The 130381-nt window shown below is 46.1% G+C and overlaps 1 protein-coding gene and 1 non-coding gene across 3 annotated transcripts; both read right to left on the bottom strand.

Moving 5' to 3' along the window:
* Positions 1 to 10613: 10613 nt before the first annotated feature.
* On the bottom strand, positions 10614 to 129271 carry USP3 (ubiquitin specific peptidase 3). 2 transcript variants are annotated; one of them, XM_063926536.1, is made up of 15 exons: positions 129033 to 129268; positions 108819 to 108879; positions 95400 to 95537; positions 95210 to 95293; positions 67825 to 67906; positions 56808 to 56890; positions 56241 to 56354; positions 50837 to 50950; positions 49920 to 50066; positions 42314 to 42420; positions 29681 to 29761; positions 20880 to 20998; positions 15049 to 15162; positions 14514 to 14581; positions 10614 to 14130 (listed from the first exon to the last, which is right to left on the bottom strand). In XM_063926536.1, exons 1-15 carry the CDS (start codon positions 129184 to 129186, stop codon positions 13965 to 13967), a joined length of 1632 nt encoding a protein of 543 aa, XP_063782606.1. In that variant the 5' UTR covers positions 129187 to 129268; the 3' UTR covers positions 10614 to 13964. The 2 variants fall into 2 exon arrangements, with proteins under 2 accessions (XP_063782606.1, XP_063782607.1); XM_063926537.1 differs by lacking the exons at positions 10614 to 14130; positions 14514 to 14581; positions 15049 to 15162 and adding an exon at positions 15278 to 15346 and having other exon boundaries at positions 129033 to 129271.
* Positions 85065 to 85184, bottom strand: LOC134938709 (U5 spliceosomal RNA). Its single transcript, XR_010181213.1, has one exon. It is a non-coding gene; the product is annotated as a U5 spliceosomal RNA (small nuclear RNA).
* Positions 129272 to 130381: the final 1110 nt, after the last annotated feature.

Below are 130381 nucleotides of genomic sequence, written 5' to 3'. Positions count from 1 at the left end.
CCAGCAGCTGCAGGGTTTTGGTATTCATTGTGGGTTTGAAAATGGGATGCAGCAGCTTTTTTTCTCACACCTCCAGAACAAGTCTCATTTTTCATAAAATCATCATTTCTATGAAAACTCCGCACAACTTCGTCTGGCATCCTGGCAACACCACCACTGAGGACTAATTAAGTAATTGGACGTTTACAAATATCTTAATTAATCACCTTCCGCAGCAGGGCCACCTTCCGGCATCAGGAGCCGGGCCTCTGTAGCAGTGATGAGTATGTAGTGTGTGTACTGTGTGAGTGTGCATCATAAGTGTATGTATGTATGTATGTATAACCCCCTCCCTGCAGTCTAATCCTCCCTGGAGATGGCTGCTGGGAGAACTACATCTCCCGGCAGCCCTTGCACCTTCCAGCAGCCCTCTCCCCAGTGGCAAGTTGGGGGGAGACCACCGGATAGGCGAGTATGCTATTTTTTTTATTGTATATTTCTTATGCGCCACAGAGTTCCACAACCACTTTTTTTTATTGGTAATCCAAAATTGGACACTGCAGGTGCCTGGATGCCTACCATCCAGCCTATACCCAGCATGAATACTCCTGTGCCCCCTAGTGGACAAAAAAGAAATTGATTACTTCTTAAGAGGACCAAAGATTGCAACAGGACGCTTAGCAGAGTAACAATCCTTGTCTAGAGCAGGGGATCTCAACTTTACTCCTCAAGTACCACCAACAGGCCACGTTTTGTGAATTTCTATAACCATGTACAGGTGAGTAAATCTAGTTTGCTGGTTCAGTAATTATCCTGCTCACTTCCAGAGAGAAATCCTGAAAACATGACCCGTTAGAAAACCGGAGTGTTGACGATGAGAACCACTGGTCTAAGGACAAATTCTCTGCAGTCTGAAGTACATTGACTAGCCTCTTTGGTCACGAATGTCCAACACCAAATTAAAAGGGTGAGATCCATACCTAGATTTCATCTTTTCAGTCACCAAGAAAGGCTAAATATGGTTTTGGAATAAGAAAAGCAGAAGTGTACAACTGCGCACCCTTAAAACAAGATATTATACCACCCCTTCGCTTCTTGCAAAGTAAAGCAGAAACCCATGTGCAAAATCAAGGTTAAAGGCCCATACACACGGTGAGATTCAGGCTATGCCCGATTCTCACCAAGCGACAGGGGCTAGGTCGGCATCGCAAGCACATAATGAGTGTGCTTGCGATACGGACTATGTACGATTTTGGCTAACTGTAAATTTTGACTATCACTTCTATAGAGCTAGTCAAAATTTACTTGCCTGCACAGTCTATCTATGCTTGCAATGCCGACTGCGCATCAGCATCGAATTGGGATCGCAATTTTCTTACGATTTTGACTATATAGTCAAAATCATTAGAAAAAATCTCCCCGTGTGTACACACCATTACTTGTTTTTAACAACCAAGCTGGACTATATCAAGGCTGGGCTTCAGTCAATTTATAATACAACCGTGTGTGTTAGCTACCATAGTCAAAAGAGATGCAGAGCTAGCTTACATTGAAAGGACGTCCAGGTTACATCTTTTACCTCAAAGTAGCCAATATAACATTGTGCTGCAGTGAAATGAAAGGCAGGATGCTGAATGGCCATTCGATCATATCCAGTCTTCGATTTATGCTTATGTAGTATTATATTTACTTTTGGTAATAATCCAAAGTGGTTTTAAGTACAGTTCTACTCTACTGTGAAAGCGATTTCAAAGTGGTCACGCACATCGACATGTAGAAAATCTGGCGTTATTATAAAAACATCTCCTTAACGAACAGCAATGTTCAGGAAAAAAATAAATATATAAAAAAATAATAAACTTAAAAAGACAGGAACATGTCAGAAGAAATGCTTTGTGCCTTATACATCTCCTCTGTTCTCTGTAAACTGCTTTATTAGGTTTCAGCACTACACAGACAGAAGTTGAGATTAGCAGGAGGATTCATTTAGCAAATTAATTGATTATACAAAATTTAAATAAGATCTGGAGAAATGACAATAGTGCAGACATCATGAATTCTGTTTTTTCTTCAAACAGTAGCAAATAAAAGTCTAGGTGAAGCAACATTTCTGTTTAACGCGACATCACTTAAGCTATGTTCACCCAGACAAGATTGCTTGAGGTTTTTTAAGGTTTTTTTACCTAATTTTTTTTTTTTTTTTTTTTTACATGTCAGTCCATTGGATGCAGCAAATTATATTGGAAGAAAGGTTAAAAAAAAAAAAAAAAAAAAAGCTGTGAAAATATTGCCAGACAGCTGTATGATGCACAGAATCCATTTTAATTACATTTTCCCTACATACTGTACTATAAAAATATCACAGAATGGCAGAAAAAGAATCCAGTCTCATTGTGTTATGAAAATGGATAATGATCAAGAAAACCACTGTGGTGCTTGGGTTAGACAGCTATGTCTTCTATATATTGTAATCCAAATATAAAAGTATGTTTATATATGCAGTGGATCTGCAAAGTAATGTAAAAAAAAGTGACTGGAGAGGTATTCATAGAAATACATAAACATTTACATACCAACCTGTGTTCCTTAGTATAAACACTACAGGCAAACACCAAGTGATATACATTATTAACACATGCCACCGTGTGGCTGCCACCCATGTGTGCACTTGGATAGTTGTTTATTAAATGACATCTACAAACTTATGTAAAATGTGAAGAATCCTGAAGGCTCAGCTAATGTCCCAATCGCTTCTTACTGGTTGCTAAAGCCAGGATACGGAAGAAGTATGGGGACATTGCGAATGATTAGACACAGTGTACAAAATAAAGAGAAGCACCATGACAAAGGAACGCAGAGGCTGCAAAGTAGACAAGACTTGCAGCACACACAGAGGGCCATGACAACATATATACAAAAGAAAATGTTCACATATAAAAACAATTCGCAAAAGCACCACTTTAATATGGTGTCAGTCTGATAAGACTACAGCTAAGTCCATTTATGAAAGGGCACCTCAGGCATATACGATCACATATATAAAAAGAGAAATTATTCCCAATTCTAATTGAATGTTATCTGTTTGACACTTAATAAAAGACCTAATGCTGGGCATACACTATACAATTATCTGCCCGTTCTACCCAATATCAGCATAGTGTATGTGCACGACTAATCTGAAAATATTGTTTGGTCGGACACCGGATCGTTCACCATGTCCATCTGATGGAACATTTTGAAGTTGCAAGATCCCCGCATTTGGCAGTGTATGCAATGCTGTGGTCACATGATGGACATTTCCCCTGTTCCTTCGCAGTGGAGGAACTGAGAAATACCCCCTCGCCCTACACACACACACACACACACACACACTTCCTCACAGCGAGAACGCAGATATTGTGTGGCCATATGCTATGAGAGATCTCGCAATGTATGCCTATAATATCTGATGGGTGTCAGGCTGCCAGATATAAAGTCTGACAGGCATTTTATCTGGGCATGTAACTGTATGTACTTCTGATGGGTCTGTTACAGTAGATGCTTCAAATACATTGTTATAGTGCCGAAGGGCTGTTAAGAAAAGTGGGAATTAACGCTAAATCCTTCAAATACAGTTCACTATGCAAGTTCCCAGCAGCCCTTATGATGCGTGCAGCAGCATAGCTCAATGTGAGTCAACATAGTAATATGGACTTTGAAATTGCATTTGTTTTAACACACCCTCTGAATGTTTCTTTGCTAATACACTACATTTGGAGGGGAAATGACATGGGAGGCATTCAAGATTCCGGGATCCCGGCAGTCAGGATACAGACGCCGGGATCCCGACACCCGGTGACCTACCGGTGGTCGCAGTCCCGAATGCCGACCGGAATTTCCACTCGGGAATAGAACCCTGTGGCGTCCAAAAGCCTCCACCAAGCTTGGATCGTGGGGAGCGCAGTGAGCACGCGAGGGGACACAATGCACTCGCTGCTGGTATTCCAGCATCGGTCTCCCGCGTATGCAATAGATCCTAGACTACAGCTACAGGCACTGAATTATTTAAGAGCAAAACAGGATGATGGAGAGGACCCACTCTGCATTGGATGCAAAACCCCTTCAAGCATTCAAACAGTTATGGAAACAACAATGCATTTATGGGCTGGTTTATCATCTTGGATGTTATCAGGGAAGCGTAAAGGGGGGTACTCACGGGAGAGATGTGTGCTGAGCGATCTTAACACAGACCGCTCAGCACACATCTCTCTCCCCTCTCAGCACAGCGCGATGTGCTGAGCGAGGGGGAAAGCCGACGGGGAGCCGCTCACTTCACACAACGGTGAAGTGAGCGACCCGCTAGATTGAGCCTGCATGCAGCTCAATCTAGCACCGGCGATAGCGATGCGCGGGGCCGCGCATCGCTATCGCTGGGGGGCATACACACGGCAGATCCGTGCTTAAAATCTAAGCAATCTAGCAAGATTGCTTAGATTTTAAGCACGGATCTCTCCGTGTGTACTCCCCTTTAGTATTAGAGGATGTTCTGAGCTAAGGACTGTTCAGGTATGCATTGCCACTTACACAAATCGCAGTGCCAGTCAAACAAACAAGATAAAAAAGGGGATCAATAAGATAAGCCCAGCACTAGGAATGTTGCCACAGGAAGATTTTATAGTGACTGCTAAATGAGGCATATTTAGTTTTACAATTTATTTAAAATAAGAGGAATGTAATGGTAGTTTTGCCATAAAATAATTATGCTTTTTATAAAGACAGCCCCAAATTATTCCATGGATATGTATAAAAAAGGAGATTTATGGTAGACTTACCATAGGTAAATCTTTTTCTGCGAGGTACACTGGGTTCCACAGGGAATACATCGGGGTGTAGCGTTGGATCTTGATCCGAGGCACCAACAGGCTAAAGCTTTGACTGATCCCAGGATGCATTGCACCAGCTCCTCTATGACCCCACCTCCAGGACACTGGAGCTCAGTTTCGTTAACCAGTCCAATGCAGTAGCAGGTAAGAGAGATGGTAGATGTTAGTCAGATAGACCCACATTCTCACGACAGGAGAAGGGACCAGCGGCTAATGCCATACAACCCCAAAGTAGCTAAGTACATCAGGGTGGGCGCACTGTGGAACCCAGTGTACCTCGCAGAAAGAGATTTAACTATGGTAAGTCTACCATAAATCTCCTGTTCTGCAGCGGGGTATACTGTATTCCACAGGGAATACATCGGGGTTGTCCTAAAGCAGTTTCTCACGGGAGGGGACGCACCGTAGCAGGCACAAGATCCCGGCGTCCAAAGGAAGCATCCTGGGAGGCGGAAGTATCAAAGTCATAGAACCTAATGAACGTGTTCACTGAGGACCACGTAGCCGCTTGCACAATTGTTCAGCGGACGCGCCTCCTCGGGCCGCCCAAGAAGGTACAACAGGCCGAGTAGAATGGACTTTGATAGCAGCAGGAGCTGGGAGTCCAGGCTGCGCATAGGTTTGTGCAATCACCATTCTAATCCATCTGGCCAAGGTTTGCTTATTCGCAGGCCAGCCACGTTTGGGCATCTGACCTTCTGATAGAGGCAGTCCTCGCCACGTAAATACGGAGAGCCCGTACCACATCCAAAGACCGTTGTTTGGAGGACAAACCAGAAGAGATAAAGGCCGGTACCACAATCTCTTGGTTAAGATGGAAAGATGACACCACCTTAGGTAGATAACCGGCGCGAGTGCTAAGAAATGTCCGGTCACAGTGAAAAATCAAAAAGGGTGGACGACAGGACAAAGCGCCTAAGTCCGACACCCTCCTAGCAGAGGCAATAGCCAGCAGAAACACGACCTTAAGTGTAAGGCATTTAAAGTCCACAGACTCAAGAGGCTCAAATGGAGGCTCTTGTAGGGCATTCAAGACAACAGACAGATCTCATCGAGCCACAGGAAGGACATAGGGAGGCTGAATCCGTAAAACACCCTGAGTGAAAGTATGAATGTCAGGAATAGACGCAATCTTCCTCTGAAACCACACCGACAAGGCAGATATATGAACCTTGAGGGAGGCCAGACGAAGGCCTAAGTCTAGGCCTTGTTACAGAAAAGCCAAAAGTCTGGAAGTTCTGAACGTGTACGCAGACCCTGTAATAAATCCATGCAGAAGCCGGTTTGCGGGCCTTCAACATAGTTTGAATAACCGCCTCAGAGAATCCTTTGGCCCTCAGGAGTAAAGCTTCAAGAGCCACGTCATCAAAGCCAGTCTGGCCAGGTCCGGGTAGACACAAGGGCCCTGAACGAGGCGGTCGGGACGTTGCAGAAGTAGAAGAGGACGCTCGATCAGTAGACCCTGCAGGTCTGAAAACCAATGCCGTCTGGGCCACACTGGAGCGACTAGAAGTAGTATTCCTCCTTCTTGCTTGAACTTCCGTATTACCTTGGGCAGGAGTGACACTGCAGGGAACACGTACGGCAACCGAAAGTTCCATGGAATTGCCAGTGCGTCCACGAACGCTGCTTGAGGATTCCTTGTCCTTGATTCGAAGACCGGAACCTTGTGATTGTGTCGAGACGCCATCAGGTCTACATCTGGTAGGCCCCACTTGTCCACTAGGAGTTGAAAGACTTCCGGATGAAGACTCCACTCTCCGGTGTGTACGTCCTGATCACTGAGGAAATCTGCTTCCCAGTTGAGGACTAGGGGAATGAACACAGCCGATATTGCTGGCAGATGGCGTTCCACACAATAAAGGATTTTTGATACTTCCAGCATTGGCATGTGGTTTCGAATGCCGCCTCGATGATTTATGTACGCCACCGTGGTGGCGTTGTCCGATTGTACGTGCCCTGCCTCTGATACATAACAGGCCTGTTCAAGAGTCAACCATTGAACACTGCCCGCAATTCCAGAATGTTCATCGGGAGGAGAGATTCCTCTTTGGTCCACCGACCCTGGAGAGAGTGTTGCTCCAAACCGCGCCCCAACCCTCCGCTGACTGGCGTCCATTGTCAGTAGGACCCAGTTGGGGATCCAGAAGGGACGGCCCCTGCTCAACTGTTGGTCCTGCAGCCACCAGCTCAGTGACCGACGAACCTTTGGAGTCAAGGAGATCATTTGAGACCTGATCCGATGAGGCAGGCCGTCCCACTTGCAAAGGATTAACCTCTGCAGAGGGCGGGAATGAAATTGAGCGTACTCTACCATGTCAAAAGCAGACACCATGAGGCCTAGTACTTGCATCGCCGAGTGTATCGACACTCTTGGGCGAGAAAGGTAGCATCTGATCCTGTCCTGAAGTTTCAGGACTTTCTCTGGAGACAGAAACAGTATTTGACAGTGTGTGTCCAGCAGCGCCCCCAGGTGCACCATGCTCCAAGCAGGGACCAGCAAGGACTTTTTTCCCAGTTTATGAGCCACCCGTGGGCTTGTAGGATAATCTTGGGAGTTCGCAAGGATCAGCAAGTCATCCAGATATGGTAGGATCCCGATTCCCTGACGGCGGAGAAGGGTCGTCATCACGGCCATGACCTTGGTGAAGATCCGAGGGGCCGTGGCCAGTCCAAATGGCAGAGCCTGGAATTGATAATGTAGGTTGCCATTAGCAAACCGCAGATATTGTTCATGCGATATGGCAATAGGTATATATGCAGGTAAGCATCCTGTATGTCCAGGGATACTATATAGTCTTCGGGTTCCATGGCCAGTACAATAGAGCGCAGAGTTTCCATACGGAATTTGGACACTCTCACAAATTTGTTCAATGCTTTGAGGTTGAGTATAGGCTGGAAGGACCCATTTGGCTTCGGAACTAGAAACAGGGTCGAATAGTTTCCCCTGCCTCTCTGGGACAGAGGTACTGGCACTACCACTCCTTTGTCCAGGAGGGATTGCACAATCAAGTGTAGAGCATGCGCTTTCAACGGATCCAAACGGATAACCGTTGAGCGGAACGTCTCTTGAAAGAGATTGCGTACTTGTGAGAGACAACTTCCCGCACCCAGGTGTCCGAAGTGAACTTTAAACAGGCCTAAACAAACTGCAGAAGTCGGCCTCCCACCCTGGGGTCCCCCAGGGGGAGGCCCGCCCTGTCATGCAGCAGGCTTGTCTTGTTTGGAAGCAGGCTGACGGGCGGCCCAGGATTTTTAGGTTTGGGCTTAGTGAATTTGGTAGTACGAGCCTGTCTCAGGTATGCCTGACCCTTTGCTTGCCCTGAAGGTCGAAAGGAACGAAAAGTGGTACTCTTTGCCTTCGGTGCAGAAGGATTAATACTTGGAAGAAACGCAGTCTTAGCAGTCGCCAAGTCAGTCACAATCTTATTCAGATCCTCCCCAAAAAGGATGTCTCCCTTAAAAGGGAGCACCTCCAAGGTCTTTTTGGAGTCTAGGTCCACCTTCCAGGACCTCAACCACATAATTTGGCGAGCCAGTATAGACGTAGTAGACGCCTTGGCCGCCGTTACACCTGCCTCAGAGGACGCCTCCTGAATATAGTGGGAGGCTGTGGTAATATGAGACAGATATTGTCTGGCAGGATCAGAAATATCCTGAGGCAGCTCATCCTCTAATGCCTGAACCCATGCTTCAATTCCTTTAGCGGCCCAGGAGGCATCTATAGTGGGTCTATGTACAGTAACGGTAAGAGTGTAAATAGACTTCAGGCATCCCTCCACACGCTTATCCGTCGGTTCCTTCAGTGAGGTGACAGTGGTGACAGGCAGAGTAGATGACAACACAAGACGGGCGACATGAGAGTCCACCGGCAGTGGAGTTTCCCACTTGTTACTCAACTCCGCAGGGATAGGATAACGAGCTAGCATCTTTTTAGACAGGGAAAATGTATTTCCTGGAGACAACCAGGAGTCCTGAGATGTGTCAATTAAATGGTCAGAATGTGGTAAGTACTTTAGTAACCTTCTGACGTTTGAATTTAGCAATGGGTTGAGGTTTTGGAATCTACACTGGATCGGATTGTGAATTAACGTTAATCAAATTCTGATTTTTAAGAGATATCTATGTTGACCAACATGTGGCTACCGACTATACCTATTAGATTTTTGCAGTAGAGCTAGGTTGGTGGTGCTCCCAGAAATTAGTTCAGAGCAAACTATTGAAGGGGGGGGAGGTTTGCAAAGAAGCAAAAGAGGACTTTTATTGTCTCTCTGGGGCACACTTTAAATCAATTAATGCAAATATATTGCAGATATATAAAGTACACAATAAGTGTGAGTTTAAAACTTAACTTTTAATATTCTGTACAGACGATAACAACTCCTTTAGGGAGTTTGGAGTCAGAAAGCCGGTTTTCTGGTTCCTCTCTTATGAGCATATATATACATATATGTATGTATGTATGTACATACATATATGTTTTGATGGTAGTTTGTAATGACTGACACACCCTCCATTAGTAATAAACCAACTCGGATATATTTTTTTCAGAGTTGCTTTCTATTTGGATTAACATCTGAATTTGAAATAGCCCTGATTACAAGATCTAGTTACCATATTCAGGTATGCATACAACAGACTCAATTAAATATTTATATTCATTAGATCTTACTATATAGATTCTTAGATTTATTTCTAAGAAAAAAATATAATTTTTTTCCCTACTGTCAGGTAGTTCATCAGAAAACGCCGATATATGACTGTGAGCATGCCTAAGGAGAATCTTAACCATGAGCTCCCATAAGGAGCCCTATAAAGGACTTGTCATTAAGGTATGTGTATAGGCATCAATTACACTACACGTAATAAACCTATATTTGGCTGTTGACCTTTCAATTATCGGTTTGCAGCAGAATTGACTGCAAGCCCTTTAATGATTGGTTCACAACAGATCCCTTTTTCTCTTTTTCCTTCTATTAGGCAATTAAAAATAACATTGATATTTGACCACCAATATCCATAAAAGGATCCATCAATTAAGCTCCCATTAAGAGGGATGGATGGGAGTTTTATTTATTCCTATATCTAAGGTATGTTCTATTTTAGTTAATAAAAAATCATTTGAGCAGGTCCATCAAACACATTTAATAATGTGTTTTTTATTCCATCTATAATTTTAGGTTACGGTTCTTCACACACACATACTAATTGATGGCTAATAATCTTGTTTTCCATACCTGGTAGGTACTTATCCTATTAATAACTTCTCATATCATACTAAATTTAGGTCATTAGTTATTTATTTAAAAATAAAAAACAATTTTCTTTCCCCCAAACAAGTTACCCCTGATGAAGTCGATAAGACGAAACGCGTTGGATTTGTCAGACAGAAGTTTACAACTTAGTTTGTGAAGATACTCCCTCTCGAGCACGCACCTTGAAAAAGGTGAGGGGGTATCTAGAGTTTACATTACATAACAAATGTATTGGTTGTATTTTATTGACATTTTTTACGATTTATTTTTCTCGTGAATATTACATGATGAACAATATGTAAAATTACATTTGTTCAAACGCATGTTATTAAAATAACATTTTATATTAATTGGCCTTTGGCCTCTTATTGGGTGACTTTTTGGTGAGGGGTGTCTGCTACAGGTCCCCAGATACAAATGTTCCCGAGTCTACATCTTACATCTATGAAAATAGCGCTGGAAGGATGATTGTAAATACGCTCCACTTAGCGCACTTGGGAATTTGATTTTAATATATATATATATATATATATATATATATATATATATTATCTATCCCATAAGTTGATAGAGAGAACTAGAAAATGGAAATTTTCGCTTTGATAAACGACATATATTGATACTCACCAAAAATACAGTGGGTGTGCATAGAGGCAATTTGTCACCTAACTTATAATGAGTAACATATTTTTTCTTGAGTTAATCTTCTTTTAACCAATTGTTGCCTATTCAATTTACAATGTTATCGTCTGTACAGAATATTAAAAGTTAAGTTTTAAACTCACACTTACTTTGTACTTTATATATCTGCAATATATTTACATTCATTGATTTAAAGTGTGCCCCAGAGAGACAATAAAACAGTCTTCTTTTGCTTCTTCGCAAGACGTTTGAATTTATCAGGTTTCTTAGACGCAGTAGTGGGATCTCTCTCATAATCAATTTGTAGAATCAGCTTAATAGCCACCACTAGGTCAGGAACATCAACTTGGGTTGTAGATTCCTTGTTAGAAGCGACTGTATCAGTGTCTGACGGATCAGTATATTCCCCATCCTCATCAGAAGAATTATCTGAAATATTAGTGGATTGTGAGGAGGAAGCGGCCCGCTTAGATGAACCCTTGACCCCAAATGGGCATGGGGTAGACTTTTGTCTAACCAAAGATTGATTTAATTGTTGTATCTGGGTAGACAGAGGGTCCGCCCAGGGCGGACTAACTACAGGGACAATATGTGGCTGCAATGGCACAGGCAGTCCCAGAGGGGGTGCAAGAAGTGTCACAAGTATATTCAGCATTCTTGAGAACGCTGCCCAAGGTGGTTCCTGATTAGCCACAGGTGCTGCGGGCTGAGAGATGTATGGCACCCAGTGCCTGAACCATCAGCTAAAACTTCCCCCTCAGGTAAATCCTTGTTGCAAGCATTGCATGATGCAGAAGCGTCCGCGGATTTCCCGCCCTGTGTGGCAGACATTATAGGGAATGTAGCCTTAGAGCGTAACAGTGCAATATAGCCAGACAAACACAACACCTGCAAATAACCCCCTGATTTATGTGACAATAGATACAGCACACAGAGAATTAAAGCAGTATGAGGGGACTGAAATACACAGTAAAACACACAAAACAGTATATACGGTGTAGCACTATATACACGAGACCCTGATGCACCTAGCCCCCCAGGGTACGGAATATAGTGATAGCAATAAGTGTGATACACTAGAATGAAATCCACAAAGCAGCTACAGGCACACTCAGTCACAGGTACAATGCAGAAGTTATTACAGATAAACAATAAAACTGCACTGGACAAGTAAAACTATATATTGCATACATACACACACACACTTATATATAAATAAAAATAAAAGTGTATGTATGTATATATATATATATATATATATATATATATATATATATATATATATATATATACATACATACATACATACATACATACATACATACATATACATACACAATGCACAGTAGATACTGGATGTATATCACAGAATACTTGTACTAAATATTCAGGTAGAAGTGCACTTGTTCTTAACTAACACTGTCTAAAATAACATATAGAATACTTAAGTGCCTGTAAAATCACAGCGCTGATGAGGCAGGCGAATTTACAGAGGAGACATGCCCTGCAGTCCCGAAGATCGGCCGCAGCTTCTTGTAAAGATGGCGCCAAAATCTCTGTCAGGGAGTGAGGGAGAGTGAAATGCAGCTCCAGGGCGGGAACACCAGCAGTAGATGGCGCCCGGAGCTACAGGTCAACGCCTTATCCCCTATGCTGATCAGGTACTATGGAGCCTATGTAAAACGGATTATTCAAAATCCGACCTCTGCTCCCTGCCCTGGTGGATATAGTGGGGTCCCTGTGGAGTACAGTGTCCACGCCAGCAGCGCGGTCAGTCTCCTGGGACAGCAACCGGACCGCAATTTACCAGCTGGTCCCACCTGGGGGACCCTCTTACCTCCTCCCTGATGTGCAGCCACGCGATCCTGGAGAGCGTCAGCGGTGGTGTGCCTGAGGACTGGTGCGCCTCCACTGCAAGTACCCGGGAACCAGCCGCGGGAGTATGCAGCGCTGCTAAGGGAGGTGATTGAGCCGCAGCACAGCATGTCACAATGACAAACAGTGCTGTGGCCCTTGAAGTATTCTTAAAAAGCTCTTTTCAGGGCTGCCTAGCGCAGCCCCAACTGTTCAGTGAACTGCTCTGCAGGTACCAACTTACAAACTGAGCTCCAGTGTCCAGTGGCGGGGTTATAGAGGCGGCGGTGCAATGCATCATGGGAACAGTTAAAGCTTTAGCCTGTTGGTGCCTCGGGTCAAGATCCAACTCTACACCCCAATGTTTTCCCTGAGGAACACAGTGTACCCCGCTGAAGAAACAACCCTTGCTTTGGGTCTGAGATCAGGCAAGGCACCTTTGGAGTCATTACTCAAGCCCCTGGTGAGCAGATATATCAGTCTGCAGGATAAAGTTATTAAAACAGAGTAGCAACATAATAGGTAGGACTGTTATACCACTTCAGTGTTTATGCAGACATCTATGCCAGTGTTACAAAAACACAGTCCTCAATGCCCCTCAAAAGTCCAGGTTTTAACCATACAGTATCCATAGTTGAGCACAGATCATTCAAATCAAAATGACTGAGCTAGTAATTAAGTCACCTCTGTTCAAGTATGGATATCCTTAAAACCTGGACGGTTAGCGTGCCTTGAAGACAGAGTTTGGGGAAAACTGATTTATTTGATGTGTAACCAGGTCTAAATCCACATTTTGACTTCGAAACAAGCCACTTACCCTCAACTGAACTGATAGGGTAGAGGACAAATATAAAACAAAAATTACTATACACAATTTTTCCCAAACTGATTGTGCAAACCAATTTCTATAATGCCTGCTCCCCACCGTTCCTTTACAGATTCCTCGTCTGATTATTTTCCATCTGTTCCAGTTATTTGCTTAAGGTGCTGCATTGGTGTCCCCAGGGCTAGAAAAATTAACACAGCCAACACTAAGGCCTTTACCACGTAACACATGCAAGCTTTACATGATTTCACTGATTTAGCATTTCCTTTTTTTTTTTTTTTTTTTTTCACCTGATCAAAATTTCAGTGTAATTAGGGATTTACTGCATCTAACGTCTTCTTTGGAGGAGATCTACATTGTCTTGAGAGAACTGTAGACCTCTTTGGCAGCATATGTGGCATACAAGTTCTGTCAATACAGCTTATTTTATCTCAGACAGCCACACACAGCTGTGAAAGTGCATGAAAAACACAAAAACATTCTTTTCCAATCAAGTATTAGTGGAGGGTGGGCATGTGTGAAGTTCTTGGGAATGAACGGAGGTATTCAGAGTTTTTCTGGACTGGCAGGGATCGGACGTTCCACATAGAACAAAATGTAGGCTTTTGCTTTCACCACAGTCTCCTCTTCTGTTAGGGTTACTGTACTGTCATTGAAGTGGAACCAGCGTCCCTCGTGGGTGGCATAAGCTGTGTAGTGACCGGAACCAACACTGCCCAAGATAAAGGACAAATAAATACAGAGATATGTAAAGCTGTAATGTATAGTAGATTTTATTTTGTCATGGGTACATATACATATGTAGTGATTTAAAAAAAGGTCAGCATTTCCACACCAAAATATGCCTACCCTTGTGTATCAACCAAGTGACCAGCTGCGGAGTAATATATAAAATAGCAGCAAAGTGTGGCGCTCACGGAAGTTATAACAAAGCCAAGAGTCCGTGACATTTGGCAAAATTTGTTGCTACTTTTTCCCTTTCAAAGGTCTCTAAAAATGTACTTGCAGCTTGGCAATATCTATGACTGCTTCAAGTCTTGCGAGTCTCTTTGTTCTCATGTAGAACAACAAGTAGTGAAGTATTACTGTACTCACCCTGAGCCATGATGGACAACAACAGCTGCTAGATCATAGAGGCAACTTTCTGGGCCCATATTTTCTGGCTGTCTCACAATAAGAGAAAGGAAAGTTCTTTTAGGTTATGAAGAAATCACATACTAAGCAATTCATAAAAAGGCTGCTGGAAACATTACAACTGTATCATACTTTTGTGCGTCGAAGTCTTTTTACCCACTGGCATCATAATGCAAAATATATTTTCAATACTTGTAAAAGCATATGGGCAGGTATGGGAATGAGGTCATTTGTTCCAAAGACCCCACACACAAATTTGCACTTGTCACAGGAAATGTCCATGTGTCTGCCCTGATTTTTGGTATTGCCTGCTCTATGAAGTTTCTTTACTTCTAAGCAGAATAGCTGGGTCAATGGGACATCCTCCGCTGACCCCTGAGTGCAAGTACTCAATACCTCACATGTCATATGTGATCTGGCTGGAGTCCATGCCAGTGGGTCACCAGACCTTTATTATTACTTTGTAGTGTTTTGTAGCAATATTAAAATACATTACCTCGAGCAAAAAACACTTCATGTCCAGTCCTCGCAGTGGACAGTCTACATATGTGTCCACCTTGTTCCTAAGGTAAGCCGTCCAATGAAATCTTTTCAAGTGTAAGCAAAGAACCTGCAGACAGAGCAACAAACAATGCCCGTCACAGGAGAAGAGCAGCAACTCTGGTCTTTAAGGATGTTCAATATATAGATTGGATAACATTTTATATGACAGAAATAAAGGTCTTTGCTTTATTCTCCCCTCACACACATACCAGTTGTTCCCCTGGATGACCAGCTGTCTGCTCTAGGAGCAGCTGAAAGAGAGGAAGAACACACGGTAGGTGACTGACAAACAAGAAACGTTCTTGTCAGTCTGCTAGGACATACTCAGTCACATTCATTAAACACATGCACATTTTGTGAACGGCTTCATTGAACATTGCAGCTCCATTTACAGGGTTAGTTATGAATACTGTGCAATAAAAAAAGGTTTTAAAGACGATATATTTCATTCAATACACGAATGTCTCAATGTGAAAATAGATACATTTCTGAAGGGTATCCATTTGGATGGTCGACTATGTTAAGGTCGACAGTCATTAGGTCGACCACTATTGGTGGACATTGACATGGTCGGCATGGACATATGGTCGACACATGAAACCGGCCGACACCAGACATGTCGACACATTAAAATGTCAACATGGCTTTAAAAAAAAAAAAAAAAGATTTTTTAACTTTTTCATTCTTTACCATCCACGTGGACTACGATTGGGAACAGTAACCTGTGCTGAGCGCAGCGAGGCACCTTGAGCCATGCAAGGGTACGCGGTACACTAATTGGGGTTCCTGGTCATGGTACGGAAAAAAATGACGCAAAAGAAATATTTAAAAAAATCCATGTCGACCTTTTCATGTGCTGACCTGTCCCGTGTTGACCATTTTCATGCGTTGACTATTAGGTCATGTCGACCAATAGTGGTCGACCTTAACACGGTCAAGCATTCATACCAGAACTTATCTGAAGTGGGGCTGACACTTTTTCAGGTTAACAAGGCAGCATTTATGGAAGGGCTGTATTTAATATTACTTAGACTAAATTTTTTTTAATGGGCATGTCTGATAAACACACACGAGGTGGTATGCCAAATACATTTACTGGTATATAACAGTAGTTGGGACATACAACACAAAGTAAATGTTAAATGTTCAACATTCACCATTATAAAGAGGTATTAGAAAAAACTAAGTTTTTTCAAAAATGTCTTATTTTTTTATCTATTTAAGCTTGATTCAGTATAAGTTTTCTGGAAAAATTTAAATAAAGTTTAAATCACTATTTAAATAAAGTTAGAATTTAAAAAATGCTAAGTTTTGAGGACATTTAAAAAAAAAAAAAAGTTTTAGAGTTTTATATGCTGGATATAGGAGCTGCTGGATACAGGTGCGTCAAGCCACCCAATCACGGCTGGCCACAGTGATCGGGACACAGCTGAAGATAAGCTACAGCTGCCATGACCCACTGGCTTGTAGTCATCTGCAGGGTGGGGTGCCGCCGGGGCTTACCGATCACTGTGGCCAACTGTGACAGGGACACACGGGGGGTGGGCGGAGCAGCAGATTCTCTTTAAATTGCGGGAGAGCCGCGGCTACCGAGCGGAGAAAGCGGCACTGCAGGGCTGGCTGGGGGTGCCACGAATGTGCCCAATCACTTTGGCCAACAATGATTGGGACAAATCGTGGGTGGGGCCACAGGTGCAGGGGGACCAGGAGGTCCCTCTGATATAGGTGGTTGCTGGAAGATTTTCTTCCGACGGCCGCCTACTGGTCGTTTCTGACTCAGGCATCACATGCAACCATGTCAGGGAAAGCCCAACCTCTGAAGCAATCACGCCAAAATAAGTCTGCCCTAAGCCGGAAAGATGATCATAGGAAGAGCAGTAAGATTGTGGTTTTATACCTCACCTAACTCCACCTAAAGATGTTTATATCTTGGCCCTCTAGCTCACCTCTTCAATCTGTCATACAACGTTACACATTCATCTCTCCAAAATTAAAGAAACCATCGCTTGACCCACCTTCTGTTTTCAAGTGCTCCCTATTTCTCTCCTCCCATTTGTCTCCATAAACTATATGAACAACTTGTGTACACTGATCTCATTTTCTTTCCGCTCACTCCCTTCTTGATTCAGTAATCAGACTTACACTGAACTCCCCCATCTCTTCTATATTGATCAGTTACTTCTGCCATCAGATGCAAGTAATTTAGGATTGTATAGCATAGCAGTAATTATACTGCACAGGTAAAATCTTAATTGCTGTTATAAACGATTTTAAATCTGTACTATGTTGAGAAAGTTTAGTGAGTAAGTGTGGTATACAGATCTTTCAATGTTTAGATATTAGAACCTTCTGCGGTGGGAGGAGGGTTGTTTGTGTGTGGGAGGGTTGAATTAAGTTGCACATGTTTGTAGCCCTATTTAGAATAGGTTAGGCTGTCTGGCTAAACACTTCAGAGACTAAAGTGTTACAAGCATTTAAAAGCAATATCTGTGTTATACAGACGTTAAACCGATGGAAAATCAAAAAAGGAAACAAATGACAAACCAACACTACATTAATACTACAATAAAGTCAGTTCACTAAATCTCCAGAACAAATACCTGCTGCCTGCATAAGCTGGCAACTGTATACTGACCACCGTTTTGGAAACTGCAAGAACTTTCTACTTTACCTGCAACTACTTGTATTTGTACTCTCAGTTCTGAATGAACATTTGATAGTTCATCTGTATTTACCACTTACCATTTTATTATTTACTACTCTTCATTATTTTTTTTAAACATCCTCCATTATGTACTCTCTTCCATTACTTCACAACCTTATTGCACTGCCTCATTGTATGGCGCAGTGTTTCTAACTGCCTCTCCTATAAAATACCTTTAGCCTATGCCGTGCTTTCCTGCCCATCACCTATTTGTACACTTCCCATCCTTATCCCTCCCCCCTCCTACCCCCACTCCCTACATCGGCCACTCTGTCTCCTCGCCACTGTCTCATACCGATCTCCGCCAGCTCATTCCTCCCCCCCGAGATCCGGCCCATGCCCTCTCACCTACAATCCAGCCAATCTCATCCACATGTCCCCCATCCCCTCCCTCCTATTCTCATGTGCCTTGTGGAATGCCAAAGCCTTCTGCAATAAACTGGGCGCTATCCACGACCTCTTCATTTCCCACTCTCTTAACCTTCCTGCCATCACCAAAACCAAGCTCTCTTCCTCTGACACCGCCTACACTGCTGCCCTCCCCTATTGGGGCCTCTGCTTCACCCACTCCGTCAGACCCGACGACCACCAAGACGGCAGTGTGGGCATACTCTTATTCTCCAACTACACCATACTGCTTGATGGTCACTGGATCTTCGGTCCTGATCCACATATATCTCTGATATCCTGTCACTATTTGTGAGTATTAAATATAATATTGCGTCTTTGCAAGTGGGCTTCCTCACCAATTGCTTGAGGGATGCTCCCTGTAAGGAATTTAGAAATTTGCCACTTGTAGTTGAACTTGCAAATTTACATCAGGTATATTAAAGTTTCCCATGATTATTACCTCTCCCTTATTTAGTGATGTCCTGCAATAGGTTCCTATCCAGTTCCTGCCCTGGTGGACTATAGATCACCACAGTGCAAATAGTGTCCTTCTTACCCCTTTCTATGGTGACCCAAAGGGTCTCCGTTTTTTCTTCAATAATTTGTATTAAAGTAGCATTTATAGGGGTTTTTTCATATACATTACTAGCTCCCACCGGTTCTTCCCATTCTGTCCTTCCTAAGTTGCATCCTGGCACGACTCTGTAATAGCCATAATATCCACATCAACCCTTGTCACTATTGCAATTAGCTCTGTAATTGTGTCTCCTAGTATTTGCACACATAGCTTTAAGAATTTTGTTTATGCATCTGTGATTTCTAGCCACAATCAGACAGTACAATAAATTCTCCAGTTTAAAATTACTTGTTTGGTGATGTTCAATGTTTGGTCAACTGTTTGTTTGGGTTTTTTTTGTTTGTTTTTTAACTGTTCAGAAATCAAACTTTGACCTTTACAACTTGACTGTACCCCTTAAGGTGGGTACACACTATTAGATATATCTGCAGATCAATTGATCTGCAGATATATCTATGTACGGATCGGGCAGTGTGCTGTGCATACACACAGCCCGATCCGTCGGGGGACTGACGTCATGAACTGGGCGGGAGGGCGCTCGCGCCCGCCCAGTTCACCTGTCAATCACCGCCGGCCGCCGCAGCATGTGTACGGGCGGTCGGACGACCGCCCCGTACACACACAGCGACGGGCCAATATATCGTTAGATATATTGGCTGTCGGCTGTGCTGCGCGTCCGACGCGATACGTCTGTGAACGACGGAGTTCACAGACGTATCGCCCGTACACACTGGCCGACAGTCCCGCGATGTATCGGCCGTTCAAGAGAACGGCCGATACATCGACCAGTGTGTACGGGCCTTTAGCCATGCCTGCCCCTAACTAAATCAAAAGATATAGTAAATCTGATTAAGACAGGCTACACCTGACCACAAATGGGTAATGAAAGGATATAATTAGCACTGTGTCTTAGTAAACACTAGGCAACAAACTAGGATTCAATAAACAACACTCCCAACACAGGTAATACCAATTACAAGCAAGTCATTACGTCAAAAACTGTAAAAACATACATGAGTTTACACGAGAGAGAAATGTTGGTTGGAATATGGAAAAGAGACTTCTCAGTTTAAAAACACAGCTTATACGTATGAGATGCAGATGATGGTTTGTTGTAGGTCTCCCTTCTGCTTCCCTTTGTTTTAATGCAAATATAAAGCCAATATTAGGGTGAAAATCTAAATTGCACCGTTATGTCAGCATTTATATGTCAGCACCTACAGCCTTTCAATGATCTTTAAATAGGTAAATGTACCGACATGTGAATGCAATGCTTTACATACCCCTCCCAATACATTCTAATCAAAGGCCTAGCCATACATTTACTTCAAAAAGCATAGCATAACAACATGGCAAAAACTGGTGCTTAACTATTGAAGAAAAAAAAATAATGATTTTCATGCTATAACTTAGTGTCTGGACATAGTAAGTATTCCAAGTTGTCTACAACAAAATCTCATAAAAGCACTTTGCTCAGTCACATAAACCTTATACCTATGGGAATGTCCATTACCTATGCAGAAATTATTTCAAATCAAATAAACTTGCAGTGATACCTATGTCACTGCAAGTATCTTTACAATTAGCATATCATAATGCAAAATGTATGATAGCTGTTGGAAGGCAGGTTCAAATAGTTTGGGGGTGTACACCTAATGGATTGATTTAAGGTTTACAGAAAACAGAACTTCACTCATTTGAGGAGTTTATGTTTACTTCTAGTGTACAATAACTTAGGCTGTTGCAAGAATTGAGGCTTCTACAAAATGAAGGATGGGCATCACTATTATATTGTGTTAAGTGATGTGGTAACTATCTTATATTGAACTAGTTACCAGCCTGTCAAAATGACAGAGCTGCTGGGAGCCAGGGCTCTGTCATGCTGAGGTGTGTAGGTGTATGCACCAGAATGGAGCAGCATTTGAATTGCTCCGTCGGGCACCATCTAGGGGTCACCAACGCACCATAGCGGTGAGGAGCAGCATTAGCCTATTATATAGGATGGGTTGCCTTGCTTTAATTCAGTAGGATTACACTAACATGAAACAGGGAACAAAGATAAGAGACTCGCAAGTAGGATTTTAACTGCCCTTGGGGTTATAACTGATGATACCTTTGGTAGCTTTTGGATCCAAAATTTTTTTGTGGATTTCTGTTTCTTTTTGCATTTTAGACACATGTAAAGCTCTGTCTCATCCAACTCCTCCAGGTCTGTGAAGCTGCGTAGACAGTCTTAAAAATGTAAAGACAAGAGAAGGTTAACAGCTGCACCAAAAGATCAGCAAGACATGAAATCTACATAACACCTGGATAATAGCAAGTTTATCTTAGTTCAAATATTAAAGGCCATGAACTATCACAGGGAAGAAAATATGATTATAAGTTTTGAGAACTTCTGTGGCAACGCACCTCCAACTGAGGTCCACTGGGCTGACTGTTTGGTCTCGGGGTCGACACTGTAGATCCAGTATTTATTGCCACTGATGGTCTCCCAGACAGAGCTTCAGCAACTGCCATCAAACCTGGCCAGCATGTTGTGGTACAAAGTCACTCGAGACTCCTTCTGCTTTTGAGTCAGCTGATGGGGTACCCAACATGCAGAAACCTTACTCAGGACAAGCTTTTCATTGATTACCAAACGGAGAGATCTCCTTCTATAACTGCACCACAGTCATCCTGGCATGCACCTCAAGTATAGCCCGCGTGGCAGCAACAGGTCGGTCGCATCGCTCCTCGTCTTCCAGGGTCTCAAGCTTCCAAATTCTGCAAACCACTCAACCAGTGGTTCAGGATGGTGCTTTCTCCCCAAAAACAGCTTGCAGTTAGTCAAAACTCTCCTGCTTTCACAGACCACTCTTGTAGTCATAGAAGATCATGGGTCTCCAGTGGCCTCTGTTTAGCTCCATAATTAGATCCTGAAGGAGGTGAACATACTGACTTCTTCTGTGTGCAGTACTGCTCATATATGGTCCTGTATCCAGCTGTGTATGCAGCCACATGTTGTACATCGAGGCTGTATGGCTCACACTCCTCTGCATAATAGCATAATCAACATTCTGGTCCCCTTTCAGACCATTCAAGATTTCTAGCACTGTAATATATAATGCCAGCATTTGACAGAATAGAAAGCGAGAAAAAACAACAACTTTTCACCGACTGCGAGATAGTACTGCTGTTGCGACACACATATGGAGCATTATGGGGATGTGCTAAGGTAGGTAACTCTTAGCTTAGATATATTAAGCAAGGAACCATTATCATGTGGCTCTTTGCTGGTTAATCTTAGACCCAGATTGGGGTAATGGAGGTGTGGGGTGTGGTGCCTCTGGACTGGCTGAGCTGGATGGCTCTAGTGTGGCATACCTTTACATTCTGTTAACACGTATCACTTACTAATTTCTTTACGAACACTATTTCTTCATTATTTTAATTACATCTCATTTTTTTGTATCACTTTCTGTATATAGCTTCGGCATCCTAACACTAATTTATTAACACTATAGTTTTTTCACTGGTATGCTGCCCTGGGCTTTCTGACTTATGCCGTTTTTTTGGGTACCGGACCCTGCACCTAGATATAGCGCTAGAGACCCCCAATATACAGAGAGGCCTTGACACGGCTTGGGGGCTTATTTATACATTTGCGCAAATATATGTAACTGAGATTTCTGAAGTACTAATATTGTGTGGGATTTAAATCTGGTTACTGTTATCATTCAGGGTGCTGGGGGAAACAAAATGTTTTTTTCTTGCTTAGAAATACACCTCCCTTGCAAGCATCTGAGTGATAATAAGAATTTACTTACCGATAATTCTATTTCTCGTAGTCCGTAGTGGATGCTGGGGACTCCGTCAGGACCATGGGGAATAGCGGCTCCGCAGGAGACAGGGCACAAAAATAAAGCTTTAGGATCAGGTGGTGTGTACTGGCTCCTCCCCCTATGACCCTCCTCCAAGCCTCAGTTAGGATACTGTGCCCGGACGAGCGTACACAATAAGGAAGGATATTGAACCCCGGGTAAGACTCATACCAGCCACACCAATCACACCGTATAACTTGTGATCTGAACCCAGTTAACAGTATGACAAACGTAGGAGCCTCTGAACAGACGGCTCACAACAAATAACAACCCGATTTTTTTGTAACAATAACTATGTACAAGTATTGCAGACAATCCGCACTTGGGATGGGCGCCCAGCATCCACTACGGACTACGAGAAATAGAATTATCGGTAAGTAAATTCTTATTTTCTCTAACGTCCTAAGTGGATGCTGGGGACTCCGTCAGGACCATGGGGATTATACCAAAGCTCCCAAACGGGCGGGAGAGTGCGGATGACTCTGCAGCACCGAATGAGAGAACTCAAGGTCCTCCTCAGCCAGGGTATCAAATTTGTAGAATTTTGCAAACGTATTTGCCCCTGACCAAGTAGCAGCTCGGCAGAGTTGTAATGCCGAGACTCCCCGGGCAGCCGCCCAGGATGAGCCCACTTTCCTTGTGGAATGGGCCTTGACAGATTTAGGTTGTGGCAAGCCTGCCACAGAATGTGCAAGTTGAATTGTGCTACAAATCCAACGAGCAATCGTCTGCTTAGAAGCAGGAGCACCCATCTTGTTGGGTGCATACAATATAAGCAGTGAGTCAGACTTTCTGACTCCCGCCGTTCTTGAAATATATATTTTCAATGCCCGGACCACGTCCAACAACTTGGAATCCTCCAACTCGTTAGTAGCCGCAGGCACCACAATAGGCTGGTTCAGGTGAAACGCTGACACCACCTTAGGCAGAAAATGAGGACGCGTCCGCAGTTCTGCCCTGTCCGTATGGAAAATCAGATATGGGCTCTTATATGATAAAGCCGCCAATTCTGATACTCTCCTGGCGGAAGCCAGGGCCAGTAGCATGGTTACTTTCCATGTGAGATACTTCAGCTCCACCGATTTGAGCGGCTCAAACCAATGGGATTTGAGAAAATCCAAGACTACATTAAGATCCCACGGTGCCACTGGGGGCACAACCGGGGGCTGTATATGTAGTACTCCTTTTACAAAGGTCTGGACTTCAGGAACTGAAGCCAATTCTTTCTGGAAGAAAATCGACAGGGCCGAAATTTGAACCTTAATGGACCCCAATTTGAGGCCCATAGACAATCCTGTTTGCAGGAAATGTAGGAATCGACCCAGTTGAAATTCCTCCGTGGGGGCCTTCCTGGCCTCACACCACGCAACATATTTTCTCCAAACGCGGTGATAATGTTGTGCAGTCACCTCCTTCCTGGCTTTTACCAGTGTAGGAATGACCTCTTCCGGAATGCCTTTTTCCTTTAGAATTCGGCGTTCAACCGCCATGCCGTCAAACGCAGCCGCGGTAAGTCTTGGAATAGACACGGTCCCTGCTGAAGCAGGTCCCGTCTTAGAGGTAGAGGCCACGGATCCTCCGTGAGCATCTCTTGAAGTTCCGGGTACCAAGTTCTTCTTGGCCAATCCGGAGCCACTAGTATCGTTCTTACTCCCTTCTGCCGTATAATTCTCAGTACTTTTGGTATGAGAGGCAGAGGAGGGAACACATACACTGACTGGAACACCCACGGTGTTACCAGCGCGTCCACAGCTATTGCCTGAGGATCTCTTGACCTGGCGCAATACCTGTCCAGTTTTTTGTTGAGGCGGGACGCCATCATATCCACCATTGGTTTTTCCCAACGGTTCACAATCATGTGGAAGACTTCTGGATGAAGTCCCCACTCTCCCGGGTGTAGATCGTGTCTGCTGAGGAAGTCTGCTTCCCAGTTGTCCACTCCCGGAATGAATACTGCTGACAGTGCTATCACATGATCTTCCGCCCAGCGAAGAATCCTTGCAGTTTCTGCCATTGCTGTCCTGCTTCTTGTGCCGCCCTGTCTGTTTACGTGGGCGACTGCCGTGATGTTGTCCGACTGGATCAACACCGGCTGACCCTGAAGCAGGGGTTTTGCCAGACTTAGAGCATTGTAAATCGCTCTTAGCTCCAGTATATTTATGTGAAGAGACATCTCCAGGCTTGACCATACTCCCTGGAAGTTTCTTCCTTGTGTGACCGCTCCCCAGCCTCTCAGACTGGCATCCGTGGTCACCAGGACCCAGTCCTGTATGCCGAATCTGCGGCCCTCTAACAGATGAGCACTCTGCAACCACCACAGAAGAGACACCCTTGTCCGTGGCGATAAGGTTATCCGCTGATGCATCTGCAGATGCGATCCGGACCATTTGTCCAGCAGATCCCACTGAAAAGTTTGTGCGTGGAATCTGCCGAATGGAATCGCTTCGTAAGAAGCCACCATCTTTCCCAGGACTCTTGTGCATTGATGTACAGACACTGTCCCTGGTTTTAGGAGGTTCCTGACAAGTTCGGATAACTCCCTGGCTTTCTCCTCCGGAAGAAACACCTTTTTCTGAACCGTGTCCAGAATCATTCCCAGGAACAGCAGACGTGTTGTCGGGGTCAACTGAGATTTTGGAAAATTCAGAATCCACCCGTGTTGTTGCAGCACTACTTGGGTTAGTGCTACTACGTCCTCCAGCTGTTCTCTGGACCTTGCCCTTATCAGGAGATCGTCCAAGTAAGGGATAATTAATACGCCTCTTCTTCGCAGAAGAATCATCATTTCGGCCATTACCTTGGTAAAGACCCGAGGTGCCGTGGACAATCCAAACGGCAGCGTCTGAAACTGATAATGACAGTTTTGCACCACGAACCTGAGGTACCCTTGATGTGAAGGGCAAATTGGGACATGCAGGTAAGCATCCTTTATGTCCAGGGACACCATAAAGTCCCCTTCTTCCAGATTCGCTATCACTGCTCTGAGTGACTCCATCTTGAACTTGAATTTTTGTATGTACAGGTTCAAAGATTTCAGATTTAGAATAGGTCTTACCGAGCCGTCCGGCTTCGGTACCACAAATAGCGTGGAGTAATACCCCTTTCCCTGTTGTAGGAGGGGTACCTTGACTATCACCTGCTGAGCAAACAGCTTGTGAATGGCTTCCAATACCGTCGCCCTGTCTGAGGGAGACGTTGGCAAAGCAGACTTTAGGAACCGGCGAGGGGGAGACTTCTCGAATTCCAACCTGTAACCCTGAGATACTACCTGCAGAATCCAGGGGTCCACCTGTGAGCAAGCCCACTGTGCGCTGAAATTCTTGAGTCGACCCCCCACCGTTCCCGAGTCCGCTTGTAAGGCCCCAGCGTCATGCTGAGGGCTTTGCAGAACCCTGGGAGGGCTTCTGTTCCTGGGCAGGGGCTGCTTGCTGCCCTCTCTTACCCCTTCCTCTGCCCCTAGGCAGATATGACTGTCCTTTTGTCCGCTTGTTCTTATAGGACCGAAAGGACTGCGGCTGAAAAGACGGTGTCTTTTTCTGTTGGGAGGGGGTCTGAGGTAAAAAGGTGGATTTTCCGGCAGTTGCCGTGGCCACCAGATCCGAAAGACCGACGCCAAATAATTCCTCCCCTTTATACGGCAATACTTCCATATGTCGTTTGGAATCCGCATCACCTGACCACTGTCGCGTCCATAAACTCCTTCTGGCAGATATGGACATCGCATTTACTCTCGATGCCAGAGTGCAAATATCTCTCTGCGCATCTCGCATATAAAGGAAAGCATCCTTTAATTGCTCTATAGTCAATAAAATACTGTCCCTATCCAGGGTATCAATATTTTCAGTCAGGGAATCCAACCAGACGACCCCAGCACTGCACATCCAGGCTGAGGCGATGGCCGGTCGCAGTATAACACCAGTATGTGTGTATATACTTTTTAGGGTAGTTTCCAGTCTCCTATCTGCTGGATCCTTGAGGGCGGCCGTATCCGGAGACGGTAACGCCACTTGTTTTGATAAGCGTGTGAGCGCCTTATCCACCCTAGGGGGTGTTTCCCAGCGCGCCCTAACCTCTGGCGGGAAAGGGTATAATGCTAATAACTTTTTTGAAATTAGCATTTTTCTATCTGGGTTAAACCACGCTTCATCACATACATCATTTAATTCCTCTGATTCAGGAAAAACTACAGGTAGTTTTTTCACCCCCCACATAATACCCCTTTTTGTGGTACTTGCAGCATCAGAGATATGCAAAGCCTCCTTCATTGCCGTGATCATATAACGTGTGGCCCTACTTGAAAATACGTTTGTTTCATCACCGTCGACACTAGATTCAGTGTCTGTGTCTGGGTCTGTGTCGACCGACTGAGGTAAAGGGCGCTTTACAGCCCCTGACGGTGTCTGAGACGCCTGGGCAGGTACTAACTGGTTTGCCGGCCGTCTCATGTCGTCAACTGATTTTTGTAATGTGCTGACATTATCACGTAATTCCATAAACAAAGCCATCCATTCCGGTGTCGACTCCCTGGGGGGTGACATCACCATTATCGGCAATTGCTCTGCCTCCACGCCAACATCGTCCTCATACATGTCGACACACACGTACCGACACACAGCAGACACACAGGGAATGCTCTTATCGAAGACAGGACCCCACTAGCCCTTTGGGGAGACAGAGGGAGAGTTTGCCAGCACACACCCAAGCGCTATAATATATATGGGAACAACCTTATATAAGTGTTGTTCCTTATAGCAGCTTAAATATATCCAGTATATCGCCAAAAAATGCCCCCCCTCTCTGTTTTACCCTGTTTCTGTAGTGCAGTGCAGGGGAGAGTCCTGGGAGCCTTCCTCACAGCGGAGCTGAGCAGGAAAATGGCGCTGTGTGCTGAGGAGAATAAGCCCCGCCCCCTATTTCGGCGGGCTTTCCTCCCGTGGATTTAGATAATTGGCATGGGTTAAATACATACATATAGCCTTAATGGCTATATGTGATGTATTCTTTTGCCTTAAGGTAATAAAATATTGCTGCCCAGGGCGCACCCAGCAGCGCCCTGCACCCTCCGTGACCGCTTGGTGTGAAGTGTGTGACAACAATGGCGCACAGCTGCAGTGCTGTGCGCTACCTTCATGAAGACGGAAGAGCCTTCTGCCGCCTGTTTCCGGACCTTCAATCTTCAGCATCTGTAAGGGGGGTCGGCGGCGCGGCTCCGGGACGAACCCCAGGGTGAGACCTGTGTTCCGACTCCCTCTGGAGCTAATGGTGTCCAGTAGCCTAAGAATCCAATCCATCCTGCACGCAGGTGAGTTGAAATTCTCTCCCCTAAGTCCCTCGATGCAGTGAGCCTGTTGCCAGCAGGACTCACTGAAAATAAAAAACCTAAAAAACTTTTTCTAAGCAGCTCTTTAAGAGAGCCATCTAGATTGCACCCTGCTCGGACGGGCACAAAAACCTAACTGAGGCTTGGAGGAGGGTCATAGGGGGAGGAGCCAGTACACACCACCTGATCCTAAAGCTTTATTTTTGTGCCCTGTCTCCTGCGGAGCCGCTATTCCCCATGGTCCTGACGGAGTCCCCAGCATCCACTTAGGACGTTAGAGAAATCACTAAGCTAATTGAGCATCTGCCACTATATATGGCTGCATACATTTACGAAATACTTTAGTTTCGCAATCTTTTTTTCCATGTGCTCCAACATGGTTAGCTATAGTATAGATCAAGCCTCGGGGTGAATAGGAAATGGCAAGCTACATGGGTAATCCAGTGGGGAAGCACAAACAGCAAAAGCTCAATATAGACGAATGTTTTCATCACAAGAATGCCAGGCTGAGTACACACTATGCCAACAGATCCACTGCATAGCGTCCCATTTTGCAAGCATACACACTTACCAATCAGCTGCTTGATAGGTCTGTGCAGACATAACTGGATGGACATCTAAATTTGTCCATCCAGCTGTGATGTCAGTGTCGGCAGTCCTGCAGCTAGTGTACGGACAGTCCGCAGGTCACTTGTACACACAGCCAGACATGCCGCTATATTGGCATCGGCTGTGCTGCAGGGCAGACGCGAATGTCGGAATGACAATTATCATAGGCATATCGGGTGTACACACACCTCCTGATTACCTATGGATATATCGCCTCTTTAATGGAAGGGGCAATTTATCTATCAGTGTGTACCCAGCTTAAGTTTCTGAAGAAGGCACTGCATATGACAATCTCAGAATGGAACTTTTCCAAACAAGGATTAACTTAATTGCTCTGCCCCTTTTATAGAAAAAAGTAGACAATACAGAAATACTGATATTTTTAAATGGCGCCACAGGAGTTACGCAGCACCTATGAAAGTATAGAAACAAATGAGCAAAACAAGAAAAACAGCAACTTACAGTACAAGACAATGTAGGACAAGTACATGGTATATAAACATTGCTGCATCAGGTCAAAAGACACTGAAATAAGCACCAGGGTGGAAGAAACAGAGGGTTAGCTGCCTGTTGTAGGAAGTATGGAGTAGATGATAGTATAAGTAAGGAAAGGAAAAGCACATGAGGGAAGAGGGCCCTGCTCGTGAGAGCTAACATTCTAAAGGAGAGCGAAATTCTCATGAGGTGAGGCCCCACCCAACATTATTATACTGGTCCCAAATTCAAAATGTATAAAAATATTGCTACTATGCGCTCAGTGGTCCTACTATTATAAAATAACAATAAAGCATTGGTCTAAAACTGCAAAAACAGAGGCGGCTATCGGAAAACTAGGATACATGTAAACCTATGGTGTGGTGTTTTTCTTTTTTAAAACAAGCATTTTATTAACTTTTAGAACATAAAAGACATAAAAATACACAAACACATATTTGAAATACAGGATGTAGTGTAATAAAACACAGAACTTACATAGTATACAACATGGAAGCATTTACCACAGATAATGTAGCCCAGTCCAGCTTCACACTGTGAACAAAATGAACCATGGCCACCTCCAATTGTTGCGCTCGAACAGTGGGCACGTAGGTACAGATTTACAACAACACTATCACGAAGTCTTACCTTTAATGGTGCAGGTTGGTCCATTTTCTTGGTTCTTTGAACGTTTGTTACGGAATTGACTAGGAATATCTAAAGAAAGATCTGTCAAGAAAAGCAACTGTCAGGGAGGTGAAATTCCACATACACCATGCTCAGCAGCCTCTGATCATATCAGACAGGCATGTACAGTAAAGCCCCATACACACGGGGAGATTTCCCCAGAGATGTGTGCTGAGTAATCTAGCACAGAACGCTCAGCACACATCTCTCCCCTGCTCAGCACAGTGAGATGTGAGCTCAGTGAGGGAAGGGAGGGGGGGGGGCAGGGGCCGCTCATGTCACCCAGCGGTGAAATGAGCGATGTGTTAAACTGTGCAATCTAGCACAGACGATAGCGACACGCGGAGCCATGCATCGCTATCGCTGTGGGGAGTACACACGGAGAGATCTGTGCTTAACTTCTAAGCAATTTTGTCAGATTGCTTAGAATTTAAGCACGGATCTCTCAGTGTGTACTCCCCTTAACAGTGCTAGTTATTTTGCAGGCTACAAGAAAGGAGTAATGAAATTGGGATTTTAGTACAGAAAATACATATGAATACAAGGGGATGTGTGGTCAGCATGTCAACGGTCACTCAATGAGGAATGTCAACATTCTAGTCGTCAAAAATTACACTGAACCCCGAATACAAGATCTAAATTCGTAGCAGGGAAAACTTTTTTGCTTATTGCTATAGGCTGATTTTCAAGAATTTTTTACACAGCTCTTGGCATCGGAAAATATAGACTGACTAGGTTTTATGCAGACTGGCAGTGTTCTGTATAACAATAGTCTTTTGCAGCAGTAAAAGGAAGAGATGCTCATATAGATAATATTCTCCATTCCATGTACTAACAAATACATATCTACAGTAGCAGGTTACTTGGATTTTAGTTACAATGCTTCTAGGTGTGACTTGTTGTGTCTGTGAAAAGCAGGAAGGAGCTGGGAGTGAGGCTGTTTGGTATTGATCACACACACATTAGCACCTTTGTTTCCCTTCTTTATAAAGACCATCTATTATCAAGCCAGACAGTATCTACTCAAGCCATCCTGGTTTTCACAACGTCCAGGTTTATTATATCAAAAGCAGCAGCAGGAGGAATAAAAGGAGAGTTATGGTAGACTTACCATTGTTAACTCTCTTTCTGTGAGGTACATTGGGTTCCACAGGGAAAATATCAGGGTGTAGAGTGGATCTTGATCCAGAGGCACAGACAGGCTAAAGTTTTAGCTGTGCCAGGATGCACTGGGGCATCCTCTATAACCCCGCCTGCAGGCACTCACGACAGGAGAAGGGACCAGCGGCCAATGCCATACATCCCAAAGAAGCTAGGTGCGTCAGGGTGGGCGCCCTTTGGAACCTAATGTACCTTTGCAGAAAGAGTTAACAATGGTAAGTCTACCATAACTCTCCTTTTCTGCAGCAGGTTACATTGGTTTCCAAAGGGAAAACATTGGGGATGTCCTAAAGCAGTTCCTCAAGGGAGTAGACGCGCCTTAGCGGATGCGAGAATCCGGCGTCCAAAGGAAGCATCCTGGGAGGCAATGGTATCAAAGGCATATAACCTAAGAAACGTGTTCACAGAGGACCACGTAGCCGCCTTGCACAATTGTGCAAGGCGGCTACTTGATCCTCTGTGAACACGTTTCTTAGGTTATATGCCTTTGACTTTTACTCCCTGGCGACGGAGATGGGCCGTCATTACGGTCATGACCTTGGTGAAGATCTGAGGAGCCGTAGCCAGTCCAAATGGCAAAGCCTGGGATTGGTAGTGAAGGTTGCCAATAGCAAACCGCAAGTAACTGCTGATGCGACATGGCAGTAGGAATATGCAGAAAATAGGATTTTAAATTACTTATCGGTAAATCCTTTTCTTGTGGTCCGTAGAGGATACTGGGGTCCATTTAGTACCATGGGGTATAGACGGGTCCACTAGGAGCCATGGGCACTTTAAGAATTTGATAGTGTGGGCTGGCTCCTCCCTCTATGCCCCTTACACCAGACTCAGTCTAGGAAACTGTGCCCGAGGAGACAGACATACTTTGAGAGAGAGAGAAGGATAGATAAGGACAGTGGTGAGATTCCGAACCAACACACACACACACACACACACACACACACACACACACACCAAGAGGAAAGCCAAGCTAACCAAACTTGAAACAGGAACAGCAGCGGGTGAACCAACATTACTTAACCAAGTAACCATGCAGGAAGAACGAAGCACTTTGGGTGGGCGGGCGCCCAGTATCTTCTACGGACTACGAGAACCGATTAACCAAACTGAAGGTCCTCAGAGGTCAAAGTATCGAACTTGTAGAACTTAGCAAACGTGTTCGAACCTGACCAATTAGCTGCTCGGCAGAGCTGTAAAGCCGAGACACCCCGGGCAGCTGCCCAGGAAGAACACACTGACCTAGTAGAGTGGGCCTGTACAGATTTTGGACATGGCAAACTTGCAGTGGAATAAGCATGCTGGATAGTAAGTCTGATCCAGCGTGCAATTGTCTGCTTTGAAGCAGGACACCCAATCTTATTGGGATCATAAAGAACAAACAATGAGTCCGACTTTCTGTGACGAGTTGTTCTTTTCACATACACCTTCGAAGTCCTCACAACATCCAAAGACTTTGAAGTAGCAGAGATGTCGGTGACAACCGGAACCACAATAGGTTGGTTGATGTGAAATGCGGACACCACTTTAGAAATTGCTGACAAGTTCTGAGTTCAGCTCTGTCCTCAGAAAATTAAATAGGTCATCCACGTAAGATATTTTACGTCCACCTCCTGTAACGGTTCAAACCAATCCGACTGGAGGAACTGCAACACCACATTGAGATCCTAATGTGCCTCCCAAGGCACCAAGGGAGGTTGGATGTGCAGAACACCTTTCAAGAACCTCTGGACCTCAGGGAGAGAAGCCAATTGTTTCTGAAAGAAAATGGACAAGGCCGAAATCTGGACTTTTATGGAGCTCAGACGCAGGCCCACATCCACACCTGCCTGCAGAAAAAGCAGGAACTGTCCCAGATGAAATTCCACCGCAGAATAATTTCTACTCTCACACCAAGAGACGTATTTCTTCCCAATACGATGGTACTGCTTAGACGTTACCCCCTTCCTGGCTTGGATCATAGTCTGGATAACCTTGTTAGGGATGCCTCTCCTGGCTAGAATCAGCCATTCAACTTCCATGCCGCCAAATGTGGCCGCGGTAAGTCCTGATAGACGAACGGGCCCTGTTGCAGGAAAGAGGTAGAGGCCATGGATCTTCGAGGAGCATCTCCAAAAGGTTCGCGTACCAGGCCCTTCTTAGCCAGTCTGGAGCAATGAGGATTGCTTGAACCTTTTCCCTATTAATCGTTTTAGATTTCTTGGGATCAGAGGAAGTGGAGGAAACACGTACACCATCTGATAGACCCATGGAGTCGTCAGAGCGTCTACCGCCACTGGCTGTGGATCTCTTGGCCTGGAACAATACCGCCTCAGCTTCTTGTTGAGACGAGAAGCCATCATGTCGATCTGTGGATATCCCCATCGACGTGTCAAGCACCAGAACACTTCCGGGTGAAGGCCCCACTCCCCAGGGTGCAGGCCGTGTCTGCTGAGGAAGTCTGCTTCCCAGTTGTCTACTCCCGGAATGAAGACCGCTGACAACGCCACAGCGTTTCTCTCTCCCCAGAGAAGAATTCTTGACACCTCTGACATTGATGCTCTGCTTTTCGTTCCGCGCTGTCAGTTTATGTACGTTACTGCCGTCACATTGTCCGACTGGACCTGAATGGCCCGATCTTGAAGAAGATGTGAGGCTTGCAGAAGGGCGTTGTATATGGCCCCGAGTTCCAGAATGTTGATTGGAAGGACAACTTCCTGACTGGACCATCTTCCTTGAAACTGCACCCTCTGAGTGACTGCTTCCCAACCTCTGAGGCTTGCCTCTGTGGTCAGCAGAATCCAGTTCTGAATTCTGAACCTCCGACCCTTGACGAGGTGAGAAGTCTGTAACCACCACAGAAGGGAGATGATGGCTTTTGGCGACAGACAGATCCTCTGGTGCATGTGAAGATGCGATCCAGACCATTGAGCTGGAAGGGTCTTGCGTGAAAAATTCCGTATTGAAGAGCCTTGTAGGAGGCCACAATTTTCCCCAGAAGGCGAATGTATAGATGCACCGATATCCGGGTTGGTTCAGGACATCCCGAACCATCGACTGGATTACTAATGCCTTTTCCAACGGAAGGAACACCTTCTGTGACTCCGTAACCAGTATCATTCCCAGGAATGGGAGCCTCCGTGTTGGCTCTAGGTGAGACTTCGGAAGGTTCAGAATCCACCCATGATCCTGGAGAAGTTTGGTTGAGAGCGCAATGCTGTCCAGCAACCTTTCCCTGGACGGTGCTTTTACCAGGAGATCGTCCAGGTACGGAATTATGTTCACTCCCTGTTTGCGGAGTAGAAACATCATCTCTGCCATCACCTTGGTGAACACCCTCGGTGCTGTGGAGAGACCAAATGGAAGGCCTGGAAGTGACAAAGGGAAGGAGGCCCTAATTTGCACACCATAATTAGGTAATGAGGTGCTACTCTGCTTGAGACTTAATACAGTGTACAGAGGGAAAAAGTAGCAGGTGCACTATCTCACACTAGCTCAACCTGTAATAACCAGAGGCATTTAGCATATTCCTGGCCAGGGCTATGAGCTTACCCACCTCATCAAGGTAGCTTCTTATTGGGTAAGTCCCTAACACTAACTACAGGGGTTCAGGTCCGGGGGGCAGTTCACCCCAAAGCCACCCAGCCAGACAACCCCAGGGTACCGCAAGAGTGATACAAACAAAGAGTTAAGTGGGTAGGAGCAGCCACTGCTGCATGTGTAAGTAATGTGAAGAGTGAAAGAAATTGGTGTGAAAGTGTTACATACATATATATATATATATATATATATATATATATATATATATATATATTTTTTTTATTTTTTTTTTTATTGTTAGATTGCGGTGCCCCGGGGGTGCCCATCCACGGCAGGTCCAGGGAACCCCGTGCCCCAGAGAATCCCCCCAATATTGACTGCCATAGTAAACAAAATGTAGGAGTCTTACCTCAGTGTGCTCATTCCACATTTGCAGGCCAGAGTGCTGGACTTTCTATTTAAAATCAGTGAGGTGTGGGCAGGGCAGGGTTCTAAATTAGGCTGAAGGTGTCTCCTACCTTCAGAAATATGTATGGGCCTGGAAGTGGTAGTGACAGTCCTGCAGTGCAAACCGTAGATAAGCCTGATGAGGGGGCCAGATCGGAATGTGAAGGTAACGCATCCTTGATATCCAGAGACACTAGGAATTCCCTTTCCTACAGACCTGAGATCACCACTCTCAGAGACTCCATCTTGAACTTGAACACTCGTAAGTATGGGTTCAACGACTTGAAGTTCAAAATTGGTCTTACCGAACAGTCCGGTTTTGGTACTACAAACAAGTTGGAATAGTACCCTTTGTTTAGCTGATGAGGTGGAACTGGAAAAATGATGCGAGTCTGTACCAGTTTTTGGATGGCATGTTGTAAAATGATACTTGCCTCTTGTGAAACTGGCAAGCCTGATTTGAAGAATCTGTGAGGTGGAAGCTCTTGGAACTCCAGTCTGTAGCCCTGGGAAAGAAGATTTATGACCCAGGGATCCTAGCACGAATTTGACCAGATCCGATTGAAGAATTGTATGCGTGTTCCCACCTGACAGACTTCCAGGCATTGCGGTCCACCGTCATGGTGAAGTCTTTGAGGAAGCAGAGCCTGAGCTCTGTTCCTGAGCACCTGCGGTTGCTGGTTTGCGTTGTTTACCTCTTGCGACGCTGGAGGACGTAGAAGCAACCCTGGACTTGCCTTTGAACTTGGCTGTCCGAAAGGACTGCAACTTAGAAGCTGAAGAAGTCTTCTTGGTTGGGGGGGCTGCGGAAGGAAGATACGTAGACTTACCAGCAGTAGCTGTGGAGATCCATTTGTCTAATTCATCTCCAAACAAGGCCTCTCCTGTAAATGGTAGGCCTTCCACGCCTTTCCTGGAGTCCACGTCAGCAGTCCACTGGCGTAGCCACAAGGCCCTGTGTGCCGACACTGCCATAGCGGTGGTGCGTGCGATAAGCACGCCTATTTCCTTTATGGCTTCCACCATAAAGTTCGCAGAGTCCTGAATATGCCGCAGGAGTAAGTCAACATCCCCCCTAGATAAGGAATCTAACCCCTCAATTAGGTTACCTGACCACCTAGCAATGGCTTTAGTGATCCATGCACAGGCAATAGTGGGTCTCTGGGCCACCCCAGCAGCTGTGTACAATGATTTGAGTGTAGTCTCAATTTTACGATCAGCCGTGTCTTTCAGGGAGGCTGCACCAGGAACAGGCAATACAATTTTACGGGACAGCCTAGAGACTGATGCGTCCACTATCGGTGGATTTTCCCATTTTTTCCCTATCCTTCAGAGGAAAAGGAAAAGATGAGAACAACCTTTTAGGGATCTGAAACTTCTTATCAGGATTAACCCATGGTTTTTCAAACAGGGAATTCAATTCCTTTGACACAGGAAAAGTAACTGAGGAATATGCAGAACATCTCCGATAGCTTCTACAAGAGCCTCTATTCCCTGCGACAGAGCTGCATCCCCCCCCTCCAAATCCACCTCACCCTCCTCTATGTCTGACCTATCAGCGTCAGACTGCAGGATATGGGCCAAATATCGCTTTTGCGGACAAATGGGAGGGGACTGAGACGCTGTTTTGGGGACCGAGTCTCTGTTCATAAACTCATCCACAGTCTGTTTTAAGTATTGCGTCTCTTACTCATTGCAGGATAATTTTGTAGAAAGAGTTGAGATCATTCCCTTAAGAGAATTAACCCATTCCGGTTCAGCCCTGCTAGTCTTGGAACCCAGAGTATCCAGTAGTGAGCCCCCTGGTGAAGAGGAACACTCTGAGGTACAAGACTCACACTCTTTGCCTGACATAATGTAATGCGACAGCACACACACACACACACACACACACACACACACACACACACACACACACACACACACACACACACACAGGAAAGGTTAAGCACAATTAACCCACAAAGAGCCCTTCAGGGAGAGACAGATGTTTGGAGCCAGCCCCCACCGCGCCCTTATCGCTAATGCCAAGCTTAGCCTGCAACCCAGCTAAGTACCCTGATAAGGGAATTAGTACACTAATAATCGCTCCCCCCTGCTATGACCACCTGGTACCGCTGAGGTAAACTGAAGTCACACTGAAGGAGCTGCGAGTCCCCGTCCTGTTAGCATCTGTGTCCACTGCAGAGGAAAAATGGCACTGGTGAGCTGCTGGATCCTCTCAGCCCCGCCCCTTCAATGGCGTGCGGTCTTCCCGCTTTTTTTATACTTGCTGAGGAATCTGGTGCTTAAAATGGAGAGGACCGTTCTAAGGCTGTTGTGCCAGTATGGGTACTGTGTACAGTGTACTGGGACGCAGTTGTGTACTGTGTCCGGAGACGCATTCTGCTCCGTTTAGAAACCGTGCGTCTCCGTACCCTCATGCCATCATAATGGCCAGCACCCCGCTAGCCGGGACGCCGGCTCAGTACTCACCACTCTTCATTCTTCTGGCTCTATTAGGGGTGGCGGCGTGCTGCGGGACTGTACACTCGCCGTGTTGGGGCTGCGAATAGTTCCCTCAGGAGCTCAGTGTCCTGTCAGCGGGGAACGTGACCATTAACCCTTCAAGAGGATGGGCCATTCCCCCCCTAAGTCCCACAAAGCAGGCAGGCTGGTGCCATCCAGCCCTGCCTGAAAATAACAAACATAAAAAATAAATGCAGAATACTCTTCAGGAGCTTCCTTCAGCGTGACCGGCTCCACCGGGCACATTTTCTAAACTGAGTCTGGTAGGAGGGGCACAGAGGGAGGAGCCAGCCCACACTATCACATTGTTAAAGTGCCCATGGCTCCTAGTGAACCCATCTATACCCCATGATACTAAATGGACCCCAGTATCCTCTAGGACGTAAGAGAAATGTATCCTGTATATCCAGGGATATCATATAGCCAGTACAATTGAGGGCAGAGTTTCCATACGAAACCTTGACACTCTCACAAACTTGTTCCGAGATTTGAGGTTGAGAATAGCCCGGAAGGACCCGTTGGGTTTCGGGACCAGAAACAAGCTCGAGTAGTAACTTCTGCCTCTCTGAGACTGAGGTACCAGCACAACCACTCCTGTACTCAGGAGAGAACTCACAACCGTTTGCAGAGTTTGCGCCATTAACGGATCCGAAGGGAGAGCCGTACTGCAGAACTGGCAAGGGGGATGTCTCTTGAAGGAGACAGCGTACCCGTGAGAGACAACTTCCAGTACCCATGCGTCTGAAGTGGTCTTTAACCAGACCTGGGCGAACTGTAGAAGTCGGCCCCCCACCCTGAAGTCCCCCAGGGGGAGGCCCGCCCCGTCATACAGCAGGATTGTCATGTTTTGAAGCAGGCCGACGGGCTGTCCAGGATTGTCTCGCCTTGGGCTTGGTGGTTTTGGGAGCACGAGATTGTCTCAGGTATGACGGACCCTTTGCTTTCCCTTGAGGGCGAAAGGAAAAAAAAAGTGGTACCTTTTGCCTTTTGTGTAGAAGGATAAGTAGTTGGGAGAAAAGCTGTCTTAGCAGCTGCTAATTCAGACACAATTTTATTTAGGTCTTCCCTAAACAAAATGTCCCCAGTAAAGAGGAGTACCTCCAAGGTCTTTTTGGAGTTCAAGTCTACCTCCCACGACCTCAACTACAGTATACAGCGAGCCAGAACAGACGTGGTCGACACCTTGGCTGACAATACTCCCGCATCAGAGGACGCCTTCTGAATGTAATAGGCGGCGGTGGTAATGTGAGACAGGTATTGTCAGAAATATCCTCGGGCAGCTCTTCCTCTAACGCCTGAACCCACGGCTCAATACCTTTTGCAGCCCAAGAGACAGCTATAGTGGGTCTATGAATAGCTCCTGTAAGGGAGTAGATAGATTTCAGGCATCCCTCCATACGCTTATCTGTCGGTTCTTTCAGTGAAGTGACAGTGGTGACAGGCAGAGTGGATGAAACCATGAGGCAGGTGACTTGAGAATCCACCTGGGGCGGAGTCTCCCATTTGTTACACAACTCTGCAGGAAAAGGATAGGGAGCCAAGGCCTGTTTAGGTAGAGGATTAGACCAGGGTTCCCGTCTGACGTCCTCTAAATGATCAGAATGGGGTAATAAGTTTAAACAACAGAAGGTGGTTAAAACGTATCAGTTTTCTTTGCCACAGTAGTGGAATCCTCATCATCAGTGATTTGTAGAATATGCTGAAGAGCAACCACTAAGGCAGGGACATCAATTTGCTAGGGAGAATCCTCATCAGTAACACAGGATTCAATGGGTGAGATTCAATTCTTTTCACACCTTTCCACACCCGTTCTGTTTCTGCCCTCAGGGACGTTGTATCATTATTTCAGCTCCCTACCCCCGGAGTAGCGAGGTACCCAACCCTTTACACAGCTAATCCTGATTACTATGGGCGCAATATGCACAATAACGGAGATCATTTTAGAAAGGAAATTGGGCGTGATATATCATTTGAATCTCACCCAATGTCTGACATGACCGTATGCTCCCCCTCCTTCAGATGAAACATCAGAAAGGTTTGAGAATTGTGACAAGGAAGCAGCCCACTTAGAGGAACCAGGGACACGGAGTGACCTGGGGTAGATTTCTGTCTAACCAGAGACTGATTCAGTTTCTGCAATTGGTTAGACAAATTTTCCACCCAAGGCGGATTAACCATAAGGACAATTTGTGAAGGTAGTGGCACCGGTGGTCCCATAGGGGGCGCTATGCGTTCCACCAGAGTACCCAGCAGGGTGGTGAATGCAGCTCAGGGTGGTTTCTGAGTATATGCAGGAGTTGCGGACTGACTGGGAGGTGCATGACAAGTAATACACACACAGTCATACAACACTTTCCCCTCTGGTAAATCCTTGGAGCATGCTCTGCATGATGCAGGAGCTTCCACTGATTTACTGCCCTTTCTGTTAGATATTATGGAGATAAATGCAACAACAGGGCTATTATTGTACGATTAAGCCAGACAAAAAAAACAATACCTGCGGATAGAACCTGGTATTAAGTGACTGTAACACAGTAGAATATATGTATTTGATAAATACTGTGTAATACTATAGTAAAAGACCCAAATGAACCTGGCCCAGGGTACAGACTATAGTGAAAGTTATATCTGGGAAACACAGAGTGAAACCACACAGCAGATACAGGCACATATATATAGCGTACCTCTTAAAGAACATGTTATACAAGTATTCTGATAAATCATCCGGTCACTGACCACGCTGTGATCGAGAGAGAGAGAGAGAGAGATCGAGAGAGAGATCGAGAGAGAGAGAGAGAGATTATATATATATATATATATTTCTCAACTAACACTGTCTGTATCAAGACATATAGGATACTTACTTGAGTGTATGTAAAGTCAGTACAGGCGGCTTTACAAGGGAGACTTTGCTCTGCATTCCCGGAGACCAGCAGCAGCTATGCACAGAAGATGGCGCCCAGCGTCTCAGTCAGGGAGAGTATGAGGCAGCTCCAGGATGGAAAATCTGAAAGGAGATTGCACCCTTGGCCAGGTGAGGGGCTACAGGTCCAGTGCCGGCTTCCCTATGCTGGATTTCCACCCCAGGTACTAGCGAGCCTTATTAAATGGGGTGTTTGTACACCCGACCTGTGCTCTATTGCCCCAGTGGTCTAGTGGGCTCCCTGCCCAGTGACAGTGTCCACGCCAGCGCCGCGACCCGTCTCCCTAGGTCATGGGCGGAACACAATTTAATGGCTGGTCCCGCCTGGGGGACCCTCTTACCTCCTCCCCGTAGCAACCACGTGAACCAGGAGAGTGGTCTGCGACTCTGTGCCTAAGGCGAGACTTCTCCGCCGCAAGTACCCAGGAACCAGGCCTCGGGAGCCACTTGGGAGGTGATGGAGCTGCAGCGCTGAATATCACACTGACATACAGGGCTGACAGCCCAGCCAGAGATAGGAAATCTTCTGTAGAAAAAAAAAAAAACTTTTCAGGGCTGCCCAGTGCAGCCTTGCTGTTAGGTGACCTGCTGCTGCAGGCACAAACTCGAAACTGAGCTCTCAATGCCTGGAGGTAGGGTTATAGAGGAGGCCCCAATGCATCCTGGGGCAGCTAAAGCTTTAGCCTGTTGGTGCCTCTGGTTCGAGATCCACTCTACACTCCGATGTTTTCCCTGTGGAAACCAATGTAACCTGCTGCAGAAATCTAATTAACATAAATATGCATACAAACATCATGTCACATTAAGTGGGTGGACCAGATATTAAACATCCATACATAGAAAGCTCATATGCAGTTATTAATTGCAACAACTTTCCTGCATATTTAAACATTGGCTACAATTACATTTAACTTATGTCTACAAGGCAGCAAGTTGCTAAAATGTCCTAAATGCACAGCAATAGAACCGATCTGCAAATCATCATGCTTTTAAAACAGCTCTGTAATAGGTTTACAAAAAAACAAACCGTTTTTATTTTATGGTGAGAGCTAAAAATACAAAACCCAGAACATGAAATTCACTTCATTAGCTCCAATGTAACAAATTGCATGTGTACACACTTGAAAGACAATGATCATATCTACGTAAGTTTTTAATGTGTTCAGACATTACAGTAGCTGGCCTACCTGCCCTGGGCTGCCTCCTTCCCAAGACTTTCAGCGAACTGTAGTTTCTAATATTTGAACTGGCCTTATATTACCTGCTAAAGCTACAGTATACAAGAATGGTCTAACTATAATGCCACCTGAACTTGGGGGAGAATACTTGCAAAGACCATCTCACATTAGTGTATGGGAATTACTACACGGCATATAATACTGCACCCAATCACCCTACAAGCAAATGGCAGGAGCAGAGTGAGAAGCTGTTATAAGCTCCATTTTTTACTTTCAAATTTGCTGGTCAAGACAAGGTACTGACCTCGCATAACAGCATGTATGGTTCAGACACTTTATTACACTTAATAGCGGTGGCAGAAGTTCTCAAGGTCTTCTGCCAGTTTCATTAGCAAAAAAAAAAAAAAAAAAATTGGCTATGAAGTTTATCATGTTGAAACAATTATAAAATACACAGTTACATTCATAAAACGCCTACCATTATATAGAGAAATAGAGAGTTTCGGTTACCCTTAAATTATGCGGCTCCCACTGGGTTTTACCCGCCCGATTTGATATTCAGTGACATTTCAGTCTGCTATGCCTGCAATAGATGAAACACCAGCAAAGATATTGCTTTTTGCAAGTGGATTAAGCCTTTTGCAATGTACTTTGTTTGTTCAGCTGGGAATATTTTATTTGTATTGATCCCTAAGCTTTTTTCATAGCTTGTGAAACATGAAATACTGGCATGACATTTTTTTGATGGGCTGATCGCTCAGTGGTTAATTCTATATGGCTTACAGAAGACATACCTAGTAAGCACTTTTGTGCCCTCTGCAATATCTACTGTATGTGTGAATATGCAACAGAGAAACGTACCTAGAAATGGGTCAAACTTCCTGGATTCTGTTCCACAAATTAAACAGTTTACTTCATTCTGCAGAATGCCCCCAAAAACAGAGGTGACCACTGTGTTTGCTCCATTACTGTAACATACAAACAGACTTAAGACAGCATAAATCAAACAAGCCTACGTCACACATGTATCAATTGTTTTTATAGCATATCCCCTATTTCAATTGCTGGTGAAAGGTGACTGATGTTTGTTTATCAACCTTCAAACCTCCCCATTTCCATCACTAAAGCCTCTGCTATGATATTCAACAGATGGGAATATGGGGCCTAATTCATGTTTGTACGCTAATGCCTACACAGCTGTGACTATCCAGGCCATGGAAGTGCTTACCATTACAAGTAAAGCGGTCATCCAGAAAAGGATATACAGTGGAGCCACTGCAAAGTGCTCAGCAACAACATAATGAGGAACCATCAATTCATAGGGTTGACCTATGGCTATGCAAACAATCTTTGTTTTGGTTCCAACATGTAAAGATGATGAAGTGTAATTGTGCAATTAAAGAGGAAACTCGCCCAGGCTAGATTGTGGACTGAGATACAACTACATTATAAAAGGCTACCATCATGTTGGGATGCTATCAAAACAATTCTACAGATGAGTCCTCATACATCATTGCTGCAGTCACACCAAACAGCCCCTTCTAAAAGCAACAAGTCCCATGAGACTCTGATAATGTTGGACGTCTTTTTATTCCTGACAAAAATGCATCTTTGGCGCATCACAATGTGACTAGGACGCACAAGGAGAATGTGCCGATTAATTTAATATAGGACACTTGTAAGAATAGGCGATATGGGGGAGAAGCACTATCAGCATATGTTATGTGCACCGATACTGCTTCTCCCCCTTTTAAGACAGCAGTAATTAATGGCAAGTGAAGATGGGCGCATTATCAGCACTGCTATCTACAAAACAGCGCACCGATATGCCGGTCAATCTATGAATGGTCAGTGGCACAGACAGTTTTGACACCTCTGGGCTGCATGTGAGATCTTGCGAGAACTCGCGCATGCCCAACAGAGACAGCCAGGAGGGGAGACACAGCGCATCAGCAAAAGGCTGATGCGTTGTGGGGGATCTAGCAGGGATGGCTGGAGGGGAGAGTTTTTACTCCACAACTCTGATGGCTGAGAAGCTTTCTACTTCACCTTGGTAAAGTGCCAGTATAACACATCTACCCAGAGTTTCTGAATCTGTATACGAAGTGCTACAATGTAGCAGCAGCTTTTTCCAATATAAATTCTGTTCTGCTCCGTATACAGACTCAGTCACACACAATATACAAGTGGCATATCAAATTAATCAGCACAGTGTCTTCGTGCGTCCTAGTAGCAAAAAAAAAAAAAAAAAAAAAAAAAAAAACGCACAGTGCTAGCAGAGTTGCACAGGACCAGGCATCTCATGCTGTATGGAGGCTAGATGTATGAGGACACATATGTACCTAGATATTAGTGTGAAAACAAATATAAACAAGTGGCTAGGGAGCCTACCTTTAGTACCGTAGACATTTTTGAATCCACTGAGTTTCAATTGTTAGCACTTATCTAACATTTGATGGTGCGACAAGAAAGCAAAATCACCCCTCCCCCTTCCCACCCCCACTAGACTTGACGACAGGGAAAAAAGATGGAAGGGATACATTGCTACTGAGGTGCAAGAGAAATATAGAACCCACATCCTGCCCTAAGAGCAGGTATAGTGTAGGAACCAAAGCGGTCAATGCAAAAGCTGGAATCATGGCTGCAATTTCAGCCTACTGCTTAAATCAGAATATGTTGAATTATAATAAGATTTTACTTACCAGTAAATCTATTTCTCGTAGTCCGTAGTGGATGCTGGGGACTCCGTAAGGACCATGGGGAATAGACGGGCTCCGCAGGAGACATGGGCACTTTAAGAAAGAATTTAGATTCTGGTGTGCTCTGGCTCCTCCCTCTATGTCCCTCCTCCAGACCTCAGTTAGAGAAACTGTGCCCGGAAGAGCTGACAGTACAAGGAAAGGATTTTGGTAATCCAGGGCAAGATTCATACCAGCCACACCAATCACACTGTATAACTTGAGATAAACATACCCAGTCAACAGTATGAACAACAACAGAGCAACAGGTCCAACCCTGATGCAACCATAACATAACCCTTATTGAAGCAATAACTATATACAAGCATTGCAGAGGAAGTCCGCACTTGGGACGGGCGCCCAGCATCCACTACGGACTACAAGAAATAGATTTACCGGTAAGTAAAATCTTATTTTCTCTAACGTCCTAGTGGATGCTGGGGACTCCGTAAGGACCATGGGGATTATACCAAAGCTCCTAAAAGGGCGGGAGAGTGCGGATGACTCTGCAGCACCGATTGAGCAAACACAAGGTCCTCCTCGGCCAGGGTATCAAACTTGTAGAACTTTGCAAAAAAGTGTTTGAACCTGACCAAGTAGCCGCTCGGCAAAGCTGTAATGCCGAGACCCCTCGGGTAGCCGCCCAAGAAGAGCCCACCTTCCTAGTGGAATGGGCCTTAACTGATTTTGGCAGCGGCAATCCAGCCGCAGAATGAGCCTGCTGAATCGTGTTACAAATCCAGCGAGCAATAGTTTGCTTTGAAGCAGGGGCACCAATCTTGTTGGATGCATACAGGATAAACAGCGACTCAGTTTTCCTGACTCTAGCCGTTCTGGCTACATAAACCTTCACAGCCCTGACCACATCCAGTAACTCGGATCCTCCAAGTCACGAGTAGCCACAGGCACCACAATAGGTTGGTTCATATGAAAAGATGACACCACTTTTGGCAGAAATTGTGGACTGGTCCGTAATTCTGCTCTATCTATATGGAAAACCAGATAGGGGCTTTTATGTGACAAAGCCGCTAAATCTGACACACGCCTAGCCGAAGCCAAGGCTAATAGCATGACCACCTTCCACGTGAGATATTTTAACTCCACCGTTTTAAGTGGTTCAAACCAGTGTGATTTCAGTAAACTTAACACCACGTTAAGATCTCAAGGTGCCACTGGAGGCACAAAAGGAGGCTGAATATGCAGCACTCCCTTTACAACGTCTGAACTTCTGGTAGAGAAGCCGACTCTTTTTGAAAGAAAATGGATAGGGCCGAAATCTGGACCTTAATGGAACCCAATTTTAGGCCCAAATTCACTCCTGACTGTAGGAAGTGAAGGAAACGGCCCAGCTGGAATTCCTCCGTAGGGGAATTCCTGGCCTCACACCAAGCAACATATTTTCGCCATATACGGTGATAATGTTGAGCTGTCACGTCCTTCCTAGCCTTTATCAGCGTAGGAATGACCTCCTCCGGAATGCCTTTCTCCGCTAGGATCCGGCGTTAAACCGCCATGCCGTCAAACGCAGCCGCGGTAAGTCTTGGAACAGACAGGGCCCCTGTTGCAACCAGGACGTCTTAGAGGAAGAGGCCACGGTTCCTCGGTGAGCATTTCTTGCAGATCTGGAAGTCCTTCGTGGCCAATCTGGAACAATGAGTATCGTTCTCACTCCTCTTTTTCTTATTATTCTCAGCACCTTGGGTATGAGAGGAAGAGGAGGAAATATATAGACCGACTGGAACACCCACGGTGTCACCAGGGCGTCTACAGCTATCGCCTGAGGGTCTCTTGACCTGGCGCAATACCTCTGTAGCTTTTTGTTGAGGCGGGATGCCATCATGTCCACCTGTGGCAGTTCCCACCGACATGCAGTCTGTGCGAAGACTTCCTGATGAAGTCCCCACTCTCCCGGGTGGAGATCGTGTCCCGGGATGAACACTGCTGACAGTGCGCTTACGTGATTTTCCGCCCAGCGAAGAATTCTGGCGGCTTTCACCATCGCTTCCCTGCTCCTTGTGCCGCCTTGTCGGTTTACATGAGCCACTGCGGTGATGGTGTCTGACTGAATCAGAACCGTTTGTTCGCGAAGCAGGGTCTCCGCTTGACGTAGGGCGTTGTATACAGCCCTTAGTTCCAGGATGTTGATGTAAAGGCAAATCTCCTGACTTGACCACAAACCTTGGAAATTTCTTCCCTGTGTGACTGCTCCCCACCCTCCGAGGCTTGCATCCGTGGTCACCAGGACCCAGTCCTGAATGCCGAATCTGCGGCCCTCGAGAAGGTGAGCACTCTGCAGCCACCACAGGAGAGACACCCTGGCCCTGGGGGATAGGGTGATTAACCGATGCATCTGAAGATGTGATCCGGACCACTTGTCCAGTACGTCCCATTGAAAGGTCCTCGCATGGAACCTGCCGAAGGGAATGGCCTTGTATGATGCCACCATCCTTCCCAGGACTCGAGTGCAGTGATGCACTGACACCTGTTTTGGTTTTAATAGGTTCTGACCAGTGTCATGAGCTCCTGAGCTCTCTCTATTGGGAGATAAACCCTTTTCTGGTCTGTGTCTAGAATCATGCCTAGGAAAGGCAGACAAGCCGTAGGAACCAACTGCGATTTTGGAATATTTAGAATCCAGCCGTGTTGCCGTTACACTTCCAGAGAAAGTGCTACGCTGATCAGCAACTGCTCTCTTGATCCCGCTTTTATGAGGAGATCGTCCAAGTATGGGATAATTGCGACCCCTTGCTTCCGCAGGAGTACCATCATTTCCGCCATTACCTTGGTAAATATTCTCGGTACCATGAAGAGACCAAGCGGCAACGTCTGAAATTGGTAATGACAATCCTGTACCACAAATCTGAGGTGGATAAATGGGGACATGAAGGTATGCATCCTTTATGTCCAGAGACACCATAAAATCCCCCCTTCCAGGCTTGCGACGACCGCTCTCAGCGATTCCATCTTGAACTTGAACCTTTTCAGGTATATGTTCAGGGATTTTAAATTCAATATGGGTCTGACCGAACCGTCCGGTTTCGGGACTACAACCTGGTCGAATAATAACCCCCTTCTTGTTGAAGGAGGGGAACCTTGACCACCACCTGTTGAAGATACAATTTGTGAATTGCAGTTAACACTATTTCCCTCTCGTGGGGGGAAGCCGGCAGGGCCGTCGGTGAGGGGGCATCTCCTCGAAGTCCAGCTTGTATCCCTGAGACACAATATCTATTGCCCAGGGATCCAACAGGGAGTGAACCCACTTGTGGCTGAAATTTCGAAGGCGTGCCCCCATCGGGCCTAGCTCCGCCTGTGGAGCCCCAGCGACATGCGGTGGATTTTGTAGAGGCCGGTAGGGACTTCTGTTCCTGGGAACTAGCTGTGTTGTGCAGCTTCTTTCCTCTGCCCCTGCCTCTGGCAAGAAAGGACGCACCTCGGACTTTCTTGTTTCTTTGTGATCGAAAGGACTGCATTTGATAATGTCGTGCTTTCCTAGGCTACGCAGGAGTATAAGGCAAAAGATCAGAATTACCAGCCATAGCTGTGGAGACCAGGTCCGAGATCCCTTCTCCACATAATCCTCAGCCTTGTAAGGTAAACCTTCCATATGCCTCTTAAGTCGGCATCACCTGTCCATTGCATGTTCCACAGGACACGTCAAGCAGAAATTGACATAGCGTTGACTCTAGAACCCAGTAGACTAATGTCTCTTTGGGCATGTTTTATATATATATATATATATATCTATCTATCTATCTAAGACAGCTACTTTTATATATATATCTATATATATATATATATATACATACTAGGGTCTCAATCTCTGCTGATAAGGTATCTGTCCACGCTGCTACAGCGCTATAAACCCATGCCGACACAATCGCCGGTCTGAGTAGTGTACCAGAATGTGTGTAAATGGACTTCAAAGTACTTTTACTGCATGCTATCTGCAGGATCCCTGAGGATAGCTGTTAAGTCAGCGCTACCTTTTGGGCAAACGTGACACCCTAGGGGAAGATTCCCATCGCATCCTGGCCCTAGTAGGGAAAGGATACTCCCTGAGAATTCTTTGTGGGAAACTGCAGTCTCTTGTCTGGAGATTCCCGCTCTTTTTCTTCATGAGAGGAGGGAAATTTACCTCAGCTTTGTTCCCCTTAAACATGTGTACCCTTGTGTCAGGGACAGATGAGTCATCAGTGATATGCAAAACATTTTTTTATTACAATAATCATATATTGAATACTTTCCTGCCATTTTGGCTGTAACTTTGCATTATCGTAGTCGACACTGGAGTCAGACTCCGTGTCGATATCAGTGTCTATTATTTTGGATAGTGATCATTGAGAGACTCTGAAGGTCTCTGCGACATAGGGACAGACATGGGTAGATTCCCTGACTGTTCTCTAATCTTTTGTGCAATAAACTTACCTTAGCACTTAATTTCACATATCCAAACAGGTGTCGGCGTTGTCGACGGAGACACCACTCACACACACATTTGCTCCATCTCCTCCTTAGGGGAGCCTTTTACCTCAGACATGTCGACACACACGTACCGACACACCACACACTCAGGGAATGCTCATCTGAAGACAATTCCCCCACAAGGCCCTTTGGAGAGACAGAGAGAGAGTATGCCAGCACACACCCCAGCGCTATAAACCCAGGGATAACACAGTAACTTAATGTTAACCCAGTAGCTGCTGTTTATATTGATTTTTGCGCCTAATTATGTGCCCCCCTCTCTTTTTACCCTCTTCTACCGTGTATCTGCAGGGGAGAGCCTGGGGAGCTTCCTCTCAGCGGAGCTGTGGAGAAAAAATGGCGCAGGTGAGTGCTGAGGAAGAAGCCCCGCCCCCCCGACGGCAGGCTTCTGTCCTGCTTAAATATACATTTTCTTGGCGAGGGCTCATACATATATACAGGGCCCAACTGTATATATGTGTACTTTTGCCAAAAGAGGTCCATATGCTGCCCAGGGCGCCCGCCCCCCCCCCCCCTGCGCCCTGCACCCTTACAGTGACCGGAGTATGTATGTGAGGTGTGTGGGAGCAATGGCGCACAGCTGCAGTGCTGTACGTTACCTCAGTGAAGAACAGAGTCTACTGCTGCCGATTTCGAAGTCTTCTTGCTTCTCATACTCACCCGGCTTCTGTCTTCCGGCTCTGCAAGGGGAACGGCGGCGCGGCTCTGGGATTGGACGACGAGGGTGAGATCCTGTGTACGATCCCTCTGGAGCTAATGGTGTCCAGTAGCCTAAAAAGCAGGACCTAGCTTCAGAGAGTAGGGCTGCTTCTCTCCCCTCTGTCCCACGATGCAGGAAGTCTGTTGCCAGCAGAGCTCCCTGAAAATAAAAAACCTAACAAAATACTTTCTCACAGCAAGCTCAGGAGAGCTCACTGTACAGCACCCAGCTCGTCCGGGCACAGTCTCAAACTGAGGTCTGGAGGAGGGACATAGAGGGAGGAGCCAGAGCACACCAGAATCTAAATTCTTTCTTAAAGTGCCCATGTCTCCTGCGGAGCCCGTCTATTCAATCGGTGCTGCAGAGTCATCCGCACTCTCCCGCCCGTTTGGGAGCTTTGGTATAATCCCCATGGTCCTTACGGAGTCCCCAGCATCCACTAGGACGTTAGAGAAAACAGGATACAGATAGGCAGTACTTAGTGGTCAGGAAGAGGACAGGTGATATGGTTTGTGGACTTTACAACTGTGTGGAAATCACTTACATACAACATTTGCTGCTTGAGGACCGGCTGGTGTTTGCCTGTGACATGACAGAATGACTTGAGCCATCGGGGTCCCCTTGAAGTTCTAAATGCAAGTGGTCCAATAAGTAGCGCATGAACTCATGGGCATCTTGCTGCTGATAACCCCTGGAAAAAAAAGGTTTCATGTTCAGCAGGTAGTTAAAACCATGTCTGCAATGTGAAAATGTCAAACACATAACACATTTTTAATTGGTCCGTTACATAAGGTGAATATGTGAAATAGTCTTCGGTTAGTCTGAAGAATAAAACCTATTACGGTTTATCACAATGATTTTTAGAATTACAAATTCTGGTTGCTTGAATGAGCATTTGGTGAGCAGTATATGTCCAGTGATGTCATATCATCGCTAGAGCTATGGGATTGATCTGGAGAAGCACCTTTTCTGTGCAGTTTGTATAGTGTGTGTGTGTGTGTGTGTGTGTGTGTGTGTGTGTGTGTGTGTGTGTGTGTGTGTGTGTGTGTGTGTGTGTGTGTGTGTGTTCTATGGGGGCTCTGGTTTCTACCCACACTCCAAGGACATACAGTGCTAGTGGGTGAAGTGGCATCAGGTGAGATTTGTGAGCTCACTGGAGCAGGGACTGATGTGTATGGTTAATATTCTATGTAAGCACTGCATAATAAGTGCTATATACACACCAGTTGATAAATAAAATGAAATGTTTGAAGTACTATTACTAATCTACAAATAAGTCTTTCAACTCTGCATCTTATAATTACTCTGCAAGCACCTTCATATACGGTGTACATCCAGTCCATAGAATACATTTTTTACTACATTGTACCATGCTCTTATACAGCACTCTCTCTGCTTCAGATTAACAGAACTGTATCATTTTGCCCTAGCCATCAGTCATATTATCCTCAAAGTACTTACCTGAAATTTGGCATGATTTTCCATACCACGTAGAATAAGGATTCTGGACTGAAAGCCGCTTGGTTGCCCTGCCACAATGCACACAACGTCTTCCTGAACTCCTCAACCAACGACCTACAACACAAAAAATAAAACGTTACGCATTATAAGCGCCTACATAGAATGTATCCATTTTAGGACTATTCCTAACTTGAAGGGTCTATTGTCAATAATGTGTCTTTTTCTTGTCAAGATCTTGATGCATACTGAACCTTTTTCTACATCAATTTTGCACAGTAACAATAACTTGGTCTTAATGTGGTTACCCTAGAAGTAATCATGGTTTCTAGATCTTAGGAATTCTGCATTTAAATACTTTGTCCACTTTACTGGAGATGCTCACAATAACTATGTCCACAAAACACTATGTAAGAAATAAGATGCCTAAAATAAGTACCTACATCCACCTTACCAGTGACAGATTCATGGGGGAGCACCAAGGGACGTGCCCCCCGTCATTTATGTTTTCATTTTATTTATGTAGCAACACGGTCGCCTGCCCAGCACAAGGATGAGGCTACTGGCTGTCAGTAGCAGAACTATGCCTGGCCGGCTTTAGGGGTCCGGGGGCAGGGGCATGCGTGTTCTGTCCCCTGCTGATTAAACCCATACCATGAATCTCAGCACAGGGTCAGAGAAGCTCTGACTGAAACATTCAATGTTAGATGATCATGGCTACATCTATCTATCTAGACCGTTTTCATGTGTCAGGCACTCAGGGACTCCACAGCATGTAATAAACCAGTCAAACAGACATCATAGTATGTTTAATTTGCTGGCTGTCGGGATCCCGGCAGTCAGGATACCGACGCTGGAATCCCAGAAGCTGGAATACCGGCGCAATAGGACTTTTCCCACTCATGGGCATCTACAACACCCATAGAGTGGGACTACAACGTGGCGAGCGTAGCAAGACTACAAGAGGACTACTTGCACTCGCCACACTACCGGCCGGGATGTCGCTATAGATATATTGACGGCCGGTATATCATACTGAACCCCACATCATGGGTAGCAATCAACGTTTTGGGGCACAGACCCCTTTATCAAAACCAAATAAAGTCACTGCAAACCCTTTGTGAAGTGGCATAAGAAGAACTTTTCACATGCATGTGTAGACCAGCATCGGGTGTGTTCAGCAGGACCAGACAGAGTCAGCAGCCAAGCAGCACTCAGGTCTAACTCCATTGTACTGTATTTAAATTATACATATCTACAATACAAAAATTAATGCATGCACAGTATGCCCATGTCAATTTCTTTATACACTGCTCAAAAATATAAAGGGAACACTAAAATAACACATCCTAGATCTGAATGAATGAAATATTCTTATTAAATACTTTGTTCTTTACATAGTTGAATGTGCTGACAACAAAATCACACAAAAATGATCAATGGAAATCAAATTTATTAACCCATGGAGGTCTGGATTTGGAGTCACACTCAAAATTAAAGTGGAAAAACACACTACAGGCTAATCCAACTTTGATGTAATGTCCTTAAAACAAGTCAAAATGAGGCTCAGTAGTGTGTGTGGCCTCCACGTGCCTGTATGACCTCCCTACAACGCCTGGGCATGCTTCTGATGAGGTGGCGGATGGTCTCCTGAGGGATCTCCTCCCAGACCTGGACTAAAGCATCCGCCAACTCCAGGACAGTCTGTGGTGCAACGTGGCGTTGGTGGATGGAGAGAGACATGATGTCCCAGATGTGCTCAATTGGATTCAGGTCTGGGGAACGGGCGGGCCAGTCCTTAGCATCAATGCCTTCGTCTTGCAGGAACTGCTGACACACTCCAGCCACATGAGGTCTAGCATTGTCTTGCATTAGGAGGAACCCAGGGCCAACCGCAAAAGCATATGGTCTCACAAGGGGTCTGAGGATCTCATCTCAGTACCTAATGGCAGTCAGGCTACCTCTGGCGAGCACATGGAGGGCTGTGCGGCCCCCCAAAGAAATGCCACCCCACACCATTACTGACCCACTGCCAAACCGGTCATGCTGGAGGATGTTGCAGGCAGCAGAACGTTCTCCTTGGCGTCTCCAGACTCTGTCACGTCTGTCACATGTGCTCAGTGAGAACCTGCTTTCATCTGTGAAGAGCACAGGGCGCCAGTGGCGAATTTGCCAATCTTAGTGTTCACTGGCAAATGCCAAACGTCCTGCACGGTGTTGGGCTATAAGCACAACCCCCACCTGTGGAGGTCGGGCCCTCATACCACCCTCATGGAGTCGATTTCGGATTGTTTGAGTAGACACATGCACATTTGTGGCTTGCTGGAGGTCATTTTGCAGGGCTCTGGTAGTGCTCCTCCTGTTCCTCCTTGCACAAAGGCGGAGGTAGCGGTCCTGATGCTGGGTTGTTGCCCTTCTACGGCCTTCTTCACATCTCCTGATGTACTGGCCTGTCTCCTGGTAGCGCCTCCATGCACTGTACACTACGCTGACAGACACAGCAAACCTTCTTGCCACAGCTCGCATTGATGTTCCATCCTGGATGAGCTGCACTACCTGAGCCACTTGTGTGGGTTGTAGACTCAATCTCATGCTACCACTAGAGTGAAAGCACCGCCAGCTTTCAAAAGTGACCAATACATCAGCCAGAAAGCATAGGAGCTGAGAAGTGGTCTGTGGTCACCACCTGCAGAACAACTCCTTTATTGGGGGTGTCTTGCTAATTGCCTATATTTTCCACCTATACCATTTGCACAACAGCATGTGAAATGGATTGTCAATCGGTGTTGTTTCCTAAGTGGACAGTTTGATTTCACAGAAGTGTGATTGACTTGGAGTTACATTGTGTTGTTTAAGTGTTCCCTTTATTTTTTTGAGCAGTGTATATCCATAGCTATATGAATTCAAAGGCACTTCCGCTTATTCCTCCTGCCTGTTAAAGGTCCCAGTCACCCTCGCCGACTGCCTCTCTCTGTCACCCTGTGCCTCCCCAGTTACTTTTTCCTCATCACCCATGGCTCGTCATCCTCTCCCCATCACCTCTGTCAGTCTGTTTCGCAATATTTCTTCCCATCCCCATCTGCCTCTCCCCTGCGTCACTATCTCCCCATCACCCCCTGCCTCTCCAAGGCATCACCCTCTCCTTGTCACCCTTTGCTTCTCCCTGTCACTCAGTGCCTGTCCACTTCCACTGTCTCCCTGTCACCCTTTCCTGTCCCTCAGTGCCTCTCCATCTTCCATTATCTCTCCCTGTCACCCTTTCCTGTCCCTCAGTGCCTCGCGATCTTCCACTATCTCTCCCTGTCACTCAGTGCCTGTCCATCTTACACTATCTCTCCCTGTCACCCTTTCCTGTCCTTCAGTGCCTCTCCATCTTCCACTCTCTCTCCCTGTCACTCAGTGCCTGTCCATCTTCCACTATCTCTCCCTGTCACCCTTTCCTGTCCTTCAGTGCTTCTCCATCTTCCACTCTCTCTCCCTGTCACTCAGTGCCTGTCCATCTTCCACTATCTCGCCCTGTCACTCAGTGCCTGTCCATCTTCCACTATCTCGCCCTGTCACCATTTCCTGTCCTTCAGTGCCTCTCCATCTTCCACTCTCTCTCCCTGTCACTCAGTGCCTGTCCATCTTCCACTATCTCTCCCTGTCACCCTTTCCTGTCCTTCAGTGCCTCTCCATCTTCCACTATCTCGCCCTGTCACCCTTTCCTGTCCCTCAGTGCCTCGACATCTTCCACTATCTCTCCCTGTCACCCTTTGCTGTCCCTCAGTGCCTCAACATCTTCCACTATATGTCCCTCAGTGCCTCTCCATCTTCCACTATCTGTCCCTGTCACCCTTTCCTGTCCCTCAGTGCCTCGCCATCTTCCACTATCTCTCCTTGTCCCTCAGTGCCTCTCCATCTTCCACTATTCCTCCCTGTCACCTTTTCCTGTCCCTCAGTGCCTGTCCATCTTCCAACATCTCTCCCTGTCACCTTTTCCTGTCCCTCAGTGCCTCTCCATTTTCCATTATCTCTCCCTGTCACCCTTTCCTGTCCCTCAGTGCCTCGTCATCTTCCACTATCTCTCCCTGTCCCTCAGTGCCTCTCCATCTTCCCCTATCTCTCCCTGTCACACTTTCCTGTCCCTCAGTGCCTCTCCATCTTCCATTATCTCTCCCTGTCACCTTTCCTGTCCCTCAGTGCCTCGCGATCTTCCACTATCTCTCCCTGTCACTCAGTGCCTGTCCATCTTCCACCATCTCTCCCGGTCACCCTTTCCTGTCCCTCTCCATCTTCCACTATCTCTCCCTGTCACCCTTTACTGTCCCTCGGTGCCTCGACATCTTCCACTATCTGTCCCTCAGTGCCTCTCCATCTTCCACTATCTCTCCCTGTCACCCTTTCCTGTCCCTCGGTGCCTCTCCATCTTCCACTCTCTCTCTCTCTCTCTCCCTGTCACCTGCTTGCATCCTCTGTGTCACCAAATGTCTCTCCCTGTCTTCAGAAAAGCAGTCTGAGATTGAGGGGAGGAGCTGTGCTGGGTGCGGGAAGAGGTACCAGTAGGTAACATATAGTACGGTCACTCGGAGGCCAGAAGAGAAGCCTGGCTGTGACTGATGAGGGGAGTGGGTGAGGAGGAGACAAAGGTTGGCATGAGCTGGGGAGTGGGTAAGGTGAGGGATGTCCGCAAAAACTATGTCCAATTTACTACTAAAATAGTACACAGCAACAAGGACACTCGTGATACTGTAACGTCTTCACTGTGCAGTAGACCCTAATCTGCACCTGCTGCCTTATCTGTATTCCTACATTACAAACTTGATTGTAAGTCAATCAATCATACAATCGAGATGGATAAACAATTCAATAGCCATAAATGTGGGCTTCAGGAGCCCTCAGAAAATTTCCCCCAAGGTTAGTGTCTATAGCTTATTTATCTATATTGCAACTACTATTTATGTATGAACATTGTGAAGTATTAACAATGCAGCAATTCCAAAATTCAGCAAGAGATAAGGAACATTTCACTTTCTTACATGTAGTATTCAATTACACTTTGCAGTTGTTAATCCCCACACAAAAATTCCACTCTTGGAAAGAACATTAAAGTCTTCTCACAAGATTAGCTACTATACTTAATTCATCCTCTGTTTTTGACAACTTCAAAATAGAATGCTATGGTCAACTGGGACTGCCAAGTCCACAAAGTTAGAGCTTTGTATAACCGACGAGCATTGCTTGGAATATGTTAAGGTAAAGGAAGACAATTACATAGTCAAATACTGTATAATGCAGTCAAACAGACTAGCTAGATTCAAACGTGAAATTTCTCTGTACACAACTACGGAAAGAAAATAGCTTTTATGCTTCAAGCAATGGGAAGAGATACAGTTTGTCGATTTGTTCCTTTTTCTATAAAACTCACACATTTACTTCACCCTGACTCCTCGTATGGTAAGTTCGACGGCCAGCTGTTTTTCCATTCCGAAGTTCCACTGCTGGTAACTCCTTGAAGTAGCAGCAAAACTGCTGAATGTTGCTAGAAAAATACAAAGAGTCAATAATTAGCGATCAGGCTGTGACAAAATACTACCTACAGAGAAATAGCTAAACTCTATTATAACCGACTCAACACCAAGGTTAGAGAGACTTAGCACCACTATACTTGGGAAAATGAAGTTACATCTTGTGGTGAATTAATGGTGTTGCACAAATAGTATTTTAGTTACAGTATGCTGGGAAAAAATTAAATGTTTGCAGCAAAACCCAAATCAATGCACAATTCAAACATATGGTTGAGCTAAAAGATAATTGAAGTTTAGTTCTACTTAGATGACAGACACTAGCCCCATTGAATACATTTTTATTTTTTTTACAGCACAAGAAAATTATATCTGGTTGCACGTATTAATGACCTTAATCCCAAGTCACTTGCTGATAGAACAATAATGATCAGAAGCTTGCTACATTGATTGAAAGCAGCTGCGCTTACCTTAACGACTGAAGAATAGCATTCATGAAACAGGTATTCCCCAGATTTCTTAGACCAGTGGCACAGAGGGCACTCGTACTTCCCTTGCAAAAGATCATCAGAAAATAACATTACCAACTTTTATTTGTGTTTATATAAGGACATCATTAATCTGGTGATAAAATGGGAACAGAGGCCCATCCATTGTCATTATGCTACGCCTCTGGTTCTGGTTTGCAGAATCTCAAGAGGCAAGTGGTATTAGGAAGAGTATGGTCTTGGTGTCTTTCCACCATGTAACTGCAGTGTTAAGCTTTGATGCGTTTGGACAGGAGATTTAAATGAGAAAGCCCACATGCGTAGTGGAACCAGGTGGCAAAGGGCAAGGTATCTCACTTGCCCTGGCAGGGTGTAAACAGGTGGTGATGGACACAGACACACTAGACGTAAGCAGTCCCAGGTATTGGCGAAAAAGCCCTGTGGTGGCAGCAGTTATCCTACAACTGTGGCACAACGGTGGTGCGCTGATGACATAGTCGGACAGTCCAGTGTCTAACTTGCACCAATATAAAAGTCAGTAACTGTGTGTAGTAGGATCACCAACACAAATTTTTAAAAGCCACCCTTCCCACAGCAGAATGGCAGAGTAAGGCCATGTTGTGTTCCTATCACTTACAATGCAAGTTTTTCCTGTCTGTTTCATCCATCTGGGGGACAATGCGCCGTTACTTGTGGGTTAGAGTTGTGTGGTAGTGGAGTTTGGCACAGAACCTATTAAAAAAACCGACTCCTCCCCCCTCTAACCCCTCCCATCTCCTTCCTGCCTAGCCAGCAACTCAGTTTTAGTTTTGTGCCTGTGGCGTACAGACACAGTTTTTTTCTCCTTAGATTTTAGTGAGTTTTTTTGTTGTTTTATTGAGCATTTCTGGAGTACCTAATCCCGGTATACAGGTGACAGGTACTGCTAGAGTCGGGTTAGTTAGATGTAGAGGTTTTTCCCCACTCTACTCTGCCGCTGGAGGGCAACCACACTTCGGTCACTGGGGCTCTCTCCCTCTCTACTTGAACAGGATGCTGGCAGGGATGAGGTACAGGACAGTCACAATCTGTCCTTGACAGTATTGGGCTGTTCCTCCTATTTCTATGCATATTCTGTGCTGTGTGCGTTCCGTGAGTCAGCTTCACCCCTTTTCACTCCCCCTCCCCCCGCAGGCCTCTCTCCGGAGGTGAGCTGTGGCGCTAGGTAGCGAGGGTTTCTTTGTTCCTGCTACCGTTTAGCTGAGCATTCAGGCGGACCGGGAGAGTAGTGAGACACTCCCTGGGGCCGCCATACACATTTACCGCTGCCCGCAGAGCCGGTGTGTGTAACGGCGCGCAGGAGCCACGGACTTCTAGCTGCAGTACTTCTACTGAGGGCAGCCGCGGCGGTGACATTAAGCAAGAAGGGACGGATTTCCCGCCCTGCTCTGCCCGCGCGCACTTCCGCCCAGCCTCTAGAGTGCTCCGGGCGCCATCTTCTGCAGCTTCAGTACGGGGGACGCTGTGCAGCACACGCACTCTCAGACACGGAGGAATAGCAGCAGCAGTCTCACTCTGTTTAGAGGAACAGCAGCAGCACTTCTCACTCTGTTTATTCAGTTGGGGGATCAGATAACAGCAAGTATATTTGTGGCATTGTGTTATTTCTCTAGTTCTAGTGAGAGGTAACAGACATCTTTCTAGTGTCACTCTAATTGTGGGTTCACTGCTAGGAATATCACTATTATCCGGAGGTTGTTTATAGTACATTTGTAGAGCACTTGACTATTACTATTTAAAAAAAAAAAAAAAAAAATCTACAAAGGGGAAAACAGCCTTAGTTGTTTATTTTGCCTGTTCACAGTGTGGGTCAAATCTGGCCAGGGGTAGCGCGGACGCTGGTACCCTCTGTACTTCGTGCTCTGGTACATCAGTAGCGGACCAGCAGGGAGGATCCACAGATCAGTCTATGTCTCCATGGGCCAAGAACATGGTGGGTGCCATTTCAGATTTACGTCAGTTCAGGTCAGGGGCCGACTCCAGTCCAACTCCGGTGGAGCCTCTGTGGGCTCAGAATATGGGCAGATGTATTGCTGATTTAACTCAATCTTTAAACAAATTTGTAAACTCTGCCAGCAGTTCTACTACTACGAAACAGCCGCAACCATTACCCGCTATAACTTTTCTGTTGGATTTTACGACATCCCCATTGGGGGAGGGTGAAGTAGACCCAGAGTGGAACGAAGTTTCGGCTTGGGAAGATGAGGAGCCATCTACTAGCTCAGTTGTTAGATTGCGGATAGAAGCCATCCGTCAGACGGCAGTGGTACACTCTTCGGCGCAGCATGGGCGTCGGGGAACCTTTCAGTCTCCCTCTGCGACCAGATCTTCTTCAAGGACCGTGTCGCCACCCAGATTTAAGTCTGCTGGCTTTGACGGCTTGGTTCTTGAACCCAACATTTTAAAGGCGAAAGGATTTTCTCGTCCTGTTGTATAAACGATGATTCAGGCTATAAAGCTGGTGACTTCTGGAATTTACCACAGGATGTGGCGTATTTACATTGCTTGGTGTGAAAAACGCGGTTTAACACCTGATTTGTTTAGAGTTCCTCGTCTTATCTTTCCTTTAGGAGGGTCTCAATAAAGGTCTGAGACTTTCTTCACTAAAAAGGTCAAGTTTCTGCCTTGTCGGTTCGGTTTCAAAAGAGACTGGCTATCATTCCAGAGGTTCAGACATTCCTTCAGGGAGTACTTCGGATTCAACCACCTTTTGTTCCTCCGGTTCCTCCCTGGGATTTGAACTTAGTCCTTACAGCTCTTCAAAAACCTCAGTTTGAACCATTGGAATCTGTAGAGTTACGGTATCTAACACTCAAGGTTGTCTTCCTATTGGCCATTGCCTCCGCCAGACAGGTATCTGAGTTGGCGAGTGTGGCCGGAGAGAGCCCTCAGCCACATGGTTAATGGCGGCCGTGGCGCTGAAGGGGTTAATCCTCAGCTGCCAGGCACCATTTGGACAATAGACGCTTGGCGTCACTGTTAAACGTACTTACAGCGCTGGGCGCGGACTGTTTAAAAATATGTTTAATGATGTGTTTTAAGTTAATATGTCATATGTAGTGCTCTGTGCACAATTGTAGGATTGCATGTTTAAATGTCTTTATATTCAAGATGTGGTCACCTGTATTTAAAAGGGAAAAATGCACTTACTATATCTGTCTGAATAAGGATCTCCTATCTTCTGGGAATAGGAAGTGGCATGCTAATGGACCTGTCCTAGCAGAGGTGTGAATGACAAAACCCTTTTGATGTGCACGGCAGGTAGTGGCTGTGAGTGTCAGATTGGGTTGGGAACCTGTATTTATGTAGCTGGTTTCATTGATATACGAATCCTGAATGGTAGATGCAGGAAGGAATAACATTTGTTTGGGAAATAAAATACAAACCGTATTTGAAGCTATGTGATAAATTTATCAATAGTAAATGTTAAACGGATAACAAACGTCTGTGTGACAGGAAAGAGGAAATTGTTTTATTTATTTGTATTTTGTAAGATATCCTGATTGGATGGAAATTACTCAGGGGGGACATGACCCCCTGTTGTACTGTGTGGAAAATTGACCTAAAAAGGAGGCCTGCGAGCATCCAGAATGTATTATACCATTTTGATTCTGCTGTAACATCTTGCTGTACTGCTGAAGTTCTTTTCAGAACTATTTGTTAGCATTAAAACATAATCTGCCTCAAGAAGATTGCGTCAACTTGTGACCTGCAGGCCTATGCAAAACATAGCCCCGTTCTCCGGCTGTCCAGGGAGCACCCCAACGTCTCAAAGTTCTGCCTTCCGCCAGCTACCGGTAGAGGCCTAGTCAGCGACTAGTGGGGATTCGTCAACACCACACAGGTGTGGTAAGGCAGCGTGTCTGCACATACAGAGCAGAACCGTGGTTCCAAACGCCATGGCAGGTTAGGAGTTTGGTGGTGGCAGCATAAACCCGCCCACAGCGCAGTGGGTGGAGTCAGTAACAGGCAGTTACTGACGGTAAAGCGTGAATCCCCTATGTGGTCAGGTCCCGAGTGACCTAAGCATCCATTCTGTGTACTGGGGACGGGACCGTACGGTCACAGCGGCTCTTTCTTGCAGAGCACCCTTGTTGGTGTTTCATGATGACCGGGTGGTTCTGCGGACAAAGCCTTCCTTCCGAAGGTTGTGTCAGCATTTCACCTAAATCAGGACATTGTCCTTCCAGCTTTTGCTCATTCTCCTTCCGGAGAGGACTCCCATTTGGCTCTCTTGGATGTGGTTAGGGCCTTACGTATTTATTTGTCTCGCACAGAATCTATCCGTCGTACGGATACGTTGTTGGTGTTATTTGATGCACCCAAACGAGGTTGGCCAGCTTCCAAGAACACAGTGGCTTGTTGGGTAACTTCGGCCATTAGGCAGGCATACATGTCTTCGGATGTCTCGGTTCCTGACTCAGTTCGGGCTCATTCGACTAGAGCTGTTGAAGACTCCTGGGCTGTTCGCGGTGGTGTATCTGTTGAGCAGCTGTGCAGAGCGGCAACCTGGTCGTCCGTGCATACTTTCACGAAGTTTTACCGTTTTCATACTTTCGGTTTGGAGACTGCCTCTGTTGGGCGTCAAATTTTTACAGACTGCTATGCCATCTAAGTCTCCCTCCTCTCATTAGCTTGCTTTGGGAAATCCCACAAGTAACGGCGCAGCGTCCCCCAGATGGATGAAAGAGAAAATAAAAATTTACTCACCGGTAATTCTATTTCTCGTAGTCCGTAGTGGATGCTGGGAACTCCGTAAGGACCATGGGGAATAGCGGGCTCCGAAGGAGGCTGGGCACTCTAGAAAGATTTATGACTACCTGGTGTGCACTGGCTCCTCCCACTATGACCCTCCTCCAAGCCTCAGTTAGGACACCGTGCCCGGACGAGCAGACATAATAAGGAAGGATTTTGAATCCCGGGTAAGACTCATACCAGCCACACCAATCACACCGTACAACTCGTGATACTATATCCAGTTTGACAGTATGAAAACAACTGAGCCTCTCAACAGATGGCTCAACAATAACCCTTTAGTTAACAATAACTATTTACAAGTATTGCAGACAATCCGCACTTGGGATGGGCGCCCAGCATCCACTACGGACTACGAGAAATAGAATTACCGGTGAGTAAATTCTTATTTTCTCTGACGTCCTAGTGGATGCTGGGAACTCCGTAAGGACCATGGGGATTATACCAAAGCTCCCAAACGGGCGGGAGAGTGCGGATGACTCTGCAGCACCGAATGAGAGAACTCCAGGTCCTCCTCAGCCAGGGTATCAAATTTGCAGAATTTTGCAAACGTGTTTGCCCCTGACCAAGTAGCTGCTCGGCAAAGTTGTAAAGCCGAGACCCCTCGGGCAGCCGCCCAAGATGAGCCCACCTTCCTTGTGGAATGGGCATTCACAGATTTTGGCTGTGGCAGGCCTGCCACAGAATGTGCAAGCTGAATTGTACTACAAATCCAGCGAGCAATAGACTGCTTAGAAGCAGGAGCACCAAGCTTGTTGGGTGCATACAGGATAAACAGCGAGTCAGATTTTCTGACTCCAGCCGTCCTGGAAACATATTTCCAGGGCCCTGACAACATCTAGCAACTTGGAGTCCTCCAAATCCTTAGTAGCCGCAGGTACCACAATAGGCTGGTTCAGGTGAAACGCTGACACCACCTTAGGGAGAAACTGGGGACGAGTCCTCAATTCCGCCCTATCCATATGGAAAATCAGATAAGGGCTTTTACATGACAAAGCCGCCAATTCTGACACTCGCCTGGCTGAAGCCAAGGCCAATAACATGACCACTTTCCACGTGAGATATTTCAGATCCACGGTTTTTAGTGGCTCAAACCAATGTGATTTTAAGAAGCTCAACATCACGTTGAGATCCCAAGGTGCCACAGGAGGCACAAATGGGGGCTGAATATGCAGCACTCCTTTCACAAATGTCTGAACTTCAGGTACTGAAGCTAGTTCTTTTTGAAAGAAAATCGACAGAGCCGAGATCTGTACTTTAATGGAGCCTAGTTTTAGGCCCATATTCACTCCTGCTTGCAGGAAATGCAGAAATCGACCTAGTTGAAATTCCTCTGTTGGGGCCTTTTTGGCCTCGCACCATGCAACATATTTCCGCCATATGCGGTGATAATGCTTTGCCGTAACATCTTTCCTGGCCTTAATAAGCGTAGGAATGACTTCCTCCGAATACCCTTTTCTTTTAGGATCCGGTGTTCAACCGCCATGCCGTCAAACGCAGCCGCGGTAAGTCTTGGAACAGACAGGGCCCCTGCTGTAGCAGGTCCTGTCTGAGCGGTAGAGGCCACTGGTCCTCTGAGAGCATCTCTTGAAGTTCCGGGTACCACGCTCGTCTTGGCCAATCCGGAACCACGAGAATGGTGTTTACTCCTCTCTTTCTTATTATTCTCAATACCTTTGGTATGAGAGGCAGAGGAGGGAACACATAAACCGACTGGTACACCCACGGTGTCACTAGAGCGTCCACAGCTACCGCCTGAGGGTCCCTTGACCTGGCGCAATATCTTTTTAACTTTTTGTTGAGGCGGGACGCCATCATGTCCACCTGTGGTTTTTCCCAACGGTTTACCAGCATCTGAAAGACTTCTGGATGAAGTCCCCACTCTCCCGGGTGGAGGTCGTGTCTGCTGAGGAAGTCTGCTTCCCAGTTGTCCACTCCCGGAATGAACACTGCTGACAGTGCTAGTACATGATTCTCCGCCCATCGGAGAATTTTTGTGGCTTCTGCCATCGCCATCCTGCTTCTTGTACCGCCCTGTCGATTTACATGGGCGACTGCCGTGATGTTGTCTGACTGGATCAGTACCGGCTGGTGTAGAAGCAGGGATTTTGCTTGACTTAGGGCATTGTAGATGGCCCTTAGTTCCAGAATATTTATGTGAAGGGAAGTCTCCTGACTCTACCATAGTCCTTGGAAGTTTCTTCCCTGTGTGACTGCCCCCCAGCCTCGAAGGCTGGTATCCGTGGTCACCAGGACCCAGTCCTGTATGCCGAATCTGCGGCCCTCTAGAAGATGAGCACTCTGCAGCCACCACAGTAGAGACACCCTGGTTCTTGGAGACAGGGTTATCAAGCGATGCATCTGAAGATGCGATCCGGACCACTGGTCCAACAGGTCCCACTGAAAGATTCTGGCATGGAACCTGCCGAAGGGAATTGCTTCGTAAGAAGCCACCCTCTTTCCCAGGACCCGTGTGCAGCGATGCACTGATACCTGTTTTGGTTTCAGGAGGTCTCTGACTAGAGATGACAACTCCCTGGCTTTCTCCTCCGGGAAAAACACTTTCTTCTGGACTGTATCCAGAATCATACCCAGGAACAGTAGCCGTGTCGTCGGAACCAGCTGTGACTTTGGGATATTCAGAATCCAGCCGTGCTGGTGCAGCACCTCCTGAGATAGTGCTACTCCCACCAACAACTGTTCCTTGGACCTCGCTTTTATTAGGAGATCGTCCAAGTATGGGATAATTAAAACTCCCTTTCTTCGAAGGAGTATCATCATTTCCGCCATAACCTTGGTAAATACCCTCGGTGCCGTGGACAGTCCAAACGGCAGCGTCTGGAATTGGTAATGGCAATCCTGTACCACAAATCTGAAGTACTCCTGGTGAGGATGGTAAATGGGGACATGTAGGTAAGCATCCTTGATGTCCAGGGATACCATGTAATCCCCCTCGTCCAGGCTTGCAATAACCGCCCTGAGCGATTCCATCTTGAACTTGAATTTCTTTATGTACGTGTTCAAGGATTTCAAATTTAGAATGGGTCTCACCGAACCGTCCGGTTTCGGTACCACAAATAGTGTGGAATAATAACCCCGGCCTTGTTGAAGTAGGGGTACCTTGATTATCACCTGCTGGGAATACAGCTTGTGAATTGCCGCTAGCACCGCCTCCCTGTCTGAGGGAACAATCGGCAAGGCAGATTTCAGGAATCGGTGGGGTGGGGACGCCTCGAATTCCAGCTTGTACCCCTGAGATACTATTTGCAGGATCCAGGGATCCACCTGTGAGCGAACCCACTGATCGCTGAAATTTTTGAGGCGACCCCCCACCGTACCAGGCTCCGCTTGTGGAGCCCCACCGTCATGCGGCGGACTTGGACGAAGAAGCGGGGGAGGACTTTTGCTCCTGGGAACCTGCTGTTTGTTGCAGCCTTTTTCCCCTACCTCTGCGTCTGGACAGAAAGGACCCGCCTTTTCCACGCCTGTTTTTCTGGGTCCGAAAGGACTGAACCTGATAAAACGGCGCCTTCTTAGGCTGTGAGGGGACATGGGGTAAAAACGCTGACTTCCCAGACGTTGCTGTGGAAACTAGGTCCGAGAGACCATCCCCAAATAATTCCTCACCCTTATATGGTAACACTTCCATGTGCTTTTTTGAATCTGCATCTCCTGTCCACTGGCGAGTCCATAAGCCTCTCCTAGCAGAAATGGACAATGCACTTACTTTAGATGCCAGTCGGCAGATTTCCCTTTGTGCATCTCTCATATATAAGACTGAGTCTTTTATATGGTCTATGGTTAACAGGATCGTGTCTCTGTCTAATGTGTCAATATTTTCTGACAGTTTATCTGACCACGCAGCGGCAGCACTGCACATCCAAGCTGACGCAATAGCTGGCCTAAGTATAATGCCTGTGTGTGTATATACAGACTTCAGGATCGCCTCCTGCTTTCTATCAGCAGGTTCCTTGAGGGCGGCCGTATCCGGAGACGGTAGTGCCACCTTTTTAGACAAACGTGTGAGCGCTTTATCCACCCTAGGAGGTGTTTCCCAACGTGACCTATCCTCTGGCGGGAAAGGGAACGCCATTAGTACCTTCTTAGGAATTACCAATTTTTTTTATCAGGGAAAGCCCACGCTTCTTCACACACTTCATTTAATTCCTCTGACGGGGGAAAAGACTACGGGTAGTTTTTTCTCCCCAAACATAATACCCTTTTTAATGGTACCTGTATTTATATCAGAAATGTGTAACACCTCTTTCATTGCCTCAATCATGCAGTGAATGGCCTTAGTGGGCATCAGGTTAGACTCGTCGTCGACACTGGTGTCAGTATCAGTGTCGACATCTGGGTCTGCTTGAGGTAGCGGGCGTTTTAGAGCCCCTGACGACCCCTGCGACGCCTGGGCAGGCACGAGCTGAGAAGTCGGCTGTCCCACATTTGGCATGTCGTCGATTTTCTTATATAAGGAGTCTATACGTGCACTCATTACTTTCCATAAGCCCATCCACTCAGGTGTCTGCCCCGCAGGGGGTGACATCCCTTCTAAGGGCATCTGCTCCGCCTCCACATCATTATCCTCATCAAACATGTCGACACAGCCGTACCGACACACCGCACACACACAAGGAATGCTCCGAATGAGGACAGGACCCACAAAAGCCCTTTGGGGGGACAGAGTGAGAGTATGCCAGCACACACCAGAGCGCTATATAATGCAGGGACTAACTGAGTTATGTCCCCTATAGCTGCTTTTTATAATATATATATATATATATATATATATATATATATATATATATATATATATATATATATATATATATATATATATATATTGCGCCTAAATTTAGTGCCCCCCCTCTCTGTTTTTACCCTGTTCTGAAGTGTAGACTGCAGGGGAGAGCCAGGGAGCTTCCTTCCAGCGGATCTGTGAAGGAGAAATGGCGCCAGTGTGTCTGAGGGAGATAGCTCCGCCCCTTTTCCGCTGCCTATTCTCCCGCTTTTTCCTGGATTCTGGCAGGGGTATTTACCACATATATAGCCTCTGGGGCTATATATTGTGGTATTTTGCCAGCCAAGGTGTTTTTTATTGCTGCTCAGGGCGCCCCCCCCAAGCGCCCTGCACCCTCAGTGACCGGAGTGTGAAGTGTGCATGAGGAGCAATGGCGCACAGCTGCAGTGCTGTGCGCTACCTTGGTGAAGACTGATGTCTTCTGCCGCCATTTTTCCGGACCTCTTCTTGCTTCTGGCTCTGTAAGGGGGACGGCGGCGCGGCTCCGGGACCGAACACCAAGGACTGGGCCTGCGGTCGATCCCTCTGGAGCTAATGGTGTCCAGTAGCCTAAGAAGCCCAATCCGGCTGCAAGCAGGCGAGTTCGCTTCTTCTCCCCTTAGTCCCTCGCTGCAGTGAGCCTGTTGCCAGCAGGTCTCACTGAAAATAAAAAACCTAAACTATACTTTCTTTCTAAGGGCTCAGGAGAGCCCCTAGTGTGCATCCAACCTCGGCCGGGCACGAAATCTAACTGAGGCTTGGAGGAGGGTCATAGTGGGAGGAGCCAGTGCACACCAGGTAGTCCTAAATCTTTCTAGAGTGCCCAGCCTCCTTCGGAGCCCGCTATTCCCCATGGTCCTTACGGAGTTCCCAGCATCCACTAGGACGTCAGAGAAATAGGGATTTTTGTTTACTTACCGTAAAATCTTTCTCCGATTCCATCGGGGGGACGCTGCAATCCCTCCCGTATATTTGTCTGGTTTAAACGGTTATTTTCTGTTCTATCCCCATTGGCTTGGCTAAACGATAACCGAGTTGCTGGCTAGGCAGGATGAGATGGGAGGGGTTAGAGGGGGAGGAGTCTTTTTTTTTTTAATAGGTTCTGTGCCAAACTCCACTACCACATACCTCTATCACACAAGTAACAGCACAGCGTCCCCCAGATGGAATCAGAGAAAGATTTTACGGTAAGTAAACAAAAATCCCTACTTAATGTAGATGGCAAACTTGTCAGCTGGGCCCTCGTACCTCTGTCTGTCATCATTTTATTACTGGTTTTGTTCCGAATTGTAGAACGCAACAGAATATGCTGGCACTATAGGAATTTTAATAAATATTAATAGTGGGTTCTAGAAGGTCGCCATAGTTTTCAAAGCCTTTTGTGACTGTTTGGTGAACCAACAGAAGATGCATATTGATACTTACATTTATTTTGAGCATTTTTCTATTAAGTGAAGCGTTATCCAAGAATTTCCTTTTTCGGTGTCGTTCTACTGTGAACGCAGAGCTACCGATAAGAAAGATAAAATTACTGCTAGGTTCTCAAGCTACAATACAGTGCGGAAAATATCTAAATATAAACAAATAGACCAGTCACATATAAACACACCTTTTTCTCTCTCTCCTACAGCAACCCAAGAGTAAGGTCAATCTTTTTTTCTTTTTTTAAATGGGAAAAAAAAATTGTTGTTTAAAAATTGTTTAGTTATTGGCTTCATCTGTTACACGGAATAACACTTACAGGCCCTACACACTGGCAGACATCACTGCACGATATGAACGATCTCGTTCATTAATGAATGAGATAACGTTCATATCTTTGAGTGTGGAGGCTCCAGCGATGAACGATGCGCGGCCCCGCGCTTGTTCATCGCCGGTGTCCAGTCGGCTGTGAATGCAGGCCAATATGGACGATCTCGTCCATATTTGCCTGCAGTTCTATGGAGCCGTGTGACGGTGGGAATGAAGTAACTTCACTCCCCCCGTCACTGCCCCCCCCCCCCCCCCCAACGGGTCGCCCGTCGGCCGTATCCGCCGTCGGGCAGCTCGGCGGCGGATCGGCCAATGTGTAGGGCCCATTAGAATAGTTTCGAAAAGCAGATCCTTGCTGGCCACTGGGTTTTGATTAACTGTGCATGCCCAATATTATTTCAGAGCATATGCAGACTGAAATAGAGGAGGTGATGAATGAGCAAGAGGTAGACATAAGAAAAAAAAAAAAAAGTCAAAGACAGAGCCAATAGTCCACAGAAGGCAACTGAAAGGCCACCAACACCAATGTACTGTAAGGTGCCAAGTGTGACCTTTACCAAGTAGCCAGAAAATCAGCCACGTCCTCAAAACCATTTGTTGAACTAAAAAGAAATAGAACCATCTCAGTGTTGGGGGGGGGACACAAAAAAAAAACCCTTCTTTATGCTAAATGTAACAAATCCATCAGTTGGAGGAAAAGTAACTTCTATTCTCAGGAGTAAAGAAAATAAGATTTTACTCACCGGTAAATCTATTTCTCGTAGTCCGTAGTGGATGCTGGGAACTCCGTAAGGACCATGGGGAATAGACGGGCTCCGCAGGAGACTGGGCACTCTAAAAGAAAGATTAGGTACTATCTGGTGTGCACTGGCTCCTCCCACTATGACCCTCCTCCAGACCTCAGTTAGGATACTGTGCCCGGAAGAGCTGACACAATAAGGAAGGATTTTGAATCCCGGGTAAGACTCATACCAGCCACACCAATCACACCGTACAACTTGTGATACTATACCCAGTTAACAGTATGAAATATAACTGAGCCTCTCAACAGATGGCTCAACAATAACCCTTAGTTAGGCAATAACTATATACAAGTATTGCAGACAATCCGCACTTGGGATGGGCGCCCAGCATCCACTACGGACTACGAGAAATAGATTTACCGGTGAGTAAAATCTTATTTTCTCTGACGTCCTAGTGGATGCTGGGAACTCCGTAAGGACCATGGGGATTATACCAAAGCTCCCAAACGGGCGGGAGAGTGCGGATGACTCTGCAGCACCGAATGAGAGAACTCAAGGTCCTCCTCAGCCAGGGTATCAAATTTGTAGAATTTAGCAAACGTGTTTGCCCCTGACCAAGTTGCAGCTCGGCAAAGTTGTAAAGCCGAGACCCCTCGGGCAGCCGCCCAAGATGAGCCCACTTTCCTCGTGGAATGGGCTTTTACTGATTTAGGATGCGGCAATCCAGCCGCAGAATGCTCCAGCTGAATTGTGCTACAAATTCAGCGAGCAATAGTCTGCTTAGAAGCAGGAGCACCTATTTTGTTGGGTGCCTACCGGATAAAAAGCGAGTCCGTTTTCCTGACTCCAGCCGTCCTGGAAATATAAATTTTTAAGGCCCCGACTACGTCCAGTAACTTGGAATCTTCCAAGTCCCTAGTAGCCGCAGGCCCTACAATAGGTTGGTTCAAGTGAAAAGCTGATACCACCTTAGGGAGAAACTGGGGACGAGTCCTCAATTCTGCCCTATCCATATGGAAAATCAGATAAGGGCTTTTACATGACAAAGCCGCCAATTCTGACACACGCCTGGCCGAAGCCAAGGCCAATAACATGACCACTTTCCACGTGAGATATTTCAAATCCACAGTTTTAAGTGGCTCAAACCAATGTGATTTTAGGAAACTCAACACCACGTTGAGATCCCAAGGTGCCACAGGAGGCACAAAAGGGGGCTGAATATGTAGCACTCCCTTTACAAATGTCTGAACTCCAGGCAGTGAAGCCAGTTCTTTCTGGAAGAAAATCGACAGAGCCGAAATCTGGAGCTTAATGGAACCCAAGTTTAGGCCCATAGTCACTCCTGACTGTAGGAAGTGCAGAAAACGACCCAGCTGAAATTCCTCTGTTGGGGCCTTCCTGGCCTCACACCACGCAACATATTTTCGCCAAATACGGTGAGAATGGTTTGCGGTTACTTCTTTCCTGGCTTTTATCAGCGTAGGAATGACTTCCTCCGGAATGCCCTTTTCCTTTAGGATCCGGAATTCAACCGCCATGCCGTCAAACGCAGCCGCGGTAAGTCTTGGAACAAACAGGGCCCCTGCTGTAGCAGATCCTGTCTGAGCGGTAGAGGCCACGTGTCCTCAGATATCATTTCTTGAAGTTCTGGGTACCAAGCTCTTCTTGGCCCATCCTGAACCACGAGTATCGTTCTTACTCCTCGTTTTCTTATTATTCTCAGTACCTTTGGTATGAGAGGCAGAGGAGGGAATACATAAACCGACTGATACACCCACGGTGTCACTAGAGCGTCCACAGCTATTGCCTGAGGGTCCCTTGACCTGGCGCAATATCTAGTTTTTTGTTTAGGCGGGACGCCATCATGTCCACCTGTGGCCTTTCCCAACGGTTTACCAACAGTTGGAAGACTTCTGGATGAAGTCCCCACTCTCCCGGGTGTAGGTCGTGTCTGCTGAGGAAGTCTGCTTCCCAGTTGTCCACTCCCGGAATGAACACTGCTGACAGTGTTAAGACGTGATTTTCCGCCCATCGGAGAATCCTTGTGGCTTCTGCCATCGCCATCCTGCTTCTTGTGCCGCCCTGTCGGTTTACATGGGCTACCGCCGTGATGTTGTCTGATCGAATCAGTACCGGCGGGTTTTGAAGCAGAGGCCTTGCCAGACTTAGGGCATTGTAAATGGCCCTCAGTTCCAGAAGATTTATGTGTAGGGACGACTCCTGACTTGACCAAAGTCATTGGAAATTTCTTCCCTGTGTGACTGCCCCCCAGCCTCGAAGGCTGGCATCCGTGATTACCAGGACCCAGTCCTGTATGCCGAATCTGCGGCCCTCTTGAAGATGAGCACTCTGCAGCCACCACAGTAGAGATACCCTGGTTCTTGGAGACAGGGTTATCAGCCGATGCATCTGAAGATGCGATCCCGACCACTTGTCCAAGAGGTCCCACTGAAAGGTTCTTGCATGGAACCTGTCGAATAGAATTCTGCTTCGTAAGAAGCTACCATTTTTCCCAGGACTCGTGTGCAGTGATGCACCGATACCTGTTTTGGTTTCAGGAGGTCTCTGACTAGAGATGACAGCTCCTTGGCTTTCTCCTGCGGGAGAAACTTTTTTCTGTTCTGTGTCCAGAACCATCCCCAGGAACAGTAGGCGTGTGGTAGGAACCAGCTGTGACTTTGGAATGTAGAGAATCCATCCGTGCTGTTGTAGCACTGCCACCACATAAGCCTCCTCATCAAACGTGTCGACACATCCGTACCGACACCGCACACACACAGGGAATGCTCTGACTGAGGACAGGACCCCACACAACCCTTTGGGGAGACAGAGAGAGAGAGTATGCCAGCAAACACCAGAGCGCTATATAATTTAGGGATTAACACTATATTGAGTGAATTTTTCCCAATAGCTGCTTGTATATACAATATTGCGCCTAAATTTAGTGCCCCCCCTCTCTTTTTAACCCTTTGAGCCTGCAAACTACAGGGGAGAGCCTGGGGAGCTGTCTTCCAGCTGCACTGTGAAGATAAAATGGTGCCAGTGTGCTGAGGGAGATAGCTCCGCCCCTTTTTCGCGGACTTTTCTCCCGCTTTTTTATGGATTTTGGCAGGGGTATTTATCACATATATAGCCTCTGGGGCTATATATTGTGATATATTTGCCAGCCAAGGTGTTTTTATTGCTGCTCAGGGCGCCCCCCCCCCAGCGCCCTGCACCCTCAGTGACCGGAGTGTGAAGTGTGTATGAGGAGCAATGGCGCACAGCTGCAGTGCTGTGCGCTACCTTGGTGAAGACTGATGTCTTCTGCCGCCGATTTTCCGGACCTCTTCTTGCTTCTGGCTCTGTAAGGGGGACGGCGGCGCGGCTCCGGGAACGAACACCAAGGCCAGTTCCATGCGGTCGATCCCTCTGGAGCTAATGGTGTCCAGTAGCCTAAGAAGCCCAAGCTAGCTGCAAGCAGGTAGGTTCACTTCTTCTCCCCTTAGTCCCTCGATGCAGTGAGCCTGTTGCCAGCAGGTCTCACTGTAAAATAAAAAAACTAAAATAAACTTTCTTTCTAGGAGCTCAGGAGAGCCCCTAGTGTGCATCCAGCTCAGCCGGGCACAGAAATCTAACTGAGGTCTGGAGGAGGGTCATAGTGGGAGGAGCCAGTGCACACCAGATATAGTACCTAATCTTTCTTTTAAGAGTGCCCAGTCTCCTGCGGAGCCCGTCTATTCCCCATGGTCCTTACGGAGTTCCCAGCATCCACTAGGACGTCAGAGAAAATAAGATTTTACTCACCGGTAAATCTATTTCTCGTAGTCCGTAGTGGATGCTGGGAACTCCGAAAGGACCGTGGGAAATAGCGGCTCCGCAGGAGACTGGGCACAACTAAAGAAAGCTTTTAGGTCACCTGGTGTGCACTGGCTCCTCCCACTATGACCCTCCTCCAAGCCTCAGTTAGGACACTGTGCCCGGACGAGCTGACATAATTTTGAATCCCGGGTAAGACTCATACCAGCCACACCAATCACACCGTATAACTCGTGATACTATACCCAGTTTAACAGTATGAAAACAACTGTGCCTCTCAACAGATAACTAAAGGGTTATTGTTGAGCTAACAATAACTATGTACAAGTATTGCAGACAATCCGCACTTGGGATGGGCGCCCAGCATCCACTACGGACTACGAGAAATAGATTTACCGGTGAGTAAAAATAAGAATTTACTTACCGATAATTCTATTTCTCATAGTCCGTAGTGGATGCTGGGACTCCGTCAGGACCATGGGGAATAGCGGGCTCCGCAGGAGACAGGGCACATCTAAATAAAGCTTTTAGGATCACATGGTGCGTACTGGCTCCTCCCCCTATGACCCTCCTCCAAGCCTCAGTTAGGTACTGTGCCCGGACGAGCGTACACAATAAGGAAGGATCTTGAATCCCGGGTAAGACTCATACCAGCCACACCAATCACACCGTACAACTTGTGATCTGAACCCAGTTAACAGTATGATAACAAAAAACGAAGTAGCCTCTGAAAAGATGGCTCACAACAATAGTAATAACCCGATCTTTGTAACAATAACTATGTACAAGTATTGCAGACAATCCGCACTTGGGATGGGCGCCCAGCATCCACTACGGACTATGAGAAATAGAATTATCGGTAAGTAAATTCTTATTTTCTCTAACGTCCTAGTGGATGCTGGGACTCCGTCAGGACCATGGGGATTATACCAAAGCTCCCAAACGGGCGGGAGAGTGCGGATGACTCTGCAGCACCGAATGAGAGAACTCCAGGTCCTCCTTAGCCAGAGTATCAAATTTGTAAAATTTTACAAACGTGTTCTCCCCTGACCACGTAGCTGCTCGGCAAAGTTGTAATGCCGAGACCCCTCGGGCAGCCGCCCAAGATGAGCCCACTTTCCTTGTGGAGTGGGCCTTTACAGATTTAGGCTGTGGCAGGCCTGCCACAGAATGTGCAAGTTGGATTGTGCTACAGATCCAACGTGCAATCGTCTGTTTAGACGCAGGAGCACCCATCTTGTTGGGTGCATACAATATAAACAACGAGTCAGATTTTCTGACTCCAGCTGTCCTTGAAATATATATTTTTAATGCTCTGACAACGTCCAGTAACTTGGAGTCCTCCAAGTCGCTAGTAGCCGCAGGCACCACAATAGGCTGGTTCAAGTGAAAAGCCGAAACCACCTTAGGGAGAAAATGAGGACGTGTCCGCAGTTCTGCCCTGTCCGAATGGAAAATCAGATATGGGCTTTTGTATGATAAAGCCGCCAACTCTGAAACTCTCCTGGCTGAAGCCAGGGCCAATAGCATGGTTACCTTCCATGTAAGGTATTTTAAATCTACCGATTTTAGAGGCTCAAACCAATGAGATTTGAGAAAATTCAAAACTACGTTCAAATCCCACGGTGCCACTGGAGGCACTATTGGGGGTTGTATATGTAGTACACCTTTGACAAAAGTTTGTACTTCAGGCACTGATGCCAATTCCTTCTGGAAGAAGATTGATAAGGCCGAAATTTGAACTTTAATGGACCCCAATTTTAGGCCCATAGACAATCCTGCTTGCAGGAAATGTAAGAATCGACCCAATTGAAATTCTTCCGTTGGAGCCTTCTTGGCCTCACACCACGCAACATATTTTCGCCAAATGCGGTGATAATGTTGTACAGTCACTTCCTTTCTAGCCTTAATCAAGGTAGGAATAACTTCCTCTGGAATGCCCTTTTCTTTTAGAATCCGGCGTTCAACCGCCATGCCGTCAAACGCAGACGCGGTAAGTCTTGGAACATACAAGGTCCCTGCTGAAGCAGATCCCTTCTTAGAGGTAGAGGCCATGGATCCTCCGTGAGCATCTCTTGAAGTTCCGGATACCAAGTTCTTCTTGGCCAGTCCGGAGCCACCAGTATTGTTCTTACTCCTCTTTTCCGTATAATTCTCAGTACCTTTGGTATGAGAGGCAGAGGAGGGAACACATACACTGACTGGTACACCCACGGTGTTACCAGAGCGTCCACAGCTATTGCCTGAGGGTCTCTTGACCTGGCGCAATATCTGTCCAATTTTTTGTTGAGGCGAGACGCCATCATGTCCACCTTTGGTCTTTCCCAACGGTTCACAATCATGTGGAAGACTTCTGGATGAAGTCCCCACTCTCCCGGGTGAAGGTCGTGTCTGCTGAGGAAGTCTGCTTCCCAGTTGTCCACTCCCGGGATGAACACTGCTGACAGTGCTATGACATGATTCTCCGCCCAGCGCAGAATCCTTGCAGCTTCTGTCATTGCTCTTCTGCTTCTCGTGCCGCCTTGTCGGTTTACGTGGGCGACTGCCGTGATGTTGTCCGACTGGATCAACACCGGCTGACCCTGAAGCAGCGATTTTGCCAGGCTTAGAGCATTGTAGATCGCTCTTAGCTCCAGTATATTTATGTGAAGGGACGTCTCCAGGTTTGACCACACGCCCTGGAAGTTTCTTCCCTGTGTGACTGCTCCCCAGCCTCGTAGGCTGGCATCCGTAGTCACCAGGACCCAGTCCTGTATGCCGAATCTGCGGCCCTCTAACAGATGGGCACTCTGCAACCACCACAGGAGAGACAACCTTGTTCTTGGTGACAGTGTTATCCGCTGATGCATGTGCAGATGCGATCCGGACCATTTGTCCAGCAGATCCCACTGAAATGTCCGTGCATGGAATCTGCCGAATGGAATCGCTTCGTAAGAAGCCACCATCTTTCCCAGGACTCTTGTGCATTGATGTACTGACACAGTTCCTGGTTTTAGGAGGTTCCTGACAAGTTCGGATAACTCCCTTGCTTTCTCCTCCGGGAGAAACACCTTTTTCTGAACCGTGTCCAGAATCATTCCCAGGAACAGCAGACGAGTTGTCGGGGTCAATTGAGATTTTGGAAGATTCAGAATCCACCCGTGTTGCTGAAGCACTACCTGGGATAGTGCTACACCGACTTCCAGCTGTTCTCTGGACTTTGCCCTTATCAGGAGATCGTCCAAGTAAGGGATAATTAATACGCCTTTTCTTCGTAGAAGAACCATCATTTCGGTCATTACCTTGGTAAAGACCCGAGGGGCCGTGGACAAACCAAACGGCAGCGTTTGAAACTGATAATGACAGTCTTGTATCACGAACCTGAGATACCCTTGGTGTGAGGGGTAAATTGGGACATGCAGATAAGCATCTTTTATGTCCAGGGACACCATGAAGTCCCCTTCTTCCAGATTCGCTATCACTGCTCTGAGTGACTCCATCTTGAACTTGAATTTCTGTATGTACAGGTTCAAGGATTTCAGGTTTAGAATAGGTCTTACCGAACCGTCCGGCTTCGGTACCACAAATAGTGTGGAATAATACCCCTTTCCCTGTTGTAGGAGGGGTACCTTGACTATCACCTGCTGAGAATACAGCTTGTGAATGGCTTCCAAAACCGACATCCTTTCTGAGGGAGACGTTGGTAAAGCAGACTTTAGGAACCGGCGAGGGGGAGACCTTTCGAACTCCAACATGTAACCCTGAGATATTATCTGCAGGATCCACGGGTCCACTTGTGAGCGAGCCCACTGATTGCTGAAAATCTTGAGTCGACCCCCCACCGCTCCTGAGTCCGCTTGTAAAGCCCCAGCGTCATGCTGATGGCTTTGTAGAACCCGGGGCGGGCTTCTGGTCCTGGGCAGGGGCTGCTTGCTGCCCTCTCTTACCCTTTCCTCTGCCTCGCGGCAGATAAGACTGTCCTTTTGGTCGCTTGTTTTTATAGGAGCGAAAGGACTGCGGCTGAAAAGACGGTGTCTTTTTCTGTTGGGAGGGGGTCTGAGGTAAAAAAGTGGATTTGCCGGCAGTTGCCGTGGCCACCAGGTCCGAAAGACCGACCCCAAATAATTCCTCTCCTTTATATGGCAATACTTCCATATGCCTTTTGGAATCCGCATCACCTGACCACTGTCGCGTCCATAAACTTCTTCTGGCAGATATGGACATCGCGCTTACTCTTGATGCTAGAGTACAAATATCCCTCTGAGCATCTCGCATATAAAGAAAAGCATCCTTTAATTGCTCTAAAGTCAATAAAATACTGTCCCTATCCAGGGTATCAATATTTTCAGTCAGAGAATCCAACCACACTACCCCAGCACTGCACATCCAGGCTGAGGCTACTGCCGGTCGCAGTATAACACCAGTATGTGTGTATATACTCTTCAGTGTAGTTTCCAGCCTCCTATCTGCTGGATCCTTGAGGGCGGCCGTATCAGGAGACGGCAACGCCACTTGCTTTGATAAACGTGTGAGCGCCTTATCCACCCTAGGGGGTGTTTCCCAGCGCGCCCTAACCTCTGGTGGGAAAGGGTATAATGCCAATAACTTCTTGGAAATTAGCAGTTTTCTATCTGGGTTAACCCACGCTTCGTCACACACGTCATTCAATTCCTCTGATTCTGGAAAAGCTACAGGTAGTTTTTTCACCCCCCACATAATACCCCTCTTTGAGGTACCAGCAGTATCAGAGATCTGCAAAGCCTCCTTCATTGCCGTGATCATATAACGTGTGGCCCTATTGGAAAATACGTTTGTTTCTTCACCGTCGACACTAGATTCATCTGTGTCGGTACCCGTGTCGACTGACTGAGGTAAGGGACGTTTTACAGCCCCTGACGGTGTCTGAGACGCCTGAGCCGGTACTAACTGGTTTTCCGGCCGTCTCATTTCGTCAACTGACTTTTGTAATGTGCTAACATTATCACGTAATTCCATAACTAAAGCCATCCATTCCGGTGTCGACTCCCTAGGGGGTGACATCACCATTACCGGCAATTGCTCTGCCTCCACACCAACATCGTCCTCATACATGTCGACACACACGTACCGACACACAGCAGCCACACAGGGAATGCTCTAATCGAAGACAGGACCCTCTTAGCCCTTTGGGGAGACAGAGGGAGAGTTTGCCAGCACACACCAAAAGCGCTATAAATGTATATAAACAACCCTAGAAGGTGTTGTTTTTGATATAAGCGCTTTTAATATATCAATATCGCCAAATTATGCCCCCCTTCTCTTTGTTACCCTGTTTCTGTAGTGCAGTGCAGGGGAGAGTCCTGGGAGCCTTCCTCACCAGCGGAGCTGAGCAGGAAAATGGCGCTGAGTGCTGAGGAGAATAAGCTCCGCCCCTTTTTCGGCGGGCTTTTCTCCCGGGTTTTAAGAAAACTGGCCTGGGTTAAATACATACATATAGCCTTAATGGTTATATGTGATGTATTTATTTTGCCACTAAAGGTATTTAATATTGCTGCCCAGGGCGCCCCCAGCAGCGCCCTGCACCCTCCGTGACTGAATCAGTGAGACGTGTAGCAACAATGGCGCACAGCTGCAGTGCTGTGCGCTACCTTCATGAAGACTGAGGAGTCTTCTGCCGCCTGCTTTCCGGACCTCCGTCTTCAGCGTCTGTAAGGGGGATCGGCGGCGCGGCTCCGGGACGAACCCCAGGAGGACCTGTGTTCCGACTCCCTCTGGAGCTAAGTGTCCAGTAGCCTAAGACTCCAATCCATCCTGCACGCAGGTGAGTTGGAAATCTCTCCCCTAAGTCCCTCGATGCAGTGATCCTGTTGCCAGCAGGATTCACTGAGATTTAAACCTAAAAAAACTTTTTCTAAGCAGCTCTTTAGGAGAGCCACCTAGATTGCACCCTTCTCGGACGGGCACAAAAACCTAACTGAGGCTTGGAGGAGGGTCATAGGGGGAGGAGCCAGTACGCACCATGTGATCCTAAAAGCTTTATTTAGATGTGCCCTGTCTCCTGCGGAGCCCGCTATTCCCCATGGTCCTGACGGAGTCCCAGCATCCACTACGACGTTAGAGAAATCTTATTTTCTCTGACGTCCTAGTGGATGCTGGGAACTCCGAAAGGACCATGGGGATTATACCAAAGCTCCCAAACGGGCGGGAGAGTGCGGATGACTCTGCAGCACCGAATGAGAGAACTCAAGGTCCTCCTCAGCCAGGGTATCAAATTTGTAGAATTTTGCAAACGTGTTTGCCCCTGACCAAGTAGCAGCTCGGCAAAGTTGTAAAGCCGAGACCCCTCGGGCAGCCGCCCAAGATGAGCCCACCTTCCTTGTGGAATGGGCTTTTACTGATTTAGGATGCGGCAGTCCAGCCGCAGAATGCGCCAGCTGAATTGTGCTACAAATCCAGCGAGCAATAGTCTGCTTAGAAGCAGGAGCACCCAGTTTGTTGGGTGCCTACAGGATAAATAGCGAGTCAGTTTTCCTGACTCTAGCCGTCCTGGAAACATAAATTTTCAAGGCCCTGACTACGTCCAGTAACTTGGAATCCTCCAAGTCCCTAGTAGCCGCAGGCACCACAATAGGTTGGTTCAAGTGAAAAGCTGATACCACCTTAGGGAGAAACTGGGGACGAGTCCTCAATTCCGCCCTATCCATATGGAAAATCAGATAAGGGCTTTTACATGACAAAGCTGCCAATTCTGACACACGCCTGGCTGAAGCCAAGGCCAATAACATGACCACTTTTCACGTGAGATATTTTAGATCCACGGTTTTAAGTGGCTCAAACCAATGTGATTTTAAGAAACTCAACACCACGTTGAGATCCCAAGGTGCCACTGGAGGCACAAACGGGGGCTGAATATGCAGCACTCCTTTCACAAACGTCTGAACTTCAGGTAGTGAAGCTAGTTCTTTCTGGAAGAAAATCGACAGAGCCGAGATCTGTACCTTAATGGAGCCTAATTTCAGGCCCATAGTCACTCCTGCTTGTAGGAAATGCAGAAATCGACCTAGTTGAAATTCCTCTGTTGGGGCCTTTTTGGCCTCACACCAAGCAACATATTTCCGCCATATGCGGTGATAATGCTTTGCAGTTACATCTTTCCTGGCTTTAATCAGCGTAGGAATGACTTCCTCCGGAATGCCCTTTTCCTTCAGGATCCGGCGTTCAACCGCCATGCCGTCAAACGCAGCCGCGGTAAGTCTTGGAACAGACAGGGCCCCTGCTGCAGCAGGTCCTGTCTGAGCGGCAGAGGCCATGGGTCCTCTGAGATCATCTCTTGAAGTTCCGGGTACCACGCTAGTCTTGGCCAATCTGGAACCACGAGTATTGTTCTTACTCCTCGTTTTCTTATTATTCTCAGTACCCTTGGTATGGGAGGCAGAGGAGGGAACACATAAACTGACTGGTACACCCACGGTGTCACTAGAGCGTCCACAGCTATCGCCTGAGGGTCCCTTGACCTGGCGCAATATCTCTCTAGTTTTTTGTTTAGGCGGGACGCCATCATGTCCACCTGTGGCCGTTCCCATCGATTTACAATCAGCGTGAAGACTTCTGGATGAAGTCCCCACTCTCCCGGGTGGAGGTCGTGCCTGCTGAGAAAGTCTGCTTCCCAGTTGTCCACTCCCGGAATGAACACTGCTGACAGTGCTAGTACGTGATTTTCCGCCCATCGGCGAATCCTTGTGGCTTCTGCCATTGCCATCCTGCTTCTTGTGCCGCCCTGTTGATTTACATGGGCGACTGCCGTGATGTTGTCTGACTGGATCAGTACCGGCTGGTGTAGAAGCAGGGATTTTGCCTGACTTAGGGCATTGTAAATGGCCCTTAGTTCCAGAATATTTATGTGTAGGGAAGTCTCCTGACTCGACCATAGTCCTTGGAAGTTTCTTCCCTGTGTGACTGCCCCCCAGCCTCGAAGGCTGGCATCCGTGGTCACCAGGACCCAGTCCTGTATGCCGAATCTGCGGCCCTCTAGAAAATGAGCACTCTGCAGCCACCACAGCAGACACACCCTGGTTCTTGGAGACAGGGTTATTAGGCGATGCATCTGAAGATGCGATCCGGACCATTGGTCCAACAGGTCCCACTGAAAGATTCTGGCATGGAACCTGCCGAAAGGAATTGCTTCGTAAGAAGCCACCATCTTTCCCAGGACCCGCGTGCAGTGATGCACCGATACCTGTTTTGGTTTCAGGAGGTCTCTGACTAGAGATGACAGCTCCTTGGCTTTCTCCTCCGGGAGAAACACTTTTTTCTGGACTGTATCCAGAATTATACCCAGGAACAGTAGACGTGTCGTCGGAACCAGCTGTGATTTTGGAATATTCAGAATCCAACCGTGCTGGTGTAGCACCTCCTGAGATAGTGCTACTCCCACCAACAACTGCTCCTTGGACCTCGCCTTTATTAGGAGATCGTCCAAGTACGGGATAATTAAAACTCCCTTTTTTCGAAGGAGTATCATCATTTCCGCCATTACCTTGGTAAACACCCTCGGTGCCGTGGAGAGTCCAAACGGCAGCGTCTGGAATTGGTAATGGCAATCCTGTACCACAAATCTGAGGTACTCCTGGTGAGGATAGTAAATGGGGACATGCAGGTAACCATCCTTGATGTCCAGGGATACCATGTAATCCCCCTCGTCCAGGCTTGCAATAACCGCCCTGAGCGATTCCATCTTGAACTTGAATTTTTTTATGTATGTGTTCAAGGATTTCAAATTTAAAATGGGTCTCACCGAACCGTCCGGTTTCGGTACCACAAACAGTGTGGAATAGTAACCCCGTCCTTGTTGAAGTAGGGGCACCTTGATTATCACCTGCTGGGAATACAGCTTGTGAATTGCCGCTAGCACAGCCTCCCTGTCTGAAGGAGTAATCGGCAAGGCAGATTTTAGGAACCGGTCGGGTGGAGACGCCTCGAATTCCAGTTTGTACCCCTGAGATACTATTTGCAGAATCCAGGGATCCACCTGTGAGCGAGCTCACTGATCGCTGAAATTTTTGAGGCGGCCCCCCACCGTACCTGGCTCCGCCTGTGGAGCCCCACCGTCATGCGGCGGACTTGGAAGTGGGGGAGGACTTTTGCTCCTGGGAACCTGCTGTTTGTTGCAGCCTTTTTCCCCTACCTCTGCCTCTGGACAGAAAGGACCCGCCTTTTCCACGCCTGTTTTTCTGAGTCCGAAAGGACTGTACCTGATAAAACGGCGCCTTTTTAGGCTGTGAGGGAACATGGGGTAAAAATGCTGACTTCCCAGCAGTTGCTGTGGAAACTAGGTCCGAGAGACCATCCCCAAATAATTCCTCACCCTTATAAGGCAAAACTTCCATGTGCCTTTTTGAATCTGCTTCCCCTGTCCACTGGCGAGTCCATAAGCCTCTCCTAGCAGAAATGGACAATGCACTTATTTTAGATGCCAGCCGGCAGATCTCCCTCTGTGCATCTCTCATGTATAAGACTGAGTCTTTTATATGCTCTATGGTTAGCAGAATAGTGTCCCTGTCTAGGGTGTCAATATTTTCTGACAGGGAATCTGACCACGCAGCGGCAGCACTGCACATCCATGCTGACGCAATAGCTGGTCTAAGTATAATGCCTGAGTGTGTATATACAGACTTCAGGATCGCCTCCTGCTTTCTATCAGCAGGTTCCTTGAGGGCGGCCGTATCCGGAGACGGTAGTGCCACCTTTTTAGACAAACGTGTGAGCGCTTTATCCACCCTAGGAGGTGTCTCCCAACGTGACCTATCCTCTGGCGGGAAAGGGAACGCCATTAGTAACTTCTTAGAGATTACCAATCTTTTATCAGGGAAAGCCCACGCTTCTTCACACACTTCATTTAATTCTTCTGATGGGGGAAAAACTACGGGTAGTTTTTTCTCCCCAAACATAATACCCATTTTAGTGGTACCTGGGTTTAGATCAGAAATTTGTAACACCTCTTTCATTGCTTCAATCATGCAACGAATGGCCTTAGTGGACATTAGACTAGACTCCTCGTCGTCGACACTGGTGTCAGTATCCGTGTCGACATCCGCGTCTGCCATCTGACTGCAGTGAGCCTGTTGCCAGCAGGTCTCACTGTAAAAATAGGATTTTGGTACTTACCAGGTAAATCCTTTTCTTTGAATCCATAGGGGGCACTGGAGTACTCTTGGGATATGGACGGGCGTAGCCGAACAAAGGCACTGAATATTCAAATTTAGGACTCTCCCCCCCTCCATATCCCCAAGTACCTCAGTGTACTTTGCCAGTGTTTTTTACTGAGCGAACAGGATATAGAGAGGTTGACAATGGAGAATACCTATAACATAACGGACAACAACAAAGTTGACCTATAACCTTATTGTCAACTACACAGTTGACACCATAACCATAACATAACGGACAACAACAATGTTGACCCATAACCTTACTGTCAACTAAACAGTTGACCCCATAACCGATAGAACTTTATAATTTGAACCAATCGGTGAAAATGTGTTATTATAAGCTCCTCTGAGCTTAATATCAATGAAGTAAACTTGTTACCCTAAGCTCCCTTGAGCTTAAAACAACCCAGGTAAAACTGCTCTGGGTGGGCGTCCAGTGCCCCCTATGGATTCAAAGAAAAGGATTTACCTGGTAAGTACCAAAATCCTATTTTCTTTATCATCCACTAGGGGTCACTGGAGTACTCTTGGGACGTACCAAAGCTTCCCTCGTGGGCGGGAGAGCTGTTTGATACTTGTAACAGTAGGCAGCCAAAGCTAGATGCTGACGGCGCCACCATTCATAACGTGTAAAAGTGCACAAACGTGGTGCACTGAAGGCTATGTAGCCGCGTCGTAGACGCTCCACGACCCGCTGGGTCTGACATTCCCACAGAACCTGTGGGATGAACTATTACTGACGTAGGCGATTGTAACTTAGCCTTAAAGTAAGCCTGACTTGTAGTCATTATTATCCAACTGGATAATGTCTGCTGAGAAACTGGCTAACCCCAGTTCGCAGTATCATATAGAACAAACAACGTATTCATATCACGTACTGTAGACGTTCGGTACATATATAAACGCGTAATGCGTGTACCACATTCAGAATTCTAGAATGTGCTGTCCCCACAGGAACCACTATTGGTATATTGATGTGAAGAATACGAAAGCGGATTTCGTCCGAAGATCTGCTTTGTCATGAGAAACTCAAATACGGTGGCTTGGAATACAAGGCACCCAAATATGAAAACAAAACCCTTGCCGAAGCACCCTTGCCGACGACAAGGCTAGAAGAAAAATGTTTTCCAAAGTGAGAAACTTAATTCTCATTTGTTGTAAGGGTTCAAAAAATATGAAACTTAATTCCCATTTGTTGAAAGGGTTCCAAAATATGAAAACTGTAATAAATCTGAACCCAACCTCAAATCGCCTGGCGCTGTAGGTGGGATAAATAGAGTCTGAACTTTGGTGACACCTTGTAGAAAGATGTTTACAGACGCAAATAGAGGCAAACGTCTTTGAAAATACGTTTACCACACAGATACCTGCACACTTAGTGCAGATGAACGCAGTTTTCCATCCCACCCTGTTTAACAGAATACGGGTAACTTGAAGTATGATGTTGGAAACTTCCGAGGTTTACATCCTATGTAAACACACTAAATTTTTTTTTAATAATGAGCTGCCTTAAGCGGCTTACTATTTCGTAACATGGTTGGTATAACCGATACTGTAATGCTCTATTTTTTAAGAGGGCGGTCTGAACCCTCACCCCGTCAACCGCAGCTGCGGTACATAGATAATAAGTATATAGATAAGTATGGGTAAAAGAACGTTCCCTGATGTAACAGGTTGGACGTATTATGAGCGGGCCAAGATCGTGTGCAAGTATTCCTTGAAAATTCGAGAAGCAAACTTCTACGAAATCCATGAGATACCACCAGTATGACTGTGACGAACTGTCTTCTGATCCGTTTTGGCAACGGAGAGAGAAACGGAAGATGGCGGAGCCAGATACACGATGCTGAATGACCCCATGAATGTGAGAGACTTCACCGCCACTGCCCTTGTGATCTGTTTTGTACACATACTGAGCTTTTGTAATTGTGGCGAGATGCCATCATGTATACTTGAGGGTAACCTCCTTCTGTGGACTCAGATATGAAACACCTCTGGATTTAATGTCCAGTTTTGAAGATCCAAATGCTGACGGGTGAGATCATCTGTCTAACAGATGTCCACTCACGGATTGATCTCTTGACATTTTCACATAATGGCGTTCTGAGCCATTGAAGATTTGAGTTACCTGCCGCATTGCCATGCGGCTTCTTGGTTTTCACTGGTTGTTGTGTATGCAACTGCCGTTGCTTCGTTTGACTGCTTAAGGCCAGCGTGAGCCAGGCATGAAAAAACAAAATTACATGAAACTCACGGTTGTTTCTCTCCACGAAAATCTTTAGTAAAAAGCGAAAGATTTATTCGTTCTGAAGAGAAACCAGAGTCTATCCCTGGTCAGACTGAAAGTGAATCATTTATTGCATTGTAAAATGCACAGAGTTCTAGGACATTTATCGACAGCAATCTGTCGTGTTTTAGAACCTTTGCGTTGATTTTAACTACAAATCCTGACTCTCTGTGACTGTCGTCCAGAGTATATGCACCCTTGTCCCTCTGTGGGTACGCGAGTGAAGGGTGGCGAACTAAATTGAAAACACATCTTTATTCTTAATAGATGAATACACCAATGTACCGCTAGTGTGCGTGTACTTTTGTTCTTGCTGGTGTAGTAGGTAAAAGTATTTGATTTACCGTATTCATAATGTTACCTAGGAATTGACATCGTTTAGACAGACTTAGATGCGATTGTTTTCGAACTTGATCTGCTACCGCAGTATACCTTAGTAGCGCAAGCTAGAGGAACTTTGTTGATACATAGTTTTTATGTGAGATGAGCTATCATCCCAACATCACTTTGGTAAATACCGGGAGCGATAAGCAAAGGTAGAAATGAAATGGTTAATGGTTGTGGCGATTTGCAAACGCTAGAACCTGTGATGAAGAAACCGGACTGGGTAAATACGCATTGTGAAGATCAAATGCAATTATACAATTTTGTGGCTCCAATAAGCAAAAACTAACTGCAGAAAATCCATTTTCTAACTGTAGTAAATGACTTGCTGATTGATATTGCAACGGAGCTGTTTGGTTTTGCCCAAACAGAGGAGAATAAGTAACTCTGACTGTGTTGGCGTACTATTGCCTGGTTTATAACCCAGCAAAGACTAAATGACAACCTGCCAAACCGTTCGACAGAAGCAGTTTTGTACTCTAAGCTGTAAATAGCTGAGACATATATGAGTTGAAGTCCTGAAACCTCGCAAATGTAACATGAAAAGACGCGCTTCCACAATTGTAAAAGAGGTCATCAAACCACAGGCTTGCTGACTGTAACGTCATGTCGTTACAAAGCGTGACTGTTTCGTATAAAGGTATAAAACGCCGTTACAAGTATGGATAAGTATAGTGTGCTGCGCTTGTGAATTAAAGCTGCTCAGGTTAGTGTTTAACGTATGTGGAATTGATTTGGACCGAGCGCTTGTGTATGCTGTTGTGATGTACTGAATGAATAAATAAGAAATAAATTTAAATAACAAAAGTAAATAAAAATAAAAATAAAAATAAAAATAAAAATAAAAACAAAAATAAAAACAAAATAAAAACGAGGGGAAGGGTGGGATGGAAGGTAGGGGGAAGTGCAATGTTTACAGCTCCTCTTGTGTATTTTTTGGAGCTTATGGACACTTTAGATGAAAAAAGGGGCTCAGTCTGTTCGTTTGTAGCAGAAAAAACTTTCCCTGACTTACCCTACTATCCACTATGGATGTGGTTCTGGTGTTGCTCTGGCAGGGCAGGGGATGGCTTCTCCTGCCTGTGCTGTTCAAACCGGCTCCACTCTTTCTGGCCACACTATAGCCGCTGCGTCGTTCGCAAACCGGAAGTTCGGGTTTTTACTTCCGGTGTTCGGGCGCTTGCGGCGGCGGGCTCCGTGTCCTGTGTTTAAGGCTTCTTCTTGTACTCCAACGCGTTTCGAATCCGCAGCAGGATTCTTTTTCAAGGAGATGATAAAACTATATATGAAAAATGTCCGTTTTATATAGTATAACTTTATTAGTAAAACCGGATATGCCCGTGACCGGAAGTGGGTTATCCCGGCGGCATCCTCATGGTAAAAAGCTTCCATAGGGAAGTAAGTGAATATTTCGAATAAATGAATCTTTGCACTTCCACCGGGGAGACCCATCGTATCTGGAATCTGCTCAGTTTCTGCGAATTTATCAAAATACATCGATCATTATCTTCAGGACATTGTGGGAAAGCAAAGAAGTTTCCTTAAAGACACCACAAATATACTGCAAGTAATCAATAATACAGAATGGCAAGAAGGGTACATATTATGTACAAGCGACATCAAATCCCTGTATACTGCAATTAATCATCATGCAGGATGTGAGGCAACTCGACACTTCCTTTGCTCTCAGACGACAATCACCAATTCCCAAATCAATTTCATCATGGACAGCATTGAATTCATTCTCTACAACAACTATTTCTGGTATGAAGGCGATTTCTTCCTACAACAGTGCGGGACAGCGATGGGAACGTCATTCGCACCCAGTTATGCTAATTTATTTGTTGCATACTGGGAGGACCTCAACATCTGGAATAACAACCCTTTTCTGTCAAATATCATAAGCTGGCATCGATACATAGATGACGTGTTCTTCATCTGGAAAGGAACTCAAGAAGACCTATCACAATTCAAGGAACACATCAACAGTAACAGTATGAATCTCGAATTCACCACTATACATAGTGAAGAAATGGTAATTTTCCTCGATTTGGAAATTTACATAGAAACAAACCACATCCTAACAAGAACTCATTTCAAAAAAGTAAACGGTAACAATATGCTTTCACATAACAGCAACCATCACAAACAATGGATAAACAACATCCCAGGCGGACAATTTCGTCGACTAAAACGAAATTGCACAGATCAGACAGTATTTGAACATCAAGCAAATGAAATGAAAACAAAATTCCTTCAAAAGGGATATAAAGAAAGCCATTTAACACAACAATTAGAAAAAGTGAAAAACATGGACAGAAAAGATTTATTGACTTTCAAACAAAAAGACAAAAAAGAACTACCGGTCACCTTTATAACACAATTCACCAGTAATCATAAAGATGTTGAACAAATACTTGAAAAACATTGGCATATCCTTTCTCTTGATGAAGATCTAAAAGCATCTATCCCTAGAAAACCAAAAATAATCTACAGGAAAGCTAACAACTTAAAACAACAACTGACTCATAGCTTTTTACCAATGCAACAAGTACAAAATCAAATAAAAACAAAAGGTTTTCACCAGTGCATGACCTGCATTGGTTGTAGAAACCAGAAGACATCTACTAAACCTGTAACCGCCTTTAAGTCAAACATAACAAAAGAAGAATTCGAAATTCCGAATCATGTAACCTGCCACACAGAAGGAGTCGTGTACATCCTGGAATGTACATGTGGAAAACAATACGTAGGACAAACAAAACGCAAACTCAAAGTCAGGATAGCAGAACATGTGTACAACATAAAGAGAGGCTTGAAAACACACAGCGTCTCAGCACATTTTCTAACAAAACACAACCAGGACCCCACTGGGCTGAAATTTATTGGAATTCAAAAGATTGAAGCTCACTGGAGAGGAGAGGACATTGTAAAAACACTGAAGAAAAAAGAGACCGAATGGATATATAAAATGAAGAGTCTAGAACCATACGGTCTGAATATTGACATAGAACTAAATGTCTTCCTGTAACACAAATGCTACCTTAACCATATTTATTTTTATATTTATTTTTTAATTTTATTTTTATTTTTATTTTTATATTTATATTTATTTTTATTTTCATTTTTATTTATTTTTATTGTTATTCTTATTTTTAGTCATTTTTACCCTCTACCTTACCCCTTTTTTTCCCCTTTTATGAAGTGCAAAGATTCATTTATTCGAAATATTCACTTACTTCCCTATGGAAGCTTTTTACCATGAGGATGCCGCCGGGATAACCCACTTCCGGTCACGGGCATATCCGGTTTTACTAATAAAGTTATACTATATAAAACGGACATTTTTCATATATAGTTTTATCATCTCCTTGAAAAAGAATCCTGCTGCGGATTCGAAACGCGTTGGAGTACAAGAAGAAGCCTTAAACACAGGACACGGAGCCCGCCGCCGCAAGCGCCCGAACACCGGAAGTAAAAACCCGAACTTCCGGTTTGCGAACGACGCAGCGGCTATAGTGTGGCCAGAAAGAGTGGAGCCGGTTTGAACAGCACAGGCAGGAGAAGCCATCCCCTGCCCTGCCAGAGCAACACCAGAACCACATCCATAGTGGATAGTAGGGTAAGTCAGGGAAAGTTTTTTCTGCTACAAACGAACAGACTGAGCCCCTTTTTTCATCTAAAGTGTCCATAAGCTCCAAAAAATACACAAGAGGAGCTGTAAACATTGCACTTCCCCCTACCTTCCATCCCACCCTTCCCCTTGTTTTTATTTTGTTTTTATTTTTGTTTTTATTTTTATTTTTATTTTTATTTTTATTTACTTTTGTTATTTAAATTTATTTCTTATTTATTCATTCAGTACATCACAACAGCATACACAAGCGCTCGGTCCAAATCAATTCCACAGCCGTTACAAGTATACTGTATGCGCTAATGGCTGAATATCCTAAAGGGATAAAATGCCGTTACAAGTATATCAAATGTAGGAGCAAACAAGCTCTGGCCTTGTCGCGCTTAACTAGCGACCATGAAAATAACCGGCGTTAGCAGAAGCTTTACAGATATACTCTGCAGCTTCTTTTAACAGTGATCGGCATGGTTTCATACATAGATTCTAGTGACCCAATGGGGTTTTTATAATGTTTGACAGAAACGCATATACCAATGGCGGATCGCGTCCTTTTGGAAACGATTATGTATGGTTGTCCAAAACCCCGCACTATCTGCGTGCTGGACTAATGTACCCTTCTCACTCGTAGTTATCTGTGTGAGATTTGACATAGAATCGTGCATTAAATTATAAGACCAGTGAAATAAACACTCTGGTACCCAAAGGAAAATTGGCCCTTTGGAAAGACTGTCTTTTGTTAGCGCTGGCGGAGTCATTCCGAGACTCCGATTACCGCTGTTTTAATTTGAATTGCCAATGTTAACAATTTTAGTCTGCACTAGAGCCTTATCCGCTATGTAGACAGACATCATAATAGGCAACAAACAGACACTTGCACGACTTAATAAAGTTATTATATGGCATATATATCTATATATATATATATATATATGTTATTGCTGAACAGCATATTTATTAGGAAACTAAAATGTTCTTTATGTGAAAAGCAGTTCACATGGGCATGAAACCCGAACCAAATTCCTACCAACACCCCTGCGCCTTCTGGTGGCTTAAAGATGTAGGGCAGGAATGTTCTAGAATAATCCTGAACTAAAAATTCCCACTAACACCCCTGCGCCTCCTTGTGGAGTAGAGGTGTATGGGCGGAATGTTCTGGAATTATAAGCTGGAAAAACAGCAATGATTAAAATGGCCCTCATGCCATGCTTTCACAGAAAATCACAGTACAGGTTACCTGCTGCAGTGTTAATATAGGCTGAACAGCCTATTATACAGTTATTATAGGCTTAATAGCCTATTATACAGTGATAACACAGGTGTAGGATACAGTAAAATACATGCATTTAGTTAGCCTTCATTAATATGAACACTGCCTGCAGTGCTATTATCTTACAGCTTTAACAGAAAATATGGTTAAACCTGCAATAGGCTATGCCAGTGATAGCCTATTGCCAGCCAAAGCCTCATATATATATTATATATATCAAATGTGCTTAAACATATAATCACAGGTCATACTGATATCATGCCAGCAAAAAGCTTCATTATATATCATCTATATAAAAATGTGCTGAAACATATATAATATACATAGTCTACAGTGTTATAACCCATGACACTGTTTAAAACGCTGCGCTGCTTGTGAGGTAGCTGAGCAGCCTATTTAGTAACCCATGCAGCCTTTTGCTGCTGCTATGGCCATTACTTCCCCTCCCCCCCCCCCTGCATCCCCATGTTACCTGCAACGTACGGGGATCGGGTGCAGGGAGCAGGAGAGCGCTGTATATAGCGTCCGGGGATCGAGTGCAGGGAGCAGGAGAGCGCTGTATATAGCCGGGAACCGTCCGGAAGAGCGGGCAGCGCCTTCCTACAACAGTACACAGTCCTGTGTCCGGCATCAGCGGCGTGCGGTGTTCCTGGCAGAGCGGGCGGCTTTGTTATCACACGGAGCCCTTCCCCTGTCTCGGCGGCGCCTCTGTAGTGGTGCCGGGCAATCAGCGCTGTGAGAGCGGCCGGCGTCTGAGTGACGTGCGGCCGCTCTGCGCGTAGTTCAGTGGGACCCTCAGCGGCGGCTTCAGCGGCGGCTCCAGCACACTTTACACACAGCAGGGCGGCAGCGTGAGCTGACCGCCCTAACATACCTTGTTCCATGTGACGGCTTTTCTCCTGGCTGTGACGGGGCTTCTCTCTGCAAGCTCCGTTTCAGCCTCCAGCTTCACATGTTGGCTGTCACTGGGCTTCTCTCTGCAAGCTCTGTTTCAGCCTCCAGCTTCACATCTTGGCTGAGCTCAGTTTCAGGCTTCCTTTCAGCTCTCTGTCTCATCCTGGCTGTGACGGAGCTTCTTCCTGTAAGCTCCGTTCAGTTTGCAGGAGACAGTGGCTGCCTGTGGCTGTGAGGGTGCTCTTTGTGAGGACCGACACGCCATGCGCTGCCTTATAGCGCCTGTGGCTGTGAGGGTGCTCTTTGTGAGGACCGACACGCCATACGCTGCCTTGCAGCGGCACCATCCCGGACCCATGTTTTTCAGAAACTGGGACGGGAAGTGTAAAAATTAAAAAGAAAAAGAAAAAATTAATAAAATCTTCTGAAATGTGGGCTCATTCCCACAAGCCGATGTTCATCTGTGAGCACCGAAAAAACACTGGCAAAGTACACTGAGGTACTTGGGGATATGGAGGGGGGGAGAGTCCTAAATTTGAATATTCAGTGCCTTTGTTCGGCTACGCCCGTCCATATCCCAAGAGTACTCCAGTGACCCCTAGTGGATGATAAAGAAATAAAAAACCTAATTATATACTTTCTTTTTAGAAGCTCAGGAGAGCCCCTAGTGTGCATCCAACCTCGGCCGGGCACAAAATCTAACTGAGGCTTGGAGGAGGGTCATAGTGGGAGGAGCCAGTGCACACCAGGTGACCTGAAAGCTTTCTTTAGTTGTGCCCAGTCTCCTGCGGAGCCGCTATTCCCCATGGTCCTTTCGGAGTTCCCAGCATCCACTAGGACGTCAGAGAAATGACTATTTACTGTACATCAAACATGGACAAAGCTGGATGAACTTTCACTCTCAGCATGAGTTTGTTTTGAATAATTTTTCTAGCAGTGATTAAAAGGATTGGTTGTTTTAAATAATCGTGCACCCAAAAAAAATAACTCTCTCCTTCTCCTCTAATGAACCCCTTATGTCCCCCTACACACACGGCGATGTGCCTCCGAGGTGCCCGACGGCCGGCGGGCCACCTGGCGGACATGTGGGGGGGGTTTTGAAGTGCAGGCTACTGCCAAGAGAAATCCTGGGCCCTGGTACAGTAACCTTCTGGGAGCCCTCCGGCAAGGGGTGTGGCCACACCCTGTTAGTTGCATGGCTACACCACTCTAGGGGCATGTATAGCACACGAGATATCCCCACTCACATACCTCCCAACATGACCCTCTCCAGGAGGGACACAATGCTCTGCTTCTGGATTTTTCTCTTAATTTAGGATTGCCGGCACCTGTGTTGAACAGGTAATGGATTAGAAAGGTGTTTCACTACAGGTGATGGCAATCTTACAGTAAGAGGGAAGTCCAGAAGCAGAGCATTCTGTCCCTCCTGGAGAGGGTCATGTTGGGAGGTATGCACTCACAGGAGCATAACATACCTCCCAGCAGTTGGGACAAAAAAAAGTGTTCACTATTAGGATGGTGGGACAGTCACATAAAAGCTGCATTGGTTGCAGAGCGCATTCCCTGGATCCTCCATTGTAACTTTGGGATAAAAGATGCCCTATAGCGTGTAAGTGCAATCACTGTATACACACACGCACATATATAAAAACACACAAACATATAGTATATGCAGAAATGCCACACAACTTTCAGGACTTACTATGATTAAAGTTGAATAAACTGAAATGTTGACTTGCACATTAGTGGTCAACACCAGAATATATTGTTATATTAGTAAGTCCTGAAAGTGCCACAGTATTTCTGCTTATACTACCTGTCATCCCACTAAGGGCACCCAGGAACAGAGTATATATAGATAGATAGATAGATAGATAGAGACAGAGACACACACACGTATATACTGTATATAGATAGTATGTCTGTACACGGGTACTTTTCAGGGGCCGTGGCCTATTCACAGGAGGCGTAGTCATGCATCTTTTGAAAAAATACCTCCAAAATTTTATTTTAAGCACCACCATGGCAACACTCCAGGCCAGCAGTCAGCAGTGTGTGCCGAGTTTAGGAAAAGCACTGTGGCTGCTGCTGCCAGTTAAGAGTGAGGAAGCCCGGGGCCCTCACTGGGCCCCTCCATCAGACCTCGGCCCGGGTAATTTGTACCCTTTCATCCCCTCTCTCGGCACCACTGGGGGAGTGACCAGGCCCCATAGCAATGCATGCTAATATGGACGAGATTGTCCATATTGGCTTGCATGCATAAGCGACCCGGCACCAACGATAAACGAGTGTGGGGCCGCGCATCGTTCATCGTTGGTGCCTACACACTGCACGATATGAACGATATCTCGTTCATTAATGAACAAGAACGTTCATATCGTTCAGTTATATGACTTAATGTGTAGGGACTATTAGTACCATCAAAGCAGCACAGCTCAATAAGATCAATTCCCAGCCAATGAAGAATAGGTAAAAAGCAAGTCATGCCTATAAAACTCCATATGCAATGTAAGATGCTCTAAGCATATAACTCAGGAAGTGACAGCTTGCTCACTATCAGGTTCAGACGGAGATCAACCGAGGCATATTTTCCCTTAGTAACCTACAAACAGGCCACAACTTAATAAAAAGGAACTTTTACTTGCCTCTTAATATCAGTGGTTCTCCATCTGGGGTACGAATAACCCCAAGGTTACTCGCTGTGACGTACAGGGGTACTTGGCGATTAATTAGACACATAGGAAAAGTAGTGTCCTAAGGATCTCTAGCCTCATGCATCGCAGTAGGACCCAGATAACAAAATTAGTCTTATCCCTATATCAGAAAGCATATATGGACTTGTCAGTTTTATATTTTTCAAAACTTGTAATATGTGAAATATATATATGTACAATTCATTCTATTCTTGTGTAATTTTTTTAAAATGTGGTTCTTAGCAAATTAACTGCTTTAATATGTAGCGGCACATAAACATTTTATTGACTAGCAATTATATTTATTACAAATTTATTGCTTTGCAAACGTTGGGGTACAAATAAACACAAATGTGTGGCAAGGGCACAAATAAGTGGAAAATTATGGAGAACCACTGTTATATATAATGTGACAGTAAGGTTTATCTGGCTGATCTGATTGGGAGTGTCTTCCTTTATATGCCCTTCCCGTTTCCTCTCTTGTGCTGGTTATAGTTCTTGCTACATGTGAGAACCTGTCAGCTCAGTGTGTTCCTGAAATCGGTTACCTAGTCTTGATCATGTTCCTGATCAGATCAAGTCCACCTAGACATCAGGTTTTTGTACAGAGCCACGACATCTACTGTATCTGTACAAAGTTAAAGTACATTTTATGCACTCACAAAAGTGCTCAACGATCCACAATGGTGGCAAGGTTAGCAAGACCTCGTGTGTAATGTTCTCTATTTCATTCTAATTTCCCGCCAGGCCAGAGCAGGTAGACAACCACTTCCCTCACACGCTCATTAAACTGCGCCTCACGAGTGGGAATAGCCACGGCGCAGCTGCCGGCATTCTGGCAGCCGGAATCCCGACCGCCTGGGATCATAACTACATCCCGTACACAGGGGTATATCCAGTGTTGTCAAAATACACCCGTGACTGCAGTCTCCGATTCCTGCATCAGACCCCTGAGGACTGGGCTTTAAGTATATGGGGTGGCCAGTGAGGAATACTTCACAGTTTTTTTTTTTTTTTTTTGCAGAGCAGCACAGGACAGTCAGGTTAACACTGAACAAAGTATTTTACATCGAAGCTTATCGTATGAAACTTGTGGTTCAGTAACCCTTTAAGGAAAGACTACTTGTAATAAATGATTATTTGTTTGACACAGATAAAATGAACCATTGGATATCATTTTTGCTCTACTCACTTTTCCAAGTTCTGCAAGTGCTCCCGAACTTTCTGCACTAAACACAATTTTGTATCGTTCACCACAAAGTCATCACAGCGGTAACTGCAAACAAGAGACAAATAAAATGTAAGTGTTTCAGAGAAACTGCATGTGTCTGTTGGACGATCTTACGGCAAATGTCAGGATCAACTACAAGATGAACACTCACCAATATGTGGTGTAGCTGCTGCAATCCATACACACGGTGTGCTGTGTTCTTTCCTTCTCCGCCTTTTCATGTTCCTTGTGGTTGGGAAGTGGTGCTTGTGCTTCCTCGTAATGTTTCTTGGCATGGCCATTCACATATCTGTTCAACATTTAAGGAAACTATCATCAATTACATAGCAACAGGTGACAGAACATAATATTCTCAACAGTATATCAATGTGAACGAATGGATATAGTTTATTTAGATTTTAGCAAAGCAAGTCCTCAATAAACTAATTCAGAAACTAAAAATGTTCCAATTTGACTTAAAGATAGTAGAATGGACAAAGGTTTGGGTATAAGATATTGTTGTAGCCAATGGTGTCAGCTGAGATGAAGTAATGTCACTAGAGAGTGCTCCAAGAATTCCTACACACTGGGCGATGTTACTCAAAGTTATGAACGATCTCGTTCATTAATGAACGAGATACCATTCATATCATTGAGTGTGGAGGCACCAGCGATGAACGATGCGTGGCCCCGCGCTCGCTCATCGCTGGTGCCCCGTCGGCTGTGCATGCAGGCCAATATGGACGATCTCGTCCATATTTGCCTGCACTTCTATGGACGTGCCTGCACGTCCATATTTGCCTGCACTTCAAATATGGACGATCTCGTCCATATTTGCCTGCACTTCTTCTGCACTTCATATTTGCCTGCACTTCTAAGAAACTTCACGCCCCCCCATCACTGCCCCCCCCCCCCCCCCGCCGCTGGGTCGCCCGTCGGCCGTTTCCGCCGTTGGGCAGCTCGTTGGCGGATCGCTCAATGTGTAGGGCCCTTTAGTCATGGCTCCTGTTTTGTAGTCATTAATAATATTACGTATGAGCTACAAAGAAACTATGCTGTTTTGTAGATTATAGACATTTCTAGCCGGACGGATTTCAGCAAAATGGTCAAACAAATGTGTAGTGATTTAGAGAATACAGAGGAAAACACTAACATGTGGAACCTTAAACTTAACATATCAAAATGTAAAACAATGCATGTTTGAAACAAATATGCCAAACTAGGTGACAAAGTACAGAACAGTTACGAAATGTCAACAGCAAAGGATAGAGGCCTGGGAGTTTTGGTTAGGCAGAGGGGGGAGAATCAGTGGATAAATAGCTGTGGTTTTCCGGAGGGATTGTATTCCACTGATTTACTAAAGCCCAACCTGCCGGAAGCCAACAGGGAATCCAGCCATTAGAGTACAATAGAACATTGAAGAACTATCAATTTTTTTCCTATTAGAGGTTTATAACCCCTAGATTTACTAAGCAACCAGAAAATGCTGCAAATCTGGTAAAGAAAAAAGCAGGTGATCGTTTGATAAAATGCATACTGTTTAGGTTATGTGGTCAATTAGAAAGCGAAGGATCACTATATAGTTCACTTTAGGATTTTTTTAGGACAGGGTGCTGATCACTGAGGAGGGCACGTTTTAATTGTGAAGGGCACATTTTTGGTGTGACGCTTTGCGCACAAAGTTTAGCGCATATGTCTATAGTTGTTATACATATATTTTCCCCTTAGTGTATCATATACCGATAAATACATATAGGAGACCCATGTAACACCCAACATCTGTACTGAGAAAAATACTGTATATGTCCAGTCGTCTTGAAAGAACGGCTGTAGCATATAAATAATAAGTAGATAATGAAGGTTTCTTCCAGTACTGAAGTAGTTCTAATCCTTATGAAAAGTTAAGTAGAGGGTTAAAATATATAGGTAAAAAATAAGTCTGTTCTTCTACTAGGGAAATAGTGTAAGCAGTACATGCTCACTGCCAGGGCCGGATTGGCCATTGCTGTTACCGGGGAAGTCCCCGGGGGGCCGAGTGGCGTGAGGGGCAGCCTCTCATATGTGGCTCCGCCCCCCCCTCCTATGTGTCACCCTGCGTCGCAGCAGCTATAGAGAGCACAGGGCAGGCTCTCTAGGGAGGAGAGACTGTGCAGTCCTGCAGCAGAGCCGGCCCCCCCACCACCTCCTCCCCCGCGCTCCAGCCTGCAGCTTGCTATCGGGGAATTTATAAAAGGGGCGTGGCCACGGGGGTCCGTGATTAGGCCACGCCCCCAACTTTGCCTGGGGTCAAGTAATCGTCTGTGTCCCATAGCCTGCCTCCCTCTGTGCTGTGGGGACCTGGAGGTAACATTTGACTTATATGTGTGTATGCATGCATACATACATACATATATGCAGAGCCGGATTAAGGGGGGGGTCCCGGGGATACGTACCCCCGGGCCCCCCTTCCCAAAAGGGCCCCCTGCCACACCACCAGCGGCGGAACTTGCGCCAGGGCAGCCAGTGCAATGCACAGAGGCCCAGCGCTATGAAGGGGCCCACAGCCGGCTGCAATGTAATGAGTCAGCCCGACTCATTACACGCTGCCTGCCGCTGCGCCGTGGGCCCTGACAAAGAAGGTAGTCTGCACACAGGACACGGCGCCAGTGAGTGAGAAGGGTGATCTCATCACCCTTCAACTCGGCACCGCGCTGCTGCAGCAGCTATCAGTTTCCTGCTGGCTCTGTGTTGTCCACTGTCTGTGACTGCATGCTGGGAGAAGGGGGAGGCCGGGAGGGAGGAGGGAGAGTCACTGACAGGGCAGCAGTGTGTGCACTGGAGACGTCAGCACTCAGCCCCTTCAGTGAAGAGCCTTGCCGGATCCAGGGAGCCAGAGCCAGGAGGTGCAGCAAAGTAAGTTGTGGATAAAGAAAACACATGTACTGTAAATACAAGGGTGTGTGTGTTTTGCTGGCTGTGTGTGTATGTTTAGCTGTTTGTGTGTTTGTTTTGCTATGGGTGTGTATGTGTATATCTGTTTTCCTATGGGTGTGTGTGTATGTGTTTTGCTATTGGTGTTTAGTGTGTGTATGTGTTTTCCTATGGGTGTGTGTTTGTGTGTATATATGTGTTTTGCTATGTGTGTTTAGCTGTAGGTGTGGGTGTTTTTTCTCTATGGGTGTGTGTGTATATATGTATTCTAATGTGTGTGTTTTACTATGTGTGTGTATACAGTACATATATCAATATCTACAGATATAGCCATGCTCATGACTAGTGTGCCCATGTCTGAGGCATAGGGGGATATTCAATTAGTGCCGAGTTTTCCAACAGATGAAAATCGGCACTAATTCGACCGTTTGGTAGCCAATAGCGGGAGTTTTCGACAGTGTTTTGCACCGTTTTCTCCATGCCTTTTTTGGGGGGGTCGAATAGACCAAAAAACTGTGAAACGCACGGACGGCTCAGCTGTCCAATAACGTATGAGTGAAGTAGGCTGCCCCAATGGCTGAGCGGCAGGCTGCTTCATTCATACATGATTGGAGAGCTGATCCGTCGCTCTGCTGTCTGTGCGGTTGGCGGGGAAGGGAGCGCAATTCGTTCACTGGATGGTATGTGAGTGACATCACCCCCCCAGGTCCTCCTCCTCCTCTCTTGAATAGGGGCCCCACTGTTTTAAGTACCCCGGGCCCCTCAGCGACTTATGGGCTTGTGTGGAGGGTGTGTGTGGTGAATGGGATGTAACAGGATGTGTGTGTGGGGTAACTTGGCGGGTAACAGGGTGTGTGTGTGTGTGTGTGTGTGTGTGTGTGTGTGTGTGTGTGTGTGTGTGTGTGTGTGTGTGTGTGTGTCTGGGATGTAATAGGCTGCGTGTGTGTCTGTGAAGTGTAAATGTGCCCCCCCCAGTGTCCTGTGAAGTGTCTAACCCCCCCCCCGGGTGTTCCGTGAAGTGTCACCCCCCCCCCCCCCTAGTGTTTTGTGTTCTGTAAAGTGTCACCCCCCCTAGTGTTCTGTAAAGTGTCACCCCCCTCCCCAGCGTTCTGTCACTGTGCCTCCCCCCCAGCGTTCTGTCACTGTGCCTCCCCCCCAGCGTTCTGTCACTGTGCCTCCCCCCCAGCGTTCTGTCACTGTGCCTCCCCCCCAGCGTTCTGTCACTGTGCCTCCCCCCCAGCGTTCTGTCACTGTGCCTCCCCCCCAGCGTTCTGTCACTGTGCCTCCCCCCCAGCGTTCTGTCACTGTGCCTCCCCCCCAGCGTTCTGTCACTGTGCCTCCCCCCCAGCGTTCTGTCACTGTGCCTCCCCCCCAGCGTTCTGTCACTGTGCCTCCCCCCCAGCGTTCTGTCACTGTGCCTCCCCCCCAGTGTTCTGTCACTTTGCCTCCCCCCCAGTGTTCTGTCACTTTGTCTCCCCCCCAGTGTTCTGTCACTTTGTCACCCCCCCACTGTTCTGGGAAGCGTCCGTCCCCCGTGTTCTGTGAAGCGTCACCCCCCCAGTGTCCTGTGAAGCGTCACCCCCCGTGTTCTGTGAAGAAGTGTTTCACCCCCCCCAGTGTTCTGTGAAGTGTCACCCCCAAAGTGTTCCGTCATTGTGTCACCCCCCCCAGTGTTCTGTCACTTTGTCACCCCCCCCAGTGTCCTGTCACTGTGCCTCCCCCCCCAGTGTTCTGTCACTTTGTCACACCCCTGTGTTCAGTCACTGTGTCAACCCCCCTGTCTGTGTTCTGTGTCTGTACAGGTCAGGGCCGTAACTAGGTGTGTGCCGATGGTTCCTTGCCCACAGGCGCAAGTGCAGTGAAGGCGCACCATCTGGCAGCACACCCCTACCTACGGCTGTTTTGGTCAGTGATGGAGTAGTGAAATTTACGCTGTCCACCGGTGCCTGCCTCTGTAAGCGACGGGGAGCGCGCCATTTGGTGTTACCCTTTGTGCAGTAATTCTGGCTGTGAGCTCCGCTGCCTGCCACCTCTGAAGTGGAGAGGGAGCGCTCCTTCAGCCACCTGGTCCCGTATAGGAGCCGCCTCTGCCTCTATTGATGCCACCAGGGAGACCCGCCGCCGCCACCTCTGAAGTAGAGAGAGAGCGCTCCTTCAGCCACCTGGTGCCGTATAGGAGCCGTTGCTGCCTCTACTGTGACACCCGCCGCAGCCTGAGCACTGGAGAGGGGACTGTGAGCGCCAGTAAATGAGTGTCTGCGCCTGGTAGTCCTGGATGACGCATCGCCCTAACAGGTGACTTGAGACACACACACACACACACACTCTCTGTTGCTGTAATATATAACAAAGGGTGACTGCTGCTATAATGTGTAAAACGGGACTCTGCTGCTGTAATGTGTAAAATGGTACTCTACGTGCCGTACTGTGTAAAAGGGAGCTATGTGGACACGCCCCTTCCCCATAAAGCCACGCTCCTATATTTTGGCGTGCGCATTGGCCCAGTTTTATATTTGGGGGGAGGGGGCGCCGATGCTGTTTTTTTTGCACACAGCGCTAAAATGTCTAGTTACGGCACTGGAACAGGAGCCTCACCCCTCCACGCCACGCGGGTCAACCTGCCTCACATGCACCATGCAGAAGCAATGCCTGGCATGGGCTGTCCACTCCAGCACTGTGTCCATTTGTGAAGTATGGGAGGGAGGGCGCAAATTTATAGTTTGCAGGGGGTCGCCGAACACCCTAGCACCGGCCCTGCCCCTATAAGTAAAGTCTAGATCCGCCACTGGTATAATTCTACTCTGACCTCTGCCTGCACTGCGCTCCCAGCCACCACCAGACTGTAATGCCAGCCTGTCTGCAGGGAGGGGGGAAGAAGCTGAAAGAAATGGTGACATGGAGCCTGCCCTGATTGCAGCAGTCAGACAGATCTCCATGTACCACCATCAGGTACTGCAGTTTGCAGGACATTTTTTTAAAGATTGAGAGCTGCAGTGCCAGTGTAACATGGAGATCTGGATGGGGGGGGTGTAACAGTATGCAGAAGAGGAATACTCTCAGTTCAATTTCCTCCACCCCACTTTGCCCAGCCATGAGAATTCTTTAGTGCAGCGCTGTAGTGTAGCCGCAGCTCCTACACAAATAAAAGGGACGGTGGGCAGGCAGCACTAGACTTATACCCTTAGCCCATCTCCCCCAGTCCCCCTCCAATGGTGCTGGACTGCGGAGGGAATAAGGAGCTGGTGGCGCACTGAGAGCAGACACCACTGAGAGATGAGGCAAGTGGGGTGGGGGTGACATTTATTATGTGTATAAGCGGCACTGCTACAATGGCCATTATTATGTGTATAAGCGGCACTGCTACCGTGGGCATTATGTATACAAGTGGCACTGATACTGTGCCCATTATGTGTATAAGTGGCACTGTTACTGTGCCCATTATGTGTATAAGTGGCACTGTTACTGTGCCCATTATGTGTATAAGTGGCACTGTTACTGTGCCCATTATGTGTATAAATGGCACTGTTACTGTGCCCATTATGTGTATAAGTGGCACTGTTACTGTGCCCATTATGTGTATAAATGGCACTGTTACTGTGCCCATTATGTGTATAAGTGGCACTGTTACTGTGCCCATTATGTGTTTAAGCAGCACTGCTACCGTGGACATTATGTGTTTATAAGCGGCACTGATACCATGGCCATTACGTATATAAGCGGCACTGCTACCGTTGGCATTAATATGTGTACAAACGGCACTGATACCGTGGGTATTATTATGTATGTAAGCAGCACTGATACCGTGCCCATTATTATGTGTATAAGCGGCACTGATATTGTTCCCATTATGTGTATTAGCGGCACTGATACCATGGCCATTATGTGTATAAGCGGCACTGCTACCATTGGCATTATTATGTGTACAAATGGCACTGATACCGTGGGTATTATTATGTATGTAAGCAGCACTGATACCGTGCCCATTATTATGTGTATAAGCGGCACTGCTACTATTGGCATTATTATGTGTACAAATGGCACTGATACCGTGGGTATTATGTATGTAAGCAGCACTGATACCGTGCCCATTATTATGTGTATAAGCAGCACTGATACCGTGCCCATTATTATGTGTATAAGCGGCACTGATACCATGGCCATTATGTGTATAAGCGGCACTGATACCATTGACATTATTAGGTGTACAAATGGCACTGATACCGTGGGTATTATTATGTATGTAAGCAGCACTGATACCGTGCCCATTATTATGTGTATAAGCAGCACTGCTACCATTGGCATTATTATGTGTACAAATGTCACTGATACCGTGGGTATTATTATGTATGTAAGCAGCACTGATACCGTGCCCATTATTATGTGTATAAGCGGCACTGCTACCATTGGCATTATTATGTGTACAAATGGCACTGATACCGTGGGTATTATTATGTATGTAAGCAGCACTGATACCGTGCCCATTATTATGTGTATAAGTGGCACTGTTACCTTGGGTATTATTATGTATATAAGCGGCACTGATACTGTGGGCATGTGTATAAGGGGCGCAACGGTGTAGCATAGCGTGAATATAGGGCACTACTCTGTGGTGTAACATGAAATAGAGGCACTATGGGGGTCATTCTGAGTTGATCGCTACGGATTTTCGCAGCGCAGCGATCATGTGAAAACGGGGCTGATCTGCGCATGCACCGCAATATGCATGCGCGTCATACGGGTACAACAGTTGATGTGCTTTTGCACAGGATCTAGCAACGCTTTGAGTCGCACTGGCGGTCGCAAGAAGATTGACAGGAAGTGGGAGTTTCTGGGTGTCAACTGACTGTTTTCTGGGAGTGTTTGAAAAAATGCAGGCGTGGTTAGGCATTTGCAGGGCGGGTATCTGACGTCACAATACCACGTCACTCGTCGCAGCAATCATCGCACAGAATAAGTAACTACAGGGCTGGTCTTGTTTTGCACAAAATGTGTTTGCAGGCGCTCTGTTGCACAAGCGTTCGCACTCCTGCTATGCTAAAATACACTCCCCCGTGGGCGGCGACTATGCGTTTGCACGGCTGCTAAAACTAGCTAGCGATCGATCAACTCGGAATGAGGGCCTATGTACAGTGCAATGACAATAAGGGGGAAATTCAAATGTTTGAAAAGTTGTTTGTTTTTCTTATCTAATAGACAGACACCCAACTGACTTTTCAAACAATTGAATATCCCCCTAAGAGTGTGCTACGGTGTTGCATAATTTGTATTGGGGGTACGATTGTGTGGCCACGCCCTTTCCATGTGATGCCGCACACCTTTTTTGTGACATGCGCCTTCTGCGCGCACTGTTCCTTTAGACAGTATGGGGGGTTAGGGTACAAATTTGTAGTTTACGGGGGGGGGGGGGGGGGGGGCCTAACACCCTACCATCGCCCCTGCCTCTGCTTAATGGGAGGGGAGTCAGTGGCGGGGGAAATGAGTTCCACCACCTCTCCAGAACCACTTTAAGCCCTGGTAGGGACAGACAACACACAAAGAGGAGGGGAATAGGGAAGAAACTGGAGACAAGAAGGTAACAGAAGGTGAAAGACAGACAGGTGATTGGTAGATGAAGGCATACACACAGACAGGGAACAGACAGCAGAAAGTGGAACAATTGGCAAAGCATGGGGAAGCGAATTGCTCAGAATTGTTTACCCGGTGGAGATGCAGTAAAGGTAGGATCAGGTGGTACAGCAGTAAGCTGTGCCCCCTATTTAAACAGGGTGGCTGCATGCTTCCAATTGTGGCTGTCCCATTGGTGTAGAAGCCTCAAGTGACTGGCCGAAGCTTGGCAGATAAAAGGGGAGAGAGGCAGAAACTGTGCAGAAGGAGAAAGGCAGAAGGTGGTCAGTGAATAGATAGAAGGAAACATGCATAAGGGAGAATGATATAGGTGTGAAAATGAGAAAAGAGGCTGGGAGAAACATGCAGGAGATGGACTGAGAGGGAGGAGGAGAGGCACGCAGAAGATGGACTAAGAGAGCAAACATATTCAGAAGATGGACTTAGTGGGGGAGATAGACTAAGGGGTTCATTCAATTCAACGCGGATTGGATAGCACCGGGAGGGAGCTTCTGGAGCTAATCAATGCAGCGTGATGCTAATTCTGAGAATACACACGTATTCCTGGACTAAGTAAGGTGTTTAGTAGCGAGAATGGGCATTCTCCGACTAAACTGCCTCGCCGTGGTGCTGTTTGCACAGCGTTAGGTCACACAGCAGCACTGCGGACCTAGTTTTGTTGAATTTCGGCTCGCACCCTTAGAAGGGTGCAAGAAGAAATCCTCTAGTCAGGGATAGCATCGCTCTGAATTGAATAGCACCAGGAGCTCCCTCCCAGCGCTATTCAATCCGTGTTGAACTGAATTGACCACTTAGAAGCAGAGACAAATGAAGAAGATGGACTGAGATAGGAGTGTGCAGAGGATTAAATGTCACCCCAGTTTTAATTTAACTACTCCTGCTACAACACAATACTTTCTAAACTTTTAATGTGGTAGGTCCAGCTAATTTGACATGCTCCGCCTTTTGTTGGTGTAATCCCGCCTACTTTGGTGTTGGCTCCGCCTGCAGTTGGTTTGGTGCCGCCCACGAGGCCACTTCTAGAAACTTTTCCAGGGCCACTTTTGTTTCCCAATCCGTCCCTGCTCACTGCTTACCCTGTTCTTTCCCTCTTTATCAGAATGCTGTGTTATACAGGAGCCACAGCAGTGATGTCATTTCCTCCTCTGCTAACCCATTCGCAGAGGACAGAAATTGTGTTCCAATTTTAAGAGATGGGCAAGGAGTAGACCACTGCATTGTAACATGCACTCTGACTGTTGCATTCTGTACACAAGGGGGTGATTTCTGATCCTGCAGGGTGCACTGAAAAAGGGCAGGGTGCTTTTTCACATTTGAAAAATGGACAGGGTGCAGCACCCTGCTGAAACAGCCTAGAAGGAACACTAACTATACACTTGTAATGGGGCTATCATTATGTACTGAATAAGGAGGCACATCATTCTGATCATTTGCTTATAGTGTTCACTCTAGGATTTTTTTAGGGCAGGGTGCTGACCTTGGGGAGGGCACATTTTTGATTCGGGGAGGGCACATTTTTGATTCGGGGAGGGCACATTTTTGATTCGGGAGGGCACATTTTAATTTAGAAGGGCAAAATGGTGTACATACTGTAATATGTATGCAGGTGTCTTAAACTTGCAGCACATTGTAGCTTATAAACCATCCTGGGACACCTTCGCTTCAATCTGACAGCACATTTTAAGTTTAAATGTGCCGTCAGATTGAAGTGAAGGTGTCCCAGAATGGTTTATATATCATTAATGTGCTGCCAGTTTATTTCTGAAGTGTCTCAATAGGGTTTATATAGTATATTAAACTATATAAATCCTATTGAGACACTTCAGAGTTAAACTGGCAGCACATGCTTCTATATAAACCCTATTGAGACACTTCAGAAAAAAAACTGCCAGCACGTGTTGCTATATAAACCTGATTGAGACACTTCAGAAATAAACTAGCGCACATCGTATTTTAAATGTGCTGTCAGATTGAAGCGAAGGTGCCCCAGGTTGGTTTATATAACATTCATGTGCTGCCAGTTTATTTCTGAAGTGTCACAATAGGGTTTATATAGTTCATTAAACTATAATATTAGTTGAATGCTGCCAGATTAAAACTAAAGGGGCACCAGGCGACCCATATACAGTAGGATAAATAGCTTAGTGTGGCAGCACTAGTCTTAGATGATGTTTGTGTGTCAATTCAACTTACTGGGGGCTGATGCTGCAGGAGTGATCGCGCTGGTCCCCCGTCACACACCGCGGAGCTGGAAGAAAATGCCCGCCACACTGATCCTACCCGGCATCCTCTTTTATTGGGTCATGTGCACAGAGGAGGGCTGGGTTTGCCTCGGCAGGAGAGGCAAACCCAGCCCTCCTCATCTCACCAGCAGCCTACAGTATTGCCGAGACCCGAGTGCTGTGAGCGCATTAGCGCGACAAGCCTGAGGCAGCGGCAGGGAGGCGTGGCAGCACAGCGGGAGCAGTGGCAGCGTAGCGGGAGGAGTGACGGCGCTGACAGCGATGCGAGAGGAGTGGCAGTGCGGAGAGAGGAGTTTCAGTGCGGCCCGGCGCGGCAGTCCTTTAGTAATCAGCAGGGCGGCAGGGCGGGCACAAACGGGCAGGGCGCATTCTGACACTCGGAAAAGGGGCAGGGCGCAGCGCCCCGCGAAAGAAGGCTAGAGTGAACACTATGCTTATAGGGAAAATACACAAAAGCGATCTTATTTTACATTAATGAGCAGATTATGGTTTCATTTCATTAAAAGAGCAATATTTATTAATTATAGCAAATGGACAATATTAATTGCTGTTTACTAATGTTTTTACATTGGGGGCATCATTTAAAAAGCCATAAAATAAATGTTGCCCCCATCATATTTCCCTCATAAGAGAACTATCAATGTTATCTGCATCCTTATTCATTACATAATGATTGCCATAATTTTAAATGTACTGTCATTCCTTATGTTCTGATTGGCCAGATAGATGTAAATTAATTGCTTTGGTATTTCAATTTGGCAGAGATTTAGAGGGGTGGCAAAACTGATGCACAAAAAAAAATAATCCAAAAGGGTGCTAAATAGCAAACTAGCAAGTTGCTTAATAAAGGGAAAAAGGAAAGACTTCAAAAGCTGGACAGGACAGCTTAGTAAAGAAGAGTCAGGAGCCATGATGATGACACATTCATATGTATCAAAAGTATTAACAGGGATCTGGAAGGCAGCACAAAAAAACCCAACACATCTCTATGACAAATACACAAGGAAATTGAAGGGAGACTAACCAAAATAAAGTCTCTTAGATATATTATCCCCCCAAAAGAGGACAAACAATGCACAACTCAATACACAAAAAAATGGAAAAAGAACAAACGGCTGCGCTGAATATCAGGAACGAAACAATGTACAGAGAGCCAACGTAAAAAATAACAATGTTTATTAATAAAACATATAAAAAGATTAATTATCAAATAACCGGTGAATAATATATATAAATATATATAAGAACAATCACTAGACGTGAACTAGTGGTATATTGTAATAACTCAGCTTATTGGGGTGAAAAGTTCCGTGATTCACTTGTTAGATAGTTGATAAATACCAGGTGTGTTGGTAGGATCCTAATGAATTAAAAGTCCCTCAGTTGAAATTGATATTCAATACCTTTCCCAAATGGGCTGGTAAGAGCCGAGCGTCCTCGGCTTCAATGTCCTGCAATGCCCATATACGCTGTGCAGCGGAAAGGAATGGACCGTCTCTCTCACAACCCGGTCGTGGCGGCGTGTGCGCTGAAGTCGGATGCTGTAGACGGAGGGTGCAGCGGGGACCAAGGAACACCTGGAAGATTTCACCTGAGCTGAGTGTGGATAGGGGCGGGTCCTGACGCGTTTCGTCACAGTCACGTGACTTTCTCACAGTCACGTGACTGTGACGAAACCCGCCCCTATCCACACTCCGCTCAGGTGAAATCTTCCAGGTGTTCCTTGGTCCCCGCTGCACCCTCCGTCTACAGCATCCGACTTCAGCGGCTTCAGCGCACACGCCGCCACGACCGGGTTGTGAGAGAGACGGTCCATTCCTTTCCGCTGCACAGCGTATATGGGCATTGCAGGACATTGAAGCCGAGGATGCTTGGCTCTTACCAGCCCATTTGGGAAAGGTATTGAATATCAATTTCAACTGAGGGACTTTTAATTCATTAGGATCCTACCAACACACCTGGTATTTATCAACTATCTAACAAGTGAATCACGGAACTTTTCACCCCAATAAGCTGAGTTATTACAATATACCACTAGTTCACGTCTAGTGATTGTTCTTATATATATTTATATATATTATTCACCGGTTATTTGATAATTAATCTTTTTATATGTTTTATTAATAAACATTGTTATTTTTTACGTTGGCTCTCTGTACATTATGTTTCGTTCCTGATATTCAGCGCAGCCGTTTGTTCTTTTTCTATGCTATCACCACAATACTACACATAGTATTCCGGCAAGCGCAGACTATCAGGAACATAAAATTGTGATTATTTAATTCTATGAAACACGTATTGGTTTTCACTTTTTATTTTGATGATTAGGCGCTCGTTTGTTGCAGTTTTTTGTTTCAATACACAAAAAATGCCACAATAGATGGAGCTGCAGGTTATTTTTAGCCATTCAGCTCTATCAGCTCTTTCTAATATAAAAACATTTTTAAAGTAACGTGATATCTATTTCATGTACTTAAAAATTAAAAATGTACAAGTGTAACCAGGAACACACACATAAGTCTTCAATCACTTATTATCATTAACACGTATTAAAACAGTGTAGAACAGTAACAATTATAAAACACAGTCACAGGCCTTTGGCACACTAGCTTATATGATTTAGGTCAAAATACAGCCAACAATGGGGAAATAAAATCATCTACTGTACAACTTACTTCAGAGAAGCAGTCACTAATACAGGGAATCACTGCCTGTCATAACAAAAGCTTCTGATACTAACTTCAGAGTCTTGCTTATCCATACCCATGTATATAGGAATATATAAACAGACCTCAGAGGTCTCCAGCACTCACCTTCCACAGTGGACACTGGAACATGTTAGACAGACCCATGGGCTTTTATTTGAACGACAAACTGCAACATAAATAAGATACATAGTGGAATCAGTAACAATTTGTTTCCTAAACAGAGTACAGTTGTGCTCATAAGTTTACATACCCTAGCAGAATTTGTGAATTTCTGGCCATTTGTCAGAGAATATGAATGATAACTCACAAACTTTTCTTTCACTCATGGTTAGTGGTTGGGTGAAGCCATTTATTATCAAACAACTGTGTTTACTCTTTTTAAATCATAATGACAACAGAAACTACCCAAATGACCCTGATCACAAGTTTACATACCCCAGTTCTTAATTGCCCCCTTTAACATCAATGACAGCTTGAAGTCTTTTGTGGTAGTTGTGGATGAGGCTCTTTATTTTCTCAGATGGTAAAGCTGCCCATTCTTTTTGGCAAACAGCCTCCAGTTCCTGTAAATTCCTGGGCTGTCTTGCATGAACTGCACGTTTGAGATCTCCCCAGAGTGGCTCAATGATATTGAGGTCAGGAGACTGAGATGGCAACTCCAGAACCTTCACTTTATTCTGCTGTAGCCAATGACAGGTCGACTTGGCCTTGTGTTTTGGATCACTGTCATGTTGGAACGTCCAAGTACGTCCCATGCGCAGCTTCCGGGCTGATGAGTGCAAATTTTCCTCCAGTATTTTCTGATAACATGCTGCATTCATCTTGCCATCAATTTTGACCAAGTTTCCAGTGCCTTTGTAGCCCACACATCCCCAAAACATCAGCGATCCACCTCCGTGTTTTACAGTAGGAACGGTGTACCTTTCATCATAGGACTTGTTGACTCCTCTCCAAACGTTTATGGCTGTGGCCAAAAAGTTCAATTTTGGTCTCATCACTCCAAATGACTTTGTTCCAGAAGTTTTGAGGCTTGTCTTTGTGCTGTTTGGAGTATTGTAAGCGGAATGCTTTGTGGCATTTGCGTAGTAATGGCTTTCTTCTGGCGACTCGACCATGCAGCCCATTTTTCTTCAAATGCCTCCTTATTATGCATCATGAAACAACCACACCACTTTTTTTCCCAGAGTCCTGTATTTCAGCTGAAGTTATTTGTGGATTTTTCTTTGCATCCCGAACAATTTTCCTGGCAGTTGTGGCTCAAATTTATGTTGATCTACCTGACCGTGATTTGGTTTCCACAGAATCCCTCATTTTCCACTTCTTAATTAGAGTTATTATTATTATTATTATCCTTTATTTATATGGCGCCACACGGGTTCCGCAGCGCCCAATTACAGAGTACATAAACAAATAATCAAACAGGAAAACAGCAACTTACAGTTGATGACAGTATAGGACAAGTACAGGGTAAATAAACATAGTTACATCAGCAGAGGACACTGGAATAAGTATCAGGTGGCAGAAGACTGATGGAATTGGTGCAGTTGAAGATTATTAAAGTAAGAAAGGATAAGCACGAGGGAAGAGGGCCCTGCTCGTGAGAGCTTACATTCTAAAGGGGAGGGGTAGACAGACAGGGGTGACACAGTTGGGGTACATAGAGAGCGTAGAACAGAGGGATAGGATGAGATTTGGCTGGGTTTGGTGAAGAAGTGGGTCTTGAGAGCCCGTTTGAAGTTTTGTAGAGAGGTGGAGAGTCTGAGGGGGAGAGGTAGGGAATTCCAAAGAAGTGGTGCAGCACGTGAAAAAATAAGAATTTACTTACCGATAATTCTATTTCTCGGAGTCCGTAGTGGATGCTGGGGTTCCTGAAAGGACCATGGGGAATAGCGGCTCCGCAGGAGACAGGGCACAAAAAGTAAAGCTTTAGGATCAGGTGGTGTGCAGTGGCTCCTCCCCCTATGACCCTCCTCCAAGCCTCAGTTAGGATACTGTGCCCGGACGAGCGTACACAATAAGGAAGGATTTTGAATCCCGGGTAAGACTCATACCAGCCACACCAATCACACTGTACAACCTGTGATCTGAACCCAGTTAACAGTATGATAACAGCGGAGCCTCTGAAAAGATGGCTCACAACAATAATAACCCGATTTTTGTAACTATGTACAAGTATTGCAGATAATCCGCACTTGGGATGGGCGCCCAGCATCCACTACGGACTCCGAGAAATAGAATTATCGGTAAGTAAATTCTTATTTTCTCTATCGTCCTAGTGGATGCTGGGGTTCCTGAAAGGACCATGGGGATTATACCAAAGCTCCCAAACGGGCGGGAGAGTGCGGATGACTCTGCAGCACCGAATGAGAGAACTCCAGGTCCTCCTTAGCCAGGGTTATCAACTTTGTAGGATTTTACAAACGTGTTTGCCCCTGACTAAGTAGCCGCTCGGCAAAGTTGTAAAGCCGAGACCCCTCGGGCAGCCGCCCAAGATGAGCCCACCTTCCTTGTGGAATGGGCATTTACATATTTTGGCTGTGGCAGGCCTGCCACAGAATGTGCAAGCTGAATTGTATTACACATCCAACTAGCAATAGTCTACTTAGAAGCAAGAGCACCCAGTTTGTTGGGTGCATACAGGATAACAGCAAGTCAGTTTTCCTGACTCCAGCCGTCCTGGAACCTATATTTTCAGGGCCCTGACAACATCTAGCAACTTGGAGTCCTCCAAGTCCCTAGTAGGCGCAAGGCACCACAATAAGCTGGTTCAGGTGAAACACTGACACCACCTTAGGGAGAGAACTGGGGACGAGTCCGCAGCTCTGCCCTGTCCGAATGGACAAACAGATATGGGCTTTTTTGAGAAAAAAACCACCAATTTGACACTCGCCTGGCCCAGGCCAGGGCCAAGAGCATGGTCACTTTTCATGTGAGATGCTTCAAATCCACAGATTTGACTGGTTTTAAACCAATGTGATTTGAGGAATCCCAGAACTACGTTGAGATCCCACAGTGCCACTGGAGGCACAAAAGGGGGTTGTATATGCAATACTCCCTTGACAAACTTCTGGACTTCAGGAACTGAAGCCAATTCTTTCTGGAAGAAAATCGACAGGGCCGAAATTTGAACCTTAATGGACCCCAATTTGAGGCCCATAGACACTCCTGTTTGCAGGAAATGCAGGAATCGACCAAGTTGAAATTTCTTCGTGGGGCCTTCCTGGCCTCACACCACGCAACATATTTTCGCCCCATGTGGTGATAATGTTGTGCGGTCACCTCCTTCCTGGCTTTGACCAGGGTAGGAATGACCTCTTCCGGAATGCCTTTTTCCCTTAGGATCCGGCGTTCCACCGCCATGCCGTCAAACGCAGCTGCGGTAAGTCTTGGAACAGACATGGTACTTGCTGAAGCAAGTCCCTTCTTAGCGGCAGAGGCCATAAGTCCTCTGTGAGCATCTCTTGAAGTTCCGGGTACCAAGTCCTTCTTGACCAATCCGGAGCCATGAGTATAGTTCTTACTCCTCTACGTCTTATAATTCTCAGTACCTTAGGTATGAGAAGCAGAGGAGGGAACACATACACCGACTGGTACACCCACGGTGTTACCAGAACGTCCACAGCTATTGCCTGAGGGTCTCTTGACCTGGCGCAATACCTGTCCCGTTTTTTGTTCAGACGGGACGCCATCATGTCCACCTTTGGTATTTCCCAACGGTTCACAATCATGTGGAAAAACTTCCCGATGAAGTTTCCACTCTCCCGGGTGGAGGTCGTGCCTGCTGAGGAAATCTGCTTCCCAGTTTCCATTCCCGGAATGAAACACTGCTGACAGTGCTATCACATGATTTTCCGCCCAGCGAAAAGTCCTTGCAGTTTTTGCCATTGCCCTCCTGCTTCTTGTGCCGCCCTGTCTGTTTACGTGGGCGACTGCCGTGATGTTTTTCCCACTGGATCAATACCGGCTGACCTTGAAGCAGAGGTCTTGCTAAGCTTAGAGCATTATAAAATTACCCTTAGCTCCAGTATATTTATGTGGAGAAAAGTCTCCAGACTTGATCACACTCCCTGGAAATTTTTTCCTTGTGTGACTGCTCCCCAGCCTCTCGGGCTGGCCTCCGTGGTCACCAGCATCCAATCCTGAATGCCGAATCTGCGGCCCTCTAGAAGATGAGCACTCTGTAACCACCACAGGAGAGACACCCTTGTCCTTGGATATAGGGTTATCCGCTGATGCATCTGAAGATGCGATCCGGACCATTTGTCCAGCAGATCCCACTGAAAAGTTCTTGCGTGAAATCTGCCGAATGGAATTGCTTCGTAGGAAGCCTCTTTTCCTGGTTTTAGGAGGTTCCTGACTAGCTCGGATAACTCCCTGGCTTTCTCTTCCGGGAGAAACACCTTTTTCTGGACTGTGTCCAGAATCATCCCTAGGCACAGCAGACGTGTCGTCGGGAACAGCTGCGATTTTGGAATATTTAGAATCCACCCGTGCTGTTGTAGCAGTATCCGAGATAGTGCTACTCCGACCTCCAACTGTTCCCTGGACTTTGCCCTTATCAGGAGATCGTCCAAGTAAGGGATAATTAAGACGCCTTTTCTTTGAAGAAGAATCATCATTTCGGCCATTACCTTGGTAAAGACCCGGGGTGCCGTGGACAATCCAAACGGCAGCGTCTGAAACTGATAGTGACAGTTTTGTACCACGAACCTGAAGTACCCTTAGTGAGAAGGGCAAATTTGGGACATGGAGGTAAGCATCCCTGATGTCCCGGGACACTATATAGTCCCCTTCTTCCTGGTTCGTAATCACTGCTCTGAGTGACTCCATCTTGATTTGAACCTTTGTAAGTGTTCAAATTTTTTTAGATTTAGAATAGGTCTCACCTAGCCTTCTGGCTTCAGTACCACAATATAGTGTGGAATAATACCCCTTTCCTTGTTGTAGGAGGGGTAATTTGATTATCACCTGCTGGGAATACAGCTTGTGAATTGTTTCCCATACTGCCTCCTTGTCGGAGGGAGACCTTGGTAAAGCAGACTTCAGGAGCCTGCGAGGGGGAAACGTCTCGACATTCCAATCTGTACCCCTGGGATACTACTTGTAGGATCCAGGGGTCCTGTACGGTCCCAGCGTCATGCTGAGAGCTTGGCAGAAGCGGTGGAAGGCTTCTGTTCCTGGGAATGGGCTGCCTGCTGCAGTCTTCTTCCCTTTCCTCTATCCCTGGGCAGATATGACTCTTATAGGGACGAAAGGACTGAGGCTGAAAAGACGGTGTCTTTTTCTGCAGAGATGTGACTTAGGGTAAAAACGGTGGATTTTCCAGCAGTTGCCGTGGCCACCAGGTCCGATGGACCGACCCCAAATAACTCCTCTTCCTTTATACGGCAATACACCTTTGTGCCGTTTGGAATCTGCATCACCTGACCACTGTCGTGTCCATAAACATCTTGTGGCAGATATGGACATCGCACTTACTCTTGATGCCAGAGTGCAAATATCCCTCTGTGCATCTCGTATATATAGAAATGCATCCTTTAAATGCTCTATAGTCAATAAAATACTGTCCCTGTCAAGGGTATCAATATTTTTAGTCAGGGAATCCGACCAAGCCACCCCAGCTCTGCACATCCAGGCTGAGGCGATCGCTGGTCGCAGTATAACACCAGTCTGTGTGTATATACTTTTTATGATATTTTCCAGCCTCCTGTCAGCTGGCTCCTTGAGGACGGCCCTATCTATAGACGGTACCGCCACTTGTTTTGATAAGTGTGTGAGCGCCTTATCCACCCTAAGGGGTGTTTCCCAACGCGCCCTAACTTCTGGCGGGAAAGGGTATACCGCCAATAATTTTCTATCGGGGGGAACCCACGCATCATCACACACTTCCTTTAATTTATCTGATTCAGGAAAAACTACAGGTAGTTTTTTCACATCCCACATAATACCCTCTTTTGTGGTACTTGTAGTATCAGAAATATGTAACACCTCCTTCATTGCCCTTAACATGTAACGTGTGGCCCTAAAGGGAAATACGTTTGTTTCTTCACCGTCGACACTGAAATCAGTGTCCGTGTCTGTGTCTGTCGACCGACTGAGGTAAAAGGACGTTTTAACGCCCCTGACGGTGTTTGAGACGCCTGGACAGGTACTAATTTGTTTGCCAGCCGTCTCATGTCGCCAACCGACCTTGCAGCGTGTTGACATTATCACGTAATTCCATAAATAAGCCATCCATTCCGGTGTCGACTCCCTAGAGAGTGACATCACCATTACAGGCAATTTGCTCCGCCTCCTCACCAACATCGTCCTCATACATGTCGACACACACGTACCGACATATAGCACACACACACAGGGAATGCTCTGATAGAGGACAGGACCCCACTAGCCCCTTGGGGAGACAGAGGGAGAGTTTGCCAGCACACACCAAAGCGCTATATTTTACAGGGATAGCCTTATAATAAGTGCTCCCTTATAGCTGCTTTTATAAAATCACAATTTCGCCAAATTTTGCCCCCCCTCTCTTGATTTAACCCTGTTTCTGTAGTGCAGTGCAGGGGAGAGCCTGGGAGCCTTCCTGACCAGCGGAACTGTGTGAGGAAATGGCGCTGTGTGCTGAGGAGATAGGCCCCGCCCCCTTTTCGGCGGGCTCGTCTCCCGCTTAAAAATGGATTCTGGCAGGGGTTAAATATCTCCATATAGCCCCGGAGGCTATATGTGAGGTATTTTTTGCCAAAAAAAGGATTTTCATTGCTGCCCAGGGCGCCCCCCCCCAGCGCCCTGCACCTTCAGTGACTGCCGTGTGAAGTGTGCTGAGAGCAATGGCGCACAGCTGCAGTGCTGTGCGCTACCTTAAGAAGACTGAGGAGTCTTCTGCCGCCGACTCTGGACCTTCTTCTCTTTTCAGCATCTGCAAGGGGGCCGGCGGCGAGGCTCCGGTGACCATCCAGGCTGTACCTGTGATCGTCCCTCTGGAGCTAATGTCCAGTAGCCAAAGAAGCCAATCCATCCTGCACGCAGGTGAGTTCACTTCTTCTCCCCTAAGTCCCTCGATGCAGTGATCCTGTTGCCAGCAGGACTCACTGTAAAATAAAAAACCTAAGCTAAACTTTTCTAAGCAGCTCTTTAGGAGAGCCACCTAGATTGCACCCTTCTCGGCCGGGCACAAAAACCTAACTGAGGCTTGGAGGAGGGTCATAGGGGGAGGAGCCAGTGCACACCACCTGATCCTAAAGCTTTACTTTTTGTGCCCTGTCTCCTGCGGAGCCGCTATTCCCCATGGTCCTTTCAGGAACCCCAGCATCCACTAGGACGATAGAGAAATCTTGGAGGTAGGAGTGGGAGGAAGTAATCCGTAGGCAGGAGAGTCGGCGTGCATTAGCAGAGCGAACAGGACGGGTGGGAGTGTAAAGGGAGATAAGGTCAGAGATGTAGATGGGAGAGGAGTGGGTGAGGGCTTTGTAAGCAAGTGTGAGAAGCTTGAAATGGATTCTGAAAGGGAAGGGGAGCCAGTGAAGGTCTAGTAAGAGAGGAGAGGTGGACGTAGTGCGTTTGGTGAGGAAGATGAGCCGGGCAGCAGCATTGAGGATAGATTGGAGTGGAGAGAGGTATTTGTCAGGAATGCCAGTCAGGAGCAGATTACAGTAGTCCAGTCTGGAGATGACCAGTGAGTGGATAAGAGTTCTTAGTAGCATCCTGGGTCAGAAAGGGTCTGATCCTGGAAATATTTTTTAGATGAAAATGGCAGGTTTGTGAGAGGTGCTGAATGTGTGGTTTGAAGGAGAGGGAGGAGTCAAGGATTACTCCAAGACAGCGCACTTGGGGGCTAGAGGAGATAGTAGTGCCATCAATAGATAATGAGATTGTAGGAGGTGAGGTTATGAGGGAGGGAAGATGATCAGCTCGGTCTTAGACATGTTAAAGTTTAAGAAAGCGCTGGGACATCCACAGGAAGAGGTAGCAGAGAGACAGTTGGAGATACGAGTGAGGAGAGCAGGGGAGAGGTCTGGAGAGGAAAGATAGATTTGGGTGTCATCAGCGTAGAGATGATATTGGAAACCAAAAGAACTAATGAGCTTACCTAGTGAGGACGTATAGAGAGAGAAGAGGACCAAGGACCGAACCTTGGGGTACCCCTACAGTTAGTGGAAGTGAGGGGGAGATGGAGTCATGAGAGGAGACAGAGAAAGAACGGACAGAAAGGTAGGAGGACAGCCAAGAGAGGGCAGTGTCACGTAGACCAATGGAGTGAAGATTTTGCAGTAGGAGTTTGAACACTGCTGATTGGCATTCTCAATTGCTTGGATATCTTTTTATATCCCTTTCCTGTTTTATACAGTTCAATTACCTTTTCCCGCAAATCCTTTGACAATTCTTTTGCTTTCCCCATGACTCAGAATCCAGACACGTCAGTGCAACACTGGATGAAAGATGCAAGGGTCTTTCAGGAGTCCGGAAACTCACTGACCTTTTATACACACATTGATTACAAGCAAACAGATCACATGTGAGGATGGTTACCTTTAGTAGCCATTCAAACCTGTTTGTGTCAACTTGTGTGCATGTTATCAGGCCAAAATCTCCAGGGTATGTAAACTTTTGATCAGGGTCATTTGGGTAATTTCTGTTGTCGTTATGATTTAAAAAGAGTAAACACAGTTGTTTGACAATAAATGGCATCACCCAACCACTAACAATGAGTGAAAGAAAAGTTTGTGAGTTATCATTCATATTCTCTGACAAATGGCCAGCAAATTACAAATTCTGCTAGGGTATGTAAACTTATGAGCACAACTGTATATTTTACGGTTCCTAAAGAAAATAAATAAATAAAATACCACTTCAATACAAAAAAAAAAAAGTTTAAAAACATTGAAAAAATGTTCAGCACTTCTAAATATGCAGGAACATTAAGCATTAGATGAACATAAAAACTCCTACAGAATTGTGCTGTACATTAAAACTGAGAAATTCAAATGATGGAATACGGAAAATTATAATTTATATGCACTAATTTATATCTAGCAGGTACAGACATTAAGTAATCATTCACAGCATTCTCTGCTCCATGGGAGCTTACAGTCTAGGGGGGTAATTCAGAGTTGATCACAGCAGCAAATTTGTTAGCAGTTGGGTAAAACCATGGGGGTCATTCCGAGTTGATCGCACCAAACAACTTTTTGCTGCTGGTGCGATCAACTAATCTCCGCCTATGGGGGACTGTATTTTAGCATAGCAGGGCTGCTAACACTTGTGCAGCCCTGCTATGCTAAAAACATTTCATGTTAAATAACAGCAGCCCTGGACATACTTACCCTGTGCGACGGATCCAGCGATGATGGGGCCGGCTTTGACGTCAGACATCCGCCCTCCTGGACACGCCTGCGTTTTCCTTAATACTCCCCGAAAACAGCCGCCAACGGACAGGTGACGCCCCGGAACGCCTTCCTTCTGTCAATCTTCTTGCGGTTGCCACTGCAACCGCTTTCTTCGTTTCCAGCGTCGTAGACCGCGCAACGACGTGCGTGAACAATGCGCGCGCCACACATGCGCAGTTCCGACCCGATCACACCGCTGCGAGGAAGTGCAGCGTGCGATCGGGTCGGAATGACCCCCCATGTGCACTGCAGGGGGGAGCAGATGTAACATGTACAGAGAGAGTTAGATTTGGGTGAGGTGTGTTCAAACTGAAATCTAAATTGCGGTGTAAAAATAAAGCAGCCAGTATTTACCCTGCACAGAAACAAAATAACCCACCGAAATCTGTATCTCTCTGCAAATGCACATACACTACACTCCAGTGTAGTAAGCATTTGTTTTGGGGGTGTGAACACTGTGGTAAAAAAAAAAAAAAAAAAATCGGTATTGGCATATTCAGTTCAAAAGGCAAGGCCAGCAGTTCTGAAAATTTTGTAATGCGCAGTGCAAGTGGAGTTCATTACGTCACATTTTGGATATAGAAAATATCTGTATTTAAAACTTGTGAATTTACAGAAGCCCATTAAGCGTAGAGAAATTGAATGGTGGCAGGCAAGCACAACCTGAGAACAGGGTAGGGTGTTACCTATGTTACTAATGAGGTCACCTGGACACGGTGGGCAAGCCGTTACTTATGGCCATAACTATGCGAAGAACTTCGCTTAAAATGCAAAATTTTATTGCAACGATTAATATTAATAAATTGGTAATGTTTGAATTGTGCACCTGCAACCTTTTTCTTTGTATGCAGTTCTACTGAAAGGTCTCCGCAGGGTCGCACCTCTCATTACCGGTGTGCACCCCAGGACCCCTCCCCTGTTACCTATGTGCAGCAAGCCCCGGGAAGTTGTGACCTAATGGGACTTTGATCCATACCCAGATACACTTCTTAGAAGCCGTATCTTTTGCAGGTACTGGAGGTCTAGAATTAAAGGTACTAGCAAATTATGGTAATGATACCTGCAGCACTATCAGATTGTCTGCTTACAAACTGACCCATCCAGCTGACCGTACATAAAGGGAGATCTATTATTGGGGTTCTATCATCATGCTGCTAAAGCTGCTCCTGCTCTTACTGAGGCCATGAAAGAAGCAATTACACCAAGATGTCTTTTGGAGTAGCTTCCAGGGGGAATAAGACTGATGCACACAGCGCAATGTGTCTACTACCTACAGAAAAGTCAGCTATGACTGAGGGGTGCACCAATTTTTCTGGGATCTCTTCAACGGAATAAAATAGGTTCCGCACATAAGCAACCTTGATTTCTGAACTTATTTTTATTTCTGAAAATATTGTGAACCACACCATGTATGTCATTCTTATGAAGTGTTTTATTAATTAAGCTTTGTCTAGCGGCTAGCCTATTCTGTGTTCTTATTGAACTTGTGTGCCCGTGCAGCTCGTGCTACTTGTTTCGTGGAAATAATAATAATTGTATATGTATTAAGCAGTAAGGGACTACCTAGAAGATACGGTCGTTAGGTCGACACAACATAGGTCGACAGTCGTTAGGTCGACAGTCATTAGGTCGACAGGGACACTAGGTCAATATGTACTAGGTCGACGGGTCAAAAGGTCGACATGAGTTTTTCACATTTGTAAAAATAAAATTTTGGACTTTCAAACTTTATGATCCATGTGGACTACAATTGGGAACGGTAACCTGTGCCGAGCGCAGCAAGGCACCTTGCCTGAAGCATGGCGAGCCATGCAAGGGGGCACGGTGCACTAATTGTGGTTCCCCGTCACTTTATGAAGAAAACTACACCCAAAAACCCATGTTGACCTTTTGACCTGTTGACCTAATTATCATGTCGACCTAGTGTCCCTGTCGCCCTTCAGTGGTCGACCTAATGACTGTCGACCCAATGACCCATACCCAGTGTCCGCACACTGAATCTTTTCCCTGCTGGCAACAGCTACCATGTCTGATTAACCGCAAATGCTACAGTAACCATAAACCACTGATAGAAATTTTCAGATTGAAGTATCTGGAGAATCAGCCAACCAGTCGTGACAAAATGTTGTATCTGCAGAACCATGTGTCATTTAAATAAATAATAATAATAATAATAATAATATGACCACCATCTCAGTCGCTTAGTAGAGGGCAAAAAACTCCTCCATCTGGTGATCTCTGCAAGATGCACTATGTCCTTGGTCAGCCCCAATGAAGGGAAAAGTCCCAAAAAAGGGAAACAGCCACAAAACCAAGCTTACTGTTTCTTAATAAGAATGGCGACAACGATGTACTGTATGCAGAGACTAAAGAAAAGTGATACTTTCCTAAGTGACTGATGTCATAAATGTTGAAGAACAATACAAGTGTCAAATTGCACTGGAACTAGATCATTCGACACTTATCTACTGATGATACATCTCCCTAGATGAGGCTCCTGCCATACAAAAATGATTGCCAAATGCACTGAATAACTGGACACTGTACTTGGTAACCTGATAATCTTCAGGTGCAGTGCTGGGTGGTCATCTAACCTTCAAAAGGACCACACATTACTCTTTAAATATTGTCAGGTCAACTAGCATTCTCTCTAAAATGCATATGGTAGCAAATTCAATGGTGTTTGGTCAAAAGAAGCAAGCTTGCGGCGTAATTATGGAACAGGATAGTGATAGGCAAAGTTTAAAAATGCTTTTTTATTCACCCAATCTAGAAAGAAGATGCTATATACATACCTCCAAGATTTTTCACGTGCTGCACCACTTCTTTGGAATTCCCTACCTCTCCCCCTCAGACTCTCCACCTCTCTACAAAACTTCAAACGGGCTCTGAAGACCCACTTCTTCACCAAACCCAGCCAAATCTCATCCTAACCCTCTGTTCTACACTCTCTATGTACCCCAACTGTGTCACCCCTGTCTGTCTACCCCTCCCCTCTTAGAATGTAAGCTCTCACGAGCAGGGCCCTCTTCCCTCATGTGCTTATCCTTTCTTACTTTAATAATCTTCAACTGCACCAATTCCATCAGTCTTCTGCCACCTGATACTTATTCCAGTGTCATCTGCTGATGTAACTATGTTTATTTACCCTGTACTTGTCCTATACTGTCATCAACTGTAAGTTGCTGTTTTCCTGTTTGATTATTTGTTTATGTACTCTGTAATTGGGCGCTGCGGAACCCTTGTGGCGCCATATAAATAAAGGATAATAATAATAATAATAATAATAATAATAATAATAATAATAATAATAATAATAATAATAATACCGATAAATAAGGATCACCACCACTGGTAATACAGGTTGAGTATCCCATATCCAAATATTCCGAAATACGGAATATTCCGAAATACGGACTTTTTTGAGTGAGAGTGAAATAGTGAAACCTTTGTTTTTTGATGGCTCAATGTACACAACCTTCGTTTAATACACAAAGTTATTAAAAAATAAGAATTTACTTACCGATAATTCTATTTCTCGTAGTCCGTAGTGGATGCTGGGGACTCCGTCAGGACCATGGGGATTAGCGGCTCCGCAGGAGACAGGGCACAAAAGTAAAAGCTTTTGGATCAGGTGGTGTGCACTGGCTCCTCCCCCTATGACCCTCCTCCAAGCCTCAGTTAGGATACTGTGCCCGGACGAGCGTACACAATAAGGAAGGATTTTGAATCCCGGGTAAGACTCATACCAGCCACACCAATCACACTGTACAACCTGTGATCTGAACCCAGTTAACAGCATGATAACAGCGGAGCCTCTGAAAAGATGGCTCACAACAATAATAACCCGATTTTTGTAACAATAACTATGTACAAGTATTGCAGACAATCCGCACTTGGGATGGGCGCCCAGCATCCACTACGGACTACGAGAAATAGAATTATCGGTAAGTAAATTCTTATTTTCTCTGACGTCCTAAGTGGATGCTGGGGACTCCGTCAGGACCATGGGGATTATACCAAAGCTCCCAAACGGGCGGGAGAGTGCGGATGACTCTGCAGCACCGAATGAGAGAACTCCAGGTCCTCCTCAGTCAGGGTGTGCCCCTGACCAAGTAGCTGCTCGGCAAAGTTGTAAAGCCGAGACCCCTCGGGCAGCCGCCCAAGATGAGCCCACCTTCCTTGTGGAATGGGCATTTACATATTTTGGCTGTGGCAGGCCTGCCACAGCATGTGCAAGCTGAATTGTACTACACATCCAACTAGCAATCGTCTGCTTAGAAGCAAGAGCACCCAGTTTATTGGGTGCATACAGGATAACAGCAAGTCAGTTTTCCTGACTCCAGCCGTCCTGGAAACCTATATTTTCAGGGCCCTGACAACATCTAGCAACTTGGAGTCCTCCAAGTCCCTAGTAGCCGCAGGTACCACAATAAGCTGGTTCAGGTGAAACACTGACACCACCTTAGGGAGAAACTGGGGACGAGTCCGCAGCTCTGCCCTGTCCGAATGGACAATCAGATATGGGCTTTTGTGAGACAAAGCCGCCAATTCTGACACTCGCCTGGCCGAGGCCAGGGCCAACAGCATGGTCACTTTCCATGTGAGATATTTCAAATCCACAGATTTGAGCGGTTTAAACCAATGTGATTTGAGGAATCCCAGAACTACGTTGAGATCCCACAGTGCCACTGGAGGCACAAAAGGGGGTTGTATATGCAGTACTCCCTTGACAAACTTCTGGACTTCAGGAACTGAAGCCAATTCTTTCTGGAAGAAAATCGACAGGGCTGAAATTTGAACCTTAATGGACCCCCATTTGAGGCCCATAGACACTCCTGTTTGCAGGAAATGCAGGAATCGACCGAGTTGAAATTTCTTCGTGGGGCCTTCCTGGCCTCACACCACGCAACATATTTTCGCCACATGTGGTGATAATGTTGTGCGGTCACCTCCTTCCTGGCTTTGACCAGGGTAGGAATGACCTCTTCCGGAATGCCTTTTTCCCTTAGGATCCGGCGTTCAACCGCCATGCCGTCAAACGCAGCCGCGGTAAGTCTTGGAACAGACATGGTACTTGCTGAAGCAAGTCCCTTCTTAGCGGCAGAGGCCACGAGTCCTCTGTGAGCATCTCTTGAAGTTCCAGGTACCAAGTCCTTCTTGGCCAATCCGGAGCCACGAGTATAGTTCTTACTCCTCTACGTCTTATAATTCTCAGTACCTTGGGTATGAGAAGCAGAGGAGGGAACACATACACTGACTGGTACACCCACGGTGTTACCAGAGCGTCCACAGCTATTGCCTGAGGGTCTCTTGACCTGGCGCAATACCTGTCCAGTTTTTTGTTCAGGCGGGACGCCATCATGTCCACCTTTGGTCTTTCCCAATGGTTCACAATCATGTGGAAGACTTCCCGACTTGCAGTTTCTGCTATTGCCCTTCTGCTTCTTGTGCCGCCCTGTCTGTTTACGTGGGCGACTGCCGTGATGTTGTCCCACTGGATCAATACCGGCTGACCTTGAAGCAGAGGTCTTGCTAAGCTTAGAGCATTGTAACTTGCCCTTAGCTCCAGTATATTTATGTGGAGAGAATTCTCCAGACTTGATCACACTCCCTGGAAATTTTTTCCCTGTGTGACTGCTCCCCAGCCTCTCAGGCTGGCATCCCTGGTCACCAGGACCCTTCCTGAATGCCGAATCTGCGGCCCATTAGTAGATGAGCACTCTGCAGCCACCGCAGAAGAAACACCCTTGTCCTTGGAGACAGGGTTATCCGCTGATGCATCTGAAGATGCGATCCGGACCATTTTTCCAGCAGATCCCACTGAAAAGTTCTTGCGTGAAAACTGCCGAATGGAATCGCTTCGTAAGAAGCCACCATTTTTCCCAGGACCCTTGTGCAATGATGCACTGACACTTTTCCTGGTTTTAGGAGGTTCCTGACTAGCTCGGATAACTCCCTGGCTTTCTTCTCCGGGAGAAACACCCTTTTCTGGACTGTGTCCAGAATCATCCCTAGGAACAGCCGATGTGTCGTCGGAAACAACTGCGGTTTTGGAATATTTAGAATCCACCCGTGCTGTCGTAGAACTACTTGAGATAGTGCTACTCCGACCTCCAACTGTTCTCTGGACCTTGCTCTTATCAGGAGGTCGTCCATTTTCTTTGAAGAAGAATCATCATTTCGGCCATTACCTTGGTAAAGACCCGGGGTGCCGTGGACAATCCAAACGGCAGCGTCTGAAACTGATAGTGACAGTTCTGTACCACGAACCTGAGGTACCCTTGGTGAGAAGGGCAAATTGGGACATGGAGGTAAGTATCCCTGATGTCCCGGGACACCCTATAGTCCCCTTCTTCCTGGTTCGCTATCACTGCTCTGAGTGACTCCATCTTGATTTGAACCTTTGTAAGTGTTCAAATATTTCAGATTTAGAATAGGTCTCACCGAGCCTTCTGGCTTCAGTACCACAACATAGTGTGGAATAATACCCCTTTCCTTGTTGTAGGAGGGGTACTTTGATTATCACCTGCTGGGAATACAGCTTGTGAATTGTTTCCAATACTGCCTCCCTGTCGGAGGGAGACGTTGGTAAAGCAGACTTCAGGAACCTGCGAGGGGGAAACGTCTCGACTTTCCAATCTGTACCCCTGGGATCCTACTTGTAGGATCCAGGGGTCCTGTACGGCCCCAGCGTCATGCTGAGAAACTTGGCAGAAGCGGTGGAGGCTTCTGTTCCTGGGAATGGGCTGCCTGCTGCAGTCTTCTTCCCTTTCCTCTATCCCTGGGCAGATATGACTCTTATGGGGACGAAAGGACTGAGGCTGAAAAGACGGTGTCTTTTTCTGCAGAGATGTGACTTAGGGTAAAAACGGTGGATTTTCCAGCAGTTGCCGTGGCCACCAGGTCCGATGGACCGACCCCAAATAACTCCTCCCCTTTATACGGCAATACTTCTTTGTGCCGTTTGGAATCTGCATCACCTGACCACTGTCGTGTCCATAAACATCTTCTGGCAGATATGGACATCGCACTTACTCTTGATGCCAGAGTGCAAATATCCCTCTGTGCATCTCGTATATATAGAAATGCATCCTTTAAATGCTCTACAGTCAATAAAATACTGTCCCTGTCAAGGGTATCAATATTTTTAGTCAGGGAATCCGACCAAGCCACCCCAGCTCTGCACATCCAGGCTGAGGCGATCGCTGGTCGCAGTATAACACCAGTATGTGTGTATATACTTCTTAGGATATTTTCCAGCCTCCTATCAGTTGGCTCCTTGAGGACGGCCCTATCTGGAGACGGTACCGCCACTTGTTTTGATAAGCGTGTGAGCGCCTTATCCACCCTAAGGGGTGTTTCCCAACGCGCCCTAACTTCTGGCGGGAAAGGGTATACCGCCAATAAATTTTCTATCGGGGGAAACCCACGCATCATCACACACTTCATTTAATTTATCCGATTCAGGAAAAACTACAGGTAGTTTTTTCACACCCCACATAATACCCTTTTTTGTGGTACTTGTAGTATCAGAAATATGTAACACCTCCTTCATTGCCCTTAACAAGTAACGTGTGGCCCTAAAGGAAAATACGTTTGTTTCTTCACCGTCGACACTGAAATCAGTGTCCGTGTCTGTGTCGACCGACTGAGGTAAATGGGCGTTTTAAAGCCCCTGACGGTGTTTGAGACGCCTGGACAGGTACTATTTTGTTTGCCGGCCGTCTCTGTTGACATTATCACGTAATTCCTTGAATAAGCCATCCATTCCGGTGTCGACTCCCTAGAGAGTGACATCACCATTACAGGCAATTGCTCCGCCTCCTCACCAACATCGTCCTCATACATGTCGACACACACGTACCGACACACAGCACACACACAGGGAATGTTCTGATAGAGGACAGGACCCCACTAGCCCTTTGGGGAGACAGAGGGAGAGTTTGCCAGCACACACCACAAACGCTATAATTATACAGGGACAACCTTTATATAAGTGTTTTTCCCTTATAGCATTTTAATATATATAGTTATATCGCCAAATAAGTGCCCCCCCTCTCTGTTTTAACCCTGTTTCTGTAGTGCAGTACAGGGGAGAGCCTGGGAGCCTTCCCACCAGCATTTCTGTGAGGGAAAATGGCGCTGTGTGCTGAGGAGAATAGGCCCCGCCCCCTTTTCGGCGGGCTTCTTCTCCCGTTTTTCTGAGACCTGGCAGGGGTTAAATACATCCATATAGCCCCCAGGGGCTATATGTGATGTATTTTTAGCCAGAATAAGGTACTATCATTGCTGCCCAGGGCGCCCCCCCCAGCGCCCTGCACCCTCAGTGACCGCTGCTATGAAGTGTGCTGACAACAATGGCGCACAGCTGCAGTGCTGTGCGCTACCTTATGAAGACTGAAAAGTCTTCTGCCGCCGGTTTCTGGACCTCTTCACTTTTCGGCATCTGCAAGGGGGTCGGCGGCGCGGCTCCGGGACGAACCCCAGGGTGAGACCAGTGTTCCGACTCCCTCTGGAGCTAATGGTGTCCAGTAGCCTAAGAAGCCAATCCATCCTGCACGCAGGTGAGTTCACTTCTCTCCCCTAAGTCCCTCGATGCAGTGAGCCTGTTGCCAGCAGGACTCACTGAAAATAAAAAACCTAACAAAACTTTTACTCTAAGCAGCTCTTTAGGAGAGCCACCTAGATTGCACCCTTCTCGGCCGGGCACAAAAATCTAACTGAGGCTTGGAGGAGGGTCATAGGGGGAGGAGCCAGTGCACACCACCTGATCCAAAAGCTTTTACTTTTGTGCCCTGTCTCCTGCGGAGCCGCTAATCCCCATGGTCCTGACGGAGTCCCCAGCATCCACTTAGGACGTCAGAGAAATATTGTATTAAATGACCTTTAGGCTGTGTGTATAAGGTGTATATGAAACATAAATGAATTGTGTGAATTTAGACAAACTTTGTTTAATGCACAAAGTTATAAAAAATATTGGCTAAAATTACCTTCAGGCTGTGTGTATAAGGTGTATATGAAACATAAATGCATTCTGTGCTTAGATTTAGGTCCCATTGCCATGATATCTCATTATGGTATGCAATTATTCCAAAATACGGAAAAATCCGATATCCAAAATACCTCTGGTCCCAAGCATTTTGGATAAGGGATACTCAACCTGTATATATAAAAAAATTTTTTATAATAACTAGCTTTACATACAGCATCCTGAGAAGTCAATGAGAAGATGTTATCAGAGCAAATATGAGAAGTAAAAGGCAGATGGGGAGGAAAGAGTACCAGAGTGGTATTTACAAGCCAGCTACAAGCAGCCTCGCCCAAGGAAATCAGGATTCAGGAACCGCAACCACTGCAGTTGAATGACTTCTTCTAACAATAAGAGCATGTTCAAACACAGTCATCATCTCCCCACCTCTCCATCCTCTCTACTACACTCAGGCCCCCACCTAGGGATTTCCTAGTGCTAGCTAAATGAGAAAACAATCTGCACACAGGAAACCCTACAAGTATATTCCAACTTACACATTGTGGAAGCCGGTTATTAGTGCACAACACAAACATTTGTATATCGTAAAAGTGACAAATAGTGGGCACATGATTACCAACTACACAAATGCAGAAAGTGCCAAACGCAGGGGTATTTTTATTAGACTGGCTGCCTTAAAAGACAAAAAGTCTGTTGCCTCCATTTACTTGCTATATTTCATCACTTATTTTACGATATTCGCCATAAAGTCACACCGGCAGGTCCTGCACAAACTACAATATCTATATCTATATATATCTATATATATATATATATATATATATATATATATATATATATATATATATATATATATATATCTATATATATATATATATATATATATCTATATATATATATATATATCTATATATATATCTATATATATATCTATATATATATATCTATCTATATCTATCTATCTCGATTCCGTATATAACTAGTGTAGCAGATATCTAAAAAAGTGCAGTTCTATAATAGAACTCTTCCTTTTACATTTAACCACGTATACACAAAGCACCTTTATACCATTAAGTGCCAAACCTTAATCTTATTCAGTAATGAGGCTTGATGTGACGTTACTGATGAAATTCAGCACCACAGTGTGCACAGAATATGTAGGTCCAAAAACATGTAGTAAGCTTTCTAACACGCGTGATCGTATATCTTACTTTCACTTGGAGTAAACATCATTATCAGTAGCAGTTTAAGTGATATTATGATCTGTCACATACACAAATGATGTTGTATGAAAATTGATCATTACACAGTCATCAACACATAAACCTGCATGGAGCGACATTGGCAGACTGTGCAACAAAGAAAACAGGTCACATGCAGTACAGTAACAAGGAATAACTACATTCCCCATCATGTCGTATTTAGTACAAGATACTTGTTAGTTTTTAATGTTTATTACATATTTGTTTACAATATTTAATAAATCAAAGACAATACTAATTCTGATTTAAAAGTGCATATAAGATGTATAACAAAGTCTTGAATAGTGCAGTATTTCAATGTTGAAAAACACAGTAGGGACATTCCTAGATACAATGAATACAAAATCCTGGGCCAGTCCCTGGAAGTCAGGTACAGCTGGCGGTTACTGTACGATACATATGAATGACACTAGGTTATACAGTGTACAGTAGGGCAATAATACTGCCCTTCCATTACACTGCTGGTACTTGTATTCTCTTCACACCTATATTGTAGCTCCTTATACAGAACTGCTACATTCGGGTCCTGCTGATCCCCAGCAGCAGATTACACTGCTCTATCCGAGATGCACAATAACAATTCTCCACTAGGCCGCGGTTGAAGCCGGGGACTTGCCTGGTCGCCATAACCAGGCTGTGTTGCGTCATCTGCGGCTGGAGCGAAGGGACCCCTAGTGAAACTCACCGCTGCAACACCACGATGAGGGGGATCCGCTAGGAAAGGCGGCAGAGTCCGGAACAATGCAGACACTAGCGGTAAGGTGCGGGCACTCCATAGCGGTGCGGAGGAATACAGCAAGGTAAGACGATGCACAGGTCACCGGAACTTTTTCCACCATGAAGCACGAAGGCGTGGCTATATCACTCCGCCCACTGCGTCCTCAAAGTGGTTTCCCTAGTAACTGCGGTCTGTAGCTAAGGAAGAGGGGGCGTGCTGTATGTGACGCACGGTGTGTTTTCCAGCAGTGAGTGCTCGCTCAGATTATAACAGTGTGCACAGCAATCACAATTAGCGGATAGCTGACCCTGTCATGTCCATATCATGCTGGAAGTTAGAAAAAATAGAAACAGAATTTGACGGTAGATAAGAACCACTTGGCCCATCTAGTCTGCCCTCCCCCCCCCCCCCCATGTTTTTATCTCAAACCTTATTTGATCCTTATGTCTATCCCATACATGTTTAAATTGCTCTACTGTCTTAGCCGCTACCACCTCTGATGGGAGGCTATTCCACTTGTCCACTACCCTTTTCTCATACGTCCTAGAGGGTGCTGGGGTCCACTTCAGTACCATGGGGTATAGACGGTTCCGCAGGAGCCACGGGCACTTTAAGACTTTTTCAGAGTGTGAACTGGCTCCTCCCTCTATGCCCCTCCTCCAGACCTCAGTTTAGAAAATGTGCCCAGGCAGACTGGTCGCACTCCAGTGGAGCTCTACTGAGTTTCACTGATACCCCTTTCACACCGCAGCTTATACCCGGTATTTTGCCGTTTTAACTGGCTTCCTAAACGGGTCAAGCTGCGATGTGAAAGGGTCCCCTTCAATTTACCGTTTTCAAATTACCGGTATTTTGAAACGGTAAAAAAGCAGGGTCCTACCCGTTTCAGTCCCATTTCACTGTGCAGTGTGAAAGGGTCTGAAACGGTATTTGCAAGCCCCAGAAGATGATAGGCTGTCTCCATGTGTGATGTCACCAGCCACAACCAGGAAACAGCTTGGAAAACATAGGAGACACATGAGAGAGTGGCTTTATACACGTTTAAATGTGAAAAACACGGGAAAAAATGGCGTGGGGTCCCCCCTCCAAAGCATAACCAGCCTCGGGCTCTTCGAGCTGGTCCTGGTTCTAAAAATGCGGGGGAAAAATTGACAGGGGATCCCCCGTATTTTTTAAAACCAGCACCGGGCTCTGCGCCTGGTGCTGGTGCAAAAAATACGGGGGACAAAACGAGTAGGGGTCCCCCGTATTTTTCACACCAGCATCGGGCTCCACTAGCTGGACAGATAATGCCACAGCCGGGGGTCACTTTTATG

This window comes from Pseudophryne corroboree, chromosome 6 (genome assembly GCF_028390025.1).
Source record: "Pseudophryne corroboree isolate aPseCor3 chromosome 6, aPseCor3.hap2, whole genome shotgun sequence".
Classification (NCBI taxonomy): domain Eukaryota; kingdom Metazoa; phylum Chordata; class Amphibia; order Anura; family Myobatrachidae; genus Pseudophryne; species Pseudophryne corroboree.
This window is presented reverse-complemented; position numbering and strand designations above follow the sequence as displayed.

What these genes read in the sequence shown, in the direction of transcription:
- USP3 (XM_063926536.1), bottom strand. Translation starts at nt 129,186, where the DNA reads ATGGTGGAAAAAGTTCCGGTGACCTGTGCATCGTCTTACCTTGCTGTA. An exon ending in TCCAGTGTCCACTGTGGAAG is followed by an intron (nt 95,538 to 108,818) that starts GTGAGTGCTGGA and finishes AATGTTGAACAG; the next exon opens with ATATGTGAATGGCCATGCCA. An exon ending in GTTGTCCATCATGGCTCAGG is followed by an intron (nt 14,131 to 14,513) that starts GTGAGTACAGTA and finishes TATCTTGGGCAG; the next exon opens with TGTTGGTTCCGGTCACTACA.